The 142,901-nt window shown below is 45.3% G+C and overlaps 5 protein-coding genes across 15 annotated transcripts in view; 2 read left to right on the top strand and 3 right to left on the bottom strand.

Annotated features, from left to right (window-relative positions):
• The window catches only part of SCD5 (stearoyl-CoA desaturase 5), a 29,027-nt gene extending 18,577 nt beyond the window's left edge, over positions 1-10,450 (bottom strand). The window contains exon 1 of the mRNA XM_086612034.1: positions 10,291-10,450. Coding sequence (XP_086468160.1) covers positions 10,291-10,450 — 160 coding nt within the window. The remainder of the gene's footprint in view (positions 1-10,290) is intronic.
• A 15,133-nt stretch (positions 10,451-25,583) lies between these two features.
• On the bottom strand, positions 25,584-74,437 carry SEC31A (SEC31 homolog A, COPII component). The gene is made up of 29 exons (XM_086612318.1): positions 74,405-74,437; positions 73,684-73,753; positions 72,940-73,073; positions 70,575-70,773; positions 65,835-65,930; positions 63,703-63,843; positions 62,260-62,402; positions 61,204-61,303; positions 59,792-59,953; positions 59,451-59,603; positions 57,903-58,139; positions 57,238-57,312; positions 54,786-54,836; positions 53,909-53,986; positions 51,554-51,629; positions 50,745-50,923; positions 48,706-48,832; positions 47,564-47,709; positions 45,702-45,875; positions 44,965-45,138; positions 42,247-42,339; positions 41,455-41,584; positions 40,073-40,429; positions 36,727-36,774; positions 34,913-34,971; positions 32,472-32,744; positions 31,927-32,046; positions 28,973-29,044; positions 25,584-26,288 (listed from the first exon to the last, which is right to left on the bottom strand). Exons 2-29 carry the CDS (start codon positions 73,747-73,749, stop codon positions 26,109-26,111), a joined length of 3,843 nt encoding a protein of 1,280 aa, XP_086468444.1. The 5' UTR covers positions 73,750-73,753; positions 74,405-74,437; the 3' UTR covers positions 25,584-26,108.
• Positions 74,438-75,567: 1,130 nt separating this feature from the next.
• THAP9 (THAP domain containing 9) lies at positions 75,568-80,661 on the top strand. The gene is made up of 5 exons (XM_086612008.1): positions 75,568-75,647; positions 75,744-75,939; positions 76,026-76,293; positions 77,130-77,280; positions 78,558-80,661. The coding sequence occupies exons 1-5, from the start codon at positions 75,568-75,570 to the stop codon at positions 80,518-80,520; spliced, it is 2,658 nt and encodes an 885-aa protein (XP_086468134.1). The 3' UTR covers positions 80,521-80,661.
• A 6,040-nt stretch (positions 80,662-86,701) lies between these two features.
• On the bottom strand, positions 86,702-130,472 carry LIN54 (lin-54 DREAM MuvB core complex component). 9 transcript variants are annotated; one of them, XM_086612471.1, is made up of 16 exons: positions 121,852-122,201; positions 121,307-121,426; positions 121,162-121,218; positions 111,270-111,997; positions 105,673-105,793; positions 102,653-102,798; positions 100,938-101,096; positions 97,183-97,399; positions 96,357-96,430; positions 96,007-96,204; positions 92,467-92,558; positions 91,158-91,229; positions 88,707-88,809; positions 88,377-88,514; positions 87,500-87,702; positions 86,702-86,938 (listed from the first exon to the last, which is right to left on the bottom strand). In XM_086612471.1, the coding sequence occupies exons 2-16, from the start codon at positions 121,341-121,343 to the stop codon at positions 86,737-86,739; spliced, it is 2,547 nt and encodes an 848-aa protein (XP_086468597.1). In that variant the 5' UTR covers positions 121,344-121,426; positions 121,852-122,201; the 3' UTR covers positions 86,702-86,736. The 9 variants fall into 9 exon arrangements, with proteins under 9 accessions (XP_086468597.1, XP_086468596.1, XP_086468605.1 ...); XM_086612470.1 differs by having other exon boundaries at positions 100,938-101,093; XM_086612479.1 differs by lacking the exon at positions 100,938-101,096.
• A 486-nt stretch (positions 130,473-130,958) lies between these two features.
• Positions 130,959-140,551, top strand: COPS4 (COP9 signalosome subunit 4). Of its 3 annotated transcripts, none has more exons than XM_086611838.1 (10): positions 130,959-131,081; positions 132,213-132,292; positions 133,062-133,213; positions 134,454-134,557; positions 135,696-135,849; positions 136,992-137,142; positions 137,527-137,718; positions 138,725-138,840; positions 139,206-139,290; positions 139,977-140,551. In XM_086611838.1, exons 1-10 carry the CDS (start codon positions 131,008-131,010, stop codon positions 140,108-140,110), a joined length of 1,242 nt encoding a protein of 413 aa, XP_086467964.1. In that variant the 5' UTR covers positions 130,959-131,007; the 3' UTR covers positions 140,111-140,551. The 3 variants fall into 3 exon arrangements, with proteins under 3 accessions (XP_086467964.1, XP_086467962.1, XP_086467963.1); XM_086611836.1 differs by having other exon boundaries at positions 130,976-131,081; positions 137,548-137,718; XM_086611837.1 differs by lacking the exons at positions 130,959-131,081; positions 132,213-132,292 and adding an exon at positions 132,301-132,513 and having other exon boundaries at positions 137,548-137,718.
• The last annotated feature ends 2,350 nt before the right edge of the window (positions 140,552-142,901 follow it).

The raw sequence follows: 142,901 nt of genomic DNA, 5'->3' as shown, positions 1-142,901 counted from the left end.
CCTTGAACTCACCAGCAATTGAAGATTGCTTTAAGATGCTGAACAGTTTATAAATATTTTTAGATCAGAAGAGAAGGCTGGAAGATGCCTGGTTTCTCTGAAATTTTTGACGCTGATGTGCAGCCTCTCTCAGCTCAGCTGAATCCTGCATCATCACAAAACCATGGGCAGATTTCACTTCTCTCCCAGTGATCTCACTGCTGTCCTCAATCCGCATGCCGGCTAGGGCTCTGGAGGTTTTTAAGTGCTCTATAAATGCCAAGAAAGGATTAATGCCAATTTTTTCCTCTTTTTTTTCAAGGACAGAGTAAAGAAACAGTGCGGTTAAGCCATTAGCACGGCACTCCAGAGCCCTCTATTCAGGAGGCACCTCCGCCTCAAGGAATAAGGATTAGTTATTTAGCACCCCTGCCCATCACCAGTCAAAGCTTGCCCGGCATGCAGCTGAGTACCTGGCAGGGAAATGGCTTCATCCCGCTGCTCACACTGTGCACACTTGGCAAGACCACCCAAAGCACAGAGCCAGGAGACAGCAGCTTCTTGGCTATTAGAAACAAAGACGTGGCGTGCTACATACTTGTGATTTGGGCAAACTGAAAGCCTCCACCTTTTACAATCTCTAGGCATGGGGTAAAGAACAGGAGCAGGGCTCAGAAGGGAGCGATTGTCTTCTCAGCTGCTGGGTTGCCAGGCACAATTCCCTGGAGAGGCAGCAGCACCTCTGCCCCAGCTCCCCATGGAACAGGATCCATTGGACAAGACAGACCCTGCTCTGAGCCAGTCCCCTCCCAGGCCAGCCAGCAGCTGCTGAAGCAGAGCTCTGATGGTTTTGACTTCTCAGGACTTCAGACTCTGGACGATGTTGCCATCCCTCTGTATCACTGCATCTTTCCCAGGTGTTTTGTGCCTGCTTCACTTGTATACTGTCAGCTCCTACACCTTTTCCTCCCCTTTCCAAAACCAAACAGACCTCAGAGAAAAACCTGTTGCAAACAATGGCCTCTCCCAGTTTTCTCTCCTTCTGGCAGCTTGAGCCTCAGAGCTGGGCTGCAAGCGGTACACTTCATTAAAATTAGAAGGCACAAGCCTCTTGCATCCAGCCAAACTTGCAGAAGGCAGGTCAGTTACCCAGAGCTATCAGGTCAGAGGATGGTGCCAGGGGACAGAAGGACACCTGTCTCCAGTGCACCAGGGAGGCTGATGCTGTCAGCTATATGGGGGCATTCACTAGACGATTGCTTACCATAGTCACTGTGACCCTCCAGCCCAAACAGTCCTAGCCCAGCCCAGCTCTGCTCCTGCAGTGAGTTCTGGCACAGGGGAGAAGGCCCACACACACCAGGTCTCTGCCTTCACCTACCCAGCAAGATGTTTTTCGTATTTCCTCCCACTGCTTCCCCACCACCGCCTGTGCATACACTGCGTAAGGAGGCCAGACTTCATCTGCCTGCTGAATAGTGGCCAGGCAGTTTTCGGCCAACTCAAGCACACAAATCTATCCCTCTGCATCAAAGGTACAAGCCAAAGCCAACAGAAAACAAGCAGAACCTTGCTATGACTCCCGCAAGGTCTGGCCACGTTTGCATGCCTGCCTCAGTGCAGCTGAGTCCAACCAACTGCAACAGCAGAAGGAAGAACTCAGAATGAAAATGATCATCTATGACCACCATTACAACTGATTGCTTCAATTGACTATAAAGGTCCTATTTTCCACATCTACAGTCAAATGCATTCTAGAAAGAAGTTATAACTTCACGGTGCTGGCCAAAAAATTATTAAAAGGCAAAACCCCTTTTTACACCCTCAATCCCCTATAAAATACGGAGTTTCTGACATTTTCTTAAGACATGCTGCCATTTCCAACCTGCACTGTTATCCAACACCCATACACGTCCCTTCTCCAGTGCTCTGGTAATGGCCCTGCCTAAAGGATCACTCAAAGAGAACAACAGGAACCAAGCGGGAGCCCAGGACTGCTCTCCCTCCACCCCACATGCTGCCATGGCTCAGAGAACCTATTTCCAGTGTTTCCCATCAGGACCTGCTTTTGCTGCTCTGTTCACGCACTTCTCTACGTGAGCTGCAGCCCTTCTGCATCCCAACTCCATTTATGAAGAACATGAAACAAGTCTCAGACATGTGGTCTCACCCTGGTCTCCAGCTTCTCTCCAAGCTCTCCAGCGTCCAGGAGGGCACAGCAAGCTTGTATGTCCACCTCAGCCCTGGACTACAGCAACTGCTGGTTAGAACAGCACAAACCACTTCCAGGTGCCTTCTCCCTTGCTTCTGAAATGCCACCTAAGGGCCTGGGCAGAAGTCCCTTCAGAGATCCAGTGTGGCAATGATTGGAGACATCCTGTGAACTGCTCCAGATGCAGAAGGCAGGGTAGGAGCAGCCAAACACTGCAACCCCTTCCACTGACACAGCAGGATTCCACGGGCACAGAAGGCATTATAGTAAGGCTGGGTTGAGGAGGATATGAAACACTCAAAAACACAAAGTCAGCCAAAGAATAGAGCCTAAGAGCCAGGTAAAGGAAGAGTCCAGCCAAGAAAAGCTCCTCCATTTGCCAAGGTTGGGTTATTTTATTGAGCCACTCAAAACATCATCTGAGAAGCCAGTGGCCAAAAATGGGTTGAGAAAGATCCTCATTTCAGTCTCCCTTCAGAAATCTCCATCCTCCTAGTGCTGACTTCCCTGCACAAGGGGAACAGCATGCAGGATTCCTGACACCAGCATCTGACAAACAGCCCTCCTCCCTCCTTGGTATCAGCCTTGCTTTACTTAGCACAGTAATTGTTAACGTTTCATCTCTCCAGTGGGGCAGCGCATTTTATTGTTAACCTACATAGTAAAAATAAAATCTGATTGCAAGAAATTGCTGGGCTTCAATTATAACATCAGTGTTAATTACAAGTGCAACTGTAATTGCAGGGACAGAAGGCGGAATGGCAGGGACAGGGATGCATACTAAGTTTGGGTGGGTGGGCTGACATTCTCAAGCCCAGTCCTCCCAAGGGAGAGAGCAACACTTTTGCCTCCTTGATAGCAGCTGCAGCAATCCCAGACAAGCAGGTCTGTATGGCTCATACTGCTCTGCCTGGTGGCATCTCCTGGAGAAGAGGCATCTGATCTGCTCCCAGCCCTCTGAGGTTTCCTCTAATGCTGACACAACTCTGACCGATGCGTTCCCTCTGCTTGGAGCAAAGTCTGTCCCAACTCATCCGTGGAAACTCCTCAGAGCCTGTATACTTCCATCCCCACCTCCACATGTAACCAAAATCAAAAAGTTAGAGCCACAAATTCCTATTGCCTCCCCAGAGCCTGCCTGCACCAGCTCAGGAGCTGGCAGGCCAGGGCTAGAGAAGGCATCTCATGCTTCCACGGCCCTGCGCTGGGCTTCTGTGTGATTGACACCACCAGCTCTCAGAGTGCCAACAAACCTTTTCCCTTCGTGGGGCTGCTTCAGAGGGATGCTCCTCCCACCCCCCCAATGTCAGGGGGCAGCCTGGAAGCCAACAATCCCTATCAAATTCGGTAGAAGTAAAGACAGGGATTTCTACCTTTGCTGGATCCATCTCTCATCTCTGTCCTCATTGCACAGGTCAAAGGAAAGAGTATTTGAGATTCGTCTGGTTTGCCTGGAGCACAGCAGCCAAGAGCCCAGCAGCGCTTCGTGCCAGGTGAACATCCTGGTGTCTAAACAGAAGCAGCTTCACCACTCACTCACCCACTCATGCTGCCCAACTGCAAGAACTCGTTAGGAGAGCCTTGAACACACCTCCTGAGAACAACGGGACCAAAGGGCCATCACACGTATCAAGGGCTCAGCACGCACACACTCTGCGCCCACACAAACACTCAATCTTTTTCCTCCGTTTCTTTATCATGTTCACGGCAACCACATTACAGGCAGCACACAAAACAGAAGGGAAGCAAAACAGAGCACAACCAATGCACCGTGAATGAAATCCAAATGGGGAACAAAAATACGTACTTACAGTTGAACATTGTGAAGTTCACAGACAAGATCTTAAGGAATCATCTCCAGAAATATTTAAAATAAGAGAGGAGCGAACGCTGGGGAAGGGAAAACATCTGACAGGTAGAAGTGCCCTCTACAGTAGTGCATCTCAGAGCGGGATCTGGAACAGGCCCAGGACCACTCTCATGTCTGTGCATGGCTAGGTGGAGGGTGTGTTCCCCAGCTCCACAGCAGACACAGAGCTCAAACCTTCTCAGATGTAAAAGGCTAGGGAACAGCACGTTACAGCCACCTTTGGCTCCAGGGCACTTGTCATTTTTAAGGACAGTAGTACTGTTTGAGATAATGAGAGTTCAGCTCTTGATGCTAGGGGGGAAGGAACAAGTCAAGAATTTAATAGTTAGGAGAGACAGCTGTAAAACAATGCTTTCAAACAGGGCAGGGAAGGAAAAGCCAGTCCAAACCCACTCTGGAGAAAGCAGGGCTATTCCCTGGTGCTGATGTGCACCTCAGAGATGCAATTCCCATTCTGAAGGTCCACCTCTTCTCCGCTCATCTAGTGCACCAGCTGCTGTCTTGAACTGCTGAAAGCACGGCAGAGCTGGGGGCTGATGGACAACAAGGCTGGCCTGCTGTATGCCACAGAAACCTCCCAGAGCTGCTCACTGCTCATGGCTGGGATCGCTCTGTGAGTGGGTAGACAGGAGATTTCTCCTGGGAGTGAGGTGAGTCCTTCTGTTCATTAAGTCCCATCCGCCAAGGTGGCTGCAGACACCCATGCAGAGGTGTCTAAGAGGAAAGCATTCACTACCCTTTCCCTAACCCAAAACCTTGCCTACAGAAATCATCTGAGCCTAATAACTTTGCAGGACCTGGAGGGTGCTCCTACCAGAGCGGCAGCAGGAGCGACAGTAAGAGAAGTTTTAATCTAACATCTCCATTTCACAGACGTGAATTGGAGACAATATTTCCACTCTCCTTCGTCCACAGAAGTCTCAGAGGTACTGAGTGGAACTTCCTTGGAGCTAGGATTTTTTATTTACAGCCGTCTGTGCAGAGTTTCTAACACTGCGCAGAAATGGTTAATGACTAAAACCAGTTAATAACCAAAAAGCCAGTAGATGGCACTCAAGAATATGCCTGACTTCTAAAACGTGCAAGACAGATAAAACTTGCATTTACAGTGCACAACAGCAACATGTGCCTCATTACACAGCCACGCTACCAGAAGGGCTGAGAAAGAGGTGATGGTCTCGGTGGTGCCCTCCAGACACCACAGTAACCCACAGTGCTAAGGCCACAATTGCTTTAATCTCTCTTATAGAAGGGATCCAGGCAACAGGATTTGGATGGAGACGCGTGCCTGGGAGCAGCTTGCATTTTGGCAGGGATGCAGCTGGGCAGCACGGCCGTTCTGTCTGCGCTCTTAGACAGTCAGCGCTTGAGTGCAGGGGAAAGCTGTGGGTAAGCATGGCATGAGGCCCACCATGACTGAACATGATCAATCTGGCTTTCTCAAGAGCCCTAAACACTGCTAAAATAACAGCAACAAACCTCCCCTCCCGTATGAGCACGATTAGAGCAAGGCCATCCTCCTCCCCGATTCCAGGCTCTGGCAAGGCATATCAGCATGTGAACTCGGCTATCAGGCAGCTCGGTGAAACACATCCAGAAGACACAGGGTTTCTGTGTGGCCACGTCTGTGCCAGTTTTTAAAGCTGTTAGTACTAGTAATGCTCTGCAGCATGAAAGAAAAGGTTTTAAAGCAGGTAAGCAGCTTAATCTTTTGAGGGGTTCTTCTACTTCTTATAATGCATTTAGCTACTTTAGGTGCTTCCTCATCGGCTAAAAAGCACCTTTTTCCAATCAAAATCTGAGCCCCTTACACATCATGTGATCCCCTAGAATGGAATCTTTAAGAAAAAGAAGCTATCATGAACCTATTAAAAAAACCCGTTAGCAGTGGAAACACTGGGCCCTGCAGTGAAACATGCTGGTAATTTTCTCTGTACAGGGATTTCAGAGTTTTTTGCTTTGCTTTCTTAACCCAGATAACCTCGCTGGGACTGGAACAGGATGGAGCTGGCTTGGAGCAAAGAGGTTCTTGGTTAAGAAGCATCACTTAATGGCACATCACAAACTTAGGGGATGAGCTGTGCATCGAGTTTCCTACCAAGTGGCCTGTGGAAGGAGGTGCAGCATGTCCAGCCCAAAAGAGGCTATTGGCGAACCACAGCCACATCCACAGCCCCAGATGGCCACAAGGACCCCTTTGCACAAGCTCATTACTGGGGAACCCGAATGCCTGTCCCAGCCGGCAGACCTATCAAGTCACTCCCTAGTTTCTGGCCCCACTAACAGCAAGGTGCTCTCATCCTGCTTTGGTTCCCAATGCAAGTCTGCAAAGAATGGCAATACTTCCCCTTCAGACCTCTCTACAAGGGGTGCTAAGCACCAGGGGCCCAAAGCCCTACAAAAGCAGGTGTACAAAGAGACTTGAAGGGCAAGGTCCACATGCCAGCTCCCCAGGACCTGGGCTGTATCATGCTCTGAGCCAGTGAACCCTGACAAACCTGCCAGCCATGCCCAGCAAGCCTACTGGTGAGACTAGGTCAGACAAGACTTGAGGCACATTTCCAAGGCTGGTAACCCAGAGTGCAGAGATGCCTCAAACCAGCAGCTGTCAGCTACAAAAAAAGCATGGATGACAGCAAAGCAAGAAGAGGAAGGAGGGACCACATATCGCAAGCTCCCTGGCTCTGGATCAGGAAGGAAAGTGGAAGGCAACAGGGTTTTCTCCGCACATCCCTGCACCAAACCTCAAGCCAGGCTGGAAAAGAGCAAGGTGAGAGGGCTCCCAGTGAGTATGGTTGGGCTGGCACAGCAGGGGACATTTCAAAGGCACAGTGCCAGTGGTATCTGCTGGGACGGCTACACAGCTGTCCCCCAGGCACAGCCCAGGGCTGCTCAATGCCTCACGCGTATCATCTGCTGCCTCTCTGGTCAAGGCAGTTCCCAGCTCATGGAAAATTTTGACATGAGTAATTTTATTGTTTTTGTTCAGCTTGGACTGAAATCAAACTCCATAGAGACACTGGGATGGCCCTGAAAGCCTATGTTTTAACCAGTTAATCTGTACATCCCTTGAAAGTTAAGCCAATTCCCGGTGCCCCCTGGGCAAGGTGGCTGCACCACCCCGCATGCTGTTTGGAATCCGTTGTGCAACCCTGGGTCCATGTGGGGTGCAGGAAGCTGAAACACAAGCTTCAAGGTGTTAGTGCGGGAGGCAATGGGAACTGGGGAGCACAGATAATCCTGAGTAAACAACCAGCCAAGCCTTCTCTTGGCAGCGCTTTTCCATTGTCTATTATGTACAGCTGGACGAATGTCAATACATTACCAATGGAAATGAGCCCTGCTGAGCAGGCGAGGCAGTTTGGCTTGAACAGCTGTTTTCTAGGTGGCACAGTGGTGCTTCAGCTCCATTTAGCAAGCAGTGGTGAATCAGGGATTACCAACCGCCTTCAAGGGCGGGAAGAACGCAAGCAAACTCTGCATAGAGGGACAGAAGCACCCAGTTCACCCCAGTCGAGAGTCCACGGAGACGTGGCTGTCTGGGGCGAAGAGAAAGTAAAAAACCAAGCAGACAGTGGTCAGTCATGGGAAGCTGCCCGCTTCCTGCCAGACACCACAGAGGTCACACCCAGCACCGGCGAGCCACTCTGCCACTTGCTCCTGCAGCTTACCCACAGGAGAGCAGCAGTGGGGAGCACCGGACAGAGCAATGCAAGGGCTTGCATAAGATCACTGGGAAGCTTCCCAAGTCCTAGGCAAGCTTGGGAAGAAAACCATGGATGGATGCAATGAGGGCTACAGCTCCTCCATCGGCACCCTTCAGTCTACGCACATCTGTGCGCAACCCTACACTATACCCTTACCTGTCGCCCGACCTCACCATCACACCAGCCCTGCTCTGAAAGCTGGCTGACAGCCACCACTCACAGAAAGGCAGTCTCACAGCTCGTCTGCACAGGGAAGGAGATGTGGAGAACTGTGGAGGGCAAGGGATGCATCTGATCAACGCTTCTTCTTTCTGACACAACTTCACTCGTTGGCTCCTTCCAGAGTGCAGCAAGGTGGGTTTGTTAACTTAAGCAACAGCAACTCTGCTTTTGTCTACTCTGACAGTCTCTCAGAGGAACCTCAGACACAGGTCTCCAGGGTGACAGCAAGCTAGTTTTGTCTGACATATTCTGCAGGAGATCCTGTATTTTCACCTTGCCCACCTCCTCCGAGGGGAATAGACTCTGCAGAAGCCAGCTGCAAGAGCGGCACACAGTGTCCAGTTAGCCAGGACAGCTGGAGGCAATGCACCCACTCCCTGCTCCGGAGCCCCTGTAAAAACCACCTGGCAAACTCCTGTAAAAACTCTGCGGTCTGCTTTAGGGTGGCTGTTAAAAATAACGATGTTGAGAAATGGGAGGCTCTCACTTTCAGAAAGAAAGGCATTAAGTTGCAAAGTCGTTGAGACCTGTTTATTATTTAGCATCTGTTTAATTTCAACTAGGAAAAAATACCTCGGAGCATGGAGGGCTGAAATTTGTAATTCGATTCTTCGGCTCCAGCCATAGGGAGTTTTGTAATTTAGACACAGTGAAATCGAGATGATTTCAACTTGTCTTCTCGGAAAGGCAAAACAGACAAAAAGAAAGCTCACCTACCTGCACGCTACAGGACCTAAAAGGGTTGAAAGCAGACCACAGGCTGCGAGTTCTGGCCACGCAGCTCCTGCAGGTTCTCCTGGTCTCCCCAAACATCAAGCTACAGGCAAGGTAAACTATGAAATCAGCCTGAACACAACTAGGAATAGGGAGGGGAGAGGAATAAGACTCATGGAAGGAAATTAAGCAAAACACAATCACCCCTCAAACATTTTCTGTTCACTAGCGAGCCAGGTAACGGTTTGTGCAAACCAGGCAGCCAGTCAAACGCCAGGTCCCCACCAGGGACCTAGAATCAGTTTCCCAATTAAGAACTTGCCAGAGGATGGTAATTGACAGAAGGGTTCATTTCCCAACTGCAAACAGCAATGGTGGCCATTTCTAAGGGTATAAGACAGACTGAGTATCAAAAGCTGAACCAGTGAAAAAACAGATTTAGGAATTCCTCAAACAGAAGATACAAACCTGATTTCTAAATTATTTGGCTGGGGCTTTTTGAGAGTCACCTCAACACTACTGATAGCCTAACAACCCAAATTCCCTCTGTGAGTTCCCTGCAGCAGAGACCCTACTTTCCTCTATTTATGTAAAAGAATCCCGGGCCATTACCATCTCCATTTACGCAAAAGGTCTTTTACCCAAGAAACTGCACTAGCTCTAAGCAGCATTCAAGTTTTTATCCTCTTGGCCACCCACATTGACAAAATTTGATACACAACAATTCTGCCCGGTGAAGGATGATGCTGACATCCACCACCTATTAGTCTCATAAACCCTGAAAAATCTTGCACGATACTGCAGTGCTTCTATGTAGCTCTTCTCCCAGCATCGTTCTTTTGTGGGGAAAAGAGGACCTCACTGTAGGATGGAAGTAAAGACACTGTATTTCACATTCTCTTTCCCAAACCGAATCCTCAGCTCTTCACAGCTGGCAACCAGACAGACGCAGCAAGACACCTCACCTCGGAAAGCACAGCTGTGCTTATTTTCTCCTCGCCAGCGTTTTACAGCTCTTCTTCGACTTTTAAATCTTCCCTAATGAGAAGATGTATCACCTTCCCCAAGAGACAAAGGACGGGGTGATTTTCTACTCCCAACCGGAGCAGGAAGACACGGATGTTCATAAAGTAAAAGAGAAAGCAGCAAAGGGAAGACACACACCTTCTCTATCAGACTTTTAAACCGAAATATCAGCTGCTTGACTCTTTATATATAAAAAAAAAAACCAAAACCGATAAACGCAACCGGAGGGAGAGCGCCTCCTGTTTCTACAGCAACGGAGGGGCCGGCGCGGCGCTGGCAACAGCATCCCGGGAGCGGCTGGGGGGGGAAACGGGAACAAAAGCGGCGACGGCGGCTGCCGGGCAGCGCGGGGGCGTCCGCGACTCGCCACCGCCAACGCAGCCCAAATAAACGGAGGATAAACACACAGAGAACGAGACGAGGCCCGCCGGCCGCGGAGGACCCGCGGGGGAAATCCTCCGCCCCGAGCCGGGCGGAGGCCGCGCCAGAGCCCCGGCCGCCGGGCAGCCGCCCCCGCGTCCCCCGCCCCACCTGTGGCGCGGCGCCGTCCCCGCACTCACCCCAGAGGAGCGTGAGGAGCTGCGCCCGCGGCACCAGGCTGAGCGCGTAGACGGCGCCCAGGTGCAGCAGCCCCATCAGCACCACGTTGCGCCAGACGATGGCCTGCCCGCATCCCGCCGCGCCCGCCTCGCCGCTGGCCGCCCGCCGGGAGCCGGCCATCTTCGCCGGCGGGGCGCTAGGGGCAGGGCCGGCGGCGGCAGCCCCCGCGCAGCGCGCCCGGGGAGCGGCTAAGGCTGCGCCGCCGCATCTGTTGCTGCCACCGCCTCCACGGAGCTCCCGCGCCGCCGGCTGCCCCCCGCACCGCGGCGGGGGACGGGCGGGGGGACGGGCGGCCGCCGGCCCTGCATAGCGACAGCCAATGGCGGCCGCGGACCGCCCCGCCCCGCCCCCGGCACCGGCAGCCCCGAGGGGCCGCCCTGGCCCTAGCGGCGGTGTCGGGAGTTGCTGCCCGCCCGCGCCCGCCCAGGGGTCTCCCCAGCCGCCCCCCGGGGCTCAGTCCGGCCCATCCGCAGGGATGGCGGCTGACGGGACTGCGCTCTCGGTGGCCGAGCGGTACAGGCCTCCGTCTGCGCCGTTTTAGGTGGCTGCCCTTGAAGAACGGCGGGCGCCTCTCCTGCCGGCCGCCTGGGAGTGCGAGCAGGCAAACGCGCCCCGAGGGAGGCGGGTTTCGAAGACGTTTAATTTTGGAAGCCCGTGAATCTGGAGTAAAAGATGCCACTGGTGCTAGGGAGGGGGAGATATTCCAGAGCTAGTTAATAGAGTTTATCTGACTGTGAGTAACAAGGTAGGCATTGGGAAAAAGAAAAAAAAAAAAAAAAAAAGAAAAGACAGCAAGACTTTTATCAGCCGTGCATATCTGAATGAAGAGTGTGCCACGCTTTTTGTTTACTCCGTCCCACCATGGGCGGAGTAGGTGGAGTATTGTTTTAGTGTTCAGGTGTGGTTTCCTGGGGATACTGCTCCCCCCATGCTGCCATGGCCTCCTGCTGCACGTCGCTGCGGGAGGGGAAGGACACCACGCTACTCTGGATGCCAGGGTGGGGCTGGTTAATGGTGAGTTCATCTGTGTCAGGAGGATGACCCAGATGTGCAGAGGAGCGGCAGGCAGAAAGCAGTTCACCATCAGTGAGGTGCTTCACCTGCTGCGGAGCAGGGAACATCACGCACAAGCAGCATATGGAGGTTTTAAGTTATTAGGTGGGAACCAGACACCAAGCCTGGATAAAACATTTGCCCTCAATGCATTTTGTTTAGTTTTGAATGTTTCTGGAAGGACAGGAGGGAAGGAGAGAGTGGCACAGGCCTGGCTGTAGCGCTCTGCCCTGGCTGGGGCTGGCACCTCCATGTTTTATAGCCTGCGATGTCTTTCCATTGCTATGCTAGGACTGCAGAAGGGGTGATTTAACTTGTGCTGTGCTTTCCTGCCCTGACTTCCTTTGGGTGCCCAAGGTCAACTGTTTGTTGAGTTCAAGTGTACCTATTACTGATTTAATACGGGATACTCCCTTCCCTTTTAGAACTCTGCCATATGATGTTGGGGGCAGGCAGGAGGGAGGACTCTGTCCTTACTCAGTCCTTTAATGACTTTTCCAACCTCCAGCGTTGGGGAGCAGAAAGAAGCCCCCATCCGTGACACACCGCGGCTCCCTGGCTGCTGGATGTGCTGTGCTGCAGGTGATTCTCAGGCTTACAAAACCAAAGTGCATAGCCCAAGCTCACCTTCGCGCACCATTGTTTGCACACATACACTGCCCTGAGTGTTTAATGGAGGAAGGTCGGGGCTCAGGGTGAGTGAAACAGGAGTGTTACCAGGCAGCAAGGAAATACGGAAACCGGGGAGCGCATCTCTTTGGAAAAGCAGGACAAAAGCACTTGTCCTGACTCGGCTTCCGCAGGCTATTAAAGCATGGCACAGGATAAGTGTTAGTCTTGTACACTCACACAGATGCAAGTGGTACTGAAAGCTAGCAGCTGCCTTCCACAAACTTTCCTGCCACCCTGGCAAGAGGCAAACGTACATGGAAACTGCTTTATCAACTAATTTGAGTCGCTGATGAGTGCATCTGTGAAGGCTCCCTCTGCCACCAGTGTGTGTTAGTGCAATGTTACCTTTGCACACAACGCTCTAAGTTTCATATCCTACTTTTATCTCCAGCTCATAGCAGTTTGTCTACACAGTAGAAAACACAGCATGGAAAGCAAGTGAACAAAGATGGCATGGCAAATGCTCTGTGGTGGCTGGATGTCCTCTGGGTGCGGGGAGCACTGATGCTTTGGGTGACACTGTCTGGTGTCTTCTGTGAAGGAAAAGGCCTCGTGCCCCTGTCCTAGCAAGGAGGACATCGTCCTGTACCCAACCCATCTGGGACCACAGGGGTCCCTACTGCTTCTGGCGTTGCTGGTCCTGGTGGAGGAGCAGATGAAGCCCAAGCCAAACCAAAGTCAACCCTTTGAGAGTGTCATTGCGCAGTGTCATTCCTCATGACTGGAGCCCATCACTGCTCCCCTGACCCCAGAAATCACTGCTCAGGCAGTGGCGCTTCAGTGGCAGCATCAGCATTTGTCCCAGGATCACTGCAGTGGCTGTGGGCAGCAGCACATTTTAGGACGTGATGCTTTGAAAACATCTCCTCTCTTTTACAAAGCTACCTGGCTACATAAATCATGATGTCAGGACTACATGCCACAGACAGAGATCTGGACAGCTCGGCTAAGATCTTGCTTACTAGCAATGCAAATAAAAGACTTTGAGATGCAAATAAAAGACTTTGTGAATCTGACTCCTATTTCCCTTGGTAAAAAATAATATTGGAAAACATTCAGTGAGCTGGAATCGCATAGAGAAGAAATCTGAGGAGCTGCAACCAAAACAGCAACAAACACAAAAGGATATTTTCTCAGTAAACACTCCAGGGTTCATATTTTTAAAAGCAAAGGATATGCAAGTCTGAAAAAACGTGCCTGAGTGTAGTTTAGAAATCTCAAAACTGTTTAGGTATGTCTGCTGCACTTGATGGTGAAGGTGTAGTGACTGCAGACACAGTGGAAATGAGAACTCAAGGCAGTTTGGAGAGAAAGGTTACAGCCTCCCTCTGCTCTGCACATCTTGCCTTTGCTGGCAAAACAGCTGGACTTTCCGCTGTTGTGTGTGTCCATCTGATCACTGAGTTTGGCCTCCTCTGCTGCAATAATGCCTTTTCTGTGCAGGTGGAAGAAGCACCTGCCATTTAGCTGTGGTCCGGGTGACCTGTATGTAACCTTCGGTGCTACCTTGTGAGCCAACTGACTTCAAATGAGTCTCACTCTGTTGTCTGTCTCAGCACAGCTCTCGCTCAAATCTCGCTGATGAGTGAGAGAACTGGACTGTGGGCTCAAATCTGCTCGCACGCAGCATGCAAGCATGTGTTTCCCCCGTGACTTTCTGAACTCAGCTGAAATGCTGCACCAGGTTGCTTAACAGATAGGCATAGGCTTTGAGGATTGCTTCAACGCACCCTGCAAGTGAACACACATCCTCTTGCAGCCTCACTGGCAAGAGAGTGCTCATCCATCATCTGCAGTGAGGTGAGAAATGCCGTTCATTGTGGAATCATACACACAGTTACCGTTGGGGCCTGGCCTTGATGATTTAAGCCTGTGTTATTAAAGAAGCTGGAAAACACCGATAAAGAGGATGAGAAAGAAAAGGGAGTGTGAACAGCTGGTGCAGGGAGTGTGAGAAGCTAGCACAGGAGTGTGAGAAGCTGACATGGGGAGTATGGGAAGATGATATAGAGTGTGTGAGAAAATTATGTTTAGTTTAACAGGTGGAAAATAGCCCCTTTTTAGGCATAGCCAATAGTAAAGTTAAAATAGGTGCGTGCACTATTGTTTGTAACCAATCACAGCTGGGTGAGGGGCGCATGGACACATCGTGGCTAGAGTAATAATCTATAAAAGCTGCCTGTATAATAATAATAAAGGTCACTCTGCTATCACATCTACGGAGTCCGTGCATTTAGCCACCGCAAATGACGCCCGAACAGGGACCTGATATTCAAGTCGACTGATGGGCTTTGAAATCGCGGTGTGAGAGCAATCGGCGGCGGCGCCTGGCTGAACGAATTGGCGGAGGAGGCGGCGGGGAGAGCTGAACGGTCCGGACCGAAATTAACAGCGGGGTATGAGAGCTGGAGTCTGGACCAGTGACACCTGAAGAATACAGGTGAGCAGCCAGGGACGATGGGGTCTTCCATATCAAGAGACACGAAGAATTAGGAACCAAAAGAAAGAAGAAATAAGAATCTAAAGACAGAAAATATAAGTGACAACTGCCTCAACAGGAGGAGGTAAGCGACTGGGAACGATGGGAAACACGGCTTTAACAAAACGTAAGTCTGTATTTAAGGTGTTGACAAAAGTGCTAGAGAAACAGAATGGCACTGTCAACAGCACTGACTTGATAAAGCTCCTGGTACTCCTGGTTTGGGTATCAGCTCATGTACCGGAGGCAAGCTCTTCAAATATATACATGACAAGGACTTAGGACACTATAGACGTTAAACTTTGGGATGCAGCCACCTGTGGGGATGCTGCCGTGCAGCGACAGCTGACAGCATGGCATGCTGTGTTCGAGGCGTTGAAGGGCGCGGAGGGAGAGAGCGAGGGCGAGGGGACATCAGCGTCCGCCTCGCCCGGTAGCCCCGGTAGCCCCGGCAGCCCCGCTGGCACCGGCAGAGCCAGCAGCCCCATCCCCGCCTCCCCCGCGGCCCCACCGGCAGAGGAACTGTGCGGAGCTGCCGGGCTGGAAAAGCCATCATCGAATCCTTTTGATCCAGGGCCCCGAACGAAAGACAAGACTTATTGCTTTCCCCCTCTTCCAACGATGTCGGTACACCGGCACTCCCGCGCCGCGCCGCCTTCAGACCCCCCCCGGCGCTGCCGCCCGTGCGCGGAGCGAGCCGCGGCTGGAGGGGCCGGAGACGCGCGGCGGGCCCCGCTGCGCCGGTTCGTTCGCAGCTGATGGTCCCTCGGCGGGAGGGGGCGGCGGCGGTTACGGAGCGCGAGCGGCCGGAGCTGCGGCAACAACAACAACAACAACAGCAACTACAGCAACAACAAGGGGGGCGGCCGGCACTGGGCGTCTGGGTCGCCGTCCCCACTCCGCCCTCTCGCCCCCCCGCCCGGCTGAGGCGAGGCAGGGCTGACACCCCGCCGCCGCTGCGGCCCCCCTGCCCTCCCTCCTCCCCCCGCAGGGCGCGCCTGGAGAGCGGCCGCTTGGCCGCTGCCCGTGGCCCAGGTTTTGCCAAGAGACAGCGCATCTTAACTTGGATCGTCTCGATCGGCATTGCGGGAAATAACTAATCCTCTTCTGTTCCAGCAATTTCAACAATTAATATCAGTGTTGAAAAAACATAAACGTGCATATTCCATTGCACACCTGCGAGCGCACACCGCGCTGCCAGGGCCTGTAGCAGAAGGGAACAGGCGAGCTGAGCCTCTCACGAGTGCAGCTCTTGTACCAAACTCGCTCATGCAGGCAAACATCTTGCATGACTTCTACCATCAGAATGCTGATGCCATTAGGTTACAATTTGGTATAACAAGAGAGCAAGCCCACTCAATCGTACAATTGTGTACTAGCTGTTAAAATATGATTATGCCACCAATGAATGGTGTTAATCCTTGTGGTTTACGCTCACAGGAACTTTGGCATACACCTCTTATCAGACATATGTATTTTTGTCATCATGAGGTATTGAGCATGTTACTGGTATTCTTTACAATCTTCCTGAGCAACCGATCATAGAACATGTACATGGTACTTTGGAAAATATGCTTTTAAAATAAGAAGGAGGAATGATAGATAAATTTCCCAATGAAATAATAGCTAAAGCGTTACAGGTGTTAAATTTCTTAAATTGATAAAATGATGATCTAGCTCTGATGGCTAAACATTTTGGGATGGATAAAATATCACACATCAGTCAAAATCAGGCACAGGGAGGGTTACAGCAAGTGGCTTTCCAACAACTGACTGAATTGGCTACGAGAGCATTAAGACGTGTCCCTGATTGTTGGGACAGGGGAGGCTTGCTTTGCTTCCACTCGGCAGGGAGCACAGGAACCTTATCAATTTCCTTGATTGGCTGCAAACAGCAGTTCAGAGACAAGTAGAAAATCCAGCTGCTGCAGATGTCTTGCTATTCCAGTTAGCAATTGAAGATTCTAATGCAGACTGCCGGCAAGCTCTTGATCCTATCAGAAATCGGGCAAAAACAATTGCAGATTTAGTAAAGGCGTGTCAGAATGTGGGCTCGGAACACTATAAAGCAGAGATATTGGCAGCTAAATGTTTTGGTCAACAGTAATCACTGACACGTTGGTGCATTTAATTCCTACTGGTGTCTTTGGTCTTATATCACGAGGATTATGTGCACTATTGCTGGGATGATCATCCACCACAAAATTGGGATTGTTTGTACTCCCAAGGGTAATTGATTCTGAGGAAAAAAAAAAATAATTTTTGGACACAGGAAGTCACAGCTGCACAACCTCTTTTAACAGTAATCATTAATGGGAAGGCTTTTTCTGGCCTAGTTGACACAGGGGCTGACGTATCTATAGTGAAAAAATTCTGACTGGCTGCCCTCTTGGCCTCTGATACAAGCCCTGGCAGCTGTGATTGGAGTAGGTGGAACACAGATCCCACAGCAGAGTGCACAGTTTTTGTTAGTACTAGGCCCAGATAACAAACAAGCTATTTTGAAACCATATGTTTTTGATGTCCCATGTACATTATGAGGTCAGGATTTGTTGAATCAGTGGAATGTGAGGGTAACCTCAAATTTTTAGCACAGGTCACTGATGTCCAGCCCCGACTCAAGCTGGACTGGTTGACTGGCAAGCCGGTCTGGGTCGATCAGTGGCCATTAAAAGGTGAGCGGCTGGAGTGGGCTCAAAAATTAGTAGATGAACAGCTCAAATTAGGACATATAATTCCCTCCACTAGCCCATGGAATACTCCAATATTTGTTATTCCAAAGAAATCAGGAAAATGGAGATTTATGTTAAAAGATTTAAGAGCTATTAATGCAATCATTTCACCAATGGGTGCATTACAACCGGGTGTACCAAATCCTACCATGGCTCCAGAATGTTAGCATTTGATGGTGATTGATTTAAAAGATTGGGGTTTTTTTACTTTTTTACTTTTTATTTATTTACACCCTAACGATTGTCCTAGATTTGCCTTTTCAGTTCCAGTGCTTAACAATGAACAACCCACGCAACAATATCATTGGATTGTACTGCCTCAAGGAATGATGAATAGTCCTACAATTTGTCAATTGGTGGTAGATGATGCTCTCTGTCAGGTCCGACAGCAGATCAAGCTCAGCAGATTGTACGCGCCTGCCCTGACCATCAACGTATTGTGCCTTCAAATACTCCAGCAGGAGTAAATCCAAAAGGTTTATGTGCCAATGAATTATGGCAAACTGATATTACTTATATTCAATTGTTTCTTCGATCTAAATATGTACATATAACTGTTGATATGTTTTCTGCCTTTGTTGTTGCTACTGCTCACACTGGAGAAAACCATGGGAGTACCAAAGAAAATCGGGACAGACAATGGTCCAGTATAGTACCTTTTTACAGGATCAGGGAGTGACTCCCACTACCGGTATCCCTCATTTGCCTACGGGACAAGCTGTTATTGAATGAACTCATTTAATGTTAAAACAAATGCTTGATAAACAAAAAAGGGGGAGTCTTCCGTATATTTCCCCACAAGAATCCTCAGACAAAGCTACATGTGTTTTAAATTTTCTTAATTTGTCTGCTTCTAGGCAACTTACTACGGCTGTGGATCATAATTTTAAACCCAATGCCATTTTTGTACAAAAAACAACGGTATGTTATAAGAAACTGGGCTCAACTCATGGGAAGGCCCTGTGCCTCTGCTTACATGGGGAAGAGGGTGTGCTGGTGTTCTTCCCACAGGTCCATACTGGTTACCAGCAAGAAACGTAAAGCCAACCAGGACTTTTGAAACTACAGATAGAGAAGGGGAGATTCAAGAATTAGCAAAGCAAGCAGAGATCACAGAAGTGCCAAATGAGGAGAATGGCTCAAATGGACAGACTCGTAATAGAAGATTTCATGTTAATATATAAACTGTTTTTATGTTTCTCATTGTTAGGTATATTACGTGTGTGAAAGTTGCTTGTATATATGCTTTGTGTGTTTTTTCCGATCAGAAGGTGTATGGATTTTACCCATAACTACTGGAAGGAAAAGAATTGACTGGTATCAAATTAATGACAAAGAATTACAAACTGGATTTAGTTGTGAGCACATAACTTTGAAAAAGGAAGCTGGGAGGATTGTTATTGAACAACATGTTGCGATTCGCAAAAACCGCTGTTAGCCAGCAGAGCACAGCCTGGGCAGCCTTGTTGCACGCACTGGCCACACGTGCGGCAACGCCGTGTCAGTACCTTTGTCATAGACTCTGCTGAGGGTGTAAAAGGGATGGCTCAGAGCGGAGCGGAAGGAGGCTGCAGAGCACACTGTGTGGATAAACAGGGGACGCCCTGAAGGTGCTGTGCCTGCCTCCCTTCTCCACGATGACCCTGCTGATTGACACCCTCCTGCTCAGCGGAATCTTGGGCATAGTCGAGATGGTAAGACTCCCAGAAAGGGAAACATTATGCTAGTAACTGCTTCTGCAAGGCTGTACCAAAACAAAATGCTAGTAACTGCTTCTGCAGGGCTATAATAGAGCTTAGCAGGGTATTCCTTTGCATATAAGGGGAGATCTATGTACTATAGGGACTTTAAGAATGTATTTACCTCACACCACCATGAACCTAAGTCATAGACACATCCGGAATAGATGAAGCACGCATGCTTATGATAGCTAGTGTGATTCCAGAGCAGAATTTTGGGAACCAGCTAAAATCATTGTAGCTTCTATATTTGCACCAGGAGTTGGAGTGGCACAGGCATTAACTACACTGAATAAGTTGGGTTGTTGGCTTGCAAAACAAACTAATGCTGCAGCTTCCGCTTTAGACATGCTATGCTGCAAAATTGAGCTACCATAGATTTTTTATTGCTAATGCATGGGCATGGTTGTGAAGTACTAGAAGGAATGTGTTGTATAAACCTGTCTGATCACTCAGAATCAATTCATGAGACAATACAGAAATTGAAAGATCGGGTGAATGAATTTCAGATTCATCAGGATTGGTTGGGTAGCTTGTTCAAGAGTTGGGGAATTACAGGTTGGTTAAAATCTTTAGCAAAAGCAGGCTTTATATTACTCGTGGTTCTTTTATGCATAGTAATAATCATCCCCTGCCTATTGTCATGCTTCCAACGGATGGTACAAAGTATGGTTCATCAAGTAATGGTCATAGAAAAACAAAAAAGGGGAATTGTGGAATCATACACACAGTTACCGTTGGGGCCCAGCCTTGATGATTTAAGCCTGTGTTATTGAAGAAGCTGGAAAACACCGATAAAGAAGATGAGAAAGAAAAGGGAGTGTGAACAGCTGGTGCAGGGAGTGTGAGAAGCTAGCACAGGAGTGTGAGAAGCTGACATGGGGAGTATGGGAAGATGATACAGAGTGTGTGAGAAAATTATGTTTAGTTTAGCAGGTGAAAAATAGCCCCTTTTTAGGCATAGCCAATAGTAAAGTTAAAATAGGTGCGTGCACTATTGTTTGTAACCAATCGCAGCTGGGTGAGGGGCGCGTGGACACATCGTGGCTAGAGTAATAATCTATAAAAGCTGCCTGTATAATAATAATAAAGGTCACTCTGCTATCACATCTACGGAGTCCGTGCATTTAGCCGCCGCAGTCCATGACATGAATCTGTGAATATCTCACTGGCAGTTTCCTACTGCTGATGGGGACAGGCGTTTCTGTGCTGCAAAGACACTTCTGTCTTGCTGGGAGGAAGGAGGTTACAGGTTACTCTCTGCCAACACAACTGTGTTAGATAACCAACTCAAGAACAAAGACCTAAATCTCGGGCTGCTTAACCTGGTTGAAAACATCGTGGACTTGCAGGGATCTAGCACTGCTGCTGGAGTTAGGTACTGCCCCACAGAGAAAGTGTGTTTTTATTTCTCGCTTTGCAGAGGGTAGCACAGGGAGATCCACTTAAACCTGCGACCAGCCCCTGCCTGTTTTGCTGTGCTCTGCGTGGCAGTGCATGAGTGGGCAGCAGCAGCTGTCAGGGCGATGCCTATCCCACCAAAAAGCCTTTCTGCCAAATAACTCTTTGCCTTACTGAGGTGAATTAGGCTGGGACAGTACTCTCAAGCTGAGGCTGCAAAGGGCTCGAAAGGCTTTGCAATGTCTTAGACAAAGAGTTTTACAATTTTGTATTATCACAAAAGTTTAAGAAACATAGCAAAGACTATAGCTCCAGAATTTACTTGTCTTTCCTTGGTTATTTGACCTGAAAGCATTACCCCTTTCAGCCTTCAGAACGCTGCACAAAGGAGTTCAGATGGAGGCTCTTGCCAGAGTTGCCAGAGCAGCATGGCAGGGGCAGGCAGACAGACACCAGCTCACCTCCACCCCAAACTGCTCCCAGCTGGGGGACAGCAGCTTTATGAGTGATATTGGTACAAAGCACATTAGTCCGCTGTGCTAATTAATTACTAACTACATCTCCTGAGGCAAGCGAATCAGCAGAGAGTATATAATTAAACCCAAGATTGTTTCTGATATATTTTAAACATTCTTCTAGAATTCTCCACCTGGAAGAAAGAAAGAGGGCAGTGATGATGAAAGGTAGCAAACCGTTCATGAGAACAGTGAGTATTGTTTTAATGCTTCTGCTATCATCACATTTCAGTGCAAAGCTACTTAAAATGTTGACAAGACTGGCCTTTTTAAAAATTTTTCTCTTGCATTGAAAAATGGAAGTAGTGACCCCAAAGCATTGTTCAAATGAAGGCCTTAAGTGGTAAAAAAGGAAACAAAGCCTAAAACATCAGAGGGACAAGAAATACGTGCTCAGTGTTTATGTATTGGCGTGCTTCTTATGTACCTGGCAAAGAAGCTGAGTGACAGGTTCCCAAGAAGTCTCCCTTGTGCTGTCCAGGCAGGCACAGACTTACTGGTGAGGTCAGCTGCAGCTGTGTTTTTAGGGTCCTCCTTAATAAATCCTCTCTTAATTAGACTGTCTTCTGGCTAACTTGCAGCTCTAAAGCTCGTAGGAATTTTAATCAGTTTAGTCTTTTCTGAGTGAGGGTTGCATTAAACATATCCATACATCCTGCCTGGCCATTTGGTGATGTATCTATCTATCTATCTGGCCTGCAGGACCAGCAGAGGAAACATGGGAATGACCAACTCAGCATACAGCAAGTCAAGGCTGGGAGATTGCCCTGAGCTTCCCCATATGAGATTGGACACACTGAAACTGTTCCTGGTATCCGCACGTTATTTATTACACTTCTCTGTATGCTCTGGCAGTGGCCTTGGCTCTTGTTCAAGGCTGAGCGACTCAGCTCGCAGCAGGCACCCCAATGGGATGCTCAGCATTCCCTGCAGGGGAGGCAGAATCCATTGGTGGCTGACGGCTGGCCATATACATCTGTTTTTCCCTTTAGCGTTGAGCCATACCTGGCTCCATACATGCTGCCCGGTATTTGCAGTGGATACTTAACATGGCTCAGAACAGTGAGCCCCTATGGGTGTGGAGCCACGGAGGATTGCAGATACGGTGGGGGGAACAGGGGAGGGAAGTATCTGACCCAGGGACTCCTTTTTTCCCTCATTCAAGCGTAACAGTCTCCAGCCAGGCTAATGACATGGTGGGCTTTGTGCTGCTGAAGCAAAGGACCAGCATGGTGTTGAAGTTGAGGACAAAGCTGAGGGCAGCCTGCAGGACTCTGGGGAGTGGTGCCACTGCTCTGCGTGCTGTGTCTGCCATCTTTCCTAAAGCATGCCCTCTCCCCTCCATAGTTTTGGGGAGAAACAGCTATGGCAGCAAGAGCTGCCTCCCTTCTCTATCAATAGCCCAGTCAGTCTAGCATATGCTCCCTTCTGGGCAGAGAAAACACGGTAACTAAACAGTAAACCCACATTCCCAATCCGTATGTTAGGGAACTATGTTATCCGAAAGGCACAACACAGAACAGATCCGATGTAAACATTGCACAGGCTAAAAATGCTGCAGCGATTAAAACACAATCTCCAACATTCATGTCGAATGCTGACCTTGGACTTCTGCCAGCAAAACCAAGGTAAATCCATTACAGAGTGTTACAGGCAGAAACAGGTTTCCACTCAAGTACTTAACTTAGATGTTCTGGGCATAGTCAGCCTGCTCCAAACTACTGCCCCTGTTACATCCCCACCTATTTGCCTCGGCGGCAGGAGAGAACTCCATTAACTCTGTTCTTTCCCACAAACTCTCCTACTGGTGCTTTTTGCCTGGATTGTGATAGCTGAAGTAGCAAGATATACCTCCTTGTACCAGCTGCCGTTGGTCAACACCCATGTTGCCGCAGATTACATCTTGGAATTTCCTTCCATCCCTTTTCCTTATAACTCTGCAGCCTTGGGGGGGCCACAAAGAGAAGTAGCTTAGTTGGAGTTAATGCCGTGGTATAAATCTCTTCTTAGTGAGATCAAAATTAGGCTGTTTGAGGCCAAGTTCTTTACCAGCGTAAATTGGCAGAGCTTCATTGCCTTCTGTAAAGGAAGATGGCCATTTGCATTTATAACATCAGATGGGTGGCTAATTGCTTGGCGTTCCTTGAAGATACGAACAGATGGCAGCATAACTGATGAACTATTATTATTCATCTCAGCTGCTCTCAGGAGAGAAGGAGCACGTTTTTGCATCCACTCCTGTTATGTACTTGGGCAGTGAGTTTTCCAGTCCTGAGCTCGAGGACAGCTGAGGCAGAGGACAGCCTTCCTTTTGGTTGAGGAAAGTGAGATTACTCCATTGCTGACATACAGTGCCCAGGCCAGTGGTGCAACATCACAGTACCCAAAGATACTATCACCTCAAAAAAACCCAGTGTTTCTCTCTGATCCAGTGGTCTCATTTTTGACCACTTAAATTCCCAGACCAAGCTTACTCGTGGCCAGCTCATACCACATTTGTTCTCTTGCTAACACTGCTCTTGTTCCAATCTATTTGATTCCCTTGTGCTCTTCATTAGATGAACAAGCAAAGTTTGTTTAGTCTCTTCCCATTAAACAATCTCTCCAGTCCCTGACATCTGTGTGCCTCACTGAGTCCCTTCTCACTTGCCATCTCTTTTACCTGGATGGAAGTCTCACAAAGGTTTGTGCAATGCCATTAAATGGTCCTTGGCTTTTACAAAGCCACATACACACTGAGGAGCTGTTCTCAGCTAATACTCTCAGGTCCTGCTGCTCCTCTTTTTCCCAGTTTATGAGCTTCCCATTTACAGCAATGCTTTTGCCCACAACCCTGCACACTGCGCCTACCAGACCACATCCCACTTCTGCCACTTTCATCAGTCTCTCCAGTTGTTACTGCCAGAAAAGTCAGCTTCTCAAACAAACTGCAGACCAACTGCATGTCCTTCACAAGTGCTGCTTGCGACCGCTTCTGCTTCTTGTCCAGTACTGCCAAAAACACTTGGTGAGAGTGCATGCAAGACTATCTTCTGAACTCCCCTCCTGGCCTTCTGGCAGCGCCTCCCACCTGCCAGTCTGGTCCTAAAGTACTATGACTCTCTTTTGCTTTCTTTTCCTCGCTGAACAGTGTATCACAGAAGCATCAGGCCAGCCCAGCACACCTGCTTTTCACCCTACTGAGGCTTTTTTTATTCCCGTTTAGCCTTGAATGCGTTCTTTCTTTTACAATTTGTTCTTTCCCACCTTGAATCAAGGGTCTGCGTTTCTCTGGCCAGACCAAGCCCGGTTTGCACCAAAGGAGGCATCAATACTGACGTTCAGTGCAGCAGTTCTTTCCACATGCGCAGAGATCCTGGGGTACTAAGCTGTCTGAATTCTGCTTTTCCTGCAGATGGCAACACTTCTGCTTTGATGCAGCCCCTTTCCTCCTGCCTTCCCCAGAAAGGGAAGCAGTGAAAGGCAGAGCATGCCAAGCTGTTACCATTCTCATCTGCATTGGGAGGTGCTGTGAAATATTGACTAGGTAACATGGTCCCATCAAGCAGGAGTGGGGCTGGTGACCTGATTGTTTTTCCCACTGAGGTAGACTGCCATTTCCTTATTACCAGTTTCTGGCAGCATTAATTAACATACTTCATGTTTTGTATGTGATTCAGCCAATACCAGAGCCTACTGAGCAAGGGGATTTTATTGAGGGCACCGATGAATAAAGGATACCTGCAAACCTTCCCAATGGCAGGACCAGAATACAATCTACTTATAACACTGCTTAGAAACCTGTAATCTAGATCAAGGGGAAGAAAATTACTCCAATTGTTTTTTTAAACTCCTAATTGATGCTTTATGTTCACCAATTATAAAAGCTCATGAGGTCAGAAAACGCTTGAAAAGAAATAAACTGATTATGAGTTACAGATTTGTGAGGCAAAACAATTCCATTCCTCTGACAAAACTGAGCTTAAGTCACAGAAGTCAGCAATGATTTGCGTTGTTATTTATAATATTTCTTGCAGTATGAATTGCCAAACCTACATTCTACAGGCACCAATATTTTAGGTATTTTCGGGCAAAACTACTTTTTTTTTTTTTCAGCCCTGGACATTCTTCTAATTGCTCTTCTTCCTAGACATACTTGCTATTTGTAGCACACTGCTCCAAATTTTTAAAACTTAAAGCCAACTCCAACTGTGCCACAGGAAAGGATGCCGTGCTGTGAAACTCACCCGACCCAACCTGCTAATGGCCAGCAGAAGCACACTTGCTGTTTCACAGCACACCATGCCCTCGCAGTGGTACGCAGTGCAGCAGAGGTAGCCATCTCCAGGTTCAGGAGACTGCAAGAAACAATTTTCACCTTGTTTACACACTAAGTGTCTGTGTATGGGTGGCTTAAACCACTCTGCATTATTTCTGCTCTTAGTTTTTAAACATACACACAGATGTGCTCAGACTCCTTGCTAAACCTTTCCTGGAAATGTAAATCTCTGAGTGTAAATGTTAGAGCTTTTAGTGATGAGCATGGAGAAAAAAATAACCTCCCACCTATGACATAACAAAGCCACCCCACCGTACTCCAGGTTCAAAAATCTCTAAGTTGAACTTCATAAAGACACATTTTAATAAATTAACATTTATTGAAAATATCACATTAGCCTTTATTTTGCTTATTCACCCCAGTGCAAAATTAAGCTATTTAACATGTAAATTGTAGTAACAGAACTGCAAACAGCTTCATAAAATGAAAGACCAAATACACTTATAATATGATCAGACTCTTTAATATGGTGGGTAAGGAACAGTGGGGTGGAAGGGAATAATCTGATTTAGGGTCTGATACACAACCTATCCTGTTGTTTTAACACATATATCCATTACTAAAAGCCATTGTTTAACAGTGGAACATGCATCTAAAAATTGACGATATGGGGCATCATCCATTAAATATACTATTTGTAGACAAGAATCATTAAGGATGGGAAAAGGATTAAAATAAAAAGAAAAGCACCAGGGCTCCAGGACCCTTCTAGAATGAAGTAATTTGCAGGAAGAGTGTAATGCCATTTGTCAGTGCTCTATCACAACATGCTGTAAGGACTAGTGTTTGGTCCATTTCCTGCATGTTTGCTGTAGAAACGCACTTCTTTGGAAAAGCAACCGTCAAGGCTTTGCAAACGGAGGGTTGCTTCAGACACCCAGCTTATTGGCCTGGGTGAGGACAACTTTCAGAACAGGCATGAAAGCAGAGGTCTCGCTGAAGTTGCTGGTGCTGACTATGTGTGTGTGGATGTTCAGTCCTTCCTGGTAGTTGCGAGTTTCAATGCTCTTCACAATGTTGTGCAAACCGCTGATGATGGTTGGAGAGAGCTGCAAGGGAGCCAGGCAAGGCAGGTCAGCAGGAAGAAAAAACAGCACAGATACTAGTGCTAGAAAACCAGAAATCCTTTGGCCCTTAGCGATTAGTTCCTGTCTTTAAAGATAGCCATCTTCAGAGCTGCACCACACTGGGAAGTCTAACAGCAGACTTCAACCCCTGGATGCAATTCCCTGAGGTGGGAGACCTGCTGTGACAGACCGTGTCATGTGAAAACACTACCAAGCTTTCATACTTTTGGGGTAAAGTTAATTGCTCAACAAAGATGGCCTGACAGTGACAAGATTAGACCACTCTAACCCTAAGGTACTAAGAGATCTAAACCCAATCCTTCATTCTGCCACAGACCTCCCGGAAGGCTTTGAAAAAAGTTATCAGATCTTCAAAAGTACTTGCACATCTGCCTTCCAGTGAAGTCAGTGGGCCTTCAGCATCTAAATCTTCTGAGTTTTTTTAACCAAGGCTGCACGTGTCTCACTTCCTGCTGGGAGCAGGGGAACTTGCTGTGTTGGCTCCTTCTGCCAGCAGCCAGGGACAGGGACTCTCCTAATGCATTCACCCAGTGCCTCCTGCAAAGAGCTCTGCTGTGTGGCTCAGCATGGTCTCTGCGCAGCACCATAAAACTCATGATATGACCCCAAAACACTGTCAAGTCTGCACAGGCACTTGGGGCCAAGCACTATACCTAACCCTTTCGGGAAATGCATGGAAAAATACAATAAACAGGTTTGAAGCACGCTTTCAAAGACAGAACAAGCACCTGCTAGAAACTGCAGAGGGGTTCCACACCACCGATGAAGTCCTTGGCCATACCTGCAGTGTTTGAGGGGTGTGTGTTGGGTTTATGTGGTGGCATTTTGGGAGCGGAGGAGGGGCTACAGAGACAGCCCCTCTAAGAAGCTGCCAGAAGCGTCCCCGGCTCCACGCCAGCCCCATCTCTGGCCAAGCAGGACCCACACCTCTGGCTAAGGCTGCGCCAATCAGTGCCTCAGTGAGTCACGGATTTAAGAAGAGACAAAGAAACCTGTACCATGTGGGCCCTGAAGCTGAGAGAGAGGAGAGGCAGGGAGCCAAGGCCTGGCAGCAGCGTGGCACCTGTGCAGTGCAGTCAGAGCACTCTGAAGTGCTCCACTCCTGGGGCACCTGCTGGGCAGAGCTCGTGCTGTCAGGGCTCCAAAGGTTCATCAGGCCCACTGTGGTTGAGCAGATGGAGGACTGGGATGTGAGAGAAAGAACTCTGCAGACACCATGGTCAGAGAAAACAGAGGGGGAGGAGGTGTATCAGAGCTGAGATTCTCCTCCAGCCTGTGGCAAGACAGCAGGCTGTCCTCCTGCAGCCCGTGGGGATTAACAGTGGAGCAGAGATCCACCCACATCCTGTGGAGGACCACATGTTGGAGCAGGTAGCTTTGCCCCAAAAAGTTCATAGAAAACTGTCTCCCATGGGAAGGGACCCCATGCTGGGGCAGAGGAAGAGTGTAAGGAGTCCTCCTGCTGAAGAGGAAGGGGTGACAGAAACAACTTGTGATGAACTGACCACAACCCCCATTCCCTGTCCCCCTGTGCTGCTGGAGGGAAAAGGCAGAGTCAGGAAGAAGGGAGGGGTGGGGGGAAAAGTGTTTTTCAGATCATAGAATCATAAATTGGTTTGGGTTGGAAGGGACCTTAAAGATCATCCAGTTCCAGCCCCACCTTCCACTAGACCAGGTTGCTCAAAGCCTCATTCAACTTGTCCTTGAACCCTTCCAGGGATGGGGCAGCCACAACTTCTCTGGGCAACCTCTTCCAGTGCCTCACCACTCTCATTGTAAAAAATTTCTTCCTTATATCTGATCTAAATCTCCCCTGTTTCAGTTTAAAGCCATTGTCTCTTGTCCTGTCACTACATGCCCTTGTAAAAAGTCTCTCTCCAGCTTTCCTGTAGGCCCCCTTTAGGTACTGGAAGACTGCTAGATCTCCCTGGAACCTTCTCCAGGCTGAACAACCTCAACTCTCTCAGCCTGTCTTCACAGGAGAGATGCTCCAGCACTCAGATCGTCTTCGTGGCCCTCCTCTGGACTCATTCCAGCACAGTCATGTCCTTCTTATGTTGAGGGTCCCAGAGCTGAATGCAGTATTCCAGGTGGGGTCTCATGAGAGCAGAGTAGAGGGGCAGAATCACCTCCCTCGACCTGCTGGCCACACTGCTTTGGATGCAACCCAGGATACGATTTGCTTTCTGGGCTGCCAGCGCACATTGCTGGCTCATGTTGAGCTTCTCATCAACCAGCACTCCCAAGTCCTTCTCAGGGCTGCTCTCAATCCATTCTCCAGCCAGCCTGTACTTACGCTTGGGATTGCCCCGCTCCATGTGCAGGACCTTGCACTTGGCTTTGCTGAACTTCATAAGGTTTGTACAGATCTGGCTTTGATGTGATTGGTAATGAATTAAATTGATTTCCCCCCCCCCCCCCCCCCCCCCCCCCCCCCCCCCCCCCCAGGTTGAGTCTGTTTTGCCTGTGACCATAACTGGTGAGTAATCCCTCCCTGTCCTTATCTCTAGCCTTTTGTTCTATTTTCTCACCTCCATCCCACCAGGGGAAAGGAGTGAGTGAGTGGCTGAGTGGTGCTTAGTTGCCAGCTGGGCTAAACCACAATGGGGGAGGTGAGGGGGAGGGAAGAATAAAAAAAAACTTACTGTCTGTTCCCTAAGTTTGTCATACAGAAACTCCAGGCGTTTATTTGCATCATCTAGTTTCCTCTTGGTTTGCTGCAAGAGAAATAAATACATCAAAACACAGTGACTTTAAGAATACCATACTGATCTGATATCATTGCAAAGAGGTCCATGTAGCACTTGAAATTCCTTTCTCAACAACATTTTCCTAACACATCATTTGAATTCTTTGCTCTTTATTTTTCTCCCCTGATTTTGCTAGGAAAGACCATGTGATATGACTGTAGTTCTCCACATGTAACCGCTCTAGTTAGCTACAGGGAATAGTAAACTGTAGAGGTGCATCCCAAAAGCCACTGGTCATTTGCAAAACCTACTGGTATAGCTGATACGGAAAGTGAAAGAATCCTGAGTTGCACCATATTTTTTTCTACAGTTCACTGGCAAAGCATAAGGATAGCTGGATAAAGTTATTACTGGAATCAAGTATCCAGCAATGTCAATGAGACCTTAAGGCCACATGCAGTCACTGAAGTTTAAGTATGGACAACTCAGTCATAATTTATGGCAAATCCTAATAATAATTTCATTATGTGATTAGTAAAACCAGGAGTTTGTAAATTTTCACTGTCAACAGAAAAACTAATAGCCTAAACCAAACTGTCCTTAGAGATCCTTTGTGCTTCCAAGATTTTATATAGAGTAAACCACTCATTGATACGACTGGAACTACTTTGCCACTAAAGGCTCTTAAAGTAATCCCAGTATATTCTACCTGGAGTGCTACAACAGCTGCTGAAGAAATGCATTTTTATCCACTTTTTTTTAACCAAACAGCTACAGAAATTGAAGATTTTAACTCAGAATAATAAAACAGTAACAAAGTATCAAGGTTACAATTACAGAAGCACAAAAAAGGAGGTCAACAGCAGCAGAAATGGCATCAGTGCACAAGAATAATGCAACTTGCTCCTAAATTAGTATGCACATCAATCCATCTTCACTTAGGATAGTGCCATTTTCCCTCACAACCGGGAACGTTTCCCTGGATTAAGTAATTGCCCAGAGAGAAAATAACAAAGCCTGTGGGAATGCTCTAGCTCAGGGGTAAAGACAGACTGGTGGCTGCCTGCTGTGCTAGAAATTAGGGAAAGCTGTTCAGATGGCAGAGCATAAAGAAGAACGCAGCACGTGGATCTCAGGCCACATGTGGAAAACTCCTCAGCAGTATCAAGGAACAGAGACAAGGAAAAAGTACCCCAGGAGGATCAGATCAACTGGCTAATTCTTCTGGACTGGCTAACTCTCTCAGTCAGATACATGACTTCGGAACATTTGTTTCAACACCTGTGAAAAGGCATACATGCTATTTTCATTTTGCAGATGGCCAACTAGGACAAAGACAACAGCAAGACATCTCTCCAGCCAAAGGAAATTAGGTAGAAGTAGTGCAAACTGGTTGTTCTCCTTACTCTTTGCTTCCTGTTCCCATTTTCCCCTTTAGAATGTAATAATTGAGTAGTGTCTGCATTTGTTCTGACAGTAACTGATATAAACAGTCAGGGGCGACTCTCAGCGCTGCGTGCCATAAATGCTTGCTCTGCCTAAGAAAATCAGAGAGACTTAAAAAACAAGCAAAATGTGTTGGCAAAGCAGAAAAGCAATCCCTGGGTGCAGATGTGAACTGAATGCTTTTGCCTTCTTTGTGTGTCTGGGAGAAAAGGGGCAATCAGAGGAAGAAAAAGGTCAAAGGGTTCATGCAGTATGACTTCTATCCCTGCACTCTACAGCCTAACCTTTAAAGAAAGGATTCTGAGCAACTGAATGATACTGAACCTTCTGAGGTCTGTCCAAACAAAGGTCTGAGGCCTCAAAAAGCTTCTGTAAAGGAGCGTGTGGGCGAGTCCACCCTTTAACTGCTGGGCTGAGACCCACAGGGGAAGGAACGAGTACATACATGCGAGTGTCAGGTCTAGACTATGAAGCCATCTGAAATTGTAGAGTGGACAGAAGTGACACTGAATGCTCCCACATTCACACACACGCACACACATTCCCACAGCGCCCTCAGCTCAGCTCCAGTCGCTGTAACAGGAGCGTGAGTCTGTGCTGCTGACCAAGCCACATTTAGTGCACAAAGCCCTCTGGCACACCACCAACCTTTCTTTCACCATTTACCCTTCAGCATGTGGCAGGCATGAGCAGAACAGTCAGCATCTGGGCTTTGAGGCAGCATGTTATTTACTGACCACTGGAAATAAATCAGAAGCTTGGAGATGGGTGGCTGATTTACAAAGTACTGACTGCCACAGGAAACGTTTTTCCTATCCGGCTCCAGTGGTCATGTCAAAGCTCAGAGCCCCTCACTTCTCTCCTACTTGTTTCCTTTTGAAATGAGTTTGTTATCAGAAATCACAAATCGCAGATCAAAATCTGAGGCATGTGCTCCCATCTGTGAACCTCGGCTCAAGACCTGGCATAATGCCAGCTGCTTCCTGCTCTGAATGATTAAGCAGCAGTTAAGCAAATGTACAGTGCATGCCTCCACAGTGATCACCAGATGGAAGGACAGCCCTTTCTGAAGGTTTTAGAATTTTTAATTTTATTTCTTTTTTTTAGTCATCAACAGCAAAACCTCGACTGTAACCAATTCCAACTCTCCTCCTTAGAAGAGAGCAGCAGAGGGAGCTGCAATCGGTTAATTCCCTGCCCAAAACAGCATCATAGTGCTCTGCCCATGCTGAGGGCTGTCAGGACCATGTCAAAGTGCTCAGGCAGCTGACTGTGCTCTGGCCCCGGATGGCCACATCCTGTGTGCATATGGCTTTTCTATGCATGGCTTGTGACTGCTTGAAGCAGCCTTTAGAAGGAAAAGGCTATCTCAGGAGAGGCTGTGATGGCTAGCTGTACTGCAGGTACCAGCACAGCTAGTAACCCAAACACAGGGGTACTCCGGGAACACCGCAGAGACCCACCGGATCAGAGGCAGACAGCAGGCACCTCTGGATAAGAGCTTCAAACGTAGTCTTCAGAATAAGGTGCTCCTCAGGAATAGGCTTCTTGGTAATCTTCTCTGTTGGCAGTGCCTGCATGTGCTGAGAAACAGAGAGCAGGTGAGGCTTTTCCAGGTCACTGTGACCAAGTTGTTTTCAACTAAACCAAGTGGCACTATTAGCCACTTTGGCACAACTCATTTCTTCCCCGTGGGTATGTGGAGGTGACGTTATCAGCATCTGCTGTCAGTCCCTCTGGAGAGCTGTGAAGTTGCAGAAGGAAGCAGCCTGTTGGTCCATACTGACTAGAGTATTAACCACAACGAGGCAGTGTCTAGGTGGAGATTACAGTAGCAAAATACCAGCATGGCACGAAGCTAGTGACTAAAAACTCTGCAGTACACTTTGGAGAGTGACTAAAAACTCTGCAGTACACTTTGGAGATGGAAGGAATGCATGGTCAACAGGATCCCAGCCTGCAAGGCTCTGCTGATGTACAAAACTGTGCAATGTCGGGTCTACATTACCTGGATGGCATTGCCAATTGGGGCCCCAGGGGCCCCCTCCGTGCTGGGTTTGGAAACAGCGGGTGGCATGATGCACGGTCCCAGGGGCTGGGGAGCAGGTGGGTAGCCACCCTGCAGCACTGGCTGCCCTGCAGGAAGGTGCGGAGGCTGGAAGCTGTGTGCGCCTGTGGGTGGTGCTGGAGCTGAAGGTTGTTGCATCTGAGACTGGGCATCTGCCAGTGGGTTCATGATGGGGGAGGTGATAGGAACCGGGGGCAGGAAGTTATCAGGGACCTGGGGAAAAAGCAAACAGTGCATTTACGCTGCCGTGGCTGCTGCAGGAAGAGCACAATACCTCGCTCCTACAGACTTCCCAACCTCCAGCAATGGAGAGCTGTGCCAAGCAGAGCACTGAGCCTCCAGGACATAGAAAAAACAGGGGCAGGCAATATAGGATTTCACCCTAGCTAAACAAACCCATTCCTCCTGCTGCAGCTTCACAGTAAGAAGTGCCCTGGGGCAGTAATATCCTCCAGTGTTTCCAGTCCTGTGCGCTCTACCTGTCCTCCTGCTCACGCAGGGCAGGAGTAGTCTGCCCAGCCTGCCCCTGGCCACAAGAGCTGAGTACAGCCACCTCAAACCAGAGCCACTCTCCCTTTACCAAGGGCACAAACCAGAGGTTTGGCAGACCAGCACTAACAGAAGAATAGTTGCACTAATGAAAGCTAACTCACACCTACATCTGTTCTTACTATTGGGTCATTATATTTAGGTTTTTGTGTCTCACTTTCAAGGGTACATTTTCATCCATGCAGTAGATAGGTCACAGCTAGCAACACGCACCAATAAAGCTTCTGAAAGCCTTTTAAGCTTCTGGCAAACAGGTTTGCCCTAAGACAGATTATGAGCGTGTTCGGGATTTGTCCCTAAGCTTCTGGCAGTCTTTACACAGGGGCGTTTCCGAAACATTTGGTAGAGGGAAGAAACAACAAAATGAGCTACTGGCCTCTGCTATGCATCATACAGTAATCCAAACAAAAGAGCCCCCATGGGAACATGTGCATTCCTTTGGGCACACATGGATAAAAGGAAAGATTACAGAACTCTGAATGCTACCCTGAATGAATGATGCCAGAATTAAGCTAGTGGTTTGGCACAGCAAGAAAGATATTCCCAATCCAGTACCAACAAAGTCAGTTATAAAAGCAATGAATCACAGCAATAAACTTTTAAGTGGTGGATAAGTTACTAGTTAGGTGGAAAACAGTGCAAATTGTGCTGTGGCTTGAAACACCAGACGGTTTTTCTATTTTACAATAGCCCATGTGGTGAGTCATTATATAATATCCTAAACCACCCCCTCATACAGTGGACATAGGGGGAACAAACAGAAACATTTCTGATAGAGGTTTGTTAAATACCCAACAAGGAATGCAACACACAACTCCTCATTTAGAAGGGAGACAGCCCTCAAACCCTGGCTATGGCAGAAATTCCGGCTGTGACACACACACAGCAGTAGCAAAAATCTTGTTTGCAGAAGGCTGCTTCTTGAGCTTTCAGGTCCAGCAGTTATTCTTGCTGACAACTTTCCTACTTCTACTTAAGAGCTTGAAGCCTTGAAGGGCAGCATGCTGGCGACAAACATCCCTGCACTGAGGCAGTCACGAACACACGAAGCATCCCCTATCCATCCTTCAAAAAACTTCTTAATCTTGAACTGCAAAGACCAAAACCCAAAGAGTAAGGGGGACTTTTGCCTTCACCTTCACCCAGACCTTATCTTGCATGCTCCAACTTTTTTTTTCTCCTCACACTTTACAAACTCCAGACTGACTCTAGCTTCCCAAATGTACCAGGCTCAGAGAGCAGTGAATGACACTGACTGCTGCAGAGATACACAAGACTACAGCAGCACCAGGGGATGAAAAGGCTCACTCTGCTCTGTGCCCAGTGTCCCCAGTTCTTCTGGCCTGCTGCAATCTCAATCTGTTTTACCAAACAACGTTGTTTCCATCACAAAAATTGTCTTACTCTCAACAGATCTCTCAGGGTCAGACCCTTAATCAGGATAAATTGCTTTCAGCTCCAGCAAAATCAGTAATCTATAACAATTTGCATGGCCTTATCATTTCACCTAAGTATCATTTGCTGCAAAACTCATTGCTTTACTGCATATTAAAATAGTCTGAGGTGTTTTCTTCCCTCAAACCAGGATCAATGTTATTTTTAACTACCACAACTTTAGCAAAAAGCCATCATCTCTTTAGAGGCTTAAATATTTTAAAATAATGCATACTGGAGAGGCATAAAGGGCACTTCTGCCTACAAGGTACAGCTTTTGTTTGTTGCTAACCCTTCTTTTTCCTTCTCCTGCCAACAAGTTTCCCAGGAGCAGCTTAAGTTACTGCTTTTGAAGAGGTCAGCACTCAATTGTGTCAAGACAGGATTTCCTAGAGTACCTTCTTCTTCTTGGCAGCTCTGTTCAGGGCAGGAGGGTCATTCCAGCCATTCTGAGGCCCTGGGACAGAAAGAAAACAGAGGCTGTGAGTACCTTGGAGGAGGGCAGTGATGCCTTCTTGGGCTCAGCTGGGCCAGCTCCCTGCCACGGCTCTACTGGCAGGGGCATGGCAGAGCCTGCCCTCACCTGCTTGCTCCTCTGCTTCTCCCTGAGGGCCAGAACAGCTCCTGTGCCAGCCAGAGTCTCCCAACACCTCAGCCATCAGGCCCTTTGGGCTCTGCACCTACTGCTCAGGTTTGGCATCTTGACCAACTGCTCTCAAGTTTGACAGAAGTTGATTTTTTTTTTTTTAATAATTAACTTTTTTTCTCTTGCAAGAAAAAAACTGAGCAGACACACCCTTTGAAAAGGTAGGCAATTGCCCACCATGCCCAAAACACAGCTCTGCTACACAGACTGTATATATGAAGACAGCTTCAGCTACTGGTGAAAGTTTCTCCCATGTGTATCATACAAGAAGAAATGAGAACTGGTTTTAAACCTTTTTTTTTCCATGATCACTGTAACATTATTCTAAACATAAATGTTAAGCAGCAGCAGAGATGTCAGAAACCATGGGTGAATAAGAACACCATTAAGCTGCATCCATTTCCCAAGAGTTGCTGTTGCGATTGAGTACTGTGATGGATTTATACATGACAGTTAAGACATGTTCCCCAGCAACACAACACAGAAAGAAGAGGCATAAGAGGCAACAGGGGGCCTTAAACATTTCAGGCCAGATTCACCCAGCCACCCTGGAGACACAAAAGAGCCATAAAATCAGGTTTCCTCTGCCAGCTACAGCATGTTTATGGGTGTTTTGTGTCCCAAAATAGAGAAGAGCAGCTGAAGCAAGGTGGAAAAATCTAGCTTTTTGCACTCAGGGCAATTTGTCTGAAACTGGAAGCAGCACAGAGGATGTCTGAGCAGATTCACTCCAAGTCTGGGGTGCTGTTCTGTACCAAACCTTCTGCTCTCCCAAGAAAGCACGCTCCATGCAGCTGCAAGATTTGTACACCAAAGCTCAGGTTAGTGCATTAGAAATAGTTCTCCCTCTCATCACAGAGTGCGTGTCATCGGGACCACAGCATATCTCAGCATTACCACAGCCTTGCCAGGTAATCAGGATTTCTTGCACAAAGCCACAAAAAGCCAACAAAACCAAATCCCTGCTCAATGGACTTTTTCACCACAGTGTTTTTCACTCAGCAGATGATGCACTCACCTCAGACAGCAGAGCTTAACATCACTGCAGAATTTGCTCGATTTATCTGAAATTTCATTTGCTCCTGAGCTTTTGTTTAAAAAGTTCCACATCCAGAGCATGTTAAAGGGATAAATGAAAAACAATTTAAAATCCCTTTCACATCTGCTTTCTCTTTAGCCAAAGGCAGTGCCATCTCCTGACAGCCATGTGCCCCAGGGGCTCCTCTGTTCCTCTCTATCCGGAAAATCCCAGAATATTTCCAATATGAGAAGTCTAACTTCTGCAGTGCTGATAATGGTAGCACATTAAGAAAACCTCCCAGTCTGTTACTGCTGTTAATGTCCTAGAATAATTTGTTTTTAAAAAAGGAAAACCAGCATTTGTTTCTGTGGTTAAAAACTCCAGATATGTTATTGATTTTAATTAAGGAATTAAAAATTGATTTGATTAAAGTCTAATTGGCAAACAGCATTGTACTTTATGTTCTCTGAAGAACAAATGCATTACTGATGTCTGTTCAATTAATTTCATGTAGTGTCTGTAATTATTTTCAGGTTAGCTGGTACCTAGTTCACCTGTGAAGGGAGAGGCCTGGTCTTGAGTTGGTAGGCTTTCTGCAGATAAAATGCAAAGAGAACTAAAACCAGATTTTCTTGGAAAATAATAAAACAATTGAACTGCAACTTTTTATTAGCAATTTAGTCTCAATAAGCACGAGAAGTCAGGAGAAAAAATGCCTAACCTAATTGCAATGACAGTTTAGAGAAAAGTTGTTTGTCAAAACCACCCTGTGGAATTGCTTTTGTCTGCCTTCCCTGAAAACAAGCCTGTTGCTCTTTCCATGCAGTAAATCAGCGTTTCTAGTTGTTTCTAACAAATGTTTCAGAGTTCTGACCCACTTTCTTATCTCTTCTTTCTGTTCCTACTAGGCAGTGTAGCCAACAGACCATTACTCTTAGCAACAATCTTCTCACCATTGTTCTACCACTCCAGAAGGCTTTTCAGGAGATGCTTCAAGTACTTGAATTCAAAACACAGGGAACAAATCCTTCACCATTTCAAAGAGAACAGGAAAGTCAAGGATGAGATAACTCCTGTCCCTGTCATTGGTCTGATGTGCTTATAGTTCTGGTGCAAATCCTTCCCTTAGCTCAGAATTGCTCAATCCCAATTTCAAACAAGACTCAAAACTCTGAAAATTAAAACTCCCTTGAAAGCAACTTCAAAGATCTATCACAAAACAAACTGAGATAGGTTGAAAATGAAATTAAACACAGGCTTTTCTTGCTTACTGGAGCTTCAAGCACAGCTTAACATACTGCTGTTATATGCTTTTGCAAAAAAAAAAAGAGAAGATATTTACAGAACTGTTTCTTTAAGTGCACCTTTAAATCTCAGCCAGTTCAAAACTCAGGTGCTTTTCAAGACTTCAAATTTGAGATCTTTTTCTCTTCTTCCTGTACCCTTATCTTTAAATGAATCACATTTGTAAAGTGAAACATGATGTTCCCAGATTAGATCATCACCAGCACACCACTTCAAAGCCAAGATCAGCATTGCTACATGCTCTGCACTGGAACACTGAGAGTTACAGGTGATATGTGGTTCTATGGGATGTCATGCCAAGGCATTCTTCGCTAAGCAAGGCAGCAACTCTGGAAAATATGTTGGTGGTTAAGCATATTAAGTATGTACACTGTCATTCCTGCATTTACAAAGCAAGGGTTTTTTTTTCCCTTCTTGTTTATATGTTTTTTGAAAAGCGTAATGTAAAATTTGGAAGAGGACAGAGTGTGCTCTTCATATACCTCTTATCTTTTTTCCATAGTTCTCCAGCTGCAGGCAACAGCTGCATGCTGGCAGCCTACACATGAGCCACCTAGCCTTGGCACCTCACCATGCCCTGGAGACCACCTCTGCATTTCAGCCCAAGGCTGGTGTTTGCCAGGAATCAGAGATGATGCCCAAGTTTGGGTTCCTGAAGGTCTGACACTTAGTACTGGCTGCTTTCTCACCACAGCTGCTGGGAAAAACACAACTAGCACCAATAGTTCTCAGAGTTTTATAAAAAGCGTAGTACAGACAACTTAATTTTGAAAGGAAATCTCGCAAGGCAATGCAGGTAACTACATCAATTCCCCTTATATTAAAATGACACAGGCAAGATGTGTAGTCTATGTGGACTACACAATTTTACAGACTGACCAGTATCGTCATTAATTTCCTTGATTTCTATTATCCAGAGTACAGAGCTTCACCCACTCTGAGCACACCACACAGACTATGTCACTTCACTGTTAATGCAAGAAACTTAGCAAGTTACAGATCGGAAGTGCCTGCCAGTGACACAAGTAGAGTAGTAAAAATGGATAAGAAGACAATTTTCTTGTCCCTTGCATTTATTTGGAGGGGCAGAAGCAATGCTGTCTGCATTATAATGTGCTACTTCACATCCCAAGCCTAGAACCCTATGCAACCCCTCTTCCTCTGTTCGATTTAACAATTCCTCTAGCTTAGAGACATGAGTTTGACATGCCCCGTAACATTGGGTCAGGAGAGGTCAAGGTACAGTATCTCCAAGAAGAGAGGACACTGAATCTAGCTGCAGGATGGAGAGAAAAGGCCTCTTCTCCCCTCGCAGCTGCCCTACCACCAACCCTCCCTATTTTTTGACAGAGCAAGAGACCATCTCTCTCCCAAACACAGGTATGTGTGTGAAGGCAATGCTATGAGAGGTGTGGGCTCCCAGCCTCATGGACGCCAGCAGCACCTACTCATAGGACTGCTGCTGCCAAGACAAAGGCAATACGCTTTTTCTGCACTGCACCACCCCTAACAGACTTCTAAAAGAAGAGAGGGAGTCACAGTGGGGTCCTTAGGGCCTGTCAGCATCCCTGGAACATCCCTCAACTCCTGCCTAATATTCCCTCCACTCCCTACTTCCCAGATCCAGTCTTTGACTCTCCAGCTGAACCACCTGAATGTGAAGTATGTTTACGGCCAGGTTTAGAAAAGGACCGCTCATACTTCCTGCACAGTCTGACATACGTAAAGCTGTTGTTTCACAGGCTGCTAAGTGAAGAGACAGGTTTGTTATCACAAGCAAGGTCACTGTCCCACAGCAAAGTTATGTCCAGGCAGTCACGAGGAAACACGGAGCCCCACCTCAGCACGTGCTCTCTCACCATGCATGCTCAAACATGCTCTCATGCGTCAGTCACACAAACATGCTTTTGATTAACATTCAGGAAAGAACATGTAAAAGCATTTCTAAATCACTTCTGATCATCTTTTAAGGCATTCACAGCTACAGTAAATCCCATCGCACTAAGTGGTTAGGAAAATAATAATCGAAGTGAGCTGATGCCACAGGAAATGCTGTTTGAATTAAATATGCTGCCAATCGCAGGCTTGAAATCCTGCTCACAAACCAGGGTCACAGGGACAAATTACATTTGCAAGATTGTTCTGTGAGAAGAATTGGGATCATCTTCTCTGCAGAGATTAGAAAAAGCTGCTCATTTTTGTATTTTGCCCTCCAGCCACACAGCAGGTTTTGACACCAGCCTCGCAAGTTAAAACTGTGCCACCATCCATCCACAATACACTACAGCCTCATAACGAGACGATGCTGTAGCACCCTATCTTGGACACGACAAAAGCTCCGTGTTTGTGGCAAGGTCTGACTTGCACAAGAAGGATGACTGCTCACGCTGCTCAGCAAGTGCTCACTGCAGCGACATAGCCAGTATCACGGCCAGATGCGCAGGGAAGAGAACGTGGTTTAGAAATGCTTTGAACTGACCTCTAAGCACAAGCAAACTGTGTATGGAGCATTCGCAAGGAAAAGGTGCACATTTAACTGTGTGAGTAAAAAAGCAAACCCCTTCCCCTCCCCGTCCAAGCGCAGACCTGTTCTCTGGGATGCAGGAAGGTCACTGGTTGCAGGCAGAGTACCTGTTGGTCCAGTAGGTAATGCATAAGCCACAGAAGTTGCTGGAGGTCCTGGCCTGCCATGCTGAAAGGATGTGCCAGAAGGAGGAAGAGGGAAGGAAGAGACAGGATTCAGGCTTGTTGGGGAGGGTTGAGGCTGCCCGGGGTAAAGCGGAGAGGGCATGGAGTGGGCAGGGGCAGAGGGCAGGTAGGGAGGAATGGTTTTAGGGACAGGGTTTGGGTAAGGGGCTGAAGCAGGGACAGCAAGAGGCTGCTGAGGCTGATAGAGAGCTGGTTCCCCTGTTCCACAAGAGTACTGCTGTGTGGCCTGATACACTACAAACAGGAAGAAAAGACATTCAGTCAGTGAGTTAGTAACAGAGGAGGAAGTGTCATCTGCCTCTGCTTCCCTCTCCACCTGACTCTCTTCCTGCCCTTTTCTCCCCAAAACCACTTGCCTGCCCAGCCAAATCCTGGCTCCCACAACTCTGCCTGCACTTGCAGGACTGCTCAAAAGCTCGTCCTGCCACTGGGAGCGGAGAGCCAGAGAAAGGACTGCCATGGCTGTGAGGACTCCTGTTCTCCTGTCCAGAGCCACCATGCTACTTGGGGTAGGGCTACTGCACACGGATGCTGCTGCTCTGGCTGTTTTCTGGACTGCTGCAATCCTCACGGTGCCTCTCAGGGAAGGGAAACTCCTGCACCAGGTGTGTACAAAGAGAAAGCCTAGGCCAAGAAAATGAAGAGCAGTCTCTGGAAGTGAATGCAAGCTCATAGCCTTTGACTGTAGGCCCTGCAGCTTAACTTCACTGCCTCTTCTCTGCCTATCTATGCCCATTTTTTCCTCTCTGGTGCCTGTACTATCAGTCCCCTGCTTTGAGTGTGTCAGCACTCTGCCTGCTTCCTCACTCACCTCTACTACTGCCCTTGTCTCCTCATCCCCTTTCCCATCTTCATGGAGTCCCAACGGGAACTGGATGGCCCAGCCACATATAGATGAGTCTGGTCCCTCTTTGCCAGGTCTGTGCTGCTTCTCTAGGACTCACAATGGGGGGTTTCTGACCCCAGCACACCCTTGGGAAGGACCAGCTAAGGAGTCAGTCTAAGAGGCATGGGTAGACATCTTCTCAGCAAATGACACAGTGTCTGACAGAGGGTGCCTGGTGTTTAGACCCCACCAAGAAATTACAATCCTCAGGTGTCATCTCAGGAGCTTTACCCCCTTCACCAAGAAGTGTGGGACTGGCTTGATCTGACCCTCCCAACCCCAAGGAGGACTGGCTATATCTTCAGGTAAATGCAGCCTCATCACCTGGCTGGCCCACCTGGGTGGGAGGGAGAGGGGAGCTGCTGCTACTCACTCTGTGGGTACGTTGGCCGGGCCCCTCCTTGTGAGTACATGCTGTAATTGGAAGATGTGGCTTGCTGCGGTGGCATGTTGGGGTTAACGGCACCTGGCATGACAAATCCTGGAGGAGGTGGGTTTTCCCCCTGTTAAAAAAAAAATTGCAGGAAAAGGGTAGGAGATGACAGGATTTAGTCAGCAATGGTAAAGCAGTGCTGAAGCAGAACTGTAACAAAATACTCAGTTCACATTTCAAGGCCTGAAACCACATTTCCTGGAAGAGTCACTAGCACAGAGGCAAATGCCTCCAACCACCCCAGTGCCTTAGGGTGCCCAGCATAACACTGAAAGCACAGCCTGTATGTGCAGTGACTTCAGCAGCAGAGCAGCACATATCTTCCTGCACAAGGAAGAGGTCCTTGCCACCTCTGACTATTATTGAGGCAGTCCCAGAGCACCCTGCCATCCACAGCTTTCAACTAAACAACTTAAACATTAACTCTGAAGCTTCTAATTTTCATGGGAAAGAGGGAAAGGAAAAATAGCACCACATTTCAAATATTCCAGTGTGGGGCAAGGGCTAGAGGGGCTCAGGACATACTGAGCTCCCACTCAAGGCTTTCCAAAGCCACTCATCCGGCCATTGGTGGGAGAAAAAAAGTAACATGAGACAGAGGAGCAAAACGAGAAGACATGTGGAAGCTGCTCCTTCCCTCTATCTGCATAAGACTGTGTTAAGCACACAGACTACACCAGGGGACATAGTGGGGTGGAGCAGGGGCTCAGAGAGGAATAATGAAGGTTATACCTGTGTGTCAGAGGGACAGCCTGCAGGAGGATGGCTGGGAAGGGCAGTAGGAGTTTTGTTACTCCAGGTAGTGACAGTAGGGGCAATTCTAACCTGAATCGAACAAAGAAATACCAATCATGGAAAACAAAACAATAAAAAAGTCTAAAGGGTTTCACAGAACGAGGCAAAGAAGTGAACACAAAGGTTTGCATGCTGGCATTTGTAACACAGCCATAAAAATCTAAGAAGAAGAAGGAAAAGTGCATTCAAGAGCAACAAAATCACTGTGTGCTGGAGCCAAAGTGAATTGCAGAGTGAAGATGAAGCACAGCAGAGACGCAGCTGCAACAGGCTGTGGAGTGAGTGCAGTGTTACATGTACCAGTGAGCCAGGTCTGCCTCTTTCATCACACTTTCCTACTGCAGAAGCTCCCCCAGGCTACTGCGTAACACCGAGCATCACTATCTCAAGTTCCATGGTAAATTCAAACATATTGCCTCGCACAAAAGCAGTTTGTTTAAATCGAGCTTAAGGTGAGTTAAAAAGGGTTAAAATCTGTGCTCTTGCACATGCACAAACATACATCTTGATGTTAATCGCTTCCCAGCCAGTCTCCCACAACTCCTTTCCTCTATCTTCCTTCTTTGCCACTCCAAAGCCCTTCAGTTCCATACAACCACTACTACCTTTCTGATGGGACAGAAACCAAGAACCTCCTATGCTGGTGACATCCCTGAGCAAAGAGAAGGTGTGCTGCCCAGCATCAGGATGCACAGCCAGCACCAGGAGCTCCACACTCCACCTGAGCACAGGCAGAGGGAGAGCTGTGGCCCTGAAGTCCTGCCTGGCTCAGCTGGCTTCAAGTCCATCAGTCTCGAATCCCGCATAGTGCTGGGCTAATGGTTCAATCAGCTGTACAACAACCACTGCTAATGTCTGCATAACTCACCACTGGAGTAATCTAAAAGACTTTTCCATCCCCTTTCATGCCTGTTTTTTTCAGATAAAAAAAGGGTTCAAAAACATATGCTGAAAAGAAACCAAGTTTTAAGTGCATATTCCTATTTGGGATAGCAATTAAACAAAGGCTTCCTCAAGCTTTAACAAGCCCTACGTACACACTTTCTTAAAAAGAAGTCAAACAAAACAAGTTTCTTAAGACTCAAATATGTAATTTCTTTCCGTTCTGGTTCATCAGCATACCACTGGGCACCTTTCTGACACGGCACCTGTCCCCTTCAAGCCCTTCCTGCTGCACATGAGCTCCCTGGAAAGCCAAGAACACAGGGGTAACTCACTTGCAGCGTACTTCTGGGGTTGAGATACACCCAGCCTTTTCTTAATGAGCAGGGCTTGCTTAAATAAGAGCTTGAAGCCTTCCTGAAACAGTAGGAGAAAGAGGGAACTCTGGTTTAAAAAGCGTTGCTAAGATCTCGCCATCTAGAGGACAGCTGCTATTTTCCACAGCCAAACACAGGAAATATGCAGCATTGCTTCTCAAGGCAATTCACTGGTTACAAGGAGGAAGGTCAAAGACACAGGAAAGAACAGTAGAGTTAATTATTGACAATGATGCATTTAAAATCTTATGCAATGGCATGAGCAAGGTCATCTTGTATGAACTGGATGATGGCTTTGTCCCTCCTGAAACCTACCTTGTTAGTACCCTAGAGAGAAGGTGAAGGCACGCACAGTTGTTATGAAGAGGGAGAGAACAATGCCCAACTCCCCCTGTTCACTTTTCAGCCCTTCTTCCTTTCTGCCCCCGTTTTTCTGGCAGGCAGTGCTTTAACGGCAGCACTGACAAGAGACATGCCTCTCCTTGTGCCAGTCTCTGTTTACGGAGAATTCCCACAGCAATAACCCAGCTCTGCTCTCAGAAAAACCCAGCACAGAGCCCCTGTGTAGAGCAGGGCAAGATGAGCTACAGTGCGGTGCTGAGGGATGAGGGACTCTTTAAGGATGCACACAGCTGGGGCAGCCCACCGCACCACACTCTGGTGATGGCCAACATGGTCTGATGCAGCATCATCCTTAGACTAGATAAAATCAGGGCATCTGCCCCCCCTCATTTCTCCTCTTCCTCCCTGCACGGCCCCCAGCACCCTTATTAGTCCCGTACTCACCGAATCTTTCTTCTGGCACAGCTCACTTTCAGCCCAGGCCTGTCTGTCCACTCCTGTCTCACCCCCTGACTGTGCTGCCTACGCCCCCTTATGCCCAGCTGGGAAGGTGTTTTCATAGTAGGCTGTACTCAACTGCTGAAACATGTCCCCAGTTTGTTATTGCCACTGCTCAGCAACTTCTAGCAGCCAACATCAGAGCTGGGGAGGGGGAATAATCAGTCCCAGAAGAGGCTGATGAGCAGCATGAGCAAGCCCCATGGCCTGCAGGGATGGGACGACATCAGGGACGATGAGAGCAAGCACAGAAAAATGCTGCAATGCTCTCCCACACGTCCTTGGCACTGAAACACAGTTTCAAACAAAGGGGGAAAACACCTAATCTTCACAAGCAGGCTACTTGGCAAGGTGTTTAACAGATGTTACCAGATGAGGAGTAAAGTAGGCATCTGCACTGACTGAAAAGCAGCACCAATGACTTTATCACAAGGCTCTTGGTTATAGTGCATCATACAGCCCCAGCTCAGACCAAGAGAAAGGAAAAAAATGATCTATCCATCACTCTACAGAACTTGAGCACCATGTCCCTCCCCGACTGCCAAAAACCATTTACCTGTTGGAAATATTGCTGGGCTGGAGCCTGGAGCCCTTGCATCTGTCCAGCCACAGGGCCAGCTCGTCCTTTGGGCACAGGTTGTTTCTCGTACGGTGCCTGGAGGATCTCCTGTCCCACTGGGAGCTCTCCTTGGGCTCTGCAAAGCCTGTCCCGTAGCAGCACGATGTTTGGCTGCAATCAGAAAACGACAATGAAGGAAGGTTAAACACACTGCCTGTCACACAGTGCATCACACCAAGAGGCTGACTAGCCACACACACTAATGAGCTTGCTCTCAGAAGCCTGCTCTGTTTTGTTTGATTGGTAAATATTTTCTGCAGGAGACATGGGGCCACTGGAACTGCCTTACATGTGCCTGCCTCCCATCTTGGGCTGTGTCATTCCCAAGCCGGCCTGTCTACAAATATCAGCTGATGGAAGAAGAGAAATCAAAAGAAAGCAACCAAGTGTAAGGTTCAAGGTACATGTTTCCCTGTGCCTGGTTGCAGGAGGGACAGCTGTCCCTTTGGCAGTTGCTGGCTGCAAGGACAGGGTGTGAAACAAAGAAGAACAAGGCTGTTTACTTCTGCCAGCTCCACGAGGCCAGTGCAGGGAGAGGTGAAACAGCCTGACCATCACATGCCACGGTGCATTTCAAATGGCAGTCCTGCTGGCTAATTGCACCATGTTGAGACCTTTGTTTGAAGTACAGCTGTCCACATAGAGAGGGAGTAAAAAACTGGAAGGTCCTGTACCTGGTTGGTGTTCGCAGGGAGGAAACTCAATGCTGCAGCAATGCTGCCCTGGGCAGCCAGGAGGTTGGCGTACTGGCTCATCTTCTCAGCCAAAAGGGCCCCCACAGCATTAGGATCCACTGTCTGGGTAAGCTGCACGGCTTTGCGCAGGATTATAACTTTCTCTATTAATTCCTGGAAGAGCAGGAAAAAAAACAACCCACAGATGAGAACAAGGAGGTAAAGTAGGTGCTGGCTAACAACTGTTGTGAAGGGCTGCTCCTCAGGGCAGGCCTGCAGACCCTCCCTCACCCCATGGGAAGCCCAAGACAAGTGCAGGTTTCTTGGACAGCTACAGCTGCACTAAAGGCATGATTTTCCTAGCACTTGAGATGACAGAACAGCAACCAGCAACTGCACACCAGGCAGCTTTTAACAGCAAAGCCAGCAGTGCATCAGGTAGAGTTCAAAGTCAAAAGAGCTGCTTTTATTAAACAGGACTTCAGGGCCCTATCACACTGAGCACGTCCACCAAAAGAGTATGCTTTCATCAAAAACTCTGGTGAGAGCCATGAGAGCGAACAGAAAACATCATGCCCATCACCACTATTAGTGCTGGGGTGCTGCACATTTGTTTGCAGCAGTTTAGTAAGGCAGTTCTTAACCATCTTAATCAAAGAGATCTAACAACTCCCTTAGAGTTGTCTGTGGTTTTCTGGTTATTATTGCAAAGATGGTTTTCCTGATATTTGCCAGGAATATTCCATATCTCACCTCCTTTGCACATCCCCAAATACCAGAGCTGGTCTTGGTTGAGTGCTAAGTTACAGGAACATTCTCTGGTAAGTTTTGTCATGTTTTTCTTACTCTCACTGTATTATATTGAAAGATGCCAAAAATATTCATTTGCCAATATTAACATGGAATCCCTCTTCAAAAATCTTATAACAGATTTAAAGAGAGTGTACCACACACAGGATTTCAACCATACTTCACTACTAAGGACTGTTTACTGACTGTTCAATAATATTTTTTTTCCCCCCCAACAACTCAGCACTTCAAAAAAAGCGAATAAAAAAATAAAGATAACCAACACAGCTTGTACGAGTTTTGCTAATTCCACATTACAGTAAAGAAGCAGTCTAATTATGACCTCAACAATATTTTTCAACTATAGTGTCGGAGAGCAAAGCAATGCGATCAAAATGCAAATTCAAACTGAAAGTAAATCTGTAAACAAAGCCCTCACAATCAAGAGGCTGGAAAGTAATTTTGATATTTCAAAACTGGAGAGATTTAATAATGTGAAACAAAACTCACATATCACATGTTCAATTAACTAAACAGACTCACTGCCAGGTAACATTACTTTAAGTGCTTTCTAAAACTGGTCCTTCAAAGGCCCTGAAAAGATGGAGGAAACTAAGATGACACTGGAAAATAATTTATTCCATAACTGCTTCATCTCACTGTCATCAGTCCTGTTCCCCCAAGACATTTGCTATATGCAATATATTTCACAGCTGGAAACCAAACCCTGTATGTGCACTCCCCTAGAGAAAAACTCTCTAGATTTAACTCTAATCCAAGCTCCTGCTTTACCAAAACACTAAGCCTTGCAACTACCTTTTTACACAAGAACCATATTAGCATGACTACCCAAAGAACAGAGCAAACATGAGGGCCATCGTGCTTCACAACACATTTTCCAACATCACACTTATGTGTTATTTCTATGAAAGTCACCCATTCCAGAAGGAAAAGGCTTGCATCCTGAGATACATGCAGATATCAGACAGCATCAGAGCTCTACAGTAGATCATTTAAGCACCGACTGATTGCAGTGTGCTACTTTTAACATCGTCCTTAACAGAATTACCAACCTGAAGGGACAAGGGGCTGTTTCCATCCTGAGCTTTGGTCCAACAAGCAACGAGTTTTTCCACGTTGCCAGCACAAATGTAACAGAGACAAGCCTGTGTCTGCAGAAGGCTATCCCCCTCGCTCTCCAGTCTGTCACCCAGGAGATCTAGGAAAAATACAAAACAAAGAAGATGCTGGGGAATCATTTCAGTGATGCTTCCGTCACTGCTGAGGCTGTGGAAGTCTGCAATGCCTGTTGTGTCTCTGCTTAGCACAGTGAGAACGGATATTGCCTCTAGACTCCGTTGGTGAGGACATACTCCAGTGTGCAGGACAGATTTATCTCATGGGAGCCCAGGGCACTTCAGAGGCTGTTAATGTCATGGCAGCAAGGACTTGTCAAACGCCTGCAAACCTGAGACACGTCAGAGGGGACAGTCTATCTGCTGACCTGACAAAGGGCAAGAGGCCAGGGTTCAATTCTCCCTCCCCTCCCCCACCCACTTTTTTCAGTCCCTCATTTCAGGAGCACGACCTGAGCGTGCAAATGGCCAAGGAACTGTGAGCGACAAAGCCATGATACCAGCACACATCAGCCCAGAGTGAAGTGAGTCATACAGTTCCCTAGACACTGTGGCTGGCATCTGAGGGGCAATATAACTTCCCTGCAGGTTAAATCCAGCCAGCTGTCTGCCATGCAGCCACATCAGGGTAGGCATGCTCACTGCCTATGAAAGAGCAGTCCTTCCAAGAAGTCAAAATTGCTCTCGGGAAAGAAGCCTGAAGTGCTCCCTGAAACATTTCCACTTGTGTTCCATGCACAAACACTCCAAGACACTGGTCCCTTGGCCGAGACACCTGTCACATGATCATCATCACCTGTCTGGAATTTGTAAGAGACCAGCAGCAGCAACTACACAGGCGATAGCAGGACACAGCTGCTCGCCGGAGTCTGGGTTCTGTGCCCAGAAAATCATGGAATATACTGGGAAAACAGCACCCCAGAGGTTCCTCTCCTCCTCTGCAACAGGAGCAAAGAACTATATTATCTGAACTTGCTAGAGAGGTACTGCAATAACTTACTGGCAGGAAAACAACCATGGCAAAGTGTAGTTTTGCTATAAGCGGAATAAGTTACATCCAATCTGTAAAGTGTCCTCACCACAAAGGGCTGCAAACTCATCCGGCCTGGCGTAAGTGAGCACAGCAGCCAAAGCCTCTCTCCAATTTTGCAGATCACAAGACCGCACAATCTCTTTCCAGTTCTTCGTTACCACTGCAGTGATGAGCTAGACCAGAAGGAGAGAGAGAGAGAGAGAGAGAGAGAGAGAGAGAGAGAGAACAGAGTTAAAATCTTGGTAGGGTTTCCTCTGTTTTTTAGGATACAGTATAATTTGTATCTATTCAAGTGTACTCATCTCCGCTGTAGCCAGGGTCACGGCAGATACTGCACTGCAATTCAACCGCTGTGCAAGAATACATTTTACTCCAAAAGGAGTTCAGTGAAAATCACAAACTAAGGTCAGATAACACAGACAGGTCAATTATTCCTGCTACAAAATGTGCAAGAAAAGAACGCATGCATCTCCGCAAGCTAGGATTGCTGCAAATGGTTTTCAGCGCTTTTTGAAAACAAAGTTAATATCAAGTATTTAGTTATACATCTTCTACACAATGCCCAGCAAGGGGTATGAATTTTACTTGTCAAACTCTTTCATTCAGCATTAAGCTCTTAGCCTCAGGCTGACGAGTGAGGGACAGTTGAAAAGGCAGCTTGAAAGGCAGCAGTTGGCAGCAATACCAGCCTAGGCTGGCTGCAATATCCCTACCCTGAACTCACGGACACAGGCTGCCTGTCCACAAGCCCTCAGAGTGAAATTCTAGTTTGTTCCATCTCGAACTCTGCCTCCGTCTATTTTGCTCCAGACAAAGGAGGCTTGGCAGCTGTGCTGCTATTTAGTGAACAAAGCCCTTGCCATGCCAAGGCTTTGAGCTCAGAAACAGCTGAACAAGCAGTAAGTGTGCAGTTTGGGACCAGAAAAGAAAAAAACACACCTGAACAACAAATACAAGTCCTAACTGCAAGGTCAACACTCACTTGTTAGCACAGACACAGACAACTGGTCAGCTCTCCATAAAAATACCTTTTCCCAAAGGATGCACTACAGTGAAGAGGTTTCCCCCACACTACAAAATTCTTCCTCTGATTAAGCCAGAGGCACAAAGGAGCTGGGGGTGGGAAAAGAAATCCTGTAGAGTCTTAATACTTGAGATTTTCCTTTTTTCACTTGCCCACTACTAGAAATGCAAATTGTTCCTGTCTCAAACTGGATTGCAGGTGATGACCAGCAAAATCCCATTTACAGAGCCTAGCCTGTGGTGTTGCATGCCCTGACTCCCCAAGGCTTTCAGCCCTGCTCCAGGAACGTACTTACATTTTATAAGCTGCCTCCCTGCTACTGTACAAAACACTCTTCAACAATGGACTGCTGAAAAGTGACCATGAGCAACTTTCTCCCCTCCTCTAAAAGCAGCCATCCTTGCCAAACCAATTGTCCTGTGCTCTTTCAAGGCCACTTCTCCCATTTCATCCTCCTGTTGCTACTTTCTCATGTCAGTAGCAAAAAAGAAAGATTTGAACAAGCAACATCAGCAATCCCTAGCATTGCAAAAAGCTGAAAAGAATAATAACCAGCTGGCCACTACACACCGTCTCCTAGACAAAGGGTGATTGATCTTGAGAGCATACTTGGCTCTCTTCTGTGCATGCAGTGAAGAGAAGGATCAGCAAAATCTCTTCAGACTGATCACAGGCAGAAATCAATATACTGCTGCTGGCGATGAGCATGGGTCGTGTGACTCTTGAAACACATGACAAGATAACAGACTGAAACGTGCGCTGCGTAAGATGATTGTTATTGGTGAGAATCTACTAATGTGTATGCAACTCAGACACTTAGAGACAAGGGAAAGAATATTCTTCCTGTGCATTGATATCCAAGTAGTGTGCCTCTTCTCTCCTTACCAATGCATTAAAAAAAGAGTAACGGAAATCCTTCTGCTCTGAGATCTTGTGGATGACTCGAATATTATTAGCTTCTCACAGAAATAAACCTATGAAATGGCAAGAAAACTTTTAAGGTGAAAAAAGGAGTTCCCAAAGGCCTACATGCATGCTGTTTCTTAACTGAAAACACATACCCTGGTAATTTTGCTCTGCATCTTAGTGAAGTACTTCTCCTGTGTCCTAGAAAGCAGCTCTTGGCCGCCTGCGATGGCCAAGATAATGGCGTCCGCCATGCGGTTATCGTGCAAGCAGAGATCTACTGCGCTCTCGAAGTTACCCGTCAGCAAAGCCTGGGTAATCAAACCGTCCACATCTGCAAGGAGAGAGGAGTGCATTTTCAAATAATGCCACAAAAGTCACTTAAATATGCAACAGCCAGTGATTCTGTCCAACTGTACAACACTGTGCAAAGTCCTCTGCAAATCAACCTGCTCCGAGCAGGGTTGCTCCAGTTCACCTCCAGCCTCAGACACGCGACGGTCACAGCCACATCAGGCGGCACGCTGTCAAGCATCACCTTGCTGCAGAGCAAGATGCTACTAAATGCCAGAGGTCTAAAGGACCTCTGAAACCACTACCCTGCATACAGTGCCAGAAACAAAGTTAAACCTAGACAAGGGTCAATGGCTTCTGTGTTATAAAAGATCCCTGTACAAACAGTGATGTTAGCACTTGTGTGTGTTCTTTTATATCAGAAATCACTCAGAGTAGTTGCATTTCAGCAATAGGGTATACGAGTCCTGTATACTCCCTCTCCTTCCCTAAAGAAGCTCTATTTTCAAGTGCCTTGAGACTGCTGTGAAACGAATGGAGTTAGAGGCAAGTCATGATAACCCTCCACAATCTGTGCAGAAGTTCCCTTCTCACTGGAACACCAGTATCAATATCAGTATTCATAAATATCAGCACATACAATGAAATAAATATCAAGGGTTTTTTTTACCTCCACTAACAGAGATATTAAATGTCTTCTTTGCAGATCCCAAGTCTTCAGTTTCTTGTTTACGGCCCTTCACCCTCTAAGAAAAAGGAAAAGCCTAATTTTTGAGCTTGTATAAGCATTTGGAATATACACACACTTAAAAAAATACGGCTCTTGCATTACAAGTTCAAGATAAACCTTCAGACTATCAGTCGCCTAAGAGATCATTAACGTAGATTATCCCTGTCATTTGTTAGAACACTGTTTCAGCACAGGACAATCAACTTCCCCTGATTCCTGCACAAAGTCACCTTCTAAGCACACTGAGAGGGGCCTGGGCTTATTAAAGGACCTCCAGCGCATGTTCTGAAAAAATCGTTGTTCTGAGATATCAGAGTGGACCATTTTTTGAAATGGATGCCAAAGGGAAAAAGTGCTGGAAGCCCCAGATTTCTAACCACCAGGGAACACTTAGGCAAGCACAAGCACGCACACCTAGAGATCACAAACACCCGCAACCAGACACCTGGATACTGGGTACTGACTCGCATCTGTGCCCCTAAACACATAACCTCCTCCGAGCCAAACAGCCACAACCCCAAAAACAGAAACCTCCCTTCCCTACTCTTTCAGCTTCAACTCCTATCGAGAACAGTCTATCACAATGCCACCTAGGCTTCACTTTGCTCCACTTAGACTTTCAGCTCATCCTTGAAACACTCTGCACCCTAGTTTAATTAAGCAAAACACATGAACACATGCTTAATTTTGAACACAGAAGTCCAGTGTGGTCCACACAGACTTAAGTGCTTTGCACTCAGTACAGCAGTGTTCAGCAGAGAGAAGCTGCTTTTATTACAAAACTCCCCCAGGAATTAAGATAGAGAGCATTTCCTGCAAGTACTTGGATTTTGGGATTTCAAACAAAACCTTTCTGTAACAAAAAAAGTAAGACCAAGAGAGAATTCTCTCTCCACCATCAATTTTCACACCACAGTAAGAGTGCAGAAATTGTCCCACAAACTGCCTCCTCTGTCATAACCCAGTGCACTAGTAGATGCGGTGGGAGTTCAAGAGTCCGCTGAGAATGCTCTGCTTATATACTGATCAGTGAAACTGTAGTTCAGAGGATGAAGAACAAGTACACAGAGCATCCAGAACAGACATTTGGGAAGGTAAGTCTGAAACAAGCTTTCTGTTGAGGCAGTGTCTGGAAGATTATTTTGCTGTCAGATAACGTGATGCACGTTTGGTATCAGTTGAGAGCATGTTGTGACTATCACAGGAATAACGTGCCCATCCAGTTACGTTATGTATGTGACAGCACTCCTCGATGCATCATTCAGGCCAATCTCTCAAATATTTACCACCCATGCTGGAAGGCTAAGGTTATGTTTGGCTGTGAATTCTCTTCTAGGAAAGACATTTGTTATGAGACATCTAATATCTTCATACAGCATATGGCAAAATCCTTATGCAGTCAGGATTTGAGCACAGAGAGCGTAAGTAGTTTTGGGCTAACAGCTCAAATCCTAACTGAAAAGGGAGAGTGAGAGAATGAGGGAAAATGATGCTTGCCTGTTTGTATAGTGATATTAGAATTTTCAGTGCTATTAACCTCACACGGCAGAGGCCGGGTCCTTAGTTCTAATTATAGAACTGTCTCCATATTTAAAACATAGGGCTGAAAACAACACTGTTCAGATGGACAGAAACAATGAAAAGCCGTAGAACCCCAAAGACAGATGCGGTGGAGCACACACTGCCTGTGACACACCTAGCTGAACTGTGGCAACAGACATTCATAAGGCAGCTAGCTACCAAAGCCCTGATACTCGCTGTTCAGGTGCAAAGGTGATGGATGGCACTGTGATGTCCGTGGCAGCAAAGCAGAGAACGAACATTATCCCTCTACTCCAGTACCACAGCTCCATCTCTGCAAAGGGTTATACCTAGAAACAGGGCAGTAATAAGCTGACAGTTTGGTAAAAATCAACCAGAGAGAGGGAAGAAAGGAATGAGGAAAGCAGGGGAAGGAATGCATTAGAGTCGTGGCAGCAGACCATTTAGTACCTGTTAGGGAAATGTCAGAGTGAAAGCTATGGCTGAATAAAGTCCTTGAGTCTGGTGCCAACTGGACTGTTACTTGCAGTAAGCTTGTTCTTCACTGCCACCAAAGTCTATTCACATGACGTCTGAGGCTGATGAGAATCTCAAGCAACTTAACAAGAGCCCACATTTTACTCATTCTAAATAACCTCTTGTATTTCTGCATATCTTCAGCACTAGGAAAAGTCAACAAACTAAAATGCTCTTAAAAGTAACAAAGTAAATACACAGGAGGTCAACACAGTGAGTCTAGAGGACAACCGGTACCTCTCCAAAGAACTGCTCCTCTGTAGCCTGGCTTTCATCCCCCTTGTTCAGCACAGATTCATCAGATTCTGCAGGAGCCTTCAGCAGAGAGAAGATGCCATTAAAAAAAAAGTCAGCAAAAGAGGAAGAAATTCTTTGCACTGCAGAGGACAGCAACCTTCCCACCAACAACAGGCAGAACCAGACTGCAAACCACAGAAATGCATTGGCAATACATGCTTGAGTATGACAAACATGGTAAAGGCACTCCAGTTCCTTGCTCTTTGTCATTACATACTACCTTGTGCTGTTTTCATCTTGTCTGGCTGAAAACATGTAGAAAAACTTTTCTTCCCCATTAGGCAACTACAGATGACATCTGAAACGTCTGTGGCACACAAGCAATGCAGCCCTCCCATTGCAGACTTGGGCCATTGCAACTACAATGAGCAACATCTGAACTGTATTTATCACTCTTGCAGCGAAGTGTTACAGGACCACACTCTCAGTCCTGCTTTTTTTCAAGTCTGGGGAAGGTGTTGCTCTTGAAACCAGCTGCCAGGCAAGGCTCTGCCCTACCTCACAAGCAGCACAAAGCATCACAGTGTGCAAGACACAGGCAGCAAAAAGGAAAGGTGGAGGTACGTCACCGACACCCTGAACTAAAACCTGTGACTGAAAACCCTTCATTTGGAAAGCTGGGGGATATCTGAATGGAAAAAAGTGGTTGTTGTTTTAAGTAAGTACCTTAATCTTACTGAATATAGGAACTTGCCCTGTGCTGGGTTATTTATGACTTACTTTGGGACAGCTACCAAGTGAAAAGAAAAATTATTCTTACCTTGCACATTACCATAGCATTATAAAACTAAATAGAGTTGTACATGTGTTTACTTACCTCTCCCAAGTCACCATCTGCAAGACCTTCTCTATTCAGAGCAGATGTAATCTAGAAAACAACCAAGACTTAAGTAAGTGCCCCTTATTTTAGAGAGGTAGACCTCTCAGTGACCTCTCGGATTGCAAAACTGGCACATGTAGCTAATATGTTGCTTGAAGAACAGTTAACATGAAACTAAAGCCATTTCCTTTCCCAGCCAGGTGATGGATTTACTGTTAAGCCCTCTGCACCCCAAGCTCTGATGGAAACAACAGCTGCTCCATTCTTTTAAACCTTTAATTGCTAACTCGAGAGCCTCAAACCTCACTAGAGTGGCTGGAAACCACAGTAATAATAATACTATCAGAGCAGGACAAAACCCTCTGTCTGCTCTGGTTAGGGAAAATGAAGCGGTGACAATCCTTGCGGAGCAGGGAGCCTGTAAGGAAGCCGTGGTTTCAAGCACAGCGGGCACATGGCTGCGGGCTAGGATTTTCCAAAGTTTGGAAGAGTTAAAACACCCAACTTTTACTGTTTTGCAAAGTAAATCATGACTCCAGATTCAATTAGGGCCTTCAAAAAGCACTGATTTAATCTATAAAGTTTAGAATACATGCAGAAAATATATCAGTTTGGGATCTGGGAGCCTGAGTTTCCTAATGCTGCTAATGTTATCTACTGCTTTCAGTACTGCAGGCTTTATTTTACCATTGAAGGCTGGTTTTCACAAAAAGCTGAGCTCAAATTGCTGGAGATAGTTTTGTCTTTCTTTTTTAATCATTAGTTTTCAACAGAAAGGAGAAATCCAGGACTTGCCTTGCATACGAGAATCACAGGTTTTAAGATAAAAAACCAAAACAACATGTTCTTAGCAGCAAACTCCAAGAAGCTGGTTTGTGACTCTTTTTTACTTTCCTTACCCTACCAGTTAACATGAAAAATTGTGATTTAGTGAGTTTATCTGTGTATCATAAATTTTCAGATGAGCTGTCCTATATTGTTTCTTGACACTAAAAACCATCAATTCAACTTCAATATGGAATGCTTTGTTGAAAAACAGCTACATGAAAACATGGCCTTGCAGCTCCCCTCATCTGTTCCTCCAATACTGAAATAATGGGATAGGTCCAGCATTCAGCTACACCCATTTTCCCAGCTTCTCCCCATGCACAGGGAATATAGAACCCAGAGCAACAGCAGCAGTGGGCTCCAGTCTGCATGAGGCTGCTCTGCAGGACCAACTCCTAAATTTCAACTGGATTTTCTAATTAAGGTCTGCTTTTCAAAACCAGGATTCCCTTTGCTGTGCTTGCCTTTGACTCATGCAACAAAAATATAGAGGCTGAGGACAGACTGTTAGCAAAACCATGATTTTTTTCTGTAATCATGTTTGCCCTAGAGGCTATTTAATTCATAACCATAACAACATTTTTATGGAGCCACTCTTTGAAAATACAACATTAGTTTGATACAATGAAAATTAGTCAAGTATTCAAATCCACTGAATCAGAACTGAAGAAATGCTAGATAGTTCCTGGGTACAGCACTGAAAGCAACAAAGAGCCAAAATGCACAGCAAGTATTCCCCAGTAACACTGAGATAAGAGTCATCTTTCAAACTGGAAGAAAGCTCTATATTTAAGATGTGCAAGTTGCTTCCTGGTAATTCAAATTTTGCCTTTCCAAATGTAACCAGGTTTGATCTTTGTTTTCCTTTTCTTTTTTTTTTGGTAAAAATGAATAGTGTCCCACACACAAAATAAAAGGACTCTTCTATGTTTTCCAAGGTACTTAATGAAACCCTGAAGACTGCTTACATGTTCTTCAACCAGAAAGCCTAAAACCAGATCAGATTCCATGATGCTACAGTAGAAGGATGTCACAAAGTTCTATGAATAGCATGAACCAACAAATATCAAAGCTTTTGATGGGTGAAAATTTCATAGCAACATTGGACAGATGCCTCTGAAGTCTGTTGCCTGCTTTGAAATTTTCATTGAACATTCATATGCACGAAGATGACGTAGCTAATAAAAAAATCCAACAAAGCAAACTGCTTGCTGTAAGAATTTTGAAGTTACTCATGAGTTGTTTATCTAGACAAAATCTAAAGAGCAGAGGAAGATTTCTAGTATCCTTTGGAACAAAGGAATTCCTTAAACAATACAACTATTCAAGTCAGCCACGTTTAAACAGAGGCTCAGGTACCAAGGGTAACAGTGGTTTTATGGCTATTAGGAGAGCTGCAGCACTGACAAATACTATCTGCTGGGAAACACACCAAAAATAATGTTGTATAAAAGTGCTTATTGAACTGAATAGCCTGTGGATACTGGTAATTGCTCTTCCAGTCCCACAGGTAAACCAGTACTTCAACCATACACTGCATCATCAACATTTTAGGCTGTATTCTGCAGATACATCCATCAGTAAAGCATTTAACACAAGCACAGCTTCCAGGAACATTTACCTTCTTCCTCAGATCATCTTTCCTGTATCCCAAGAGCTCAAGGTATTTAACACGTGAATTTTCTTCAAAGTTCACCTTTAAAAACCAAAAGTTAAAGAATATATTGCAATTCACAGTTTTTAATTTTCACCCTCACTGGCTTTTTACATGACTGGCACAAATTACCTAGTGACCTAGTGACTGTGGAGACTGAGTGTAATGAAGAGAACTGAAAAGGTCTTCAATGACTTGAGCACCCAAGCAGGCAGGCAAGGCTTCAATCTAGTTACTGTAGGTGAACAATCTGCTTATCTGCTTCACTTGGAAACCTCTAAATGTTCATAGTGAGCAGCGAAAAGCACTTCTAAAGCTGTTCCAAAGCTTTATCCCTTCTCACCAGCTCCCTGTACAAAGATGCACTGACAGGGATGTGAAAAAACAGCATAACTTTCCCCCAAGCCTTGGCTTCTGTCCTGTTTTCTTATGAACCCCACAAACACCCCTAGCCCTGAGGACCCTCTGTCTTCTCACCTCCAATGACAGGGCTTAGGGGCATTATCCTCACAGCCTACAACTTTGGTTCCCAGCATCAATTCTGCTAAAACATCATAATGCACAGAAAGAACCACTTCTGCACTGCTTTTCCAAGTCAGCAGGGAACACCTGAACTGCTGTTATCCTGTTACCTTTAAGAAGGCCCACACGTTTTTCTCAAAGTCAGCCTGGGCCATGTCGATTTTCTTCTGGCAGTAGCTGATAAAGCCTTCGGACTGCACAGCCTCCTGCAGCTGGGTGGAGCGGGCCAGGAACTCCTTCTCTGTAACAACCTGGCTCACGTAGACATGGTAATGCTGCTGCTGCTGCTCGATGCCTGGCTGCTGCTGAGACTTGGCGTTCTCAAATGTAACCAGCTTGCCTCCAAACTGGAATTGAGGCATACATGCAGTATGTAAAAAAACAAGTATGCACTGGATTGTATATGAAAAAATAGGCACATACAAATATGCATGCACATAATTTTATATAGTGTATATATGCTTATCGTCCAATGGACAAGCATTCCTTACATCAACTCACTGACTGATTTTTTTTTTTTTCCCCCCACCACCTCATATTTCTATGCATGTAAGCAGCTTGATGGATAAGTGAGGGCTTGTTTTTTTTCCTCAGGCAAAAGACTGGCTAGAAACTAAGAACTGGAGCTCTGGGTATGTACAGTGCCCAGCATAAATGGAGTATCTCATGATATTACAATGTAACTACCAAAGAAACCTATGCATCATCAAATAAATGCTCAAGTATGAGTCTGCTCTGCTCTTGGCAGGCTGTTTACCAGTTAAAAGCCTACCAAGAGACAGGTAGTTATGTCATCATTTGGAGAGAAGTAAAACCAACAGAAGAAAAAAAAATCAGAAGGGGCTTATGATATCATTTCATTTTATAGCTCAAAGTTAATTAACACAGGCCAGTCCAATAAATGACAGTCAGCATTACAAAAAGCGAAAGCCTGGCCAATAAAAAGACTGATGGTTGGCTCCTGGAAAACCAGGATGAATAAGGAAATAAACACCATTATGAAGTGACACATCAGTCAGTGGCTAGGTAACATCACTTATCTTCGATGGGAGAAAATCGCATCTAAAATTAAAATCTTCAGGAGATCCCTAAGAAATGGCCTGTGGGTCTAGCAAATAAGCCAAAGAGCAGACTCTGCTCTCACAAAAAGTAGGGCCTTGCCACCCTCTCACCTGGCTCCTCTGCAAATCAACCACGGAGGAGACTAGCCGTGTGCTGCTGCTACCTTGACCAGAACTAACCTGAGGGCTCTCCACCACACTGGCTCACATAACAGCTTCGAACTGCACTCAGGTCTCAGATACTTGCCCAGTTTGGTCCCGTTCCCCACTCCCAATGCATATTTGTTTACTCCAAAGCAAGCACTGCAGATAGACACAAAGCCATAATCCCAAACCAGAAACAAACAAGTGCCTGCTGGCAACACACCACCTTGTTTCTTTTTCCTGAGCATTTTTGTCATGCTTTTGCTGGTTTTCTTTCCCAAGCACCCAGTCCGGAAGCTGCTGTGAGCATCTCCCACCACAATGACAAACAGGGTAAGCTTTCCCAAAGTGGAGCACAATGTTGAACTCCCCTGTTCCTAACATGTTCTGCAGGTGCCACCGCTATCTCTCTCCCTGCCTGGCCAACCATGCCCAGTCTTGTCTCCTGCTTACCGAGAACGATGCTCCCACAGGTCGCCGGATCCATTTGGGTGGTTTCTTTAGGGGCAAAATGACACTCTGTGGGGTGGTTTGCTGGGGTAGCTGCAGAGGCGGGAGGGGCTGTCCCGTACCAAATGGATCAAGGTTCCCAAAAGACGATGAAAGCTTCAATAACAAAAGGGGGGCAAAAACCAAAAGTGATGTATCTCCAATAAACTAAACATAAGTGTTTATTTGCATCAGACTAGTACTCCTGCAAGCAGGGCTGCAGACGGCCACTGGTGACTTCTCATGAGCCCACGTTCTGTCCCCCCTCTTTCTGCCCATATTCTGAGCTGAACATTTCTCAATACCTGGTCAACTTGCTTCTGCCTCAAGCCATCTGTGCTGCCTCCCATGATGGAGTAAACACTTATCCGCCCGTCGAATGAAGCCGCAGACAAGACAGCAGGGTTCCTGGGACACCACTGGATATCAAAGCACCACTGGGTGTTCGTGGGCAACTCATACAGCAGCTGGGCAGCAAAAACAAGTCCAATAAATCAGCGTTTTTATGAAACACCACATCCAACAGCAGCAATTCTCCTGCCTGCCCTGAGACTGATCTGCTCTTCTTGTTCCTCCGCAGCCTCCATGTCACCGTGTACACTGATGGTGGGTAAACCCTGACAATCACTAAACAGGAGACTATCACACACCACTGCTTAATTTCGTTCTCCTCCCATTAAATCTTCTGTTTAATCCATACAGGGCAAACTATGCAAGTGAGGTATGTCTGTACTGTCCCACTGCAAGCTGTGAGCTGTTGCTGATATTCATGCTAGCTCATTCGGAACTAATCTGGCTATCTCTACACACTACATGGACATATCCAGGCTTCAAACTTAAGTCCGTTTTTTCAGGAAAATTGGAAAAGTTAGAATTTGCACTCTGGGCAGCCTCTCCTGCCCTGGAACGGACAAGCCCACCACTGCAGCAGACATTTAACTGTAAACTAGGAGAAATTCAAAGAGCTAAATGCTAACTGTCTCACTGTCTCCCAGGAAACTGTTCTTTATTTTTAACAAAAACATGTAGTATGATTTATCCACATGTAAAGCCTTCCTAACAGCACAATATCCAGCTCAGATAACTCATTTATCACCCCACAGCTTTTGCACTTTCAGGCCAATGTCAATTTTAGAAATACTTCTCACTCTGTCCTCCAGGATTATTGCCCACCACAGGCAAGGAGCCCTCCAGCATGCCTGAAGCCCTTGTGGTCTAGGGGCAAACACTCAAGTTGTCTGAAAAAAAGCATCAGCATCCCCTTTGAAAGGTATCCACAAGCCCAAAAGGGTGGAGTGGGAACACAGTCAAATGGCTCTCACTGATCTGCCACTATTGTAGTAACCTACAAAATACCTCTGGTCTGGATAGAAGTTCTTACACTTACAAAAGGAAAAATGCAATTGCAATGGTAGTCCAGCCACATCACACCCAAATCAAAAAAGTAGGAAGGAAATACTTAGAGTGGGGCCATTTCTATGCCTTAAAATGGGCAGAGATCTTACTATTCAGGAGAGCAGCAGTAAGGACAAACATGTGATACTGGCAATACTAGGAAGGAATCCTGCTCCACCAGCACAAGCTCAGAAGGCACATATACCAAACACAAGTACACAGGATAGGGAGAAACATCCTTCCCAGAAATGCAAGGACACCAACACCTTCTTTGCATGTGCCGCTTGTGAACAGAGATTTTTAAGTGGCACGTGTACAATACCTCGCCCGTGTTCGGGTTGGAGCAGAGAATTTTAGCATCCTTCCCACAGCTAAGTAGCAGCTCTGAATCTGCCATACTCCAAGCAATGGCCAAAATACCCCTGTGCGGAAAGTCACAGCGAAAAAAAGTTTATTGTAAAACACAAAATAGTGATAAATAAAGTACATTTATAAGTTGAGTTTCTACATTAGCTGAGCATTGCACCTCTAAATGCCCTCCTCACTCCTTCCTCTTACAAGAGAAGAAATTTTTCAATGTTATCAACACTTTAGTTATTGAAATAGATGCTTTCTATTTTCTCCATGAAGAGGTACAAAGGTGAAGCCATTGTATCTGAAAATTAAATGCAGCAGTCATGCAGAACTTGGACACCAATGTAATAAAATGGTTTGCTTGTTTGCAGTATCACTAACCTACAGTGTGGAAACCTGTAGGTAAGGTTGGTGATTATAAAGTTTGTCAGCTTTTTATTAGCAGGAGATTCAAGTCAGCAGAACCACTGGCAGCAGTTTTGGCAGAAGCCACAACACAGACTTACTGCTGTTCCTTCTCCTTAAATCAAGCGTTGCTTTTGCACCATAAGGAAAATTTCACTGACAATTGAGGAGGGACAAGAATTTAACAAAATCTTTCCTTGTACCCAAATTTAAGGCATTTAGGGGACTGAGGGGCAGAGAGGCTGTGCATGTCCACATGGGAGGATGTGCCCAGGTGCACCTTCAGTCCATTATCCAGGTAAAATCAACTTTCTGCACCTCACTCCCTCTTCTCAAACAGCATCGAAGCAAGCTAGTAACATTGGTGTTCCAGCAGGGTGGTGGGGTTTTTATTTTGGGGCCTGTTCCCTTCAAACCAGCAGGCTGCAAGAAGGCAAGCCTTTCAGGACACAGGGTTGGCTAGGCAGTAAGGCAACATATAACACTGCCCGCTGCTGGAATCATCACCTCCAAGCAAGAGAGCCTTCCTAGGGAACTGAGCAAGAAGCGGGATGTACAAACTGGTACGCAGTCACCAGCAGTGCAAGCACCACGGAGCAGCAGGCTACATGGCTCATACCTTGTATGGCTTTCTAGAACACGAAGTGGCGAGGAGGCAAATCTTAAGTCCCACATCTGAATCACAGGCAACCTGTCATCCTCTGAGGCCAAAACCATCTGGGTAGCAACATCAGGGTGCCATGCCAGGCCCGAGCAGTGCATCTGAGGGACAACATTGCACCACAGCACAAAGTAACTAAGCAGCACTAACAGACAAAAGACAATGAGCTTAATTATGTCTACATGCACGGTAAAACACTGTTGCAAGGGAATTTGCAGCTGTGTTTCTGGCCATTATTTCTGACTGCATTCAGATTGGGATACTCTCCTCATTTCCGTGAGTTGAGGAGGCTTGCAGTGAGTTTCCCAAGGTCCTCTCACAGAGAGATACATTTGTGCTGTCTTGGTCACAATCCTGCATTTTAACGTAAGAAAACTGTATATCCTTCTGTACAAACCTTTTTCTCTAATATTTTTATTGCAATTTTAATAAAAGCCATTGTTAGGCAGAGATTATTGTCATGTGAACCTTGTATCACTAGACTATAATCACATGAAGACAGCCTGCTGTGCTGCTGTTAGGTAAGGCAACAAATACATAAAACATGGAGTTACATGGTTTATCAGAATAAGAGCACAGTGACCATGCAGCTACTTCAGAAGCACCCATCTGTAAATTTCATTTTGAACTTTTGCTACATCTTCAAAGTTTGTTATAGCCATATTTCATTTAAAATACACAGAATTATACAAGTATGTCACTTCAAAAGTTCTACAGGCTCTTTTTCACATTTATACTGCCTGAGGAACAGGTACGGTGGTTGTAACTGTACAAGGTAGTGTCCCCTGTAACCCGCTCAATGGTAACACTCCTCTGTGGCACTTTCCACCACAGACCCTGCCTGCTCCAAGCTCGGCTGCAGCCTGCTTCCATTTCCATGTCCAGACCAGCAGAAGCACAGGCCCCAGCTCCATCAGTCATTGGTGTTCTGCCAGAGTTCAGCCCTTGTGCTTATCCCACCCGTGATGCCAAGAAGAAAGCCCTCTATGCCTGAGCACTAAGTCAGGACGTCACCTGCTCTGCAAAACTAAAGGTGCTCACCCAGAGCATATCAGCTGCAACTTCATCTCTCCAACACGCAAAACATGTCATTTCTGACTAGCTGAATAAAACTCTTCGTGGTAGCCCCAGACAGATCAGCAATTGCTTTCTCCAGAGCAACTTATCACTCCAGTTGGAACTCTGAGTGCCTTGCACTACTTCAGTCTGCACCTGCCTATTTTCGTTTAAAATGCTGATGATCCCTCTACATATACAGTCTTTTAAGAGAAAGTATTAGATATTTAGCATGCTGTATAAAACTGGGCCCCAGGCATCAGTATCTGTATATCCTCCACACACCAAGAGACACCCCACACCTCTTCACAAGCACCTATGCAGCCACGTAAGAGCTTCACTCACCCGGTTATTGTGGTCACTGACTTTGATGATGGGTTCGTTCTTCCTGAGATCCCACACTGTAGCTCGGCCACTAGGGCTGGCAGATGCCAGGATGTGCTGGACTTGCCTGTTCCACGCGATGCAGCTGATGTCCTCGAGAGGCTGTCGCACACACAGAACAGCCTGTCACAACCTTTCCAAACTGAAGACTCAAAACCTGTTATTTTCAGGGCTGGCTAAGTGACAAATCTCCAAGGAGACTCACCGCAGGTACTGTGTATGTTCTGGTTTCTTATGTACACATGCTGAACTGCAGAACGTCTGAAAATCACAATTTAGAAGCTGCTACTACTTCTTTGTAATATTTGCATTTTCTGCTTTACAATAAAATGCATTAGTCACTTCAAGAAGACTAAGCACAACTGTCTTCGAGAACAGAAAATTACTCTGTGAAAGCATATCCAGGATTTGAATTGCTCTTTTGCCTTGGATTATTATGTTTTGACTTAGAAAAAAGTTTGCTTGGAGGAATATTCCTATATTTAATATATTGGGGAGGAATTTTTTTATTCCTCCCCAACTGCTTATGCTTAGTCTGAGTATTAAAAGTAATATTACCCGAGTCCTTGCTGTACTATTATTTCCAGCTGTCATTAAGCATATGGACTAAAAGATTTCCCAGTCTAAAAAAATTACTATTAGGATTTATTATAATCCTACACAGGGATCTTTAACTAAGGTGACTGTCCTCCAAAATGCCCACGTGATAATAAACAACTTGGACTAAACAAAGTATCCAAACCCACAGAATTTAAACTAAAAATCTTTAAACTGAAGATACTTCTCATCCTATTTCCTCACTTCATTGTTTCCAAACTACCATGCAGTAATAAACCCATTTTCCAGCAACCACAAACTTCTTGTGCAATTTTGTAACAGCTACAGAAATGTACATGCATTGAAACAATGCATCGTCCATCAAATCCATGTCTCTCCAAGTCCTCCCATTCTTCTGTCTCCTCCATAAGACACAAAGTAGAAAAGGCTATTCTTTTTCCAATAGATCTTTAAGAGACACAGGCTGAACACTGGCCCTTAAGTACAGCAATTAAACACTCCTGAAACCCATGAAAGTAACTGCCAAACCTACTGCCTCATCTTCTGACTTCTCAGTAGCTGCTTTTTATCTTCCTCCTATTTTCCTCAATCTGTACCTTCACAGTCTTCAGATTCATGCACGCAGTGAAATATGCAGGGGAAAGACTAGAAGATGTGTAACAGTTATGGATATTTAAAAAGTGGTGTAACCAGAGAAACTGCTTGTTATTACTTGTTGCTTGATAAAACGCAACATTTCTCAAAGACTAAGGAGATGCTTTCCCTGGTCAAATAGAATTTTTTAAAATATAAAATCCCACCACCACATGAAGACATGAATTAACTGCTCCGTGCAGCCAGCCAAAACTGCAGGTCTGTTGTGGATAAACACAACTGCACATCTGGGGTTGCTGCATGGGAAGCAGAGCAAACCACTCCTCGCATGGACCTGTGCATGCTTGCACTTACAGGTACAGTCAGGAAACTGCATTCCAGGGGCCAGAAAAGCAGCAGCGTCCAGTCACCCCTGGATGAAGCTGGGCAAAAAAGGCACTGCTAGACAAAACAGTGCTGTCACAACTGACTTCATTCCAAGGGTGTATACTGAAAGCTACCTACACTGCTGCTCAGAGAGTACTGTCCTTAAGGACATGGGCTCCCACCATATGCTTTGAGTCTCAAGGAGAAAAAAAAATTTCAAACCCCATAGCCTCATAAGCATGTTTGAAAAATTCAGTACCAATAGACAGCCTGTTTTTGTTCACCTTTGGGAAAGCCACTGGAGAACAACATGCAGGAACATATTTTTCTTTATTTCAATATGGAGAGATATAATGTATCGTCCCTTAAGGACTAATATTGCCAGAAACGTAGCTCATGGCTAACTACAAGTAACTGCTACCCCAGTTAGACTTCAAAAAGCTTTCCCTTGTCCCCTGAGACAGCTTTAAAACTGTAGGCTCAGTTGTAAACTTCTCAGTGAGCTCTCAACTTAAGCAACATGCATATTTTTCATGAGTCTGCTCTGCAGAGTTTAACAAATACAAATCTGGTACCTGTGTCTTCACTCCTGGTGTCATTGGCGTGGCAAAATTGTTCAAGTCCCAGATATAGATTTCAGACTCATTAGCACCTGAAGCCACCAGATTACTCTGTAAGACACATTAATAGATGTTAAGAGCATTTTCAGCATCAGCTTTCACAGTCTTAGCTGCTGGGAGGCATCAGGTCCACAGGACTGTGCCAATTTCTCCTGTCAGCTCAGGAGATAGCCTTTGGCTCACATGGAACAGCTTAGGGGAAAAACAAGATTTTTTGAGATTGCAGATGACAGAATCATAGAATGGTTTGAGTTGGAAGGGACCTCAAAGATCATCTAGTTCCAACACCCTGCCACGGAAGGGACACCTTCCACTAGGTCAGGTTGTTCAAAGCCTCATCCAACCTGGCCTTGAACACTTCCAGGAATGAGGCATCAACAGCTTCTCTAGGCAACCTGTTCCAGTGCCTCATCATCCTCATTGTAAAAAATTTCTTCCTCATATCAATTTGAAGTCTACCTTCTTTCAGTTTGAAGCCATCATCTGTTGACCTATCACTACATGTCCTTGTAAAAAGTCCCTCTCCAGCTTTCCTGTAGGCCCCCTTTAAGTACTGGAAGGCTGCTATAAGATCACCCCGGAGCCTTCTCTTCTCCAGGCTGAACAGCCCCAACTCTCTCAGCCTGTCTTCATAGCAGAGGTGCTCCAGCCCTCGGATCATCTTCACGGCCCTCCTTTGGACCCACTCCAACATAGTCATGTCCTTGTCTTGGAGGACCTCAGAGATGAACACAGTACTGCAGGTAGGGTCTCACGAGAGCAGAGTAGAGGGGCAGAATCACCTCCCTCGACCTGCTGGCCACACTTCTTTAGATGCAGCCCAGGATACGGTTGGCTTTCTGGGCTGCCGGTGCACATTGCTGGCTCATGTTGAGCTTCTCATCCACCAGCACCCACAAGTCATTCTGCTCCAGGCTGCTCTCAATCCATTCTGCACCTTGTACTTGTGCTCAAGATTGCGCCAATCAAGGTGCAGGACCTTGCACTTGACCTTGTCGATCTTCACGACGTTTGCACAGGCCCACCTCTCCAGCCTCTCAAGGTCCCTCTGGATGGCATCCCATCCCTCCAGCATGTTGACCACAACACACAGCTTGGTGTCATCAGCAAACTTGCTGAGGGTGCACTCTATCCCACTGTCCATGTCTCCAACAAAGACGTTAAATAGCAACAGACCCGATACCGACCCCTGAGGAATGCCAGTTGTCACTGGCCTCCATTTGGACATTGAACCATTGACCACAACTCTGAGTACAACCATCCAGCCAATTCCTTATCCACCGAGTGGTCCATCCATCAAATCCATGTCTCTCCAATTCAGAGACAAGGACGTCATGCAGGACAGTGTCAAATGCTTCGCACGAGCCCAAGTAGATGACGTCAATTGCTCTTCCCTTACCCACCAACCCCATAACCCCATCATAGAAGGCCACCAAATCAGTCAGGCACACTTTGCCCTTAGTGAAGCCATGTAGTCTGTCACCAGTCACCTCCTTATTTTCTATGTGCCTTAGCATTGTTGCCAGGAGGATCTGCTCCATGATCTTGCTGGGCACAGAGGTGAGACTGACTGGCCTGTAGTTCCCTGGGTCTTCCTTTTTTCCCTTTTTAAAAATGGGGGCTTACATTTCTGCTTTTCCAGTGGGTGGGAACTTCACCAGATTGACACGACTTCTCAAATATAATGGATAATGGCTTAGCAAGTTCATCTGCCAATTCCCTCAGGACCCACGGATGCATCCATCAGGCCCCATGGACTTGTGCACCTTCAGGTTCCTTAGACGGTCTCGAACCTGATCTTCTCCTACAGTGGGCGGTTGTTCATTCTCCCAGTCCCTGCCTTTGCCTTTGTGACTTGGGCAATACGGCTAGAGCACTTGCCAGTGAAGGCTGAGGCAAAGAAGTCCCTGAGTACCTCAGACTTCTCTATGTCCTGGGTAGGCAGGTCTCCTGTTTCCTTCTAGAGAGGGCCCACATTTCCCCTAGTCCTCCTTTTATGACTGACATACCTATAGAAGCTTTTCTTGTTGCCTTTGATGTCCCTGGCCAGATTTAATTCTATCAGGGCTTTAGCTTTCCTAACCTGATCCCTGGCTGCTCAGACCAATTCTCTGTATTCCTCTCAGACTACCTGTCCTGGCTCTCATTCTCTATAGGCTTCCTTTCTGTGTTTGGGTTTGTCCAGCAGCTCCTTGTTCACCCATTCAGGTCTCCCTGGTGGTTTTGCCTGCCTTCCTTTTTGTTGGGATACTCCTGAGCTTGGACGAGGTGATCCTTGAACATTAACCAGCTTTCATGGGCCCCTCTTCCCTCCAGGGCTTTATTCCACAGTACTCTACCAAGCAGATCCTCAAAAGGCTAAAGTCTGCTCTCCTTAAGTCCAGGGTAGTAAGCTTTCTATGCACCCTCCTCACCATCCTATGGATCTTGAACTCAACCATTTCATGGTCACTACTGCCCTTGAGCTTCACATTCCCCACCAATCCCTCCTTGTTGGTGAGAACAAGGTCCAGCATAGCACCTCTCTTTGTTGGCTCCTGTATCACTTGGAGAAGGAAGTTATCATCAATGCATTCCAGGACCCTCCTGGACCGCTTGTGCCCTGCTGTGCTGTCCCTCTAACAGACACCGAGGTGGTTTAAGTTACTCATAAGAATCAGGGCTCATGAACATGAAGCTGCTCTTATCTGTCTATAGAGGGTCTCATCTGCTGGGTCTTCCAGGTCAGGTGGCCTGTAGCAGACCCCCCACTATAAGGTCCACCTGTCCCTGCCCTCTCTTTAATCCTGACCCATAAGCTCTCAGTCAGCGCCTCATCCATCCCCAGGCAGAGCTCCATGCACTCCAGCTGGTAATTGACATAGAGGGTGACACCTCCTCCTTGTTCCCCTTGCCTGTCCTTCCTAAAGAGCCTGTATCCTTCCATTCCAACACTCCAGTCATAGAAGCCATCCCACCACGTCTCTGACTCCAATAAGATCATAGCCCTGCAGGTGTGCACACACCTCTAACTCCCCTTGTTTATTCCCTGCTACGTGCATTTGCATAGAGGCATTTAAGCTGGGCCCCTGATGAAGCTGACTTACTGGCTGGAGTGTCTGAAATTCCTTTCTGCTGCTCTTCACGTGCTCTCAGATTGTCTTGATCAAGCCTGGTATTATCCCCCTCCCCCTTCAAATGTAGTTTAAATCCCTGTCAATGAGCCTCACTGGCTGCTGTGCAAAGACCCTTGTTCCCCTTTGAGAAAGGTGAATCCCATCTGGTGCCAGCAAGCCTGGTGCCATGTAGGCCATCCCATTACTGAAAAACCCAAAATTGTGGTGGTGACACCAGCCACGGAGCCATGTATCAATAGACTGGGTGCTTGTGGTTCTTCCAGTGTCACTGTCTGCAACTGGAAGGAGAGAGGAAAAAAAACCCAACCTGTGCTCTCCAGATTCCCTTACCAACTGTCCCAGGGTCCTGAAGTTTCTTTTCATCACCCTTAGACTACACATCGCAGCTTTATCATTACCCACATGGAAGAGCAGTTATGGGTAATAGTCCCAGGGCTGTACCAGGCTAGGAAGTTTCATAGCTGTGTCCTTAACCCAGGCCCCAGGGAGGCAGCAGACTTCCCTAAGAGGAGGGTCTGGCTGGCATATCAGACCCTCTGTTCCCCTTGGAAGGGAGACGCCTACAACTATAACCTTCTTTTCCTCCTTGTGGAGGTGGTTGTGACACAAGGGATAGGCCTTTCTGACCATGGCAACACCTCTGGTATAGATGAGACTGAGTTAATTAAAAAATCCATACACTGCACTAGATGGGCACACTGAGACTAAAATGCCTGTTTTGTGGAGGCAAACACCTATGAGGGGCCTGCAGGGGAGCAGCCATGGACATGCAAGCGGAAAGCAGTGACATTTGTGGGAGAGGGCAGATGAGGAAGCAGCACGGCACTTGTGCCTCCAACAGCAGACAGCACCCTCCCGACAGCGAGTGCAATCATCCAGAGCAATCCCGCGCCTGTGATGCAAAAGTCCAGGCAGGGTGACCAAGGGTACCAAGTGCCCTTTGATCACATCCCGCAGCTGGCGACAAGCAAGGCCCAACTTCATAATGGGCAGAAAGGGAAAGCAAGCAATTCAGAGAGGACACAATAAACACAGGGCAGCCTCGCTGAAAGCACAGAAGTGCTATTTAGGAAATGAATTCAAGTGAATTCTTGCACAGCTGGTGGGGACAAGGAAAAACCAACCCACTATACGGAAGTAAACACTCATTAGAGATGAAGGAAAGCTGGTTGGTTTTGAGAGCTCTTCTGCTAAAGAGGCCATGTTGCCAGGTTTCCTGTTCTATCTCCTCTTTTCAAGTAGTAATACTTTGAGGTCTTGAAGATGGACCCTATCCAACCCCCAAAGGAGATACCTAAAAGACCACCTCTATGTAAGCTGAGCTAAAAAACACCCACTAAATTGACAACATAAACTGACGAGGTGAAGGAATGAACCAGACACCTTAAACTCTTTCCATTCCCCATCTTGAAGTGCCAGTAACAGGACAGGTTTTTCCTACTAAATACACACAGACACTCAAATACCAAATTTAGTTCATGCTTTCCAGGGGAGGGGAAAGGGATAAAAACATTTAAGGTTACAAGTTAAAGCAGAGCACTCATCTATGACGGTATGTGAAAAACAGCAGAAAACCAACCTGGAACATGTTGACATCAAGTGCTCTTACTGGTCCCGTGTGCTTGTCTTTCTGGGCAATTATTACTTCAGCATCTCCAGCTATGATTTTGGCGGGGTCATACAGAATGACATTTCCGTTTTCACCTCCAGCAATCAGGACTCCGGAGACTCTCTCACTCGAGGTCATGCTGTGCGGTCCCCAGATCAGCTTGTGGTACCTGTAAGACATACAGGTTCTCTCAGTCTACAACCATCCACCACCAGCTCCACATACACTGACACACTCCATTTTGCTCACCCCAGTTAAAGCCTCCATACTACTGCTAAAAGACAGAGCAGACATGCCAGAGAACAGCACTGCCTTGCACATCTCTTTAAGGATGAGTCTCTGTACTTACAAGCCCTTCTGTCAGAAAGACAACATGCCCCAGTTCTGCTCATTATCAAGACACAGGGTCACAACATGCACAACCAATAACATGTCATCTCTGGCTGCAAAATCAGGTGAGTTCTCCCAACTGCCTGTGATTTTGAGCTCACCTTTGCAAAACAACAGAAGTAACCAAAGTGAGGACTGTAAGCCCATTCAATGGCAGCCTGGAGGTAAACCTCTGCTATTTGTGAGCAACTCTTCACACAAGAGAGGAAAAAGGTGGAACCAGAAAATTTGCGAATACTTTTCCATATCTGTGCTTCTGGATGTGCAAGCGTTTCATTTGCTGTACTGGAGGCTCAGCAAATAGTTTATTCACATCACAGACACGTGTATCTTGGATCACAATTTATTTTCCAGGCTAAGTCAAGAATTAAACGTATTTCAGAAATGAAGTATTTTCACACCACGGTGTTCATTTGCAAATACCCAAATGTCCTTCAACTCAATGAACTTGCTGCATGAGCAGCAAAACAGCATTCCTGTGTATTCAGTCATGAAAAGAACAAATTTCTTCTGCATAAAAGAAGTGTCACTTGGCAAGCCTTGAAAAATCTCAGTCATAGTTAAAACAAGGTAAAATAAGGAAATTTTAAAAGATCAAACACCTCATCCAGCTCTCAGCGGGTCAGCAGGACCTGTTAACATCAGCTTTGCCCACAGTGCAGGGCATCAAGTGAACACTGTGGCTGTTTCTCACAAGCCCCATGTACTAAAACCACAGACAACTGCAGGGCACAGATGGTGAGCTGCCTGCCAGCCCCACGAATCACTGCAACGAAACTGCCATGGCACAAAGCCAGCAGCCTAACACCTTGTGTTTCCTCCTGCAAAAGCTACTGCAACCACTAACTATCCAAATCAGGAGAGCATCCCTAAGCAGGATCACAATCTTATTGCATGCAAACGCACACAGTTTAAACCCCTTTCAAGTTGTTTAACGGCAACACAACCTCTAGGAACCCAGCAAACTGTGTTTGATCAAGAACTTCAGGAAAAAGTTGTAGGTCCTTAAGTCTTGGAAGTTATAGCTTCAGAAAAGAGAATGAAGCCTCAAGTCCGATAAATTTCTACTTGTGTCAGAGGTGGGGGAGATGGCAATTGCTTCTCTAGAAGTGTCAAATTCTCACTTGAACATACTGGCAAAACGCTGTAATTGCCTGCACCTCCAGTCATGTCCCTTTGAGTCACCAGGAGAAAGAGTAGTTATGCTGACACTGTAGTTGGTATGAGAAAGTCATCGATCCAATCCAACAGCAACGAAAATTTTCTCCTCCTCCTCTACCCACAGAAACATCCTGCACTTCCATCTATGTTGTTTCAGCTCACCCACAACAAGTGGCAGCCACTGGACCAGCCACTAGAGAGCCGCTGCAAGAGCTGCCGAGATGGAAAGCGGACACTGATGCTAAGAATATTTCTTTGGACAAGCACACAGTAAGAAACTAAGCTAAGTGGAGTTGCACAGTCAGGAACTCAGCTTCCCAGCTGTAGGGTAAGGTATGATACTACACATGCAACATAACCTAGTTTAGTCACAGGAGTCTCCCTGAAATGCCTAAATGCAAACAGGATGGGGAAATGTGAAAAGCTGTGACTGCGTTTCCCTAATTTCACATTTCTTTCTGTTCTCTGGAGAATCCCACAGGCTCCTCAAGATAAACGGTCTGCGCATATATTGAAACCTACCAGCCAATGTCAGATTTTTTTAGGTTTATGTCAAGAGCATGAGCTGCTTGCAGCTCCTCGGAGTCCAAGCTCACGGACTTCACAATGACACCTCACTGGCCCACAGCATCAATGGCAGTCACATGCCTTCATCCTTCAGTGCTGAACTCATGCTCCTCTCCTTAACAACTGCAGATAAATCTCATGAAGCAGTCTTTCCACACACACACCACATGCAACAGTTCCACAGCCATTACTTTTCCCTTGCAACCCCACTGCTTACCTGTGAGAGGAGGAGAAGGTGGCACAGGACTTCATATCCAGCAAAGGGTCTGATAAATCCAACTCGAATATTTCTAGAGAAGCACTTGTACTGAAGGTTGCATCCAGCTGCTGAGCTGATGTGCCTGCAAAGAAGTGTGCTTGGCAGTGAGAAAGCCAGGATACACAAGAGAGTAACTGCAAAAGCAGCACAAGGATAAGCATCAAAACATCATCCTTGCAAAAATGACCCTGAGATGGGGTCAGGTTTCTGTTACTAAGATCCGGTTCCACATAACACTCCTCCCCATAGCTGCCCCTTTGAGGGTTTCTTAATCAGTACGAACAGAAAAAGCTGTGGGTAAGCACCTCTCTCTCCCCTGAGGATGCACAGAAAGCAATCACAGTTACAAACGAGCAGCAAGGGACAGTGAACTAGCAGTTAGCATTGCTGTCACCTTACCCTGGCAGAATCATAGAACAGTTTGGGTTGGAAGGGACCTCAAAGATCATCTAGTTCCAAGCCACCTGCCATGGGCAGGGAAACCCTCCATCGATGCTTGCTCTCACTTGCAGAATGCAAAGCATGTTTTCATGCACAGCGCAACTGGAGAACTCCACTGAAAACACTGCACCATATACCCTGTTCCAGCCTTCAGGACACGAAATAACTCCTATGACTTTCACTTACAACTTCATGGCAGCCACCAGACATAGCCTGAGGCCTGCTAGCACATGCTTCCCAGAAACTCACCTGTGGCCAGATAATGGGGTGCTGCTGGGCAGGGCTCCATGCCTGCATGGCAGTACGATCAATTTCCTTCAGCTTCATGTCACTAAAAAATAAAGCCAGGAAAGGTCATACTTAAATGGAGCATGAAAAAGCTGCACTGAGTAGCAGCTGCACTGGGACTCAGCAGAAGCAGTCAGGGTGATCGTTTTCCTAAAGATATCTCACAAACAGACATACATCTAAGACATCCTCTCCAGAACACGCTCAGGGGAAAGGGGAGGTATAATTCTCCGTTGGCAGAGTAACGTCGACACGTAGAAGAAACTGATGCTTGCTGAACAGACCATAACACAAAAAAAATGCGGGCAAATCTTCAACTGCTCTGAAAATCCCTCTTCTCGCAGCATCAAGGCACACACCAGGCACCCTATGGCAGCCTTCAGCCCCAACACACAAAACAAACCCACCCTCGAGAAAACCCTGCCCAGACCCTCGCCGCCTAACACCCGCAGCTGCCGGCCGGATCAGAGGACGGAAAACGGTTTAAAAGCCTCCAACTGTCTCACTTTGGGTTTAATTTCAACACTCTGGGGCTCTCCCCACCTCGGAAACACCGTGCACGGCCAGCGGGCGCCGGCGCGCCGCCAACACTTCCCAACGGACCGGTCAGGGTCGACCGGCACCTCCGCCCCGTTTTCGACAAGAACGGAAGGAGAAAAATAGCAGGAAACGAGGGTTTCTTTCCCCTTCTCACCTCCGCGTCCCCGGCGCTCAACCGTGCCCGGCCCGCTCCAACGTGGCAGCCGCGGCGCCGCCTCTCGCCCAGCGCCGGTTTCCGGGCGCGCCCCGCGCCTTCCGGGAGGCGACCGGCGGGGCTCCACCTTTCCCTACGCGGGAAGAGAGCGTGTGTGGGGTGGGGGGGGGCTGGGGGGAGGGGAAGGGATGTGCAGCTGCCTCCTTCTTCGGGGTCCCCTCCAGGATTCTCGGGGCAGGAGCAGCGATCGGCCCTGGGAAAGAGGGAGACGGGCGTTAGGGGCGGCCCCCTCGCTGGGGTTTGGATGAACCGGGGGAAGAGCGCCTGCGACACGACTGCGGGGCCGACTGTCCTCCTCAGCGCAATGGCCGTAATCACGGCGTTGTCATGATGTGAACAGCAGTGAGGCTCATCATCGGACAGGGGCCCGACTCGCGAGCGGGGCCGGGGTGGGGTGGGGGGGCTCCTCCGGCTTTCGGGGCGGAGGAACAGCACCACCACGTGGGAGTTCGCGGCCAGTCGCCGCGCTCAGCGACCCGCCGGCTTTCACAGCCCGCGGGGTGCGGCTGGGGGCGCTGCCGGCCGAGCCCCCGACCCACCTCTCACGGCAGCCAGAGCGCGGCCCCGCTGCCGCCTCCCGCCGCCGCGCTCCGCGGCCGCTCGGCGGGCAGATGCTGTGCCCGGTGCTGGCGCTGCCCCGGCCTCATGGCGTGGCTGCGGCTCCCGCCTCTGCACGGCCGAGCGCCCGCGGACGGCGGCCCGGCCTTCGGGGATCCCTCATCCGTTCGCCACCGCCCTCCCCGGCGCGGCGGGAGAAAGAAGGCATTTTCCCGGCCCCGCTATATATAGGGACTGAAAGCGCTGCTCCCATTGGCTGCGAGGATCGCGGTTTGTTATTGGCTGCTTCTTCCTCCGCCGCCGCTACCGGTTGGCTCACTGCTCCTCCTGTTCTCCCCGTCTGGTTCTGTACTTTCGTCAAACCGAGGCGGAACTGCAGCACTGCCACGGCGCCCAATGAAGAGGCAGCTTCCGACGGGGAGACTGGGGGGTTACGGCCCGCGGGCCAATGGGAAGGAGGAAGGTGGGAGGAGGGGCGGCGGTAGCCAATGGCCCGGGCGCGTTCCGTGGCGGGGCGGGGCGGCGGGCCGCGGCGGCGGGGAGCCATGACGCGGAGCTGCTCGGCGCTGGGCTGCACCGCCCGCGACACCGGGCAGAGCCGGGAGCGCGGCATCTCCTTCCACCAGTGAGTCGCAGCCGCCGCCGTGGCGGCGCCCGGACCGTGCCCGGGCGGGGCGGGTACCCCCGCGCACCGTGCCTCCCTCCCTCCTTGTCTGCGCAGGTTCCCGGTGGACGCCGCGCAGCGCCGCGAGTGGATCCGCGCCGTGAACCGCGTGGACCCGCGGAGCCGCCAGGCGTGGCGGCCCGGCCCCGGCGCCATCCTCTGCTCGCGGCACTTCGCCGAGGCTGACTTCGAGCGCTACGGGCTGCGGCGGAAGCTGCGGCGGGGGGCCGTGCCCTCCCGCTTCCCCCGCCTGGTGCGTGCGGCCGCCGGCCCCGCTGCCCCCCGCCCCGAGCCGGGCCGCGGCGACGCGCCGTGACCTCCCCTCTCCCTTCCCGCTAGGAGCCGCCGGGCACCGGGCAGAGCAGCGGGCCCGCCGGCCGAGCCTTGAAGCCGCCGCGCCCCGCCGGGGTGACCGCCGAAGACCACAACTACAGCCTGAAGGGGCGGCGGGCAGCGGGCGGCGCGGCGCGGCGGCAGCAGCTCCCCGCGGCCGGGCGGTGCTGCCCCGCGCCTTGGCCCGGAGCCCTGGCGAACGTCCTCCGGGAGCTGGCGGAGAAGCAGCAGCTTTCCGAGGAAACCGTGAGTTGGCTGCAGGCCCAGTTTCCAGGTACTGCTGGGGGCGTTCACTGAGTGCTTCAGGGGCTGCGCTCCCTCGCCCAGGTTTGGTGTGTGTGCTTGATTTTATGGGATCTAACAATCCCTGGTTGTTACACTCCTAGGTCTAACAAGAGGTTTAGCAGTTTATAGGTCCGGAATGCAACAACCAATCCCGCAAAAAATTGAGGTCTCCTTGAAAAATTCAATTACTCGAGGTTGGCTACAGTGCTCAGGTCAGACCTGCAACTGTGGCTGTTAAATCAAACAGTGCCATTCGGCTAATAGGCGACTCAAGAATCATAGAATGGTTAGGGTTGGAAGGGACCTCAAGGATCATCTAGTTCCAACCCCCCTGCCATGGGCAGGGAAACCCTCCACTACCCCGGGTTGCCCAAAGCCTCATCCAAAATGGAGTACATTTAAGTAGCAAAACCTTGTCTTTTGTGCTGTCCAGAAGTGAGCTCTGTCAGCATTAATAGTATAACCTGAAGAAGCCACTTTGAATTACAAAGTCACTCGCAAGTTAATAGCTCCTGCCCTGGTAATTTTTAAGCAGCACTCACATGTAAGACAGTCTGTACTAAAAATTGTGGAATGACATTAGATAGGAAAAGAGAGAAAGGCGTGTTGTAGGTTCGGCCTGGCTCCCTGGCCACTGCTTGTCCCCAGGAAGAGGTGAGGCACATGGTAGTGTTGCTGAGCGGCACGCTTCACACCAGGGTTCAGGTCTGAGTGGTTCCAGAGGCTGCCTTTGTATCCTGCAACGTGTTTATATTATGCATCCTTTTGTTAAGTTATCAGCGATTTACTGCTTCACTAAAGCTGACATCTTTTCTTTTTAAGCAGATTTACCTTGTGAGTTGCACAGCTGGAGGCAGACGGCAGAATACTCACTAGAAATGAGGCAATTTGCTTGTATTCTCCACCTCTACCATATTAAGGCCTATGATTATCTACGGAAGATTTTTCCCCTCCCTCATCCTTACAGCCTAACAAAGCAAGTTTTTATTCATTTATTCTGAATGTATTTCCAGGTACTCATGTAGAAGTAGGTGTAACAGATCTGTCCTGAAAACATTCGGCAGTAATAGTTTTTCCTTGTTTTACTAACAGAAGCAGAGTGGGAAAAAAATGTCAACAAATACTTATATCCCTCATCTCGGAGAGCTGTTATATGTTCATGCATGTGAGTCACAGCATGAAAATAACACGTTTCTCACATTAACAATTTCAGAGCAAGTGTGGAATTTGCTAAGTACTCCCAGGCAAGTAGAGGTGTGAAAAAAGCTACGTTTCAGGGCCTCAGCTGCTGTAGGGTCTATGTGTGTTTTACTGTTCACTGGGAAGGAAGGAAGAATACAAAAGAGCAGAGGTGCTTTGCCACATTGGCACATACTCTTGCCCTGTGATACGCAGTGTAGACTTGTGAGGGATGAGCCAAATAGTGGAAGGAAAGACAAATACAAGTAGGGTCATCTGAAAAGAAGCTGCAGGAGGCAGTGTTAAGGGAGCACCTGCAGTATTCCACCAACAGCCAAAACTGAGATAGGAGGGATGGGCAGGAATCAGTGTCAGCAGAGGAAATCAAAACCAATAGAACTATACATGGAAAACTTTGGGACTGTTTCCCTTTGGGAAAAGGGAAAACTCAAGAAGGGAACATAAGAAAGTGAAGGATGGCATAAAACAGTTAGATTAGAGCTTTGGGTTTTCTCACCTTGCCCGAAAAGGACTCTGGGAAGGTAGTGAATCTTGGCAAGTGTCTGTTTCAAAGTTATGGAAGAGAGATATTTCTATATTACCCAACTCAGTTGTGTAACCTATTGCTAGTAGTTATGTAGGCTCAGAATTTACTACCCCAAGTGCTATGAGACCCATTAACAAGGAGTGAAGTAACAGCACACGAAACAAAGCAGCCTGGTGTTGCTGGCCCTCTGCGTAGCCTGATTTGCACTTCTGTGTTTGGTTTGTTGTTTTTTGTGGGTTTTTTTTTCCTGTTGTTCTCATCTCCTCTACAGTGGACATGCAGGAAGCTGCTTTGTTACTTCCCTCCATGGTCAGTACTTTTGCTTGGCTTCCCTTCACTAGGGTGTGTGAAAAGAAACTCAGACTATGCGTTAAGGCAGGCAGGGCTGCTTGCTTTATGCTCTGTGTCTTAGCCTGCTCTACAGCTCTGGACGTGGCTGACCATGTCCTAAGTGGTAAGAGGTGCTGACTGTTGTTTCAGTTTTCTCAGAATCGCATTTCGTAATCTCATCCTCCTGTTTTTTCCAGTTGGCTGTCTAATGATGAGGCTGCTGCAGGCTTCAGCAACGACATTTTTCTCCGCCTGCAGGAAAAGGTGGAGAGAGGGGAACAGGCCTACTGCTACTGTGCCCTGATGGTACAAGACATGTCCCTGCAGAAGCAGCAGGAGTGGGACCCGCAGACCCGGCGCCTGACAGGCTTTGTTGACTTGGGAGCAGGCGTCATGGATGCTGATGAAGCTCCGCTAGCCTCAGAAGCAATAATCCTCATGGCAGTTGGCATCTCAAGTCCGTGGACAGCTCCACTTGGCTACTTCTTTGTGAACAGAACAACTGGCCACTTACTTGCTCAGCTGCTTCGTCAGACCATCAATAAGCTGAACAACATTGGCATCACAGTGCTGGCTGTGACATCAGGTGCCACCGCTCGTGGTGCTGAGACTGCCAGAGCTCTGGGGATCAGGATAGATCCCGAAAGAATTCAGTGCACTTTCCAGCATCCGCCTGGCTCTGCTCACAGCATCACGTACTTCTTTGACGTTTGCCATGCACTCCAGCTGGTAAGAAATGCTCTGCAGTGCTTCCAGAAGATAGAGTGGCTCGGTGACGCGGCATGGTGGCAGCATGTGGTGGAGCTGGCAGTTTTGCGGGAGCAGAGGGTATTAGAGCCACGTAGTCTCAAGTCAGGTGGAGCTGGGAGAGATGGGAGTTACCACCTGAAGGTCAACCTTGCTACCCAGTTGTTCAGCGAGGGCGTTGCTGATGCACTGGAACACCTCCAGAAGCTGGGCCTGGCCTCATTCCAGAACTGCAGTGGAACTGTAAAGTTTGTGCGTTTGATGAGCCATCTGTGCGACGTGTTTCATGGTAGAGGTCCCTATAGGAGGGGACTGAAGGCTCCTTTGCTAGCTGGAAATTACACCAAAATAAGCCACCTCTTTAATGAGGTTAAGAGCTTCTTCATCACCTTAACGGACTCGATGGGGAGATACGTTATTAAGAGCAAACGCAAATTAGGATTTCTGAGTTTCTTGCTCAATGCCGAAAGCCTCAAGTGGCTTTACACCAACTATGTGTGTCCAGAAGGCACTCCTTCCCACCACCTCCTGACCTATGCCTTCAGCCTCGACCCACTGGAGCTGTTTCTCAGGGCCCTCCAGCAAGCCTGTGGCACCAGCGGGAGCCCCACCTGCACTGTGTTCCAGGCCACTTACCACAAACTGCTGGCCAGCTGCAGCCTGCTGCCAGGCTCACCACACAGCAGTGGCTCAGGCAATACGAGCTCCTTGGACATATCCCTGTCTCCTAGGAGAGATCTGGCCCTTGGCAGCATTCGTGCCCAGTATAACCCAGCTTGTGGGAGGGTACTGGCAACAGAGTACCCCTACTGTGCAGGCCTTCTTTTGCGTGGCTCTGCATTGAGTGACGCACTGACAGACCTATCGCTGCATGCACAGAGCATCACCTGCACCGCGGGCGTTGTTGCTGAGCAGCTAGCCTCTGACTTGCAGTGTGAGGCTTGTCTTGCTTCCCTCTTTGAGTCAGATGAGAGTAGGCTACGATGCAGGTCGGTGCTCTATGTAAAAAAGTTAGGTGGAGTGAGTCTGCCCTCAGCAAGCGTGCATCACATAACCACCATTTCGGAACAAGTCATAAACCGGTACGGCAAAGTAGGAGTCGGCAACAAAAACATCAAGCTGTGGCATTTGTTTCTAGAACAGAAAGTCTTCCAGGAACTTCTAGGAGAAAGTCCCCTCTTTCCCACCCTCACAGACCATTTATTTGATGGGGAGTTGTGCATCAACAATCACTACACAATCTTAGTAAAGGAAATAACACGCTGTTACTTAAACATCAGAACAAACCATACCAAACACCTGAACTTGAAATACCCTTGTGGAAGGCACAGGTTGAAGAGACTGAAGGGAAAACACTTGTTTCCATCACCACTGGGCAGCTGTCAGTCAACCCAAACCCGCAAGGGGTTGTGAGTACTCAGTGCTGTTCCAAGGATGGCTGTCCCCTGCTGAGGCTCAGGGATGGCCAGATCTAGGCAACACATGCAAGAAAATGATGTGGCGTCTTCCCATGGTTTGGTTGGCAAAACTGGTGTTGATAAGCAATGATTTCATAGATTTCATAGATTTTCTAGGTTGGAAAAGACCTTAGAGATCATCCAGTCCAACCGTCCCTAATCCCCATTAAACCATATCCCTAAGTAGTTCATCCACCCTTTTCCTAAACACATCCAGGGATGGGGACTCAACCACCTCCCTGGGCAGCCTATTCCAGTGGCTGACAACCCTTTCAGAAAAGAAATTCTTTCTAACATCCAACCTGAATCTCCCCTGACTAAGCTTATACCCATTTCCTCTTGTTCTATCACTCATCACTAATGTAAAGAGCCCTTCCCCCACCTCCCCACCATCTTTTCTCAAGTATTTGTAGACCGTAATCAGGTCTCCCCTCAGCCTCCTCTTCTCCAGGCTAAACAGCCCCAACTCCCTCAGCCGCTCCCCATAAGTTTTATTTTCCAGCCCCTTGACCGGTTTAGTCGCCCTTCTCTGGACCCACTCCAGGATGATGTGTTGGGCCACTGCAAACCATCTGATCAGAGTTTGGCTGAGCAAAGCAAGGAAGTTCATCTGATCTTGTGTTCCATCTAGCAATCTTGCAAAGCAGCCACGTATTTCATGAGACTCGTGGCCGGTCAGGATGAGCAATGGTTGCGCAAGATGCTTGGGAAAGTGGTAGGGGACACCACAGCATCCCCTGGAGGTGCTGGGTGGCTTAGTGCTGTGAGTGTTCTTGCCAGGAGAAAATTGATGCATCTTCCACCTGGTTGGGGGATCATGTGTGCTGGCACTTTGATTTCCCCAAAGCAGATCTGCTTTGAAAAAGCTGAAAGCAAGAAAGCTTGCAGAGCTTTTTACTTGAAAATAAAAGACATGAAAAGAAAACAGTACTCAAGTTGTACACAGGCTCTGATCTCCACTCCTGCATGTCTCATCCAACAGCTAAAGCAGCTGTTTTAAGTCTAGATCCCCTGGAGGGGAGACTACACTATCAAACTGCACCCCTAAAGCTCCATGTTTTACGAGTGAGGTAGTGGATACTAAGCAGAGGGGCTGCTGTCCATGAGGGTCAGAGGGCAGCACTGAGGCTTTGACCAGGCTGTTGTGCCCAGCAGCACCCAGGGGAACCGACACTCCTCTCTGGCCAGGAGCCCCAGGCACCAGCACACGTGTGCTGCAGCAGGGCAAGCGTTTTAGGTCCCATGACATGGCCCCCATCCTCCCGGAGCTGGCGCGTGTCCTGCAGCACAAGGCAATCTCCTTCTCCGATGTTCTTTCCACTGATTAGTTGAATCGTAAATTTGATGCCACCAAGCAGGACAGGCTTCTTCAGTCAGTTCACTTCCCTGGCAAGGAAGCTGCCTCGATCTGCAGTGCTTTACCTGGAACAGTGAAGTTTGGCAAAACTGCTGCTAAATGGCTTCCCTTTGCCATACAAAACAGCAGTTGCATCCATAGAGATGGAAGGCACCTATTTCCCACAAAAGTGGCTGTCCAGCTACTTTGGAGCTGCATATTGGAGATGGGACGAAAAACGGTCATCCACCATGTCCCAGGGCAAGAATAATAAATATTCCAGGTGCCATTCTGCCTACCAGTGACTTGCCAAAACTGTCCCTGGTCGGTTTGGATCGTTCTCCTCATAGTCCTACTCACTCATCATGGGAGCTGTCGTGGTTCAGCCCAGTTGGTAGCTGAGCCACCACTCAGCCACTCACTCACTCTTCCCCTCGGTGAGGTGGAGAGGAGAAAAATGTAACAAAAGGACTGAGGGTTGAGATAAGAACAGGGAGGGAGCACCCACCGACCATGGTCCCGGGCAAAACAGACTCGGCCTAGGGACAAAATCAATTCAACTTATTAATGGTTACTTGACAGGATAAAGAGAAACAAAGCCAGATCTTAAAAACAACATCTTCCCCCCACCCTTTCTTTCTTCCCTGCTCTACCTCCTCCTCCAGCAGTGCAGGGGAACAATGGGAAATGGGGGAGTGCAGGTCAGTTCATCACACGTTGTTTCTGCCGCTCCTTTCTTAAAGGAGGATGACTCCTTACACTCTTTTCCCCTGCTCCAATGGATCCCCTCCTCACGGGACAGTCCACAGACTTTTCCAATGTGAGTCCTTCCCACAGGATGCAATCCTTCCCCATCAGATTGCTCTGGTGTGGGCTTTTCCCACAAAGTCACATCTTCTTAGGGAGCTGCCACTCGCTCTGGTGTGGGAAAGTTCCATGAATTTCAGATGCGTCTCTACTTTGTCATGAGTCTCCAGCAGACTACAGGGGGTTGGAACTAGATAATCTTTAAGGTCCTTTCCAACCCAAACCATTCTATGATTCTATGATTTATGTGTTCTGTGCTGAAAGTAGCAACCCAAAACCCGACTTTTTTCCAGTCCAATTACCTGTGCAAAAACACATGTTGAAGCAGTCACTGCCATGAAGCCATTCCAGCTACACGAGACTCTGCAGGAAACTATTTCCCTCCCATATATATCCAATTTTTAGGACAACTGGCAAAATAGTGGAATCTCAGTGGTAGATCGGTTGCACTCAAATAATGTTGTAACATCTGCATTGCCTAAACCTCCAGCCCCTATATAAGCCGAGCTGTAGGGAATAGGAACTTCCTTGCTGTGCTTTTTTCTTGCTGGACATAATCCTGCTGTCACTTGCTGTTTACAGCTGAGGGAGCTCGTCTTGCTCGATTCATACGGAGCCTTCTCCCAAATGGGAAGCTTGTTTGACGATGCGCATGAGCTCCTGGCTGCCGAGGTGAAGCTTTGCACATGGCAGGCATGCTGTGCCATCCCCATCCCTGAACTTCTCATGGTTTTCGTGCAGTTGCTGCCAACCAGTGACCTGAGCCCAGAGACTGCCATGGAGATAGGTTGATGCTGGGCTCCGTGCATTCCCGTGGCTGACCTGCCAGTACCCATGACCGGTTCACACATCCTTTTGTAATTCACTGAAATATTGATGGCAGAGGTTTTCAAGAGATGTTGAGGAAGTTTTTGGCTTGGTAGGATGATGTCTGAGCAAAAGCACATTATTAGAAAAAAAGTGTGGCAGTTGTGACAGCCCCTGCTGTCTTCAAGGGTGCTGCAGAATGGACTTGCATGTCTTTCTGCTCGGTCTGAGCCTAACTCTTAACCAGCCAGCGCACATGAAAAAACTGTGCTTTCTCATTAAAGAATTTAAAAGAAAATAGAAATTATCATGTAGGCCTAACTACCCAGTGCTGGCTTGGTTGACACATTTTGGCCCTTTATGAATGACGTCACAATGCGCCACAAATTGCTACGTGTGACAGTACGCCAATAACCAAGGGTTTTCCTCTGGTAGGATTCGATTTCATACTGAAAACCCAAGCCAGTACTTGAATCCGAAGCAGGCCTAGTGTTAAGAGATTTATTTTGATACTTAAGTGAAAATCTTCTCTATATATTTGTTAGTGCTTACGGAAAGGAGTGAAAAAAAATCTTATTTACAGAATAGTATAAATGTTTATTTTTCTTTGTGATTTATCTGACTGTTGTATTTGTACAATATAGAAAAGTGTATTCTTTGAATAGATCTAGTAAATATAAATTTAATTTTTCTACTTTCAGATGTAAACAGAACTAGAAAATCAACCTTTGCCCCATTCCAAATTATTTTTATGTAACTGGATGAACCTGACTGTAAATCTTGTCCAGCAGTTTGATGCAAATGGCTAAGGAAGTACAAAAACCAATTAACACATTCTACACCAGGGAGAGAGGAATCCAAGCTTAATATTTGAGAAAGCTTGTTCAAAACAAAATAGAAGAACTAAGAGCATTTGATTGCACCTTTAAAGTCTTTACAAGCAAAATACTCTCAAGCAATGCCATCATACATAATTACAACTGTAATCTAAATTTCACAAGTGTTTTTGCACACTGTATATAAATACACATCACAAAAGGTGCAATTTGGAGTAAGACATGGAATATATACAAAAATTAACATAGACTGAAGTCTAAACAAAAGAAGGCATATTGCAATCTGTTTGAAAAATAACGTAAGTAGGTATTACTTTATTCACTTACACTAATTTACATTTATACAAATCTTACTGGACATACTATATTAGGTCACTATAAGTAAACTGGATATCTGCACTATCTACATGTAAAGTTACTGCACTGATTGTTTAGTAAATCCAAGTCCTAATTATGAAAAAAATGGCATTTACTTACATGAGAGGTGGATTCCCTTTTCAGAGATTTGCACAAATATACTTGCTATTTATGCTCAGGGAGATGTTAAGAGCAGACAGGGCCCTTGAGACAGTGACTGGCAGGTCAAACCTTGCCTGCGATGGCCACTCAACAGGATGCCACTGCTGCTGGCTGCCTCCCAGACCCTTCACGCCCCCAAGCCATTTTGAGAAGGCACCAGAGAAGGGTCAAGGAGAAAGAGCCTTCTGCTCAGTGCACAGGACCATGGGGTGAAGACAGGAGTGGAAGCATCATCCCATCCTATTGCCATCACGCATGTAGGCACTTAGCTCTGCTGCTGGTTTGCCTAGCCCCCACCTTTCCCCAGCCTGGCCCTGCTAGAAAACTTGAAGAGCTCTGCTGCATTTCTCTGTATTTACAGTTTTACACAAGGCATACAAAATCTCTTTTGGAAAAAACTAGCTGTTTCGGGCTGCAGTGAGACAGATAATAAAAATGCCTGTGATTAAACATGGTTCTTGATGTGCATGGTTGGTAAGTAACATACCAGGTTAATTTTGCAAACATGTTCCACTATAAAAAATGCGATCTGAGATTGCCTGTAACAAATACTGTAGAAAATCCCCTGCCCTAATCTATACATAGCTATAGTTCATTCACCCTGCCCTCTTGCTTTGTGTAGAAGGATTCGCGTCTGTTTTGGTAGCAATCCTGATTCTGTACTAGCATCCTCTCTGATCATGGCTCTCGCAGTCATTCTAAATAGCACTAAAAAAACCCACCTTACGCCAAGTAAATTGCCAACATAGAGAAGCAGCATCCTGAAGACCCACAAAACGAGGCTGAACATGATCCCTACCTGCATTTGCAAGTTGATTCAGATGCAGATTGTCTTGAGTCTTCATTAAGACAACTGTGGTTTCATTGTCTCCTGTGACCTCAGCTTCTCAGACTTAAAACACTTTTCCAAGGTTACAGCTCCATCCTAGAAAACACGATGGACTGCACAGCCCTACCTCCAGTGAGGGATTAGGCTACTGCAGACTCTGAAAAGCCAAGCTTCACCTAAGCAACAGCATCTGCTGCACACGCAGGGAACACTGTACACTGAGCAGACAGTCCAGCATTGTGGCATGGCTGCTGTCTCTCACTTCTGAGAGCAGGCCACTGTCTTAGCCTTGAAGTTCCATCTTAAGAAACGTCTGAACTCTCAGCCACATTCCTATCAAAAAATTCTGATTAATTCCATTCTCCTCAACTCCTTGAGCCCCTCTCTCCAGCGAGATTCTCCACCACTTGCCCAATGCTAAACCTGCAAGCGACGCCTCTGTATTATTGCCTGCGTATTTCACAGTGCTCCATGCGCTAAAGGAACATGCTATGCAAAGTCCTGAATACAAGTACTACCTTCCATTTAGATGTGCTTTTTTTGTTGTGGGTTTTTTTTTTTTTTTTTTTTTTTTTTTACACACTTCCCTTCAGAACTATCTTGGATACACCGATATGTCCTTATTATGGACCTATCACCGAAAGTGTCACCTGGTTGTTGGCATCACCTGTGTTTTCCTGTACGCACGAAGTGATGCAACTCCATACGCTGTAAATAATATAATAATTTATATATGCCCTTCAGACAATTATTCTGGGGGAAAGGGGAGAATACATGTAGTTTTAAGAAACCCACGGTAAAAGCTGTACATCAGGAAGAATTGATCTTTAGGCATTGTCTTAGGTAGAAGAGGATTTAGCTAAGATTTAAAAGGCTCTACATCTCGTTATAAAAGATTTTCTTGTTTCAATTTTATGCAGGTCAATTTACAACAAGCACCAAATTAACAAATATTATTAAATGTTCTATACCAAACCAAAGTGTCCCTGTGCCTTAAGTGTTCTGTTCAGTCCACTTGTTGTGGCGCATGTGCATGAGTCAGCAGTTCATGGCACAAGGGTCACTTTTGGACTTCCCTGCAGAGTTAATAACTCTCATCAAACAGCGTCCGAACTCCTCCAGGATCATGCGCTCTGCTGCAGCTTTTGACTTGCCCATCTTTTCCGCTTGCTCTGCCTGTGCAAGAAGGCATTCGCAGGTTGCATCAGCTACCTCCTTGGTTACGAACGTGAAGGGCAGCCTGAAACAAAGAAAGATCCACTCACTCTCAGTAGAAACACACAAGGCATCTAACTCCAGGGCGGGCAACATTTTAGTACAAGGACTGATGAGATTTCATCTGTCCCATTGTTTCCAGGAGCCTTTAAACAACCAACAGGGAGTGAATAAGCCAGTTACGGTCAAATGAACTGGTGGAGCGTTGTGCTTTGGTGCCTGCCTCCACTGATGTACATTTTGAAACAGACTCTGAAATGCCCAGGTGCATAGAACAATTCTCCAGCTTTTACTGTAACGACAGCTCAAAGATTACATCATCTCAGTAAATGGGACGCTTGTCCTTCATGCTTTCTGTGAGCCAACGGGCAACCATAAGAAGGTAATGCCTAGTTATGTGCTCGAACACAGCTAATCTTGGCATACCCTAGGTTTCACAGAAGGCATGGCTGCATGAGCAAAAAACTCCATTCATCTGAGTGCTCCTGCTTCTACAGCTTACACAGTTAACATTAGAAGATGACAGAGACATACATCAGAAAAACCACGTTAGAAGCAACTGAAACAGGGTCCTGCATTAACTTACTTCCCGCCACCACTGCTGAGTGCTGGTGTTGGCCTTGTCAGCAGATCTGAGATCTGGGAAGATAACTTGGTCTTTGCAGCGGTCTGCTGCTGGACCCTAACTTCTGCAGCATCTGCTAAATGCATCAACGTCTTTCGCTCTGGGCTTTCTTCAAAATTTTTACAGCCAATGCATTTGCATATGGAAGAACACATGATTTTTGCCTGAAAAATAAACAAAACATGAGAAAGCTGTTGCAACCTTGACTCCCTTTATGACAAGCCACAACAAAAAGGAGATCTTGTTTTAATCTCTTAACAATTAGCCACTAGAAGAAACCCCCAAGTAGTAGTTTTCTCTCTCAATTCCCACCTCAAACTGAGATGCCTTCCCAGAATGTATACTTGAATCAAATGCAAATCAATGGTTTCCTACTGATTTCTTTCTTCACCAATCTACTGTTTCCAGTGGAATTTAGGTGGTTGAGCTATGACAGAGGTCAGTTTGCCACTGTCTCTACATCCACAGACTGATCAGTTAGCTGATGCAACAACTTTTGCTTTTGTCTTCCACAGACATGTTCTACCCCAGAGGGTCTGTGGGATGCTGCTTCATCCTAGGGACTTGGTGCAGTAGATTTCTTTAGGAAATACTGCTCTTCAGTACAGGATAAATCCAAGCCTAAGCTCAAAGTTGTTACACAGTTTGAAATAAAACTTATACAACAGAAGTGATCAATACATGGCTTTCTACATGCGAACTGCTTGAAGAAGAGATAACATTATAGCAATAGAATAGAAGGGAAAACATTATAGCAATACAAAGAAGAGAAAATCAGAGAAGTCGCAGAACTAAAAGGAAAAAGCCAGTATCTTTAAGATGAGATAATGCTTCGTACCTCATAACATTCGCAGTAGTTTTTGAGACATCCTGAGCGTTTACAGTTACACCCTTTGCTGTGTCTCCGATCCGATTCTCCTTCCTTTCCTTTCCCTATTTTGGGCTTGAAGGCTTCAGGGTTTCTGTCAAGGCAGGCCTGTCAATGCAGACCCAAAGGGTCAGTCACTGCACGTGGGGAGCTGAATTTAGAGGTGCAATAAAATAACTTAAGCCTTGCACATGTGGGAGGAGATCAGGGCATTACACACCCACTCCGCCTCGTGCCATAGCTTCAGCAGACACAAGCTGAACAGCTTTCACCCTGGGGGCAGGGGAAGAGGCCTCTCACCTTTATTGCTTTTTGCCTATCATTTTCATGGTCCAGGTTGTTGTAACAATTTGTACAGTTGCAGTTATTGCAGAATTCACCGTTGGCAAAGCAATCACAGTACCTGAAACAGAAGTTGCAGAAGGCATTTGTAAACGTGACCGTTACATTGGTGTTAGTACTGATGGCAATAACTGAAGTTGCTAGTCTGGGATATGCATAAGGTTAAGGGTCACTCTGTGCTCCATTCCACGTGTACCAGTGGTTTTAGCCTCATTGCAAGGCCTAAATCCTCTAGCGCAGGTCTAGTTGCTGTCTAAAGACACAAGTATAGCTCAAAGGTGTCTGTCTGAGCTGCTGTTCACATAGCACAGGTCCCCATAGCAGCAAGAGAAGCTAATTAGACTTTTTTCTGTGGCAACTCCTGCGTGGCTGACTCACATACCCTGACCAGTTCAAGTTAGCCTTCAGGAGCTCTCACACAGCTGAAACAAAAGGCAAGCCGTTGGAGTGCTAATCAACAGGTAAACTAACATAGCAACGAGCCATTTTTTGTCGGTTTTGCTCATACGCTGTTTGCAGCTGTGAACTGAGACAGAGTTTGCCAAAGCAGGGATGGAAGAATAGAAAAGGAATAACAAGTGGTACATCTCATCGGCTTTGAGGTGCAGGTAATTAGGGGAAGGATCTGAATGAGGATAAAGCTGTAGTTATCAGAGACTTTTTAAAGGGACGAGTATGTGTCTCAAAGCAACAAAACATCGACAGGGAAAGCCGATGACATTACCATGCCTCTTATGTACCTCTGCTACCTCCCATCAAAAACAAGATCTCAGCATCCCACAGATCTGATACATGGAAGCATCACATTCCTCCCCAGCTCAAGCATGGCTTTGAGCCATGACAAATTCTGGCACATTTCAATGCTTCCAGCACCACCTCCAGCTATAGCTGATGGAAACTGCTGATCCTCTTCAGTTGCTTTTCAAATCCTGCTGGGAGTGTATGTTCGTTTTTAAGGGCCTAAACCTAAACTGGCTTCCTGTGGCATGCCAAGGGTAACACTACAAGAACCAGATCAGGGTTGCCCTGGAGTTCACTACAACCCTTCGTCTGGTTGAACTGCATTTTGGTGATATTTAGCATCCTGAACGGTTCCAGGGACAAGCTACATCAAAAGCTTTTAAAACCTGTAATAGCTCTCCTTTCTGTCTTGTTTAAGATTCAGCAGTGGAATGGTCCTGGTTTCCAAAATAAACAGCATCAGCACCAACCCAGAGCACCAATGAGAAAATAACTTCTCCAAGTTCTCTTCTTTGTAGAACAGGCTACGTGCCTACCTTCAACATTCATTTGGGAAAAAGCAACTCCCTTTCCAGACAGGAAAACGCGTTACTAGTGAGAAAACACCTCTGCCAGAGTGAATTAACTATTTGCTCTGCATCAATGCCTAGCCACTTAAAGACATAATTACTGTAATTTACAAGAAAAGTTTGTTTACGAACAGCATTCTCAAGGTGCAAAGTATCACCAGTGATGCCACTATTCTCCCAGAATTTATAGATATTCAGGCACCAAAGACTAAAATAAGAGGAAAATCCTAAGCATCTAACATACATTTGGCACTATGAAGTCAGTCATGTATGCTGTAAGACATCGGAAAATAACAGCTACACATCTTCCCATTTATCCCGTCTTCTATGCAACAGAATTTTGAGGCTAGGAATCACAGGGCACACCTCCCCACACAGAGATGGGTGCATTACACAAAAAGAAACCCAAGGTGAAAAGTTTAAACATACTTCTTAACTTGTGTTCAGATACTGTTGCATCACTTTCCTTTTGAGTAGTACACCACTGATGTCCTGTTCATTGTCTAGGATTCAGGGAACTACAGATTAATTTCAGTATCTCCTGCTATTATTGTCCCAAAAATCAGTAAACTGAGTGCCTCAAGTTAAATAAACTTAGCTTTCCTCAGCTTAAAATGCTTTTATGTCACATTCTTACAAAGACACTGAATGGAATAGCAAAATATCTCATGAGGGTGATCGAGACTCAGACTTATCAGTGAAGAATCGCTTGTCTATTCAGTCATTTAAGACAAGATGCACAGCCCAATTTTTCTGAAGCATGTGATTCACCAAAGTATAGTACATGCCCACTGACGATACCATGGGATGTCATTTCACTCGTAGCAATAACAACGCAACTACAGCTCCTGAGTGGAACTGGCTACACCATGCAACAAGGCTACGATGTTAGAAATTTATAAAACGTTAGAATCCATACAGCTCACAGGAGTTGCAAAATTACACAGGTACTACAACATCACTAATATCAACAGCAACCTTAAATTAGCATCTAGACATATAATTTCTGACATACTTAAAAAGTTATATTCTGATACTTGGCATGAATTTGTGATGTCAAAAACAAGGCTTAAAAAACCCCAAACCAAGCTGTACTTACAATTTCAAACACAGAGACTTAGTACAATTGCAAGGCTTCCTGGGGCGGTTTGCAGATTCAGAAGGAATTATTCTGTGGGGGAAAAAGTGCATTTATATACAAGCACACTGTTTTATCAGTTTCTTCCTAGTTTAAATTCAAGTAAATAGCTTATAACAAAAACTTTGAAAAAATCTTTATATTCCCCTTGTATTAGGTTTTTGGCTGCCTGTGTTTAAGTAACTGTTATATAGAGTGCCTTTATATAGTGCTTTTCCAACCCAGAAAGAGCTGGGTTATTTGCTGCAAATCTGGCTGCATGCCTAAAGCAGAAATGAGACTTAAAGCTAGAGGAAGTATCATAACTGAAAATGGGAATCAGGGAAAACTTCCCCAGAACCTCTCTACATGCAAGGGAACTAGATCCAACCAAGGTTCACAAAATATGATTGTGCCTTTCCTTTTATTCTAGCTGGAATTACTAAAAAACAAAACAAAACCAAAAACATAAACCAGCTCTGGAATAAAAGGAAAGCAAGCCAAAACATGGTATTCAATTCATAGATAAATTTTAAATCGGATACAGTCTTTAGCTGCTCTTAAAACTTGGATTTTGTGTCATTAATCGCTTTTGATGAGATTTGTTCCATCCCTATCTAGCAACTTCTGCACATAATACCAGGGAGATTAAATCAAACTCATTCATTTGAATAGTTGCATCTGGATTTGGGATTAGTTTGCAGCAACAAAAAGCACCTTGGTGTTCACAATTTGCAGCAAACAATAACACAAAGGGACTGTGCAAAACAGCTAAGCCTGCTGGACTGGCAAAGGGAAAAATAATACGTTGGCCGTTATTTTCATCCTTAAAGGAAAGTCTGAAAGAACCCCAAAGCCTCATATCAGGATCCGTTTCGGGCTTCAGTACCATTTTGCTGTTCAGCTGGATTTCTGCATGTACTAAGCATCTAGCTCTGATATCGCCCAGCACCTCTTTCCACCAGCATCAAGAGCTGAGGCCTGTAGGTCCGAGGTGCTGATGCAAAACGAAGAATGAGCAACAGGGAGCTTTCAGGTCAACTTCCTGCTACATAATATCAAAAGACAGAAAGGAAAACACAGCTTTGATCAGGAGACTGACTCAACTGTCAGAAAGATCCATGCCCTTTAGCCAGAGGCAATAACCACACCACATTATACTTGATTTTCTTGGAAAATGGCCCAAACCAAAATCCAACGTCTCTACTCCCACCCTTCCTTATAACGAGACTGAAAGAAGATGCTCGTTCAGTAGCCTACATTGCAGGTTTTTCTTTCGCAAAGCACTCACCCGTTGAATGGCAGCCGTGCCTGGGACTGGATACTAGATGTCCCTGTAAAGCCAGTGTTGCTTGCTATGGATACATAGGATGACTGTTGTAGCTAATAAAACAAAAACGTTAATGCGTAACGTAAAAGAAATTAAAGCACACACATGAGAACATAAAGCTAGTCTTTTAATTAGCTTTCCAGATATTGTTATAAAAATATGCTTGTAAGCAGTTTTAGACATTTGTAGAACTTGGACCAGGTAGCAACCTCCTGCCTCTGTACCTAGCATTATTTTAGATAATATTTTGTTCTCTATTAGAGTGTCTATAGCCATACACATAAACACAGAAATGTTCAGATCACAAACAGTTCCAGCTCCTAAAAACATGCTAATTTTCCCCCTTCTTTTCCTAAGTAACCCTGCCCCTAAGAGAGCAGGATCACTTACTGCAGAAATTACTTTAGTAGCTTCCTTAATATACAAGCCCCTTATTACGGAATTACATAAAAGCAAGTGAAATTATTTACATTTCACCTTCTCTGCACACCTGGACCCAGAGTTTGTTTTTCACATTAAAAAAACAAAATCTCATAAGAACTTTCACTGGCAAGTGCTCTAGCCACGCTGCCCAAGTCACAGAAGGCAAAAGCAGGGACTGGGAGAATGAAGAACCACCCACTGTAGCAGAAGATCTAAAGAATCTAGAGAGAGACCATCTAAAGAACCTGAAGGTGGACAAGTCCATGGGACCTGATGGGATGCATCCGCGGGTCCTGAGGGAACTGGCGGATAAAGTTGCTAAGCCACTATCCATCATATTTGAGAAGTTGTGGCAGTCCGGTGAAATTCCCACCGACTGGAAAAGGGGAAACATAGCCCCCTCTTTAAAAAGGGAAAAAAACAAGACCCCAGGAACTACAGGCCAGTCAGCCTCCTCTCTGTGCCTGGCAAGATCATGGAGCAGATCCTACTGGAAACTATACTTAAGGTATATGGAAGATAAGGAGGTGACTGGTGACAGACAACATGGCTTCACTAAGGGCAAATCGTGCTTGACAAACCTGGTGGCCTTCTACAATGGGGTTACAGCACTGATGGGTAAAGGAAGAGCAACTGACATTATCTACCTGGACTTGTGCAAAGCATTTGACACTGTCCTGCATGACATCCTTGTCTCTGAATTGGAGAGACATGGATTTGATCAATGGACCCCTCAGTGGATAAGGAATTGGCTGGATGGTTGCACTCAAAGAGTTGCGGTCAACAGCTCAATGTCCAAGTGGAGATCAGTGACAACTGGCGTTCCTCAGGGGTCGGTATTGGGTCCGTTGCTATTTAACATCTTTGTCGGCGACATGGATAGTGGGATCGAGTGCACCCTCAGCAAGTTTGCTGATGACACCAACCTGTGTGGTGTTTTGGACATGCTGGAGGGAAGGGATGCCATCCAGAGGGACCTTGAGAGGCTGGAGAGGTGAGCCTGTGAGAACCTCATGAAGTTCAACAAGGCCAAGTGCAAGGTCCTGCACGTGGGTCGAGGCGATCCCAAGCACAAGTACAGGCTGGGCAGAGAATGGATTGAAAGCAGCCCTGAGGAGAAGGACTTGAGAGTCTTGGTTGGTGAGAAGCTCAACTTGAGCTGGCAATGTGCGCTGGCAGCCCAAAAAGCCAGCCGTATCCTGGGCTGCATCAAAAGCAGTGTGGCCAGCAGGTCAAGGGAGGTGATTCTGCCCCTCTACTCTGCTCTCATGAGCCCCCACCTGGAATACTGTGTTCAGCTCTGGAGTCCCTAACATAACAAGGACATGGAGCTGCTGGAGTGAGTCCACAGGAGGGCCACAAAGATGATCCAAGGATTGGAGCACCTCTGCTATGAAGACAGGCTGAGAGAGTTGGGGCTGTTCAGCCTGGAGAAAAGAAGGCTCCAGGGAGACCTTCTAGCAGCCTTCCATTACCTAAAGGGGGCCTACAAGAAAGCTGAAGAGGAACTTTTTACACAGCCATGTAGTGATAAGACAAGGGGCAATGGCTTTAAACTGAAAGAGGGGAGATTTAGATTAGATCTAAGGAAGCAATTCTGCATTCTGAGGGTGGTGAGGCACTGGAATAGGTTGCCCAGGGAAGTTGTGGCTGCCCCATCCTTGGAAGCGTTCAAGGCCAGGTTGGATGAGGCTTTGAGCAACCTGACCTAGTAGAAGGTGTCCCTGCCCATGGCAGGAGGGTTGGAACTAGAGGATCTTTAAGGTCCCTTCCAACCCAAACCATCCTATGACACTGTTTTGGGCTACCTTCTCTTGTATTATCTACATGCAGCCATCTTCTCCTGCTGGGACAGGTTCTGAAGACAGATTGTCACATAACAAGATATGGATCTACTGGGGTCAGGCCAAAGGGGAGAGATTCTGTAGAGAATACAAAACCTCTGAGGAGAGGTCCAACAAATGGTATTTTTTAGTTTAAGGTAAGATTTGTGGAAGTAGACTGGAAGAACACAAGAAGAGTCTTCAAGGTCAAACTGCAACTGTGACAAAACCAGAAGGGAACCAGAAATGAGGTTGGTATCAGTAATGCTGACAGAGTCCTTGTTTGTACAGACTGGCTAGATAGCCTTCAGCAGAAAGTTTAATTTATTCTCATTTTCATTCTGACTGTTGGTCAGATCTTGGCAAATAGTAAAAAACTGATCCGTAGACCTGAGTTGATGTGACTGGCACCCCTTGCTCCTGACCCCGGTAATGTGGCTAGCAAAACTAATACCATTTCATAATGCGAACAGCGATTCTCTGTGACTGAGTGGGCCATATTTTCGTTCCTTTCCCCCCTGTTATCAGGCCCTGAGGGTCCTGTGAATCAAGCAGGCAAACCAAACAGATCTCTTCCCCTCACTACTGGCCTCAAGATTCCTGGGCAAATGACTCCCTTCCTTACAGGCTGTGAAGGTCTCAGGTGGTGCTGATGACCTGTCACAGAATAGGGAAGCAAAACAGCACACAGAGCACTGTCTATAAAATCAAGCAGTTGTAAGTCCTAAGTGAGGGATTTGGACTGGAACTGCTGCTGGACACCTGTGACACCCCAGTGGCTAGGTACACCTCCAACGACATATGCTTTCTCCGAGGATTGAGTGAGTGACTTGTATTCTCTTATATGATTTTGAGTCTAGATTATGATTGTTATATTGATAAAGCAAATTATGTATTGAGATCTGTCCCGATCTGCAGAGGGTCTAGATGATTAGAAAGTATAAGTCAAGTTGTATTATAAATTCTGTACTACACTACTTATAAAATTGTCCTACTCTGATTCTGCTTATAGAAATCTTGTGCTATTCTGATTATAAAGTCTATGCTATGCTAATAAAAAAATCCTGTTAAGAAAATAAAAAGTTTTAATTATTACTACAATTTAGTGCCGTTGTCATTCTGCCTATGATCCCTAAAAGAAACTGTCTGTTCCCTTAGTCTCAAAGGTTCTTGCTCCCCAGCTGTCACTTGAGAGGAAGGTAGTATGTTCCACAACAGCACTATTTCCTTATTTATCTCTAGGTTAACATCATACCTGGGTGACATACTGAGCAGGAAGGACTGCATATCCGACATTTCCTGTGCCAGGTGCTGGTGCCAGTACAGTGCCCGGTGGGAGGTTGGTGAGGTTGGGCTGTATTTGTGGCAGTGGAGTGGCTGGCATAATAAGTCTTTGTTGGGGCTGACTAGTAGTAACTATCTGGGAAGTTGGGTTGATTGGTTTGGGCACCACCTGGAGTGAAAAGAGGTCTTTATGAAATCATTGTTTTGTTCATTCAGAACGCACTTTTATTAATAGAACATTTCATCACAGTGCTGAAACCAGACTCTTTTTTTCCATCCAGCCAAAATAAGTCAGGAATACACCTTTTACATTTAGCTCACCTGTTTCACAGTCTGTGCTGGCACTATGGGAACAGACATCCGCACTGGGGTTGCATTCACCACCACTGGCTTTGCTAGTATCAGGAAACAACATCACAGTAACACACGTTATTCACTTCAGTCCACAGTTCAGTCCTCCGGACTTATACGCACATAATGCAAAGGTACTTAATACTGTAACAACGTGCTGAGATTAACTGACCGAACTCACGCCAAATAACACTTATGTCTGAAGAACACCTTTGTAAACAGGTATTTGGCACAAGGGTGAGTGCACACATTTCACAGCAACGGCTTAAAAAACAGCTTGGGTGCAGAGCTCCTCTGGACACTGGATTTCCCTTGGCAAGAGGAGAACACAAAACCACAGCTTGGTTTGAAATATTTTATTCTATCACAGCTCCAGAAAGCATAGACAGAAACCAGCAGAAACATCTGGTGCTTCTAAAGCATTTTACACAGAAGTATCTTCATGTTGCAGGAGTTTTGGCAATATGTTTGTGGCTTCACACTTTTCATAGAGAGGATCTGGACTTGCCACAAGTCACCCAAAAAGCTGGTAAACTAGGGAAAAGTAACGTAAAATACTCCGAGGATTCAGGCCCAACTACAGAGCAGTTTGACATAGAGGAGCATTTCCACATACAAAGCAGAGGTAATACAATATTAAATTTGTAGAAGTCTAACACAAAACCAGATACACCTGCCAGTCTTGATAGATCTCCATTATGTACTCATTTTAATCCCTAGAAAACACACAACAACAACAAAAAAAAAACAAACAAGAAAAACTTACTTCAGATAATACATTACCAGCAGCACTTACCCTGTTGAAGAGGCTGTGTATTCGTACTGGGATTTTGACTGGCCGATTGGGTCGAACTACTGGCTGTTGTAGCAGTAACAAGTCTGACATAATGGAACTTGCTTCCAGGCACCTGAATCTGCTGAACATTGGGTGCAGTTGCCAAAGGAATAATTGTCTTAAATTGAGATGTACCCACTCCTCCTACAGTAATGGTCTGCACTGCTGATTTCACAGCCTGTTAAGCCAACACAGACAGTACAAAGTTACTTGTACAAAGGCAGAAACAACATCAGCGTGTCTATTCCTCAATTTGTTAGCGAGCAATTCTTTAATCCATCCGTATCATAGAATCATAGAATTTCTAGGTTGGAAAAGACCTTAGAGATCATCCAGTCCAACCGTCCCTAATCCCCATTAAACCATATCCCTAAGTAGTTCATCCACCCTTTTCCTAAACACATCCAGGGATGGGGACTCAACCACCTCCCTAGGCAGCCTATTCCAGTGGCTGACAACCCTTTCAGAGAAGAAATTCTTTCTAACATCCAACCTGAATCTCCCCTGACTAAGCTTATACCTATTTCCTCTTGTCCTATTACCCATCACTAATGTAAAGAGCCCTTCCCCCACCTCCCCACCATCCCTTCTCAAGTATTTGTAGGCCGTAATCAGGTCTCCCCTCAGCCTCCTCTTCTCCAGGCTAAACAGCCCCAACTCCCTCAGCCGCTCCCCATAAGTTTTATTTTCCAGCCCCTTGACCAGTTTAGTCGCCCTTCTCTGGACCCGCTCCAGGAGCTCAATATCTCTCTTAAAGCGAGGGGCCCAAAACTGGACACAAAATATTCCAGGTGCGGCCTCACCAGTGCCGAGTACAGGGGCAGGATCACTTCCCTGTTCCTGCTGGTCACACTATTCTTGATACACGCCAGTATCCCATTGGCCTTTTTGGCCACCTGGGCACACTGCTGGCTCATATCAAGCCGGTAGTCAACCAACACCCCCAGGTCCTTCTCCGCCAGGCAGCTTTCCAGCCACTCTTCCCCGAGCCTATAGCGATGCTTGGGGTTTTTATACCCCAAGTGAAGGACTCTGCACTTGGCCTTATTAAAGCTCATGCCATTGGCCTCAGCCCAACGATCCAGTCTGTTCAAATCCCTCTGAAGGGCCTCCCTACCCTCGAGCAGATCGACACAGCCTCCCAGCTTGGTGTCGTCCGCAAATTTACTGAGGGTACATTCAATCCCCTCATCCAGGTCATTGATAAAGATGTTAAACAGAACCAGACCCAGCACTGAGCCCTGGGGAACCCCACTGGTGACCGGCCTCCAGCCGGATTTAGCCCCATTTACCACCACTCTTTGGGCCCGGCCATCCAGCCAGTTTTTAACCCACAGGAGGGTGTGCCGATCCAGGCCAGCAGTTAACCAGTTTCGGAACCAGAACACTATGAGAAACTGTATCAAAGGCTTTTCTAAGGTCAACGAAAACTACATCCACAGCCCTTCCCTCGTCAACCAGGAGGGTCACCCCATCATAGAAAGTGATCAGGTTTGATTGGCAAGACCTGCCTTTCATAAACTCATGTTGACTGGGCCTGATCACCCGGTTAACCTGTATGTGCTCATTATCCTTGAGAGGCAAGTTAAGTTATCCTCGGTTTTGCTTTCAAAAGTAAAACAGACACAAAGAGATCAAATGCCTCTCAAGGGCTCAGAGCAAACTCAGTTGTGTTTACACCAAACACCAGAACAAACTAATATTTACATGAGTAGGGTTACTCAGTCCACTTCCCCAGATACAAAGTTCTGCCGAAAAAACTTCAGGAGACTACAGAGAACATTGCTCAGTTTGTATTCAAAATCAAGTAACAGACCAACCTAGAAATATTACCACTGATAAAAACACATGGTAAGAACTTGCAGAACTGATTTCTCTCTGTGTACAGATACAGCCTGTTAAGGCAGTTTGCGATCAATAGACAGAAATAGCTGTGTAGCCCTTGAGAAGGAAATGGGACAGTCCATAAACTGAGAGTGAAAGAGGGCACAAGCTGAGAAATGAAAGAAGCAAGAACAACAAAGAGCAGCAAAACAATCTTATTAAGAAAAAAAGTAAAAAGAGGAAAGAAAGGGAGTTTGGCGGACCTATGCTACCTCACAGCTGGAATAACTGTACATCTGGAATTTACAAGACTTCATCTTTCCAATTACTCTCAAACTACAAACCGATAACAAGCGTTTATTTTACGCATTCACAAGTCTACTGGTTTGATAACGGCCTCTTTTTCCAGCCTTGCTGACAACCACAAACTTTTGTTTATTATTGCTTTTTCTTCTTCCAACTTCTTTTGGAGCTCAGCTTTTTATTCTCAGTATCTTTTAATATTGATACTAAACGTAACATTGTCCCTGACATTAAGTTTTACCATTAAATTTGGTTGATAGTATGATGTGACTTCTTACTAGAACATCTTCCCAGCTCCCCAGCTTTCAGCAACTACACAAATGAAATATCAATTTGCACATATTTCGCTGAAAATATAAGCCTGGTCTTTCAAAAGGTGTTCTCTTTGGATTTTTTTTTTTTTTAAATACTGAAACCTCAACAGCCCAGAGCAATTCAAAATAAGCACTATCTGCAAGTACAGTCACAGTCTAAGTATCATGACAGGAAGACCAGCATGGGCAAAGTTCCCTCTAGCATACATGAACCAGTGGCTACCATTCAAGGACAACTGGGAAAAATGTAAAATTCAAGTGACAGTTCTTCTAAGAGTATGTTCTTGAGCTCAGTGAAGACAGGTGAAACCCTTGTGTTGTGTCAGACAGCTTTGGATCAGAGCTCAGTACCACACAGCCATCTCTGTTTTGTCAGTTAGGGTGCTTGCATTAGAGCGACTTAACCTTTTAACAACTGTTTCAAAAAGACAATTCTGCCAGTTTTACTCTGAGGGAAAAAAAAATAAATTCTAATTATGCTGGTGTCCATGTCCTCATATTAGCATTATTATCACCTGTATCAGTAAGATGAGACTGGCAGAATCTAAGTCTCTGGACATGCAACTGTGTCCACTCCCTGCCATATCCACTCTGGTTATTTACACTCATAAGCATTCTTTCATGTTTACCAAAACAGCAATGGAAACATTAAGACTGAAAAAGATTTGCCTAAGATTACAAAACAGGAAAAAAGTAAGAACTGTAGTTTGTAAGAAAGGTCAGTTTTGTCTTGTCATTCATTAATGCAAATCAATTTATTGAAGCTATTATGTAAAACTCTGATATTTTTCTAGAAATAAGACACAGAAAATTAACAACTTCTAATCCTGTAGCTCTCAGACCATGGTGTCTTGCTTATGCAGTCCTCTACCACAATATGAACGCCGTTGTTACAAACCTCAAACACCTGAAAAGCAGCCCTAGTCAGTGGCATAGAAACATTGGTAGAAGAGAGAACCACCTGAAAAACTCTTCCGTTGTCACAGGGAGCCTTTCAGATGACTTAGGAGATTCAGCATACAGAGACGAGAACTTGCACCAAGTGGGGCTTTCCAGGTTGGAAAGGCATGCCCTTGTACAGGGCTTGCCATGGTTTGCACTCCTCAACTGAAGAAGCACATTGTCCTCAGGGCAATACTTTTACGTATTCTTAATCAATCACCATTACAAGAACACCTTGGGGCTGACCACTGCCCATTCGCAGTTCAACACTCCAGTTTCCTGCCAGCGACAAGACAGAGACACGCTAAAAGACAAAGGAAAGTCAGTCTGTACCTGGGTGGTTGTGTGGTTGACTATAGCCTTCCCAGGGGAGGAGGGTGCTGACTGCTGCACTGTGAGGATCTGCTGTCCTAACGCTACATTCAGTGGGACGCCCACCGTCTTCTGGGGGGAGTTAGGAGGCTGGGAGGCCACTGACACCACTGTGAGCTGCTTGGCAAAACAAAGACGCAGTTGAAATCTCTGTGCAGGATACAAGACCCTGTACATATACATTCCTCTCCTCACGAAAGTACAGTTCTCCATCAGTACAAGGAGTTCCTTCTGTGAACAAGGGTGCTGTATTTAATCACAACTCACGTGGGTCCAATCGTGCAACAGCAGCACAGACACATTAGAAACTTCAAGGCATTGCTGGTTTCCAGCACAAAAAGGCCACTGCAGAAAGCTAGCAATGCTTCTGGTTTTCGGTTTGTGGGGAGTTTTTTTGTGGTTTGGTTTGGTTTGGTTGGTTTTCTAAGAAAACTAGCCCAGTGACGCCTGACCATTATCAGGATGGATTTTCTATCAGCTTTATAATCAGTACCATGATTGTTTCATCATAAATGGAAATCTTAAAGGAAAGCTGTGGGGAAAAAAAAAAAAAAAATCTCTCTTTACACTACTGATCCAGCCAAAACCATCAGCATTTTGATATCTAATTTCCAGATTCCTGTAGAGATCCAGTCTTCTCATTGCATTTCTTTGGAGAGCAGTGTTTGAATACTCTATTCTATATAGCCATACCCCTTCAAAGGTTGGTTTTCTACTTTTTGTTTGAAGCTACCTTCTTTATGTTTTAAGAAACCTCTCAATTTTTGAAACCATTTGCTTTTAAAAAATAATTAGAAATTACTTACCTACTGTAAATTGAAGGTTTAACCTAAGGAGTCTTTTCACCCCTACTCATCGTTAATTTTAATTCTAGACTATATACTTTTTTTTTTTTTTTACACTTCTTCCTCATGTTGCTTCCCTCACTAATAATTCTCAAACACAAGACCTTCACTCCATTTGTATAACATTTCACAGCTAAAGCACAGCCAAACTAGAGGAATTCTTCACTCTTATGGTAGTTTTTATACATGACATTTAGTTTGCATGCACTATGCATCTTGCCCCCCCATTGTGACTCTTCCTTTCTCCAGCAACAGTCCTCCAGACAATTTTATCAAGTCCAAAACACAAGGGTCACAAGGACGCTCATCTGTAATACAGTTTACGACGGATGAGTTACCTTTTCTATGTAATGCCCACCTGTGCCAATCTCCAGCTCTGTATTTGTCAAGGACCATTGCAAGTTTCATCTACTTCAGATGTGATTAGGGAAGACTAAATTATCTATGCAGTAGCAGGCAATAGTTAGTAAGTGCTGATGTATTAACACTACTGAAGTCTTCTCTTGAACAGCCTGTTGACTTTTTATGAAGGAATTAAAAAAAATACTGCCTGAGCATTTGGCTAAGAGAGAACAGCTGCTCTCACAATGGATGCTTAGGGAATGGCAAGAAACAGCAGGAAAGGGAAACTAATGCAGTATTTACTTAAAACCACAGTAAGGGAGCCAATTGCAAAAAAAAAGCTAGCTTAGGCCGTTACCACAGAGCATCATGATGCACAACAGAGACTCAAGAGCGGTGGGATCATAAACAGCTTGTAGCAAAGACAGAGCTCTGTTCAGATCACTCTGCAGGAGGAACAGAAGGCTGCAGCCCCAATCAAGTCCTTACCTTATTAGGAGATTTGAGTGGTGAGATAGCTATTTTATTTGGTGTCTGTTGTGGTGTTGTACTCAAAGATGATCCAATGACTCCACTCTCAGAGATCGTTATTGTCTTTGGTGGTGTTCCTGGAGCAGACTGTGAAAGAACCCTACCTATAAACAATGACAATACCATCACTCAAGTTATCTCTGTTTACATTAACTTTTAAAGCCAAGTTTTCTCTGCATATCGTGCAATTTACCCCTACTTCTGACAGTGTATTACCTGGTAGGAAGGAAACTGGCATTCTTTAAGTTAGATTTAGCAACAAAGAAGAAAATAACTGGCATTACTGCAAATACATGAACAGTTCACTCGGGCTTACAAAAGCCAAAATGTACACTGAGCTTTCTATGACATTCAGTTGAAAATTCTTTAAAGTCAGGACAGCATCCTGAGGCACACAGCCCTCCAATACACCTACACTGCAAACATCCAGCCAGCTGGCAGTTTCCTAGGAACTCCCGGGGCAGCTGCCAACGTACAGAGAAAATGAGCATGTGCAGAGGGAGATACTTCCTTTAAAATTTCAGCCATCAGAAACAAGAGGTGTTACAGTGACCAAGAAAAAGGTGTTTGGTCTGTCTATGCTCAACTCTTAGGTGTTTTTTTTTGTTGTTGTTCACTGTGTCGGTGGTTGTTTTTCCTCACTGCCTAACAGAATATCTGACATTTTTGTGAAAACACGGCAGTGGTGTAACTCTACAAACTACCTGCTTTCAGAACTGCAAAAAGGTTAAATATCAAAACCAGCAGTTCCAAACCATGAAATAAGTCCTAGGTATACTGCAAAACTCCCAGAGTGAAAACCATTTTTTTTCCTTTTTATCATATTTCTAAGTTTCTTTCCAAAGAGTACTTGACCACTGAACTTTCCTCTGCTGCACTTTGGCTCAGACTCATTTCTGTCATAGCTCCTCTGTCATCCATTCTCTTGTAGGATGTTTATCAAAATAAGAAACAAACACCAGCATAACTTTTCCATCCAAAACCAACCTGTGGCATAACAACTAAGTCAACTGGAACCAAGAAGAAAAAAAAAAAAAAAAAAATCATCCTCATGGAAAGTTGCTGTCCTCTAAGGTCTATGTGCTCTAAAATAACCTTCACTTTTGTGCAGCCCAGGTAACAACACAGTTACCAGCAGCTGCTAAAGCCACTCGCAACCTGAAAAACGTCAGAGTCTGTGTGAATTTTATCATCTACACTGTTGAATGCTTTGAGTTTGTTTTCTCCTAGTGACAGCTTTCCCTTTCTCACTACATCCCCTGTGTGCCCCTTGGCATCAGCTTCCTGTACAGAATCTGGCTGCTTGTATTGACAAGTCTTTCAAATTTACAACTTCCACCTCAGCTTGCACAAATTCCCAGGCAATTAAAAACATTTATCGGATTCATAAAAACACACATACAAAATAAAAACACACAAAAGTTACAACTTCCCAAAACGATGCCAGCCTCTCAAAGCTGGCAAGCTGTGCCAATTGTTTGGAATGGTGAGAGGAAAGGCAGATGTTTAAAAAGTTTTCCCTCTCAATTAGAGAAGCATCTTCACCTCCCAGAGATGCTTTTCTCCCAGGCTCAGGGATAGGTACTCTTGATTTTCTAACATATGGATTTAAAAGCTGAGAGTTTGTTTATTTTGTAACATATTTGCCTCTCAATATTGTGTAGTTATGTTTTGATTTGGACATTTCCCTTCATTTTGGAGGCAGCCAACTTAAAAACATGCTCTTGTTAGCATTATTTTTGTTGTGGTTCCTTACTGTGTTCCAATTTTCATGTGTTGCCAGATGAAAATGTAATGCAGCTCCAAGCAGCTTGTTTCAGAGTTTTTAATGTTTTGAGGTTGGTTTTTCGTTTGGTTGGTTTTTGAACACACAAAGAGCTTAATTCAAATATTTATAAACATAGTGAACAATCTTATTCGCAAGTCGTACATTTGGTAGAGAATTGTTTGAGAAAGGAGAGGAAAACTGGAGAGTGGGATGGGGAATCCCTCTTTCACTTGAAACACAAGTTGGGCTTCAGGGTGCAGGCAGTCTGATGAGTCAAGGAAAAGATTATGTTTCAGTTATGTGCCATTCACTTGTATCTATCAAAGTTCTGAATACAGGAGACAGTTGCATTCTTTTCAAAACCAGCTCAAGCCCCAGTTCTGTAAAAGCTTAACAAATTCATTCAAACATGTGGAAAAGATTTTAGGTCTACTTGGGCTGGTCAATCTGGAAGCAGTTGAAGACATCCTTCAAAGCTCTGAAAACGAACTCTGGCTTCCTACATTTGTCCTTTTGAGATAACTTACACGTCTCAGATGTTACTTGCATACATGCAATGATGCGTTTAGCAAGGGACACATCAGTTCCACTACCATAATAAACAAATCATTACACTAGTCTTTTTCTTTAATTTTTTTTTGGTCATAGATTTGTTTTCCAAAGAAACAAACCATTTATTTGCCTTACTTTTAGACTCTTCTGCAATGCTTATTTTCAAAGTAGGTGAGCAACTTAACAGAAACAACACATCTTTATTCACTTTTTTTCACTCAAACATTTTTGCTATTATTTGAATGTATTACATTTAAGTCCAACTATAAGCAGATTAAAGTAATACAAGAGCATGTCTCCTTTTCCCCCTGTGTATTTATATAATTTATCTACAAACACGTTTTATTTCTCGAGTACCCTTTTCTCTGGCTGTATTTTTTTTCCTTCCCAAAATCCAGAAAGTAAAAGCATCTTACAGTAAAAGCAAAAATCGAACTCTACAATCACAAAGATAATTCTAATTGAGCCAAGTGTAAAGGTACCAACTGCGTTTATCTGCTTCTACCTACAAAATTCAGATTTTTTTTTCCTTCAATTGCTTGAGGTACTTCAACAGAAACTATAGTAAAATCATCAAGACAGAAAAATTTCTATAATCACCATCTCTTTGAACAGCTTTTACAAACTGGTAAAGCAAAACAATTCAAAATAGTACAACCTGCAATGACTGGTGACACTTGAGTGGTCTGCCCTGTAACAGCTTTGCTATTGATTGGTTTTGCAAAGATCAGCTTGGTGATCACCGGGCCAGAAGTTGGGGTTCGGGTCTTCTTTGCAATCTGAAAGATGGAAGAAAAAAAGATCTAAAATAACTTGAGCATTTTGGATCTAAATTATTGCATTGTTCAGTACATTAGGAAATAAAAAGGGCAATACTCACACACATAATTAGAAGAATAATTGCTTGTCTCACGTTTCACCTCCATTTCTCACTATGTAGTGAACTAGGATATCATCCATGCCACTTTAGAAAACCAGCCACCAATGCAAGATAGACAAACCCTTTACAGCTTTTTCATGAGACACCTCTCTGTGCAAACACAACTCATCTTCAAGATGCTGAAATTATTCCTTACATGCCATTCGTCTACATTAAAATGTTAACATTAAATGCACAACTCTCAATGTTTGAAGCTTTAAAAAAAATTACTTTTTCAACAAACCAGGACAAAACTTGTTCCTCGACTGATTTAAATATGACAACTACTGCTCTGAAACATAACTTGACCTATTCTGACATAGTAGCACACTTTTATCCTGCAAGTGGAGAAACAGCCTTCTGCAACAGTTCTCAAAGTATATGGATCATCAGTTCCTGAAAGTTTTAGGTACTCACATGCCGGTACAAGGGGGTCTTTTTTCCCTTCCATCATCCAGTCTCCTGTAACACAGCTGGACTAGGAATACGTACGTGCAATTTGATGACACAGATGACTTCAACTTTAAGTCTTTATAAGCAGGGTTTTGTAGTCTTAAAAGTCTTAAGAATTTTTCCCCTTTTCCACACTGACAGAAGTTAAGTACCAGATGCATTTATCCTAATAGTTTCTATACACTAGCATCCAGTTGGTGAATAGAATTAAGAGGTTGAATTCTTTCAAAGACTATTTTAACCTGTTGACTGCAGAGGCTGCCTGTAGATGTGGAGTATTGCTAGGATCTTCCCTGAGTCCAAGTGAGCACACTGGAAGGCACTACTGAAGCCCTTACACTTATCCACCCCATAGGTCAGGCCCATACTGCCTCTCCTGCATCACACATGCCCAGCCACATCCTATGAGCACCAGCTACCAAGTCCAGCAACATCAGAGGCATGACATTGGCACCCGTGTTGGGAGCCACCTCTCAAAGTCACAGAACCACCATTGTTACTCAAGTAGCTAACCAGAGAAATCTTACTCGTGCAAAGATACAGAGACGACAGCTACTTTTAAAAGCATGAGAAAGTTGTGAGTGCTCAAGTGAAGCAATGAGCAGCTCTGATACCGGGCAGTGCAACAAAACAGACCTCATTTAAAGGAAGCCATGAGCTGCTCCACAGTTACAGTACAAGTGTTCCTCAGAGGAAACCTCCACCTCAGACCATTGGCAGGTGAAGGTCACCTGCCCAAATATACTGCACCCAGGCCACATTAGCTGCTTTATAGGTGGCATGCAGTAGTCAAGGCTTAAAACGAAACAGAGGAGAAAAAAAAATCTGCCTTTTTTTGAGATATGTTAACTAAAACCTTGAAACTTAAGTTGTTTGAAGAAGTATGCTTCATTCACAGCTCAGTTTACCAATTTATCTCAAAGCCATTTTAACATTTCAAGGATTCAGTTCTCTTAGCACATACACTGCTGATAGATGAGCAGGCATTTCATCAGTAATTTTTTTTTGGTAAATTTGCTCACATTTTAATTTCTGATAAAACTCCCCACATCTCATCTGCTCAATTTGAAATTTCTGTTCTGCTGAAATTAATCTTACCCTGCCAGAAGATATTATTGTAACTCAACTGCTATTGCTTTTACTCTCTGAAGTGAGGGCAAAGTCTGCCTCAGAACATGATTAACATCCAGCAGCAACAGCCAGCTCCAGACAACAGCATTCGTTTCCCAGTAACAGTCAATAAATGTGCTTAAATGACTTACATGAATACATGTAAAATACTAGCTACCTGTTAACGTGCAGTATTTCAGAAAAAAAACATAAAAATCCCAAAATGATAGCTGGTCAACACAAGCAGTCCTCCTTTCCTCAAACTCAATTTGCAATATCCTCCTCTAGATAAATTCCCTCCTGCTTTTTGGGTGAACTGTTTGTCTACGAAGAAGGTGGTCTAAAAACCGAGTGAAACCCCTCAGGGCTTAGGAAATAAAGCAAAATTCAAACATGACTGGTTATAGGTGAGGAACAGCCCTTGGCCCCCAAGTGCAGGCAGTACACTCCTGTCCTTACTTGCTGCCAAGCGAGCCTTTCTCAGGTTTTTGCTACTGGAGCTGATAACCTCAGCCACCTGTGAGAGCCTTCTAGGCACCAGTGGGAAACTTGCTACCCATTTCAGTAGAGACCAGAGAAGCCAGAGGAAATAATTAAGATGACAGACTGCTCCTTTGATGCTTCAGAAACAGCGAGTTCTCTGGAGCCCTCTGCCATTGCCTGTACTAATCACAAGAAGCTTAATATTATTCCTCTGCCTATGCAAGCCAAGCATGCTCTATGCAAGTTACTTTGAATTAGACTGCAAGAATATTTCCTGGGGCAACAAGCTCTTCCAGAATAAAGTTATTCTATTCAGAAGCACACACTTCCCCCTATAGAAGTAAAGGGATTTATCTGCAAGCATCTTTATTTAAAGGATCAATTTGTCTCTTCCTAAGTACTCTCCACTAAACAAGACTAAACAAGATGAACTTGCAAGTTTCTATGTCCAGACTTCGTTTTCAGCTGTCAAATTGTGTTCTATGCATACCTCATATTTACTGCTGGATTGAGTACTCACATAGTCAGCTACCACAAAGGAGCTAACACACTATAAATCCTCTCCCTAGATGACTACATGGAAGCTTATCCATGTAGCCACGTCCTATGTAATTTATATTCGGCGTAATATGAAAAAATCAGGGACTTTACAAATAGGAAAATGTGCATCAGAGAAAATGAAGAAACTGAGCTAGGAATGGGAGTTTGCTCTGAGGTTAGGGAGTGCACAGGTTCACTTTTCCATGGTGAGATGAAGCCACAATGATGGCTTAGCAGTTGTCTTGCCATGGTAGCACTGATGTTACAGACATGTAGATTTAACTGCTGAAATGCAAAGCCAGTTACCACATCAAGACAAGTTCAGGTTAGACTAGCTTAGTGACAGCAATGGCAATGGATCTGGACATCTGGTTGAGATTCATCTGCAAGGCTAAACTCATGCTTAACACGCTTGGACTAATGTAGTACACCAGCAGGCACATAGTTGTTTTTAAGCCTGTGTGCAGGCAGAAGCCACAGGCTGAAAGCAGACGCACTTGTCCAGTAGTTTTGTCCATGCACCCAGGGCAGTGGATTCAACTAAACCAGGACAAGCTACCAAGGGGCAGTAATAAACCTCTGAATATAGATGAAGTCCAAGGTCCTGCCGCATTTTACACCTCACAGCCTCATACCTCTAAAATTGTAATCAGAGAGGGAGCCAGATTCCAAGGAACATTTTGCTCAACTTGATCAATTATGCTTTTTCTCAAGTGTTGAGATTTCCAATGTCACAATTGGATTACAGAAAGGCTAACTGAGTTTCTCAACCTGCAAAGCTCCTACGACAGTGAGGATGTAATAAGAAGAGAGCTCTTTGTCACCTAATCTTTTACCAATTCACTTTTTAGCACCAAGTTCAACTGCTGTGCCACGTTGCATCTGAAATATCTGATTCACAAAGCCACAAGAGAAGTTACACAAGACCCTTGGGAGGCAGGGAGGCATTCACAGCTTCCTTTTCCACTCACTGAAAGATTAAGGGGCTTGTTCAGGATGATGGGGTAAATGCATGACTTAACCCGTGCCTTGAGTCCCTGGCTTAGAAAATTATCTCCCCTGTCATTCATCATAGGGCAAACCATGAATCTCTCATCTAGCCTCATATAGCCCTCTGATACATTAGTAATTTTCTACAGGGAAGAGCACTGTCTGGGAAGTGCTAAGGTAATAGTCTTCCCTGCAGTATCGGGTACTTAAAACCAACTAAATATTGCCTTCTTGCTTTTCATTTCCACTTCCTTCCCTCCTTATAGGAAAAGAGGAATTTCAGGTGTTAACAATTCAATCTGTTTTGCAAATGGAAGCAAAGGTTTAACAAAAAGAGACCACAACAAAAAAAATTTACTCAAACTGCAATTAACTAGACTTACAAATGGATGCAAGTCCATTTGTAACAGCTTCTATTAAGGAATCTGTAGAATTCCTAATGACAACCAGGAGAGGTCAATCCTCAAGTCACTGTAGTTCCCTCATTGATAGCACAGGTCATCTCATGCAAGCAAAAGCACATCACAACTAAGTAATTCTCCTCAGTTTCCTGTATCTGTCACTTGGTAGTGAGTAACTGAAGCCAAGTAACAGGAACTGACCCACTCTTAAACATTCCTACGCTGAGTCAAGAGCAGAGGCTTTTTTAAAAGCTATAATGACAACCAAATCATTAATGATCAAGGTACAAAAATAAGTCACTTAAGAAAACTGATATGTTTCAAACAGCCATTATTAAACATGTATTCCACATGTATGATGTGGCAACAAAAAAGGAGAAAGCCAAAATCGATGCAGGATCATCTGCAACTTTAAAACAAACCATCTTGAGAGTTGCTCACATTTGTTTCCCATGAAATACCAGCCAGGGAACTTACCATTCAGATAATGTGCTTAAAAGTTTGTCATTTTTCCATGTGCAGTAAACTAGTTTTTATTAGTATACTTCAAGTTTAATTTCTCATTTCACTTAGACTGTAAAATAAATATTTTTCCATCATAACTTGCATCAAGTTCTACTTGTCCTTCACTTTCATGAGGTCTCATTTCTGCCTCACTGCCAACTAGTCACTCACATTTAGTTCTGCCACATACCAGATGAAAATCAGGCCCTTTGGGTCATCACCCAAGCCTTTTCAACACATTTTCAAATCCCAGCAGATTCTCTGTGGTTTCAAACATCTCAAGATCCATGCCAGAGATCGGGAACAAGATCTTAAAGTGTCTAGCTTATGATAGTATCTAGTCTATCATCATCTACTAACAAGCTTAACTAGATTTGAGGCAGGCAAGATATACCTTTCTGTTCTTTTTCAAATGCTGGAAGGTTTTTTCAGAGAGTTTATTTAAACAAACTAAACATAATAGGCTGAAGCTACTCTTTCATAAAGGAATAAAGCACTGTACACTTTGAATAAAGAACAACAGGCATATAGAGTTCAATTCAGTCTTCCTGAAAGCATGTAGAATTTTCTTATAAAATCAAAATGCGAAAATTCTCTTCAATTTACTGAATTTTAATAGCTCACTTTCTCTCAGGCAAATCGTAAGTTTTAGGCAGCATAGCTAGAGTTTAAGGGTATAAAACGGTAAAAGCATCCACAGATGAAAGCATGGGCTAAGAGTAGCATTGTATTTTTTAATACAAGGAATAAATGCAAAGGCTGAAAGCAACCATGTGTTAGCCAGTGAAGGAAACGGACAACAGTTGCAGCAACAAAACTGTTTTTAAGATGTTTCATCAGCATAACTCACTTTACCTGTACTGTTTTTAATTGCTGGGTCTGCAAAACAGAAGGCTGGGCGGCGGTGTTTATCAGCTGACTTCCTTGCGTCAAAGCTGAGACACCAACAACAGGTTTCACTTCTGACCGACCTCCAATAACCACTTTGATTTGCTGGCCTTGTACCTTGGAGTCTCCACCTTGGGCTTGGGACGTGGCCTTCTGCGCCTGTGGGAGCTGGCTGTGAGGCAATGCTAAAACAATAGGTTGGCCAGACTTGCCCAAGGTTGTTACAATTAGCTTTTGTCCATCTGGTTTAATACTCTGATTGCCTATTTTAATATCAGCGGTTTTGTTCAGAATAATTTGATTGGCCGATATAGTGACGGGTGTCTGAGCACCAAGTTTATGGAGGCCACTCGAAAAGGTAGGCTTTACTACTGCATTCGCGTCAGTTTTTGAGGTTGTGGTGTTCACTGTTGCATCATCTGAGTGATTGCTGGGTGCAGTAACCGATTCTGTGGTGACTGCGGCTGTAGTCATAGCTGAGGAGTCACTGGTGGAGCTCATGTTCACTATTTCTTCCAGTTCTGTTTCCATGGGAATTGAATCTCCCATCGGCGACGACACAATAACTGCCTCAATGCTGTCATCTTCCACCAGAGTTATACCGGTGTCCATTATTTCCTCAGGGAGCAAGCTGTTCACTTCTGCTGAAACCACCTCCATTCTAGCAGTTGTGGCAGTGATGACCAGAGCAGGTACTGCAATAACATTTAAAAAAGTTATTGGCTTCCAGAAAACATGTATTTTCAAAGCTTTATAATAATATTACCAAAGAAGAAAATATAGTAGCAGAATTTTTTTCAGACTGAAGGTATTGTGCATGCACAAGGGGTACCATAAAAAAAAATAAATTGTTATCAAAACATAACACATTAAGCTCCATTTACTCTCAGTAAGAATTCATATCAAACCTCTTCAACATGATCCATTGATGTCAAATCAAGGCACTGACTTGCCGTGACTACCAGTTCACTCTTGACAATATAGTACACAAAGAAGTAGTAGTTTTGCCCCCCCAAGATACAGGCACCTTGTTCACAGACATTTAAGCTTACTGAAATACAAAGCAAGAGTTAAACAGTTTTAAAAATCCAACAGACAACAATGGCTTTTCTCATACATGTCAGCATTGATCAGCAGGTTATCTTGCCTCAGGAGACTTGTTATCCATACCAGATATAACAGGGGTTCATTTTTGCCAAATCCTCGTTTTGGAAATCTCAGGAAAATGAACAGCTGTCTAGTGACAGGCTTTAACACCACCAAACGCTCAATCAATAGTCCGCCTACCCCAGGACCAAGTCAAAGCCCTGCCCTTCCAAGATGAACAGATAATTCCTCTATGCAGGCTGTGAAAAGAGCAGCTCAATATTTTTTTCCTCAATACTCACAAGGAAATAAAATGCCCAAATTCATGACTAATTTGAAACGTGTTCTAAACACAAAACAAAGAACAGCTTATCTGAAAGAAAACAGAATTTTCTAAGCTGACTAGTAAGAGTGACCAATTTATATGAAAAAACCTACAGTGAGATTCAAAGCCATAGTCACTTAACAGTTAAGAAACCCGAAAGACGTTGCTGGAAACAGTCACATCTACCATTCCCACTAAAACTTATCACTGTCAGAGGCTGAAAACAGGTCAGCTTAATAAGGCATCTTCCCCACTTGCTGACCCCAGAACGCTTGGGCACTGGACAGGTGAGCACACTGCGTGGGTATGCGTACACACTCTCGAGCACTCATTGTATAATAAGCTCAAGAGGACAGGATCCTTGCAAATTCAGTTTCCTACTTGCTAGGAAAAGCAGAGTTGAGTTATTCATACTAAGCAATGTTCATAATTAAGGAACTTTGCCACTAAAAACACCGACCAAATGCCAAGGTGGCATTAATTTCTCCAGAGTCATTGTGGTTCCATTTTGCACAGCAGCTAACTACAGAACAGCTCCATTTCACCCATGAGGTAGAAGAATGGGGAAAAACTCCCTGCTATTATCTACCTCATCTCCATGCCAAGCTCAGGAGACTGTGCTGGAGCAGTCCATGACCTTCCTGGTCATGAAAGGTGCCATCCTGATGCCTCTCACCTCCAGAGTACAAGCCGTATCGAACTGCCATGATACTCAAGAAGCCTGAGCTGTGAAAGAACTTGTTAGATGACTGACAGTCAAATCCACACACAGCTCACTTATTGGCAGGCATTTAAAGATACAAAGTTATCTGATGTCATCGCCAGAAATACCTCCTTCAGAAAGCGTTTCTCCCAAAGTAGTGCCAGTACATCTTGGAGTGATGCCAGCCCCGGTAACTAGCACTAGACAAAAAAGTTACTCCTAAGGACACACTAGTAATGGTATCGCATTGCTCTTAAAGTCACAGTGGCTAGCTGCACACAAAATCACACAAAAATAGCAATAGTAGAAGCAGACTGTTTCCGCCTATGTGAAGGCCACTACCTCTCCTCCCAAACTGTCACTTCATCATCTCCTCATCGACCTGCATGGGCTTGTGTCTTAGGTCTTACATCTTCAAACTATTTCAGACAAAAACCTCCCATCATCCTGTTCTATGCTGACAAGCACAAGGGGCTTGGTTCCAGAAGTTAGACTCCTAGGGTCAACTGCAATCCAAACGATGATTGCCTCCACTTTTGAAGAGGAGGAACTCATCTAAATCAGGCAGTGGAAAAAAAACCACCAGATTCAGTTATGTCAAATAATTTTAAATTACTTCCTTTTGGTTTGCATTTGTACATGGTATTCCCTAAGGGAAAGGTCATTCTTAGTATCTTTTAACAGTATGATCATAAAGTATTTACATATATTTAAGTGGTTATACAGTTGAACAGTTATTTATATTCTTCATTCTTAACATCTTACAAAGCAGTAAATATTTGTATTAAACACCTATATAGAGTTGAAAGGATATTTATATTAAAACGCACAGAGTCAGGGTTAGAAACAGCATTCTGACTTCAAACAAACCACTTGCAAATCAGAATTCAGAAGGCAAAGAAATACATTCCATCAAGTCTGGAATCAGAAACTGACCAGTTAAAAGAAAAGAAACGTTACACATGGTTACTGGATTAACATCTTACGGTTGGAAGATTTTACAGCTATTAGGTCTCATAATTTTACAGTTGGCTGCCATGAACATACTCAGGCTAGCATTATCAACAACAGCAGGAAAAGAACCAAAACACAACTCGCTTGTTCTATTCCTTCATTGCTTTTTGGATATGTCTGAAATAGATACATGAAATGCAACAGTGAAAATCTCATCCTAGCTATAGGAGAGGCTGCTGCCAAAGGCAGCTTCAACATCACAGCTGATTTTACTTCTGGGTATTTAGCCAGGATTTCTCAACAGTTCAGCTGTTTATTTTTTTCTGATGCTTTTATACCAAGCACACACTGTTTCCATTTTTCCAGCTCCTCTACTACCATGATTTCCAACAGCAAAAACATGCCAACCTCTTAAGATTCTAACAGCTTTAAGATCTTCAAGACAGGGTAGAGAATTATTTTAACTACTTAAGAAGACTTGAAAGTTTCCTTCGCTTCAGCAATTACACTTTGAATTACCTGATAATGCCAAGAGCTGTACCTAGAACTCCCCAAAAAGACGCATCAGTAAGTGTTTACACTTATTTAGCTTAAAACCTGAAGAAAGAGCAATCTAAACCAAGGAAGTGGATAAGTGCACTATCAGACCTAACTCCACAAAAATTCTGGGATTGGATTACTAAATAGATAATTTTAGCCTACAAAATAATGGCCATACAATTAAATTAAAAGCTCATGAACAAATTCATGTAACGAAGATTTGTTTTGAAAAAGACTGTCCCAGCATAGCTCAGGGCATCCAAACAGTCAAATACATATAAAAAAAAAGAGACTAAAGCATATCATCAGCAAAGTCTTGGAGTAACAACTTTCAAAAATGCTGAGTACTGTTAGGAGTAGGACAGAGACAAAAGCTCAGCTTCAGTGAACCACCTCTGATGATCTTACCCATAGCACAGATCTCTATCTTGATATTCATCAAAGAAGAATATCTATATCTACATATATCTATATATATATATATATAACATCATAAAGGGTAAAGGGCATCTATAAGGAAGAGGATAAAGAATGCCATCATTGTTCACAAAAATAGAGAATGGTGCTTGACAAGTACCTGTGAACTTCAATCTATTTTCTCCTTTTCTATCACTAGCATGTCAGTCCAGAATCTTTAAGAAATCAACACTGTTAAAGTCTTGAGATTGATTATATCAACACCTTTGTTAAAAAAAATGCAAAGCAGCCACATTAAACAGGAAAATCAAAAGCATCAATAGAATAAAGCACATTGATCTGCAAACAAGTAAACAAAAAGCAAGATATAAAAATGCCTGTATTTTACAGTAACTAACTGCATCTTATTACATCTCCAGAAATGCCCCATTTCACTAAGATAAGAATAGTTAACCTTCCAGTCTGCAACCATGAGCAGTTTGAGTGCAGCACTTACATGAGGATATCTTACCAAATCATCAGCAAGGCTACGTACTGCAAAGAAAACTGTTTAGAAATTCAGATTACTCAAAAATAAGGCTGCTGAGACCACCTTTACAGGACGTCCTGGGATGGTGCTGCATGTTAGTGAGCTCATCACAATGAAGCAGTGGACTAAGGGACTCATCACCATTTGTGGCCCCATTAGTGGTCCCCTCCCGTTCTCTTCCCAGTACACAGCATGGGCCTCATGGCGCTTAGCCACAGGAAGACTCTGGTATAACTTGACAGGTTTAAGAACATTGGCCAGACCTGTCTTAAGTCATTGGTGATGTTCATTTTAAACTAAATTCTGAAGTGTCACTTTCACCAGAAAACAGGGAAATCAAATCAGTAACAGCTTTTGTATGAGCACCTATCTCAAAGTGCATAAAATCCCACCCCAAAATCAAGAGCTTCATAAATGCATCAAGTCCAACATAGCCCCTAAAACAGCAGAGATTCTCTTAGGATCAGTAAAACTGTTGCTGCATGCTAAGTAAATGCTAACTGAAACAAAGTATCTTCGCCAGATAAAGCAGCTAGTCGTGCTTTAAAGCTGAGATAGATAGACAGATGCACACACTTAAGCATAGCACTATTAAGAGCCATCGAGGGTAAATACTTTCAATTTCCTCAGCTAGGAACTGCAAAAACCCTTAGAAAGAAGTATGAAGAGGAACAATGAAACACACAGAAAATCCCTACCCTGAAGAGGTCACCACTGGGGTGATTGGAGAGACAATACGGCAGGGCACGGGCAGTCCAGGAGGTTCCTGGAATGCGTGGATGACAACTTCCTCCTGCAGATGATAGAGGAGCTGACAAGGAGGGGTGCCATGCTTGACCTTGTGCTCACCAACAGGGAGGGACTGGTGGGCGATGTGAAACTTAAGGATAGCCTTGGCTGCAGTGACCACGACACAGTGGAGTTCAAGATCCATGGGGCAGCAAGGAAACCATTCAGCAAGCTCTGTACCCTAGACTTCAAGAAGGCGGACTTCGGCCTCTTGAAGCACCTGATGGGCAAAGTGCCGTGGGAGGTGGCCCTGGAGGGACAAGGGGCCCAGGAAAGTTGGTCCACATTCAAGGAGCACCTTCTCCAAGCTCAGCAGAGGTGCATCCTGACGAAGAACAAGTCGGGCAAAAAGACCAGGAGGCCGGCGTGGATGAGCAAGGAGCTCCTGGACCAACTGAAAATGAAGAGGTTAGCCTACAGAGGGTGGAAGCGGAGACAGATAGCCTGGGAGGAATACAGAGAAGCTGTAAGAGTGACCAGGGATCAAGTGAGGAAGGCTAAAGCCCTGAAGGAATTGAATTTGGCAAGGGATATAAAAAGCAACAAGAAATGCTTCTATAGGTATGTAGGGGACAAAAGGAAGTCCAAAGAGAATGTAGGCCCCCTCCGGAAGGATACTGGTGCTCTGGTTACCCGGGACATAGAGAAGGCTGAGGTACTCAATGAATTTTTTGCCTCAGTCTTCAATGGTAAAGCCTCTTGTCTTACCACCCAAGCTGTGGAAAGAACTAGCAGGGACTGTGAGGATGAACCACCGCCCACTGTACTTGAAGACCAGGTTCGAGAACATCTGAGGAACTTGAAGGTGCACAAGTCCATGGGACCTGATGAGATCCATCCGCGGGTCCTGAAGGAACTGGCGGATGAAGTTGCCAAGCCACTGGCTATTGTATTCGAGAAGTCGTGGCGGTCTGGCGAGGTCCCCGATGACTGGAAGAGAGGGAACATAACCCCCATTTTTAAAAAGGGGAACAAGGAGGACCCGGGCAACTACAGACCGGTCAGCCTCACCTCTGTGCCTGGCAAGGTCATGGAGCAGATTCTCCTGGGAATCATGCTAAGGCACATGGAGAGCAAGGAGGTGGTGGGTGACAGCCAACATGGCTTCACCAAAGGCAGATCGTGCCTGACCAACTTGGTGGCCTTTTACGATGGGGTGACAGCATCGGTGGACAAGGGTCGACCAATGGATGTCATCTACCTGGACTTGTGCAAAGCTTTTGACACTGTCCCGCACGACATTCTTCTCTCTAAACTAGAGAGGCATGGGTTTGATGGATGGACCACTCGGTGGATAAGGAATTGGCTCAATGGCCGCACTCAGAGAGTAGTGGTCAACGGCTCAATGTCCAAGTGGAGACCGGTCACGAGTGGCGTCCCTCAGGGGTCCGTGTTGGGCCCGGCCCTCTTCAACATCTTTGTCGGTGACGTGGACAGTGGCATGGAGTGCACCCTCAGCAAGTTCGCCGATGACACCAAGCTGTGTGGTGCCGTCGACACGCTGGAAGGGAGGGATGCCATCCAGAGGGACCTTGACAGGCTGGAGAGGTGGGCCCGTACCAACCTCATGAAGTTTAACCAGGCCAAATGCAAGGTCCTACATCTGGGTCGTGGCAATCCCAGGCACAAATACAGACTGGGTGGTGATTGGATCGAGAGCAGCCCTGAGGAGAAGGACTTGGGAGTACTGGTGGACGAGAAGCTCAATATGAGCCGGCAATGTGCTCTTGCGGCCCAGAAGGCCAACCGCGTCCTGGGCTGCATCAAGAGGAGCGTGGCCAGCAGGTCGAGGGAGGTGATTCTCCCCCTCTACTCTGCCCTCGTGAGACCTCACTTGGAGTACTGCGTCCAGTTCTGGAGTCCCCAACATAAGAAGGACATGGACCAGTTGGAGAGGGTCCAGAGGAGGGCCACGAAGATGATAAGAGGGCTGGAGCACCTTTCCTATGAGGACAGGCTGAAAGAGTTGGGGCTGTTCAGCCTGGAGAAGAGGAGGCTCCGGGGTGACCTTATAGCGGTCTTCCAGTACCTCAAGGGGGCCTACAGGAAAGATGGGGAGAGGCTGTTCAGGAGGGCCAGTTATGATAGGACAAGGGGTAATGGTTTTAAAATAGAGGGAGGTAGGTTCAGGTTGGATATTAGGAAAAAATTTTTTACTATGAGAGTGGTAGAACACTGGAACAGGTTGCCCAGAGAGGTGGTGGATGCTCCATCCCTGGGGACGTTCAAGGCCAGGTTGGACGGGGCCCTGAGCAACCTGATCTAGTTGGAGATATCCCTGTTCCTTGCAGGGGGGTTGGACTAGATGACCTTTGAAGGTCCCTTTCAGCCCTAACCATTCTATGATTCTATGATTGTCCAGGAGACAAATCACATGAACATGCATATGTGAAACTAGTTACTACAACACTGATCACAAGAAGATGGAAATATGACCAAATATTCATTATTACAACACTTGACATTTCTGCTGCTGACAAAAATGTGACACCACCATCATTTCTTTTGAATAAAGGTGGAACAGGGGACTGTTGGTAGGCTATGGCTCAGATTTGAGGATTTTAAAACTCAAACATCCTCCTACAATATTCATATGAAGTTATATGCATAAAATCAGCATATTTTTCTTAACTAATAGAGGTTTAAAAACCATCACTTATTTCATTCCTAAATCCATTAATTAGAATAAAGACAAGAGCAGGAGGAAGTAGGGGCAATACAGAATGGATTCTTGATGATTTATCTGAGAAGCATGAGATACTGTCAGCCATGTACAATCAAATGCTTTTCAAATTTTTCAGCTTCTGCTTATCTGCCCTCTCCAATAGTGGTGATATGTAAAGTCCAGAAGGCTGCTGAGCTGAAAAAATCCAATTTTTTTTGTCTTCATACTTATAGATTAAACAGTTTAAATTTACCAGGCCTCGAGTAGTTGGATGTTGCCACAAAAGACAGATCCAAGTACAATCCAGTGGGAACACTGCAGTAGCAATTCATTCACTTGCTCCCATTCCCCTTCCTAATCTTCCAGCTCTTGAGACGGAGGAAAACAACATCTTGCAATTATTCAACCACGGAACAGTTACTAAGCTCTCCATGCTGCTATAATTGACATATAACACTACAAAATATTGACAAGGACAGTTAAAACACAAGGAGCCAAAAAACCCATGGAGGAACAAACAGAAGATGTTCTTTCTAGACATGCTGTAAAAAAAAAAATTCTCAAAATTCATATCCTATCCTCTTCAAAAGAGAAATGTTTCACCAACATATTGATATGAAATTCTGCCTTCACCACAAAAATCTTAGTTGATCACACCCAAAGCTTTAGAGGTGATGCATACAACATGACTGCATCTTCTTCCTTCACCACAACCGCTGCTACAAACATACTTTAGGACTCAGCTATCCTGTGACCTATAGCTGTTTTCTTCACATCAAAATGGATTCTCGCCTACAAGGAATCACAACACGCTACTACAGAATTTAGATTACACACACCGAGTACAAAAGCAGTTCTTACAATCAAGCTAACAAAGATCTTAGATATAGTACATAACCCAAAATCCCCACGAGTCACAGAGAACCTTTCAGGCAAAACAGAAGCTAGAGAGAAAGAAGGAAAAAGCCACAACTAAGTTTTTGATGAAAGCTGCATGTCATACAAATTGTAAATGGTTGAATTACAGTACATGTACACGTGAGCATATTGCTTGCCAGAAAACCAGCATTTTAAAACACTCATCTCTAACTCCAGATTGGACAACCCCCTTTTCAGCACGAGAAAACATTACATTGCCCAAATGTACCATCAACTGCAAAACAAGATTAGTAAGAAAGAACATTCTAGCCATTGTGAGGTACCGAGAAGTATTATTGAAAAAAAAATCCAACAAAACTCCAAGTACTCGCCCAGAATCATTAGTATCTAGAAAACTAAAGTACTTAAAAGTCAAATTACTTGCCCATGCGTGGCTCACAGCTGTTACCCAACTCTCACATGCTAGTTAAATGTTCATTAAGAAGGGGGCAAAGCCATACCATTTTATTAATATTAGTCTGCTTTTCAAGTCATATCTACATTTCAAATTTGTATAAATATCTATCTCAATCAACATTCATCACTTGGAGCATTTGCTATTTGTGGCTCACAGCAAGCCGAGAACTTAGACTTCCATGCCATTCTGAGGATGGACCAGGATCAGCAGGCTGATGATAAATCTGCTTCTCGAGAACTACTTAGTGCCCTTTAAGGTCTAATCCTCACCACTGCTAAGTAAATTCCAAAGTGCACTGAAGAGCAGAGGCATCACTATTATGTGAACACTGTCCGCCGATCTAGTAGTGCAATGTTCTGCAAAAGAATACTCATATTCTGTAATATCAATAATTAATTCTGTAATATTCTGTAAAAGAATATTGATATGTGTATATTTTTCAAATGACTGGCATGTTCAGGCTAAGAAGGCAGAAGCACAGAAGTAATTAGAATAACCATTTATGCTCTGCTTACCAACAAATGCATGCTGTCGACCACCGAAAGAGATGTCATACACACCTGTGCCTCCGCCTATTCTCTTAAAAAGGAGCGTTGAAGGTCACTGTCACGGTAAATTTAAAGTCTTAAACACTGCTTGTTTAGCACACACCTTACTTACAGCAACTTGCCAGGGAAGAACTGGAAATAACACTCATTGCAGCAAAATACTTCAAAGCAGTTCAGTTTGCTTTCTGTAACTGGAAACAATGTTCTACTTCCAAGCAGAGTTTCATGCAAACTAAAAATAAATCAGAAGCCAAAAATCAGAACATTTCCCTTCACCCTTCCCTTGGTTTGCTTGCCAGCTTCAGTCATTTCACAACATACAGTACTACAAAAGCTGAAAACCAAAACTGCACAGGTGTTGTTACGATCATTAAACACAAGCTGAAGGTGTTCACCGCCGTGAACAATCCACTATTTCGGTTTGTAGATTCCAGGGCCTTTACATCTAATGAAGCATTTCTAACCTTATGTTCTAGGCAAACTTTACGGCAAGACCAAAATAAATAACCCCTAAAATAGCTTCAAATTATTTTATGTTCTTCAGTGTTTAGGAGGACAAAATTAAAGCACTAAGAACCTGAAGTTAAAATCAATACATATGTAGTGAACTTAGCTTGACTGAAAAAAAAAAAACAACTTAACAAACGTGAAAAGTACCTATCAGTAGGCCCAGGAAATGCAGATTTCGGGGTTTTTTTTAAATATAGCTTGAAATAAAGGTCTTGCTTTCCAAATTCTGGACGCCTCTTGAATGTAGGGCTACAGAAAAACTCAGAACACACAGACAGCAATGTCAAACCAAGAACACTCTTAAAAACAACAAGCATGAGAAGTGCCACCATAGGCTTGATATCAAGTTCTCCACAGACTTTTAAAAGGTGTTATCACATTGGACACCTTTTTGGATTAGGCTTGCTGCCAGCAGTTTCAGCAAGAGTGCATTTTAGTGCTGTATTTACGCGCAAAGGCTCGGCACAACAGAACTGTAATGCAGCAATTTTATTGAAACTTTGCAGACCAGCAAGTGCAACGATTATGCATTACATGTGTACTTCAGCAGTGCTGCCGAGTCAGAAGGTACAACAACAAAGTTCATTCTTACCAAAACAAAAAACACATGCAACACCGATTTTAGCAGGGTATTTAATTTTCAAAAATATGCTAACATGGCACAGAAAAGCACTTTGTCCGAAAAACTTAACTCCTTATGTGTCTTACGCAATCATATGACTGTTTTCAAAGGTAGAAGAATGCAGAGATGAAAAATAGATAAAAATCTAAGACCATAAACTGCAATGCTTTCAGGGTTCTGCTGTCAAAACTTGGGCAGCAGTGAAAGCTGTTATGGATGCTATTGTTTGTAAATTTATCCTAGAAATCTAAGTGAGCTTCCTTCATTTTTGAGTCCAATAGAGCATTGAAAGAAAAGCAAAAATAGCTCAAACAGCTATATTGCAGCGATTCACAAGAAAACATGCTTCTAGCTGTAGATCTCAGCTGCTCTACCAGCCTTAAACATGACAACACTTTACTTGCAGAAGGACTGAGCTCACCTGCAGGCAAACCATGACCTGGTTCAGATGCCAAAAACCACTATTACCCTCTCCCTCCCACTTTAATCTCTAGATAAAGCACCTCCATATTCCTTTTGGAGAAAACTTACTTAAATAACCAAGGTCATGCAATAGCTGACTGGCTTTTGTGGAATGAAATTCCACATTAAGATTTTGAGTCAAGAGACCAATTTAGTAGGAGAAATGGGAATTTCAGTGAAATCTTCATCTCTGCTCCAGAACTGTGTGAGCCACTTCAAATGCAGTTTTCTCAGACCTCTGAAGTCTCATTTATTGTCACACAAAAGGTTGAAGAGCTTCTGAAACACAAACTAGTAAGTTTCATTAGGTCTACATAAGAAAACCAACAGTTAAGCTTTTGGATAAACACCCCAACAACAAAAATATCTTACAGGCAGGACTAGCCACAGAGAAGCATTTCAGTGACTAGGACCCCACCTTACCTCTTACAACCTTTGTTTTCAATATCCTGAAAGTGACACAGAAGGATATTTACTGTATCTTACTCTATTCCTGGAGATGCTTTATTCCAGACAGCATACCAATTCTGGACTTATTCCAGAACCTGGAAGGAAGAGTTCTTTGCACGCACTCTCTATGTTGCTCAATATATCCCTTTCTGTCCTTACAGGATACCCTTCCCAAGTCAACTTCCATGGCAAACATGCTCTACCACCAGTTGGACAAGTCACCACTACACTGTCTGGGCTGAAACGGGATCCAGAAGGTTCATCTCATTCTTGGAATTAGTAAGAGAAGATACAATTATAGGCAAAGCCTAAATAGTGTTTCTCCTCAGAAAAAATTGTTTTCCCTTTTATGTTGCATGATCACCTATCTCATAGCTTCCCTCTTTACTACATCTAAAACAACTCTGCATAGCAAAAGAAGCTTTTGCGAACTGCCAATTTATAATTTGATTGGAGATTAACAATGTTATTATATATGACAGGACATTGAAGCTGACCTGTAGCCTTGGAAGGTTATCTGCTGTGACTCAGCTGCCCATGTCAATCGTTACACTGTGTTAAAAGCACCACGCACCTGTATTGAGCCGGACGCACCTGAATCAGAGGGTTTCTCAGCACCTCAGTAAGCTCCCCCAGAATCCAGCTCCAGACATGCACCCAAACAGCTCTATGCCAAGCTGTACAGTCTATCCAAACCAACTGAGCAGCAGCAATAGAACTTGAAAGTGACTATGGAATGAGTTTGTGCAAAATTCTACAGCATCTGCATTATCGAGGGTAGCCTAGGTTCTTACTATCTGGACAATTAACAGGTAACTCTCTTCCAAGGACAAAGCTTATTTTGCAGCCATAAATAAACATTAGAAGCATAAGCAGAAGCAAATGTACCACTCAAGGTAACAACGTCATTCGGAATTTTTGTTGAGAATCCAGGACAGCCAACCTGTAAAAGCTTTTTATTCAACCTATGTCTTTTTGCTGACATAACATTAAAACTCACCTTCCTGTTCAACAGAGTATTTTTCCCAGTCGTTTGAGTAGCAACAGTAAAAATTCACAAGTAGCCTCCCTCTTTCATGATTTCTGCTTCTCTGCTGGGAGAATCCATAGCTCCTATGCAATTGTTACTGACTACAGCCTTGTTGGTCCCTCTGCTGTGGCCAGTTCGCAGCACTGGCACCGGAACTACTCTTAGCAAGCAGAAAAAAAGCCACTCTTCATTTAATGTTCTGGACATTAACCTAGCAAATAGAAGAAACTTATTTCAAGAAAAGATTGAACACACTACATAAAAACCCAAAGCTCATAGTTGTCACAGATTCATGACTGCTTGCTAGTGCAAATGACGTAGAACACCTACCTATGCAAAGCAGAATCACACTACAGTTAAGTAAGTGAAGGTCACTTGTTTGCCAAAGTTGAATAAAAAAAAAATAAATCTTAGAGAAACAAATTATTTGGTCACTTTATAAGCAAAACAAAGAACATGATAGTTCATTTCCCCTGTTTGCTGCATTCTCCCATTGCTTTTTGCCAAGTACATAGAAGCACGCAACTATTACAGGCAACTGAAATTCACAGAGATAGGAAACACAGTTCTTAAGAAACCCTTGACACTGGACGCTGACACTTCTCTCAATTGCTAGAAAAGCCTCCACGGAAGCACACATATACCCAAGATTTATTTGTCCTGTACTGCTGGCATATTATCAAATGAAAGACCACAACTGCACGTAGGTCATCTTACTGTACCACAATTCTCCTAATTAATTGCCATCCTTCAATTTTGCTGCTGTTTCAATAATGGTTAAAATACTCATTCGTTTTATGCATTTCCCATTTTCTTACCCTGACACTCATGTTTTGTCTCTAAAATTGAAAGGTTTGTTTTGTCGTAAAGCAAAAGTTACAAAATCACTCAGCACTGCATTTTTTTCCAACAGAGAGTCTTTTGTTTAAGCTTACTGAGCTAGAGATTGTCTTCAAAAATACATTTCATGAAACAAAAAAAAGATTAATCCATAAGAAAGCTATAATTAACAAAGGTAAGTGGAAAAATTAATCATCTAACACTGCAAACTCACCATGTTTGCATATGTACTAGTAGAGTGAAAGCAAATTGTTTTAACACAGTAACAAAACACACATATGGAACACAGACAAAATAACTTCCATTCACTTTCCAATTCTCTACAGAACATAAGATATGGAGGCAGTTTGTCTGCACGTTTCCCAGATTATCATGGTTCTAGATTTGTCAAATACAATACCAATGGTAAACTATAGCAAGGAAAAAACCTCAACCTTACTCCTTACCAAAAGCCAAATGGATAACCAGTATCAGCGTCCAGTCTTTTTTCATCAGTTACAGGGAATACTAAGAAAACATCAGGTGCTCTTCACCACAAATTTCACCATCTATAGTTGCAAAATTCAAAATAATAGTTCCCAAGGCAACCATAATTCACGCAACCAACACACACACTTCCCTTTCCATTACTCTCCATTCTGCTCCCTACGTGATGCACCATACACACGGCTGTGTGCAGCATGTCAGAGGGATAGGGAAGGGACACAAATTAGCAACCCCTACATGTTTAAAGTAACAGTTACCAAGTGATATGGGCATGAGTTTTATATTACACAGTTAAGGGTTTTTTGGTGAAAGATTAAGCTTAAGGTCACCACTGCCACATTTGTAACAGAGGCACTGGCTGTTTTCTTTTTAAGAATGGCTGGAGGAAAAAAACTCAAACAAACCAACCACTTGCCCACATACCATTTAGGAGGAGATTCTTCTTCCCTTGGCAAGTTCCCTGGGAAGTTTAAGCTTCTGTTATAATTTTAAAAGGAAAACCAACTGCTAAAAAACGTTATCTGACAACAAACTGGTAACTACCTACTAATAAAACAAGCATCCGCTACAATTTTTCAGCATTTACTGTGAAAAACGTTCTAGCAAAACCTTTATCGCACTGTTATTCCGAATGGCGTCCTTTGCTACTTTGACCTCTGCGTGCACACGATCAGCAGCACAACTTTCCTTATACTCCAATACCCCGTTAAGCCAGCACTACTGCTAAAGCTCTCCTGTCCTCCTTAGACATCTGCCTATTCATTTCCATACAAACATTTTCCCTCCTCCTTGTGCTAGCAAACTTAAACAATTTATGTAGCTCCAAGGGCAGTCCAGATGAAGAAATGGAGCTAGGCTAAAGCTAGCCATCCAAACCAAACTGTGCTGTCACAGCCTTGCCTTCTCCACACTGCTGACACTGGTGTTTAACTCAGGAAGAAAACTACTCCACAAAGGAGTGACTAAAATTTGGTGGGCCAGTCTGCTGAGATAGGTCAGTTCAAAGTCTACGAGTACCAGAACAGCCCCAAGGAATTGCACCACAGCCAACAACCCATCTGGGTCAAGGGGCTGGGAAAACCCAGGAACTTCCCTCCCCTCCCAGCTTGGCATTTATACTCCCTGCACAGAGGGAAGAGGAAGAGTATAACCAACTCTTTCAGTGATGGCACAACACTAGACTACATCAGGCCATTTTGTGTAGATTCACTCCAACCTAGAACAAAAGCCAGGTTAGTTTTAATGCAGATTAGTCTTTTAACTGTGGTCTACCTGTCGCTGCCTAAGTGCTTATAAAGCACAAGAGAAGGGAAAAGCATGGAAGAGGAAGAAGCTGCCAGGGAAGAGCAGAGCCATCTTCCTCACCAGCAAAGCAGCAATAAGCACTCATGGGATTATAGCAGTGCATAGCCACATCTTCTCCCAAATAGATGGGAGAGTAACACTTAGAAAAAGTACTGAAAGCAAGCATGAAACTACAAAAGCTGTGAGGAAAGCTCTGCCCAGACACTACAATATCAACGATTAACTAGATTTTAAAACAGAAAGGTTTCACTTGTTTGCAGATTGTGTCTCCTATTTCATTCAAATATTTAGAGGGAGAGAGCGGATTAAGATATGTAAGCACACAAGACCACTGGGAACATTTTGATAAAAATAATACAAAACCAAAAGACCTCGAAAAACTTTTCACAGGAAAATCAGATTCATCTAAAGGAGTTTCTAAAACGTTCTTCAGATTAGGCTTCTTGAGTCCATTGCAGAAACTGCTGTTACTCGAAAGGAAGAAAAATAGCCAGACCATAGAGATGGGGATCAGGTACGTACCTGGAACTCGAACAACAGAGTAGAGCTCAAAACTAAAGACATAACTGTCATGTGGGTAGCAACATGTTCGATTGCAGAAGTGCAGCTTTTGAAGGGGAACAACAATCTACATCTGGATCCGGAACACAAGAAACCTGAATCTCTCGCATCATGTAGCTATGCACCCCCATCACTGATCAAGGGATTATTCCATCAGTCTCGTTCTTTCTCACGCAAGAAAAACTTTGATGTTTTCAAACGTCCTCAAGTGAGCAAACTTGTATTGAAAGCCACATGCTGCTTACTGGTTTTCAAAGCAACTGAAGAAATCAAGCTACCGAAATGTAAGGCCTGGCAAAATTCAAACCCCTGAACCAAGAGTTCAAGAAACATTTTCCACTTATTGGGAGCTCCCGCAGCTAAGAATAAAATAAAATGACCACATAACCATGAGTTTGTCTCCTAGGTACTTGTTATGAATCCCACCATTGTAGTATCCAAACTCTGTAGGACATTAAGAAGTGCTTCTAACAGCATGTGAAGTAAGAAAGCACTACCTCTATCTATAGCACAGGAAGGGAATAGAAGCACAAGCAGACCAAGTGACAGATAACGAAGCAGTTTGTTGCTGAAGCAGAAACTAAAACACACCCCCTCAAAACTACCTTACTTCCCCCCACTCCCGAAGTATTTTTTCAAACAAGTGTAAGGGAAAAGAATCTAAGGGGCTTTGACTGCTTTTCAAAACCTAAAAGATATCCCAGTGTATGACATAACTATGTCTCCAAGGCTGAACTCTGACAGCACTCTTCATCATCACACTTTAAATCTACCTGTGGTTAGCAGATACTCAATCTGAAACAAGTTCATGGGGTTTTTTTGAGAATTCTAGTTGAACCATTCAGAGAATTCAGTTACAAATTATCTGAGCTTGGACATCACAGAGTATAAGCAAACCAAACAACAGCAGATAGTTATTGATACATAAGCTGAACAATCAACCTGGCGTAACAAACTTTTGAAACTGACTGCATTACAACAAGCGTGAAGTACCTTTTTTAACCCATTACAGAAGCTGGGCTTTATTTTCTAACTTACTGTCCAAGCCAGACTTCAGGTTGATACAAGTCTGTACACAGCACGTAACCAACAGTTACTGCTTGCTGATGCACATGTAAACCAGATGACTCGGGGAATAAAAAAAGACAGGTCTAATGCATTTTATTTCACTAAAGGATTCCCCTGACAGAAGAAACATTCTCAGCTGATAACCCACTATTTTCCTTGCCTCCAGTAAGTGAAAAAGCTGTTGTGCATACACTAGCCACACTCACAAGGCACTGCCTGTTATTGCCAGCTTTATGTAAACATTGCAAAGAATATTCTGAACTGTTTTTCTACGTTCAGTATTTTCCACAATAACTAATATATTCTAAGCAACCACTCAGAAGGATGAACCTAATGAAAGATCACTTAAACATCGGTTCTTCCCTCACTTGAAATCTTAAGTCCAAGACCTTTCCTCCTGTTCACACTGTGTTCCAGTGGACAATTTCACACGCTCTCAATGCCGCAGTGCTTTCCAGAACTCAAAACCTCCATACCAAACATTATATAATTAGTACACGAAGTGCTTCAAAGTCAAGGCCACTAATAATTAGTAACATGTTCTGAACACCGATGGCACTAGACAGCAAAGGGCTAGTGAGAACCAGCCAAGGTTTTCCCTCCTGGCACCTTTGGTGTGGGAGGGATCTCTGGACATTTAAGAATTCGGAGACGGCCTCTTTGCGCGAATGAGAAAGTGAAGGGTGCTTTAGGTGACTAAGGAAAGGGCAGAGGCCAGAGCCCCAGTTCTCTCGTAACAAGCAAGAGCAACGAAGAGAGAGGCTGGAGCTATGGCAAAAGACAGTCCAGCTGAATTCCCTTCGAACTGGAGGGCTGTGCAGGGCCGTGCAGCAGCCCCCTGGAAGCACAGGTACACCCTCCCGTCCGGGTGAGTTAAGGAAGTGCAGAAAGCTCCCGACGCCGTTTCCACCGCACCCCGCTCCGCGGGTCAGAGCTGGAGCGAGCATCCCCGCGGACAAAGGCAGGATGTCCTCACCCCGGACCAAGTCCGGCGCGGCCCCGGCAGGTCCCCCGGGGGCAGCCCGGTCCCCTCCGGCGGCCCGCACCGGCAAGTCTGGCGAGGACAGCGGCCCCGGGCCTAAGGCAGCCGCCGCCGCGTCCCACCGCCGCCTCCTGCGGCCCACGGGACACCGCGCGGGCGGTGGGGAGCCCTCGGGGCCAGCCGCTCTCGGGCCCCGCCGGCCCAGGCCCAGCGAAGCGAGCCCGGGCGGCCGCGACCGCTGGCATCGCTCGACGCCGGCAACGGCCGCCCGTTCCCCGCCGCCACCGTTCTCCGTGCGCGCCCCCGGGGCCTCACCTCACCCGCGAGCGGCGCGGGGGCAGCCGGGAGGCGCCGGGCTCCGTCAGCGGCCGCCACCGTATTTCGAAAGATCCGCCATTTTCACCCCGTCACCGCCGCCCCCCGCGGCCCGCCCCCGCCGCACCTGCCCCCGCCGCGCCGCGCCGCCCCGCCCCGCCGCCGCCGCCCGCGGGGTGCCCTCCCCCCGGGCCAACCCGCCGCCAAACCCCAACCGCTTCCGGACCGGCAGGGATAGGGGGCGGCGGCAGCGCCGCACGGACCCCCAGTCCGAGGAGGCAGCCTCGCCGCCAGCCCCCCGGGTCCGTTTTAACCCCGCTACTCCGCCGCGGGTACGAGCGCCACTGATCTCGGCGACCAGCGGTGAAGAGACCCGCCGAGCGGGCATGCCCCGCGGCGGAAGAGAGACCGGGACAGCTGTGCCCACAAGCCCGCGGAGGTCGGTGGGGCCGCCCCAGTGCCCGCCCCACCGCGGGGAGCGCTCCCGGCGGGGCCGGGCCTGTGCCTTCCCGGCGGGAGGCGGCTGTCAGTACCCCGCTGCTCCCTCCCGGGCTCCGTCGCTCCCCGCCAGCAGCAGGGCCGCACCCGCACCCCCTTCTTCGTCCTCCCGCCACTGCTTTCCCGCCCCTCGCACTCACCGGGCGGGCGGGCGGGCGGTCTTCTTCCTCCTCCGCCGCCGCTACCGATGCTGCTGCCGCCGCCGCACGCCCTCCGCGCCCGGGCCGCCGCCGGCCCCCTCCCCTCCGCTACGGCGCCTGGCGGCCGCGGCGGCGGACAGCGCCCGCGATGAAGCCGCCGTGTTTGTTCAAAATCACGCGCCCCGCGCCATTCCCCCGCCGCATCCCATAATACTGCGCCGCGCCGCCCGGGCCGCCTGCTTCCGGGACCGAGCGCGCCACGGAAGGCGGACCTAGGCGTGCTGCGCGTTGAGGCCTCCGACTCACGCCCGGGCCCGCGCGCGGTTATATACGTTATATATCTCTCTTTACGTGCCGCCCCGCGGCCCCGGGAGGAGGCGTGCGCGGGGGTCGCCCGAGCTTCATCCCCGCGGCCGGGCTCTGCCCGCCCGGTCTCCGCCACGCGAGCGCGCCGCGCGGCGGCCCCTCTAGCCCGCCGGCGGCGCGGCTCTATGGTAGGAGGAGGTCTGCGGCGGGCGACGAGGACGGCGGCGGGGCGGCGAAGATGGCGGCCGTGGTGAGGCAGGACCTGGCGCAGCTAATGAACTCCAGCGGCTCTCACAAAGACCTGGCGGGCAAGTGAGTGGCGGGCAAGCGGGTGCCATGGCGGGGCGAGGCGGGTGGGGGGCCGCTGGGGTTACGGGTGCTGCGGGGGGGGGGGGGGGGCGTGGGAGGCTGCCGCGCCCTGGGCGCTCTCTTGCCCAGCGGCCGCGGTTCTTTAAATAAAAAAGAGAAAGATTTCACCGCATGTTTCTGTCATTTTAAATTTATTTTGCGTTTCTAACGGCGGCTTGCTCTGTGCCGGCGGTGTCCTTGTGCAGGCTCCCGCGCGGGGCCTTAGCCCTTCTGCCCGCCGCCCCTCAGAGTTGGACTGCCTGCCCGTCGGCTGCGCGAAATTGCTATCTTGATATGTCAGTAACTACGTTATTATTGTTAATATTTTCGTTAGGTGGGTGTTTTGGATGGCAAACCTTGGGGTTTGAGCTACTCGCAGTGCGGTGTGGCACACAGATTTTCTGTCCCCCGGGGATTCAGTCAGATGTCCATCAGTCGACTGAAACTCTTCGAGTCCCTGTCCCGTTGCTTATTTTGTAGAGGGATTTCGTCACTTTTAGGAGTTTTGTGTAAAAACTTGGAAACGTTCCCCTCAAAACACGGCTTCGGCATGAATGTAGTACTTCATCAGTATTGCACGCGCTGAGGTTGTGGCCTCGGTGACATTTGATTAGCTTTATGAAGCATGAAAACTGGAGTTGCTCTTTTTGCAGGATTAGACTCTTTAAAATGCATAGTCTGAGCTTGTGTTTGTGTCAACTGGCCGTAACATGCTACTTACCTCCCACTCCCAACACTGTTTCTCATTCTCATTGAATATGGCGTTTTGAACATTTGACTAACTTTACTATCTTAATACACCAGTGATATAGTTTTCATTACTTTTTCTGTGCACTATTCTAGGGACATGATTGTTGGTTTTTTTTAACCTTTAAAATTGCACGTATATTTGCAGATAACAAAATGGTGAGCTATGTTGTCTGAGAATCTAGTCCTAGGATTTGAAAAGCCAGATGCCAATTCCAGAAGAATGTTCCTGACGTTTAAGCACAAACACTTTGGATAATTGCGACTTCAAAGATATAGAAAGATGCTAAGAAATGTGCCCTATGAGTGATGTTTTTAATTTTTTTTTTTTTTTTAATCCGTGGACAGATACCGTCAAATATTGGAAAAAGCCATTCAGCTGTCAGGCGTGGAACAACTTGAAGCTTTGAAAGCTTTTGTAGAAGCAAGTAAGTGCATCTGGTACAATTGGTTGCACACTGAGTGAAGGCCGGAGGTCTGTGGGATTGCATATTTGTTAGCTCTGCGTCAGGCTACGTAAATACGTGATATTTTTGTCCTGTTGGAACTCAGACACAACTAGAAGAGGTGGACCGTTACTGCCACGTTCAGAAGTTAAGGGAAAATGGACTTGTAACTTTGCAACCTGTCAGCGTGATGGTGTCAGAAGGTGAAAACATAAAGTAATCGCTGTTGAATGCTAAAATTGATACTGGATGCCAAGTGGTATTTAAACTAACAACCCCCTTCTTCCGCCATTTCAACTTAGTGTGAAAACTGTCAGAAGAAGTGGTTAGAGTTTTTTAGTGTTGTATTGAATGTTTGGCTTATTGAATACCTCTATAAATTATACCTGTTGTAATTTTTCTAAGTTGAGTATAAACTTATTGAAATTTAGCCTAAAGGTTTACTTTGTCCGAGATGTTTCAGCAAATGAGAGCAGTGATTCAAAATGAAATGTCTTTCTAAACTGTAAATCAAAGTGAGAAGTTCATTATTATCTGTCAGAGGTTAGAACTCTGGTGATCCCTAGTGTAAACAAACTGTTTCTGAGACGAAAAAAATTCACCTTTTAACAACAAAAAAACCCTCATTCACTTGGATACAGATTTAAAAAGCTTGAAATATTCAAATTTAATATAAATGATCACTTACAGTGAAGGCACTGACAAGCATTGCATCCATCTTGTGTTTTTCTTCCATGGGTCTCTGAACCAGTGGTGAACGAGAATGTCAGTCTAGTGATCTCACGTCAGCTACTGACAGACTTCTGTACACATCTTCCAAGTCTTCCTGACAGCACGGCCAAAGAAATTTACCACTTCACTTTGGAAAAGATACAGCCTAGAGTTATTTCATTTGAAGAGCAGGTGAGAGATCAATGATGAGGCGGTTTTGGTTTGCAGGCTTGGCTTTATTCTTTTTCTCCTTATGTGCTGACTATTTTAAGTCTTTGAAAAAGCTGTTCGAAACAGAGTCCAAGTTTTTATTCTTATACATGCAAAACCCGAGCTAAATTCAGAGAGTATTTAGGAACGTGCAAAGAATACAGACTGTCTCTTCATCGTGATGCTGGGCATGTAATTGCTCTGCTACCAGAAAATGGCTTCTTACAATGAAACAATTCTTGAGCTACTGGAGGTACTGTTGAGAGGCAGACTGGTGCTCACTGTATTGCATTTTAACCAACTAGTGGAACAGACAGGTGATGTAAAGAGAGAAGCATCTTGACAAATAGCTTTTGTTTCAAAAAAAATATGTGTGTGTTTTAGCCGTAATCATTTTACCAGGAAAAAAAGTTGTCTTGAAATCTCCGTTCTAGATAACTACTGAATGTGCTGCAGTTCTTTTTCAACTCAGTTCTTGCTTTTGCTGTATGAGTATTCACCATCATTTCAGAGTTCTTAGAGCAAACGTATATAAAAAGCCTTTAGGATCTCGTACGTGAGAAGAAAAGCAAGGCAGTTTCTGTCATGATTTGTATTTGCTTCTCTTTTGTCTTTTTGAGCAGTTTTTACTCTAAGTCTTAACTGAACATGCTTGCCTAGATGTTATAATGATTACGCATAAATTAAATCCAAGACATCAGATGATTTTTTTTAACCACACTTCTGCTTACAAAACCCAGATTGTAAGCACTGATATTTTACCTGCTGATGGCTGCTCTACAAAGTAGAAGTTTCTGCATTAGTATCTAATCATAGTTCACCTCGTTCATTTCTCACAGGCGTGATATGAGGTATAAATGCAAGAAACGGCTTGTGAGTCTTGGTGTTCCAGTTCTCAAAACCCTTGTTTTGTCTTTTCAAAAGCTTTATAAAAGGTTACTACTTATCGCTCCCTGAAGATAAACTCCATTTATCTTGTCAGAAGCTTAAGTGGAAATGCTTCAAATCAGCACTCCTATTGAAAAAGCTTGGTATTAAAGCTTGATGCAGAAGTCTCACATAGGACTCCTCATGTGGGAGGAGTTGCATGCGTGCAGATTGCCGTTGTCTGTGAAGCTGGGGCATTGGTTGAGGGGTTTTGTGAAATGAAGAACAAATACTGTAGAAGTTAATACAGAACCATTCAACCTTTATAGTGTTTGCTATTGATTTTATTGTTTAGGTCGCTTCAATAAGGCAACATCTTGCATCAATCTATGAGAAAGAAGAAGACTGGAGAAATGCAGCACAAGTATTGGTGGGGATCCCTTTAGAAACAGGGCAAAAGTAAGTACTGTGCTAGACACAGTTCTGTAGTGTTAAATATACTTGCTGCCTTTGTACTTAACTAGACCAGTGAGTGAGAATTCTGGGGCTGCTTATTTTCCCAGAGTTTCAGTAGTTCAAGCCAGAACTACTGCAAGATGCCAAAAATATAGCTTGATGACTGTACATTACAGTAACAGTTTAGTGGGTCAAAATACTGTACCAGAAGTTTTGCACTGTTTATTAATCTTGTTGATAAACAGCCCTTTTGATAGTATTTTACAAAAATGCTAAGGTTGTTGAAAGATTCTTGAGAGGTGGCAGTTCTACCATGTGTTCACCTTTACAATTCAAAATTAAGACATACTTAGAAATTGGATAGTTGAGGTTTTTTGAGGGGTTTTCTCTGACTGTCCTTTCTATCCTCTTTCTCTGTATGTATGTAGAAGGAATTGCTGTAGATTTTAGAATCATAGAATGGTTTGGGTTGGAAGGGACCTCAAAGATCATCTAGTTCCAACCCCCCTGCCATGGGCAGGGACACCCTCCACTACACCAGGTTGCCCAAAGCCTCATCCAGCCTGGCGTTGAACAATTCCAGGGATGGGGCATCTACGGCTTCTCTGGGCAATCTGTTCCAGTGCCTCACCACCCTCAGAGTGAAAAATTTCTTCCTTATATCTAATCTAAATCTCCCCTCTTTCAGTTTAAAGCCATTTCCCCTTGTCCTGTCACTACATGCCCTTGTAAAAAGTCCCTCTCCAGCTTTCCTGTAGGCCCCCTGGAAGGCTGGAAGTGCTGGAAGGCTGCTTTTGCTATTTAGCACTTATTTATTCCACTGCAAGTTTGCTTCTTAACTCAAATGGCTCACCACTTATGGCATACTTTCAATCCACTATAAAACCAGGTTATTAGAATGTACATTTGTGTCTTAGTGGACAGCATTATTTCTACCTGGTGTTTGTAGGAGCCAGTTCTGTATTGGCATTCATCTCAAATTTCCTTACCCTGAACAGAGAGCACTAATTTTGCTGTTAGGGAGGAAGAAAGCAGGGAAAGCAAATGTTGCCAAATGCTTAAGAATCGTGTGTTTAGAACAGCTAAGAGCAAGGTTAGTTGTGGAGCAAATCTGAGCACTTGCTTTTCTGTTTTTCTACAGACAATACAATGTAGATTATAAACTGGAGACCTACCTGAAAATTGCCAGGCTGTATCTGGAGGATGATGACCCAGTTCAAGCAGAAGCTTATATTAATCGAGCTTCCCTGCTTCAGAATGAATCAACTAACGAACAGCTGCAAATCCATTATAAGGTTGTCTAACTTGATTTATTGCTTTCTCTTTCAAAAGAGAGAAGATTCCACATTGAGGTGTTTTTATGCAATGCCACTAAAACTTTCACAATGAGAAAACAGACAAAGGGAAAAGCATCTAAATGGTTTTGGGATCTCGAGAGCCACGTCTTAGCAATAATTAAACAGCTCATTCCTTGTGATTTGGAGATAAGTCTACGAAGGTTCCTTAATTGCGAGCTTTACTGATTGAAAATAAAACTTAGGCTTCAAAACATTTGAAAGATTGTTGAAAATATCATCTCCACCTTTGTCTGTAAATTGAAGAGGGGGAAAAAAAATCACATCCTATATTAGGGACAGTGGAAGTCATGTCCCATCCTCCCTAGTAGTTAAATAGTAAGTCCTATCCATAAACGTAGCTATGAGTCTCAGTCTCAGTAAAGTAACTGCTGGCCTTTCTGCTTATTTCTGGGTTTACTGTGTACATTGTTCCTACACTAGTTCATCAAACCATTTTAGTAACTGGTATGAGCAGTGATAACTATAGTATGGCAGTACCAATCAAGTGTGGCTGTGTTTAAAATTCTACAACCTAAACCAGATGTGCTGTGAGGTGTAACTCAGAGTGTGATGGTTTTGGGTTTTTGTTGGCTTTCCCAACCATGGGAAAACCCTCCGTGCTATGTTTTAAATCGTGCACTCAGTTGGAAGTGTAAATGTTTTCTGTAAGCATTAGGAAAGCACAAAAGGAAGGGAAAGAAGAAATACCAGATGCTGTTACAGCTCTGAAAGGGAAAAGCAAACACTGGAAACATAAATTGCTACCTAAGTGCTAGCTGTCAACGGCAGTAGTGAAGGGGAAGCTTCTGTAAGTACAATATCAGTTGTACAATATTTGGTTTACTTAGTTTCTGATGTTTAGACATTTGCAATGTTCAGCGTGTGAGTAGCAGTGGAAAATGCCCTTTTAGTTGCTCTCCATGATACTTTACCAACAGCTTTACAAGTCAAGATAATCGTTGGAAGACACAGATATCTCTAGGCTGCAGTACACCAGTATTTATGGGAGCTGTCACTTGATAGTGTGGCAGTTTATACACATGTATATTTTAAAGCCACCCCTGTTAGTTTCATTTCTCTGAGATGTACTTTCTGTCTAGGTTTGCTACGCTCGAGTTCTTGATTACAGAAGAAAGTTCATCGAGGCTGCCCAAAGATACAATGAGCTCTCCTATAAGAGCATAGTACATGAAACTGAGCGGCTGGAGGCATTGAAGCATGCTTTGCATTGTACTATTTTGGCATCAGCAGGTAAAATACACGTTACGTTTTTGTGGGAAAGATCCAACACTGGTATTTCCTATCCCCCGAAGCAAATTGCATTCCTTGTAGGGAGGGATCTTCTCACTAGGATTTGGTGAGGAATCCAAAGTTGTGAACACGGTGTCAGAATTACCCGTTGGCATACTGTTAACTCAGAGCTGTATTACGTCTGTGTCTTTGCCAGTGATAAGGTGGCGTTTTGGCTAAAGATGCAGAAGATAATCAGTGGCAAACACTGTTTTGGAACTGAACACAACCGAGTTTCTTCTTTGGTAGAGCTTTGTTGGTTAATTGCATGTATCGAGGAAAAAAAGATCATAACTTTCTGTTGTTTACCTCTAAATATTCAATGATTTGGTGATTGTTTATGAGGATTCTTCTTGACCCTCCTAGGACAACAGCGTTCTCGCATGCTTGCTACACTCTTCAAGGATGAGAGATGCCAGCAGCTTGCAGCCTATGGGATCTTGGAAAAAATGTATCTTGACAGAATTATCCGTGGAAATCAACTGCAAGAGTTTGCAGCTATGCTAATGCCTCACCAGAAAGCAACTACAGCTGATGGTATGTGTTTCTCGAAAGCCTCGTAATGCTAGTTGTTCATCCACAGGAGTTAGATTTGCTCAATGCAGTCAAGAAGTGTGATGGAGAAGAATTTAGTATTGCTTATATAACCTTGCCTCATACTTTGAGTCTCTGTCCTTTTGAGCTTCTCCAGTTCTAAGGCACTGTTATAAACAGGATGCCTAGAAACATATGACATGCATGTGAATGGTCTGTGTTCTTCCTGAAACCTCTGAACACTGAGAATGTGAAGTAATGGCTTCCGTGGAACCCTAAACACACTGATCTCGATTTTCTAAATAAGAATATTGCAGTGGAAGAATACATGAAATACAAGTACCTCTTAATCAGGAAACCTTGCTAATGAACAGTACTTGTTGATGAAGGACAAATTAACAACTGCGTGTGAAGTGAAAACTGGTTAAAGGTACTTGCTAACAATAAGCTGCAGTCCTTTCCTTGGCTCAGTTTGTTTATTTATAACCTGTACTGTTTGTCTATGTAAGTTAAGGAATGTTTAATAATGTGCTTATCTTCAACTAGAGCTTAAGGGGCAAATGAGTTAAATTGTTAAACCAAGAAGAGAGAAACTAGATGAGGTTTATCACTGTACAAGCACAATAAGAGAGAGGTTAACTGTACCCCTAAGAGCTGTAATGAACAAAAAAAGTAGCAATGATCTTTCCATTTGGTAAGCTAGGAGCTGATCAGAGGAGGTCAAACTCCCTCAGTTCAGTAGTTGAGTCTTGTAGCAAACCCAAGGGCTCCACTTGATTATTCTAGAAATTAAATAAAAGGGTTTAAGCTACCTTTCTTAAAATCAACCCCGTGACATCCTTGTCTTTTTATTCACTTTCTTCTGCGTAGCGTTAATGCTGATGCAAGGCAGATGCATCTGGACCTTCTGCACTTGTAACCCATGGGGGAAAAAAGCCCTTTCCATCAGCTCTACGGTATAAACCAAGTATTTCAATCTTATAGTAATGGATTTTATCTAACCCCTAAGGTTCCAGTATCCTGGACAGAGCTGTTATTGAACACAATTTACTATCTGCAAGCAAACTTTACAACAACATCACTTTTGAAGAGCTTGGAGCGTTACTAGAGATCCCTGCAGCTAAGGTATCAGTTTTCTACATTTCTTTGTGAAAACGAGGAGCATCAGAGATGTGCGAAAATAGCTGTGGTAAATATTAGGAAAATTAGTTCAATATTAGGAAATAATTAAATATTCCGTATTTTGAGGAAGGTTAAACATCTGGCACGTCTTACGAGAAGGAAAGGTACATGATGTGGAATGAACAATAGCGGAGTTAGATGGCGCTAACTAGATGTATATCTAATCATTTCGTAATTAGTGTTGTATGTAGGTTCCCCCAAAACAGGGGGAGATGTTGAAAAACCCACAAGGACTATGAAGTCTTACTGATTTTTTACTTCTTTCAGAATGGAAGAAGTCTCTAACATTTCTCTCTTCATTATTTCAGGCAGAAAAGATAGCTTCTCAGATGATAACTGAAGGTCGCATGAACGGATTCATTGATCAGATTGACGGAATTGTTCATTTTGAGAGTAAGTTTGACCACAGGAATTTATTTTTTTAGCACCATTCAGAGTGAGCTTTTTGACTTGCTGCCTTACAGGATAAGAAAATTAATTCTCTTAATACTTTCTGTATTATTCCGTAGCAAGTGAGCTTGCTACGTCTTGCTGTGGCCAGGAGGTGGCAGTTTGCCTTAGTGCCGGACCACGCTTCGCCCACCGTCCCTCTAATGCATAGAATCATAGAATCGTCTGGTTGGAAGAGACCCTCAAGATCATCGAGTCCAGCCGTTCACCCTGCACTGTCAGGGTCCCTAAACCATGTTCCTCAACACCAAATCTACACAATTTTTAAACACCTCCAGGGATGGAGACTCCACCACCTCCCCGGGCAGCCTGTTGCATTCCAAAGCATTCGCTTTCCCACAAGAAAGTGTGAATTTATTCCATCAGTCTTCTTGTAGGACCAGGTTCACTAGGAAGTTCTCTGTTCAATTCTACTTTGCAATGCAGAAGTTTAGGCTTGTAACAGACAGCCAAAATCAGAAATGATCATGATGTAGCTGCAAGGAAGCCTTCCTCTTGAGTTAGGTGAGGGCAGTGCTAGAAGAAAAGGTTGCAGTTGGAAAGGCTTTTGCAAATTCAAAAGTTCCCAGTTCCTTAGGGAATTGCTAAGATTTGCTTTCTTTTGTATGAATTTTTCTGTTTGTTTTCAGCTCGTGAAGCTTTGCCAACTTGGGACAAGCAGATTCAGTCGCTGTGTTTCCAGGTTAACAACCTGTTGGAGAAGATAAGTCAGACAGCCCCAGAATGGACAGCGCAGGCAATGGAGGCCCAGATGGCTCAGTGACTGTGCAGCCCTTGTCTGAATGGAGGCAATCAACTGCCTGCTCTGCTGGAAGAAGGGAACCGAGTAGGACTGTGAACCAAATGAATAACCCACCTTCATTTTCACACCTTCTGCTTTCACTCTGGCTTAGGACGCAATTAGGTGATACCATGTTTGGTGTGAGAGCTCCTCAGTTCTCTGAGCATAGAAAGATGCTGTTGCTGCCTCTGCATTGCACTCTACTGTCCTGAAGGCTGTGGTTCCCACATAGAAGAAGCTCTAATGTCTGCAGCAAGCTTTGGGTTTGGTTTATTTAATTTTATTTTTTTCCACTGTATTGCTGTAGCTTTGTAGCCCATTACTTCCTATATACTAGTCCTGCGGTGAAAATACAAGTGCCATGTTTCTTTTACTTGTAATTATTCTAATAAAGGCTGGAATGAGCCCCTTGGTTTAAGTGTTGCAGGGATTTGTTTGTTTTTTTTTTTTTTTCTTAAGCATTAACTCAAAATAAGTTGAATTTTTGGAATTGTCAGTTTCAGCCCCTGAAAATGTTAAATGAAAAATTTCCTTCTTCTCTAAAACTCAAGTCTGAAATCTCTACTGAAGGAAATACTGACCCTTCTTCTCCGTTGGTGCAGCAGGGCACAGTTATCTGTGCTGAGAGATGGGGTAAAACCAGTGTTCCCAAAAGAGCTAGTTGCAATGATACAGTAAGTGGTGAGAACATAGCACATGCCAGGTAAGGTAAACCAAGCATGCTCTTTGTTTTATTTTCTAGGTCAGCATGAATTGGTGATTTTATGAAAATATCTGTAGTGTTTTTTGGAGCTGGAAGTGTAACAAGAGACTGACAGGTAGGGATTCTGCACTATAGAAGATTAAACACTGCCTGAAATGAGTGGCTGGAAAATGCTGTGCACGTTAATGATATATCACATGGCGCCTTTACCTAGTTGTTGTAAGCAGGATTCACTTGAAATCTGTATGCACAGCAATGAAGGATCAAAGTGACCCTTCTGATGTGTATCGGTCTGGAGTTGGACACTCTCTACCCATCCTTATGGTCTGCCAGATACAGGAATCTTACTGTGCAGTTTGTTGGAGAGGTTTTCACAGAGAGCTCTTCTGGTGATGGAGAGCCAAGGCAGAGTTTCATCAATAGCTGTTCTTGTCCAGAGGTTGTTTTAGTTCGAGGTGGTCTTGTTCAGGTTGGAATTCCAACTTTGATGTGAATTATATTAGCTCCTTTTTAATTTCAGTCAAGTAATAATACTATTAATGAGTTTTCAGTCTATGTTCATCCTAGTCTTTTGCGTCAAAATCTGGAGGATATTGATGTCTTCTCAAGTCAAAGGTTTTGGCTTAATCCACAACTCTAATGCCTTGATTTTTATTTTTTTTTAAAACATGTTTATGCATTTAGGTTAGATTTTTAGAAAAGCCAGGAGGCTAGGAAACTAAAGGATGCTACCAAGTGGGAACTATCATAACTTACTTTGCCAGTTGTTTTGGGACTCAGGAATATCACCCACCAGGTTGACAGCTATTCTACAGAGGATCAGACATCCTGTCTCATTTCTTTAGAGCAGGTTCATTGTTTGCCTTGCTTATCCACAAATTATCACTTGTGTTTTGACTTCATTTACATTCTCTTTTTCCCTGGAGTGCTTCAGTGACCCATGAAACTTAAGTTATGTAAGGATTTGGTGTTAAGTCGGATGCACAAGCATCTTGCCTGTTGAATCCTACAAGGAGACGAATTTGTGGTTTTGCAATAACAAAAATTTAGCTCTGTTGCAACAAAATGGTCATTGCCAAGGTTTCACTTATTCCACTGTTCCAATCTGGAAGAAAAAACAATTTCAGAACCATCTAAATATGAAAGCAACAGTTGTAGGGGAAACAACTATTTCCCAACCAAAAAACAAACACGGGTTTGCCTAGCACTGGAACTGGCATAGGAAAGATAGAAGCCTGAGAATTTTTTATTTACTATTAATAAATACCTTATGTAACTTCTTTTTTTTTTAAAAAAAAAAGGTGCAACATTTAGTGATATGAATTTTAAAATTCACAGAATTTTAATAGGCTTAGCTACTCTTTTTCCATTTTTGCTGCTGATGTTTAAAAGGCGTGATACAACATTTGAGTCTTCAGAGGCTTTTATGCTTTGTTATTCTGTTGCAAACTCCATTCGCAGGATTGCATATCTAGCTGCATACCTCGGATCCAAGCAACTTCATACTTTCCAATTCTTTAACTGCTTACAGAAACAAAACCGAGTTGGATGACAAGGCAAATACCTCTCAAAGGAATTCACAAGGTTTCAGAATGTCAGGCTCAAGGTGGCAGCACATCACTACTCTTTCAGGTAATTTTACAGCAGCAAGTACTTGCTGTCAAACCAAATTCTTTAACACAGGAAAGAACAGAGAGAGCATGGACACTTGCTATACTTGTTACACTTGTTAATGTTCATAAAGAGGTGTCTTGTTTCAAGGCACCTTGCCACTGCTACTCAGTAAGAAACTGTCAGGTGAGTTTAGACCCAATTATAACTTTATTCTTCACTGTGCAAGTATTCTTGCACATCTTAGTCCAACAGCATCAGAAAAGGAAGAGCAAAATGGTAACATAAATGGTGTTCCTTTTAAAGGCTGAAGAGTGTTTGGCCACGTATTTTCAAGTGAAATTACTTGTTCAAAGTGGTACTGGCTGAGAATTTCCTCTCCTTTCAAGAGAAATGTGGATATAGTCACTATTAGTCTGGAGCCTGTTGGTTTTCTTCATACTTGTCTTACAGACTTTT

The sequence above is a fragment of the Tauraco erythrolophus genome, chromosome 5 (assembly GCF_009769465.1).
Source record: "Tauraco erythrolophus isolate bTauEry1 chromosome 5, bTauEry1.pri, whole genome shotgun sequence".
In the NCBI taxonomy this organism is placed as follows: domain Eukaryota; kingdom Metazoa; phylum Chordata; class Aves; order Musophagiformes; family Musophagidae; genus Tauraco; species Tauraco erythrolophus.
The sequence above is the reverse complement of the archived record's forward strand: the minus strand, read 5'-3'. Positions and strand labels throughout refer to the sequence as shown.

Bases quoted from the DNA above. Each gene is read 5' to 3' on its own strand.
- SEC31A (XM_086612318.1), bottom strand. From the start codon at position 73,749: ATGAAGCTGAAGGAAATTGATCGTACTGCCATGCAGGCATGGAGCCCT. The intron at 45,876-47,563 runs GTTGGTAATTCT...CTGCTCTTCCAG, and splicing joins ACAGCCCCTTGTCCCTTCAG to GAATTAATAGAGAAAGTTAT. The intron at 29,045-31,926 runs GTGGGTCTCTGC...TTTCTCTTGCAG, and splicing joins TGCTGTCTGCCTCTGATCCG to CAAACCAAGAGGAAACTAGA.
- THAP9 (XM_086612008.1), top strand. From the start codon at position 75,568: ATGACGCGGAGCTGCTCGGCGCTGGGCTGCACCGCCCGCGACACCGGG. The intron at 75,648-75,743 runs GTGAGTCGCAGC...TTGTCTGCGCAG, and splicing joins CGCGGCATCTCCTTCCACCA to GTTCCCGGTGGACGCCGCGC. The intron at 77,281-78,557 runs GCAAGTTTTTAT...TGTTTTTTCCAG, and splicing joins CATCCTTACAGCCTAACAAA to TTGGCTGTCTAATGATGAGG.
- LIN54 (XM_086612471.1), bottom strand. From the start codon at position 121,343: ATGAGTGTTATTTCCAGTTCTTCCCTGGCAAGTTGCT. The intron at 111,998-121,161 runs GTAAGCAGAGCA...ATGTTATTGCAG, and splicing joins TCGACAGCATGCATTTGTTG to TACCTGCTCTGGTCATCACT. The intron at 102,799-105,672 runs GTTGTACTATTT...CATTGTTTATAG, and splicing joins AGTGTCACCAGTCATTGCAG to GTAGGGTTCTTTCACAGTCT.
- COPS4 (XM_086611838.1), top strand. From the start codon at position 131,008: ATGGCGGCCGTGGTGAGGCAGGACCTGGCGCAGCTAATGAACTCCAGC. The intron at 134,558-135,695 runs GTAAGTACTGTG...GTTTTTCTACAG, and splicing joins CCTTTAGAAACAGGGCAAAA to ACAATACAATGTAGATTATA. The intron at 139,291-139,976 runs GTAAGTTTGACC...GTTTGTTTTCAG, and splicing joins CGGAATTGTTCATTTTGAGA to CTCGTGAAGCTTTGCCAACT.